The 144,179-nt window shown below is 44.8% G+C and overlaps 4 protein-coding genes across 7 annotated transcripts in view; 1 reads left to right on the top strand and 3 right to left on the bottom strand.

The window, feature by feature from the left end:
- The window catches only part of LOC311229760 (pyruvate dehydrogenase [acetyl-transferring]-phosphatase 1, mitochondrial), a gene marked incomplete at both ends in the record, with an annotated part of 7,031 nt that extends 2,293 nt beyond the window's left edge, over nt 1-4,738 (top strand). The window contains 2 exons of the mRNA XM_084315835.1: nt 1,310-1,463; nt 4,618-4,738. Coding sequence (XP_084171961.1) covers nt 1,310-1,463; nt 4,618-4,738 — 275 coding nt within the window. The remainder of the gene's footprint in view (nt 1-1,309; nt 1,464-4,617) is intronic.
- An 11,671-nt stretch (nt 4,739-16,409) lies between these two features.
- On the bottom strand, nt 16,410-55,833 carry rbm39a (RNA binding motif protein 39a). Of its 4 annotated transcripts, none has more exons than XM_084316958.1 (16): nt 55,721-55,833; nt 42,105-42,168; nt 39,786-39,835; nt 37,048-37,227; nt 35,823-35,879; nt 35,564-35,690; nt 31,516-31,668; nt 31,128-31,265; nt 29,887-29,952; nt 29,557-29,761; nt 23,841-23,921; nt 21,752-21,838; nt 20,629-20,773; nt 18,615-18,720; nt 17,672-17,750; nt 16,410-17,409 (listed from the first exon to the last, which is right to left on the bottom strand). In XM_084316958.1, exons 2-16 carry the CDS (start codon nt 42,153-42,155, stop codon nt 17,306-17,308), a joined length of 1,629 nt encoding a protein of 542 aa, XP_084173084.1. In that variant the 5' UTR covers nt 42,156-42,168; nt 55,721-55,833; the 3' UTR covers nt 16,410-17,305. The 4 variants fall into 4 exon arrangements, with proteins under 4 accessions (XP_084173084.1, XP_084173085.1, XP_084173086.1 ...); XM_084316959.1 differs by lacking the exon at nt 55,721-55,833 and adding an exon at nt 45,938-46,080; XM_084316960.1 differs by lacking the exon at nt 55,721-55,833 and adding an exon at nt 41,167-41,231 and having other exon boundaries at nt 42,105-42,161.
- A 15,513-nt stretch (nt 55,834-71,346) lies between these two features.
- LOC311229759 (protocadherin-1-like) lies at nt 71,347-125,175 on the bottom strand (the record flags this gene model as incomplete). Its single annotated transcript, XM_084315834.1, has 7 exons — nt 71,347-71,501; nt 71,932-72,068; nt 72,190-72,293; nt 72,530-72,635; nt 73,491-73,702; nt 120,848-122,050; nt 124,984-125,175. The coding sequence occupies 7 exons, from the start codon at nt 125,173-125,175 to the stop codon at nt 71,347-71,349; spliced, it is 2,109 nt and encodes a 702-aa protein (XP_084171960.1).
- Nucleotides 125,176-125,600: 425 nt separating this feature from the next.
- Nucleotides 125,601-130,587, bottom strand: LOC311229758 (protocadherin-1-like; the record flags this gene model as incomplete). The annotated part of the gene is made up of 2 exons (XM_084315833.1): nt 125,601-127,244; nt 129,787-130,587. 2 exons carry the CDS (start codon nt 130,585-130,587, stop codon nt 125,601-125,603), a joined length of 2,445 nt encoding a protein of 814 aa, XP_084171959.1.
- Between the last annotated feature and the right edge of the window lie 13,592 nt (nt 130,588-144,179).

Raw genomic sequence — 144,179 nt, 5'->3', positions numbered from 1 at the left:
GGTAATACTACAACAAGTACTGATAATACTACAACAAGTACTGGTAATACTACAACAAGTACTGATAATACTACAACAAGTACTAGTAATACTACAACAATTACTGATAATACTACAACAAGTACTAGTAATACTACAACAATTACTGATAATACTACAACAATTACTAGTAACACTACAACAAGTACTGATAATACTACAACAAGTACTGATAATACTACAACAAGTACTAGTAATACTACAACAAACTACTAGTAATACTACAACAATTACTGATAATACTACAACAAGTACTAGTAATACTACAACAAGTACTAGTAATACTACAACAAGTACTAGTAATACTACAACAAACTACTAGTAATACTACAACAATTACTGATAATACTACAACAAGTACTAGTAATACTACAACAAGTACTAGTAATACTACAATAATTACTGATAATACTACAACAAGTACTAGTAATACTACAACAAACTACTAGTAATACTACAACAATTACTGATAATACTACAACAAGTACTAGTAACACTACAACAAACTACTAGTAATACTACAACAATTACTGATAATACTACAACAAGTACTAGTAATACTACAACAAGTACTGATAATACTACAACAAGTACTGATAATACTACAACAAGTACTGGTAATACTACAACAAGTACTGGTAATACTACAACAATTACTGATAATACTACAACAAGTACTAGTAATACTACAACAAGTACTGATAATACTACAACAAGTACTGATAATACTACAACAAGTACTGGTAATACTACAACAAGTACTGGTAATACTACAACAATTACTGGTAATACTACAACAAGTACTGGTAATACTACAACAAGTGCTGGTAATACTACAACAGTTACTGGTAACACTACAACAGTTACTGGTAACACTACAACAGTTACTGGTAACACTACAACAGTTACTGGTAACACTACAACAGTTACTAGTAACACTACAACAGTTACTGGTAATACTACAACAGTTACTGGTAACACTACAACAGTTACTAGTAACACTACAACAGTTACTGGTAACACTACAACAGTTACTGGTAACACTACAACAGTTACTGGTAACACTACAACAGTTACTGGTAACACTACAACAGTTACTGGTAACACTACAACAGTTACTAGTAACACTACAACAGTTACTGGTAACACTACAACAGTTACTGGTAACACTACAACAGTTACTGGTAACACTACAACAGTTACTGGTAACACTACAACAGTTACTGCAGTATAATTGATCTCTACCAAAACAACGTTGCTCTTGCCTCAGGTCTTCGCTGGCAGACGCCTCTAGTCCCCAGCCGCACCTTGACCCTGGGCAGCATGCAGCGCCTTCTAGTGGAGAGGAGGGACAGAGCTCTGTCGGCGCTGGAGGACCAGAACGCTGCCACACACCTCCTCCGACACGCCCTGGGGAACGATGGGTATGTTAGGAACAGTTTGGTGGAGCACTAAGTCCACTTTCCAATACCTTCTATTGCAGTCATCGCTGGTCCTCTCCTTTGGCTCCATGCCCCAACAGGTCTTGGAACCCTAATCAAATTCATAATTTCATTATGCGACCCAGAGCTTTATAATGGGACCCTCCAGGAAAACCATAATACTGTAGCAGGTCTGTTTTGTTTTGAGCAGCCATAAAGTCTGTGTTGCTCTAGTCTCCTCCCCCTCCTCCCCTTTGCGAACGAGCTAAATACATTTTACTGCAGGTTTGAGAAAAAGAGGTTCCCCCCCGCCCTCTTCCTCCACCCCTCCCGGCCACAACCACTATCCCCGCACCCCAGTGGGCCCCTCCCCCGCCCCACACCCCTGCTTCTCCCTAGTCTCCCCCCCCCCCCCAACACCATGGCCCTCCTAAAAAAGGCCCTGAAGAAGAAGTTCAGACTGCCGAGGACCATGATGGCCCAATCTCGCCATGCTGCAGCGGGTGATTCACTCTGCGGAGAGGGTGTCCCCTCCCCGCCCTCAAGTCCCTGCACGACTCCAGGGCGCTGAAGAGAGCAAGGAAGATCATGACCGACCCCTCCCACCCCGGCCATGGCCTCTTCACCCTGCTCCCCTCTGGGAGAAGGTTGCGGATACCGAAGGCTATGAAAGCCCGACAGGCTTTTTCCCCCTCAGCCGCCAGGCTGATCAATGACTCAGACTCAGTCTGTTCTGCTCTAGTCTACTAAGGTGGAGAGCAGTAAGACTGTGTTGCTCTAGTCTACTAAGGTGAGGAGCAGTAAGTCTGTGTTGCTCTAGTCTACTAAGGTGGAGAGCAGTAAGTCTGTGTTGCTCTAGTCTACTAAGGTGACAGCAGTAAGTCTGTGTTGCTCTAGTCTACTAAGGTGACAGCAGTAAGTCTGTGTTGCTCTAGTCTACTAAGGTGGAGAGCAGTAAGTCTGTGTTGCTCTAATCTACTAAGGTGACGGCAGTAAGTCTGTGTTGCTCTAGTCTACTAAGGTGGAGAGCAGTAAGACTGTGTTGCTCTAGTCTACTAAGGTGGAGAGCAGTAAGACTGTGTTGCTCTAGTCTACTAAGGTGGAGAGCAGTAAGTCTGTGTTGCTCTAGTCTACTAAGGTGAGGAGCAGTAAGTCTGTGTTGCTCTAGTCTACTAAGGTGAGGAGCAGTAAGTCTGTGTTGCTCTAGTCTACTAAGGTGGAGAGCAGTAAGTCTGTGTTGCTCTAGTCTACTAAGGTGGAGAGCAGTAAGTCTGTGTTGCTCTAGTCTACTAAGGTGGAGAGCAGTAAGTCTGTTCTGCTCTAGTCTACTAAGGTGGAGAGCAGTAAGTCTGTGTTGCTCTAGTCTACTAAGGTGGAGAGCAGTAAGTCTGTGTTGCTCTAGTCTACTAAGGTGGAGAGCAGTAAGTCTGTGTTGCTCTAGTCTACTAAGGTGGAGAGCAGTAAGTCTGTGTTGCTCTAGTCTACTAAGGTGACAGCAGTAAGTCTGTGTTGCTCTAGTCTACTAAGGTGAGGAGCAGTAAGTCTGTGTTGCTCTAGTCTACTAAGGTGGAGAGCAGTAAGTCTGTGTTGCTCTAGTCTACTAAGGTGGAGAGCAGTAAGTCTGTGTTGCTCTAGTCTACTAAGGTGGAGAGCAGTAAGTCTGTGTTGCTCTAGTCTACTAAGGTGGAGAGCAGTAAGTCTGTGTTGCTCTAGTCTACTAAGGTGGAGAGCAGTAAGTCTGTTCTGCTCTAGTCTACTAAGGTGACGGCAGTCAGTCTGTGTTGCTCTAGTCTACTAAGGTGAGGAGCAGTAAGTCTGTGTTGCTCTAGTCTACTAAGGTGAGGAGCAGTAAGTCTGTGTTGCTCTAGTCTACTAAGGTGGAGAGCAGTAAGTCTGTGTTGCTCTAATCTACTAAGGTGACGGCAGTAAGTCTGTGTTGCTCTAGTCTACTAAGGTGGAGAGCAGTAAGTCTGTGTTGCTCTAGTCTACTAAGGTGGAGAGCAGTAAGTCTGTGTTGCTCTAGTCTACTAAGGTGGAGAGCAGTCAGTCTGTGTTGCTCTAGTCTACTAAGGTGGAGAGCAGTAAGTCTGTGTTGCTCTAGTCTACTAAGGTGAGGAGCAGTAAGTCTGTGTTGCTCTAGTCTACTAAGGTGATGGCAGTAAGTCTGTGTTGCTCTAGTCTACTAAGGTGAGGATCAGTAAGTCTGTGTTGCTCTAGTCTACTAAGGTGACAGCAGTAAGTCTGTGTTGCTCTAGTCTACTAAGGTGGAGAGCAGTAAGTCTGTGTTGCTCTAGTCTACTAAGGTGGAGAGCAGTAAGTCTGTGTTGCTCTAGTCTACTAAGGTGGAGAGCAGTAAGTCTGTGTTGCTCTAGTCTACTAAGGTGGAGAGCAGTAAGTCTGTGTTGCTCTAGTCTACTAAGGTGAGGAGCAGTAAGTCTGTGTTGCTCTAGTCTACTAAGGTGGAGATCAGTAAGTATGTGTTGCTCTAGTCCAGGGGTTCCCAAACTTTTCAGGCCGGGACCCAGAAAATAAGGCGTCAGAGAGCCGCGGCCCAATGCACATCGTGAGGCTTTTTTTTCTTTTTTTTTGCCAGGCGACCGATTTTTTTTGCCAAATATCACTTCAATCCTATTAATTTTGTTCAAGTTAGTTATTCATTTACATGTGCTATTTATGAGAGGGCTAACTTGTTGCAAAATAATAATGATAATAATAATAGCCTCATTAAAATACTATTGTTGCTTCGGTTGTTTTTAGTTAGTTTGAAATGTTCGTTGAAATAAGTAGATTCTTCGTTTTTGTTTATTTATTAAGTTAATATAAAACCATATAGTCACATTTTAGAATACAATAGAATAGAATTTTTTTCTTTTTTTTTTAACTTTTTTTTTTAAATCATCTCGTGGCCCTCCCGTGGCTTCTCGCGGCCCACCTTTGGGTCGCGACCCCGACTTTGGGAACCACTGCTAGTCTACTAAGGTAAGGGTCAGTCAGTCTGCTGCTCTAGTCTACTAAGGTAAGGGCCGCCCACTCAGGACACAGGAACTGTTCCATTTTCATCCCATTGGCGCAGCTTTGAATATGTTATCTTCCTGTATTAGAGTGTCTTTGGTGTAACTATCTTTTATAAACCTGGCTGCCTTCCATTTCTCACCAGGTATGGGGGGGTGGAGCCTAGACGCCTAGCCAAGATGTTGAGCCTACCCAAAGACCTAGCCAGAATGTACCGCGATGACATCACCATCACCATCATCTACCTCAACGACCCTGACATGTGACGTTGGTCCATGTCGTGGTTCTAAAGAGCAGCTGTCACTCAATCTAAAGTAGGTTTCTTCTTCTGAAGGGGAGACTTTAAAAGACACTTTCGACATCATATTATTTCACCAACAAGTCACACTCTGTTAGGGCCCAGACCCGGAACCCTGAGGAAGACCATGTCCACCCAGGGTCCCCTTCTCCCATTGGCTGAACCCCTGAGGAAGACCATGTCCAGCCAGGGGCCCCTTCTCCCATTGGCTGAACCCCTGAGGAAGACCCGGTCCGAGCAGGGGCCCCTTCTCCCATTGGCTGAACCCCTGAGGAAGACCATGTGTCCACCCAGGGGCCCCTTCTCCCATTGGCTGAACCCCTGAGGAAGACCCGGTCCAAGCAGGGTTCCCTTCTCCCATTGGCTGAACCCCTGAGGAAGAAGTGCCCACTGTCAACTAAAAGTCGTTATGGATGATGAAGTGTCTCATAGAGTATGTTTTTAATATGGACGCAGTGAATAATTAAGAATAGAGTCTTAGTCCTTCACCTAATGTTTGTGTAGTTCTTTCTTCCAACATGGCTGCTTGTAACCATCGTTAGCCACTTTTGAAAGAAAATGCCTATTAGTCATTTCTGTGCAGTGGTAGAGTAGGTGAAACACTGGAAAAGCAATAATACCGCTCCACTGCGACTTGTTTGCGTATCATTTATTTATATATTTCTCATATACATAGCAACCGATGTGTTTGCACATAGCTACCACTGTCTCTTCCAACATGGTACATGGTAAACATTCTGTGGAACCTCAGCAGCAGTGATGACATCGACCAAGTACTGGTTCACACGGGCTTGTGTGTAAGAACGACAAGTAACTAGACCCGACGTTGTCGAGAGACGTGGTTGCGTCCCCTAGCGATGCTAGAGTGTATACCTCATTGGGGTGCAAAAGCTCACACTTTTTATGGCCTCAATGAAGTCAAAGAAAGACACACTCTTGTGCTGACGACGTGCTGCACCCTGCCATGGCTTTACAGAAATAAGTTATAGCGTCAGCGCTGCCACTTTTCTAAATCTTTCAAAACCGGTACAGTGTTAAAGGTTCACACTGTGATTATGTGTTATTGTAATAATATCCTATTCTGAGGATTGGGCATTTAAAAGAAAATGTATAAACATCTCAATAAATTTGATTATTGAGGAAATATATTGGTTGCCTCCATGCAAAAGGAGCCCCGACTAAGTATTGAGTGCATATACTTTTCAGTAGGCCGACATTTCTGTGATATAAATATATTTGAATTGGTCTTATGTATTCAAATTTTCTCAGATACTGAATTTTGGGTTTTCATTCGCTGTAAGCCATAATCATAAAAATATTAAGAAATATATAATATATGATTTTCCCATTTTTAATAGAATTACTGAAATAAAATTTCCTCTGTATTCTAATTTATCGAGAGGGCAAGCTCCATAGCTTCTTCAAAACAGATGTTGCAGATCTCAATCAGATTTAAAGCAGCTATTTATTGTGATATCCCTTGAAGCCATTGAAGAACGCTGCTGTAACACAATCTCATGTATATTTGTATAAACAAACGCTACATAATTCATGTAATTTATTCATATTACTGATTTTTTTTGTACGTCCTACTTGGAAGGAATTAAAAGTATGATTTGATTTGATTTTTATTTGGAAATTACAAACGCATCATAAAAACGAATTATCATGACCAATCTGTATTCCTGAGGATATCACCTAAAAGCATTAATTAAAACACTTATTTCCAAGGTGGTCCTCGATGGAAGACATAAAAACATAAAAACACAGCACATATAGCCTACTAGGAAAAAATTGAGTTCCAGTGCCCTGTCTACTCTAGCCTTGGAATCAGATTTTATGCCCTATGGCTGCTGAGCCATTAGCTCTTCCCATAATTTAGCCTTTACCTTTGTTTTTAAAATGCTTTTAGTTTGACTTTGCTTTGTAGGCAGAGGTAGTTCATTCCAAAGTACAACACCTGTGTAAAAAAAGGAGCTCCTTGCTATCTTACTCCTAACTTTAGGAACACTGCAAGACATAATTCTAGCTCTGGTGTTATGATTGTGTAGCTCTCTTACCATAACCACATGACCTTTCAAATATTGAGGGGCCCTGTCGTTAACAATGTTATACATGTGGTTTAGCTTAAGTTGTTTTACTCTTTAATCTACTGGTAATAGTCCTACTTCTTGTCTTTCTATCGGTCCTATGTGTCCTGAGAGGGGCGTTTAACATGTATCTGTTCTGTGCAACCTGCAGTTTATTTTTGAGCTTTTGGGAAAGACCACTATACCATGCAGAACAAGCATAATCTAAATGACACTGGATTAGAGATGCAACTAATAATTTCTTTACTTTTAGGTTTAGATCACGTGTGTATCTATATAGAAATTTTACTTTCTTTGCGACTTTGGTCATAGGTCACTGCGATTACAGATTTCAGGAGTGATTCCTAGATATTTCACACTTGTTTTGGACTCTATGATGTTCCCTTCACACTGTACTGTGATCGTTTCATTTTAGTTCCAAATAAAATAGACTCTGTCTTTCCTAAATGCAATGACTTTGTTATCTATCAGCCAGTCCTTAACTAGGGTCAATTCTCTACTGAGAGTTACCTCGATGTTGTTTGGGTCTTTTCCTGATACAAGTAAGGTGGAGTCGTCTGCATAAATCATTGTCCTACACAGGATACTACTGCTGGCATGTCATTCATATACACTAAGAATAATAAAGGACCCAAAATGGACCCCTGTGGTACTCCACATGTAACTTCCCTGGCTGTTGATAGAGCTACAGAGTAGTTTATTCTATCAAAGATTGTGTTTTCCTAAATGCCATTTATTTAACTTATATCTTAATGAAAGGCCCTTGTGACTTGGGAGGCTGATTAAAGGTAGTTTATCATTTATATTGGTATATATATAAGTGTCTCATTGTACTACATTCAAACCTTACCGCCAAGTAATCTGACACTTAACTCATTCACGGCCAACCACGACTATAGTCGGGTTATCTCGCCAACCGCTGAGTGCCAGAACCGGAGTATAGTCGAGTTTTCGATCCTTTTCATCGTTTTTTAGATTTTCTTTTATTCTATAGTCTCACGGACCTCGTGTATCATTGGTGGCAGTATCGCCTACCCTTTGAAAACGTATTTCAAACTGTGTGTTACATTATATATAGTCCGGGCGGATAATTTGAACTCAGGCAAGTGAATCGCTTCATCCGAGCACTTTGGAACGCATTCAGCACACTTCATGCATATTTGGTGCTGTATCATGTCAGGGACCCGATGGACATCAATACTGGAAATCGCGATCAGACAATTGGAATATTCTTTTTGGGATACCTCCTAGTAAAGGTAAGGACTATATGACATCAATCCTACTTTGATCCAACAATGATTTCACATCGATTGCAACGATCAACGTATCAACGTATTCAAAATGTATGCCGTTGCTGACGATCAGAGCATCAAAAAACTACCCCCCCCCTTTGATGCATTCATGATGAAACATAATACCTATTATATACCTTTGATTTGGAAATAGTAACATGTCCAGGCGAGCAACGCGAACGCCTTTAGCAAAATTCACATAGCGCTCCATAACGCAGTTTCCAGGAATTAGCCCGGATCACTCTGAAACTATACAATATTCACCATGGGAATATTCAACACGTGAGCGTATACATGATTTTTTATTTTATTTTTTTTACATGTTGGACAAGAGGTAGTGACTGTCAAATGAGCCATAGTATTGTCTCCATAGCTATAATATAGAATATAGATATAGCTCTGCAAACATCGTGACGCAGTGGAAATACCTATCTTTTAAAGCCTGGCCCATTGACTACAAGGATGGAGATAATGGCTGGCGCTGAAAGTGTTAATATCTGTGTCCCTATTTTTTTATAAACAAATATACTCCCATTGTTGCTTCATTAATCCACAACTCACTTAGTGCAGTTATTGCAGCATGGGGCGACAGTGGCTTGGGAGGTAGAGCACTCGTCTGGTAATCCGGAGGTTCCCGATTCAATTCCCTCTACTAACGGGCAGCGTGTCGAAGTGTCCTTGAGCAAGACACTTAACCGCTAACTGCTCCCAATGAGCAGGTCGGCACCTTGCATGGTTGCCTCCTGTGTGAATGTGTGAGTGAATGGGTAAAAATGTGAGGAACAAATTGTAAAGCGCTTTGGATAACAGCTGCTAGATAAATGCACCATTTACCACTGACCACTTATTGAATACAGTGCATGAAATGAGGAACATTTGGGGGGAACACAGTAGTGCAGTGTAGACAACAAAGTATTGAACATGATTAAGAATGAAAAGTCTGTAACCACAGGTTATGGTTATCAAACCTATCTAGGGGGAAAAAGCAAATTGAAGAACGGTCGGAGATTAACTCATATTAAGGCAAGTATGACAAGGAACCCACATGTGAAAAACAGTGGCGTTGTCTTATATTTTTGTCATAATGGATGCTGATGGTGAAATATATGCTCCTCAAAAATCCAAACTATCCCTTTAACACAAAGGCGTTAAACAAGCGCAGAATCTATCAGTAAGTAAAAGTAACAAAGGTATTCTTTCAACACCTTCAATATTGCCAGTTTGACAACAGGGACGCTGGCAAAACCCTGAAAGTCTAATCACACGGCTTGGTTTTCACTGTACACCTTGACTCTGGCGAAGAGTTTTCAAGGAGCAACGTGGTGCTGAACTGGACAGCGGAGCGGCATCTGAACTGAAAAGGCTAATTTCTCTCTTGAACGTTCACTTATACAAAAACAAAGACTGAAACTGAGTCTTGATAGTTAACTATAATCCATCTTAATTAGATGCTGGAGGACTTTCTCTTGGTTTTGTTCACCCTTCTACACCACATGCTTTAAGATAAAGAGAATATTATTCCTTTACTGATCCCCATGCGGAAAGGGGATCACAACAGTCTGTTCAGTTTCATTATATAGAATTTTCATTACACAACTGATCCTGCAAATTCACACATACCACAATGTAATTTGGTTTTTGTTGAATTATTTACTTTAAATCAGGGGTGGGCAATTATTTTTCCCAGGGGGCCAAATGAGCAACTGAAAATATTTGAGGGCCGGGCCAAAATTCCGAACTCAATTATGCATAATATACATTTTATTTCTATATAAAAAGCAGTAAATGGCATTGTTTTGACCGCTGGTAAGAGTGTATGTTATTATTTGGCAATTAAAAGGTGAGGTTAGCTTTAAAAAATATCATTTATTCAAATAGAATTTCCAAAATGATAAACAAAATGTGAAACATTTAACTCATTTTCAGTCACATTAATAACAAAGGGCATTTTGAGTTTCATATACTATTGAAACAAGGATCTTCTTAGCTTTCTAAAGACATCACATCATCTTTGTAGCCAAAATAAACAAGAAATGTCACTGAACTGTGTAAAGAAAAGTGTCCCAGTTTTGTAGCCTTTTTGACTTTACATGCCTATATTAAACATTTAATGTTTTCAGAACTGTGCAAAAAAAAGAATGTGTCCCATTTCACTTGTTATATTTCCACATTTTAGTGTTCTTCAGTTCTTTTTTTTCATTCAGTGTGAGAAATCCAGTCTCTTTTGAGCTTTAACAAGTCCATCAAAGTCAGGTTGAATGTCTGAGGTGGAGATGCGAAGCACAGCTGACAAATGTTCATCAGTGAGAGAGGATCTGTACCTGGATTTGGTAAACTTCATGACTGAGAATGTCTGTTCACATATGTATGTGGATCCAAAGAGAACCAACATCTTCTGAGCATGTCTCCTCATGTTTGGAAAGTTCTCCTCCTTGAGAGCAGAGTAGAACTCTAGCAGTGATGCTGACTTAAAGTGCTCTTTCAGTAGTGAATCAGACTGCAGGTCAATGAGTTCAAGCTGAACATCAGTGGGTGCACTATCAACACTGCAGGTAAAGGGAGAGGAAACCAGCTGCTTTTCATCCTCAATCTTTTTGAAATCTTGAAAACGCCTTGAAAATTCATCATGCAGTGCTCCTAACATGGATGAGTACCTGTGACGGTGATCAGCTGATGGTTTGACTTCTTTCAGGGTTTTCATGTGTTCGAGATTGTTGCTGCCTAGTCCAGTAATCTTTTGCGGGTCGGTCAGAATCATCCCACGGGCCGTACAATGCCCAGGTCTGCTTTAAATAAACAATTTAATTGATGATTTTGGTGTCTACCTCCTGTTCCAATCCAGAGGCAGGTTGTAACACAACGACCCAAACCGTTTTTGTACCCCAATTTAATAAAGAGTATGTAATGAAACAGACCATAGATGGTCTCTATATATAATAATAATAATAATAATAATAATAGATTTCATTTGTAATGCGCTTTACAGTTGCGGGGCAACTCTCAGAGCGCTACAGTTAAAGGGACTTAAAAGCTAGCGAGAATAAAGGAAAGAAAGAATATAAAAATAGGCAAGACTAAAACATAAAATAGCAGAGAAACATAGAATAATAAAACTGTTCAAATAAATTGGTAAAAGAACAAAATGTGTGGAGCAAAAAATTTGATAAAAGGTCAACAGAAGGCTCTACTAAAAAGGTGGGTTTTGAGGCCTTTCTTAAAAACATCCACAGTCTGTGGTGCTCTCAGGTAGTCAGGGAGAGCATTCCACAGACTGGGAGCGGAGGAGCAAAAAGCCCGATCTCCCATAGTGCATAGATTTGTCCTTGGGCGCTGGAGGAGGTTTGCCTGGCCAGAGCGGAGATGTCGAGAGGAGGAGTGAGGGGTGATGAGTTCTTTGAGGTATAGGGGGGCGTTTCCGTAGAGGCATTTGTGGGTGAGCAGGGAGACTTTGAACTCAATCCTGAGTGAGACAGGGAGCCAGTGAAGGGACTTGAGGATGGGGGTGATGTGGTGGTATTTCCGCACTCTCATCAGGATCCTAGCAGCGCTGTTTTGGATACATTGTAGCCTTTGGATGTTCTTGCTAGGAATCCCGATGAGGAGTGCGTTGCAGTAATCCAGCCTGGAGGAAACAAAGGCGTGGATGAGCTTTTCGGCATCTGACAGAGTGAGTGAGGGGCGTAGTTTGGCGATGTTTCTAAGGTGGTAGAAAGAATTTTTGTATAGTTGATTTATGTGTGCCTCAAAGGTCAGGTGAGGGTCCATTTTTACCCCTAGGTTGGTTATTGTTGGTGACAGGGTGATGTTTTGGCCGGAAAAGGTGATGGTGGTGATGGTGGATGAACAAACCTGGTGTGGGGTGCCAATGATAACGGCTTCAGTTTTGGAACTGTTTAGCTGTAAAAAGTTGTGCTTCATCCATGCCTTGGTCTCCTCCAGGCATGTGGTCAGCGTGGAAGATGGCAGAACTGTGGATGGGGTGGGGTTTATTTTTAGGTATAGTTGGGTGTCATCAGCGTAGCAGTGGAATGATATTCCATGCCGGCTGATGACAGAGCCAAGGGGGAGCATGTAGAGGGTGAATAGGGTGGGGCCGAGGACTGATCCTTGTGGGACACCACAGGTGACATGATGGGTGTCAGACCCTGCCTCTCCCAAGGAGACATACTCCATTCTTCCGGTAAGGTAGGATCTGAACCACTCAAGGACAGAGTCTGAAAGTCTGATGGTGGACTGGAGCCGGTGAAGGAGGATGTCATGATCGACGGTGTCGAAAGCTGCTGTGAGGTCAAGGAGGATGAGGAGGGAAGGAGAGCCAGCATCAGCCGTCATCAGTAGGTCGTTGGTGACCCTGACCAGGGCAGTTTCTGTGCTGTGGCCAGAGCGGAAACCTGACTGGAACTTCTCGAGAAGTTGGTTCGAGTTTAGGTGGTCCTGAAGCTGAGCGGCAACTACCTTCTCCAGCACCTTAGATAGGAATGGGAGGTTGGATATAGGTCTGTAGTTAGATTTCCCAAGATTTCCGGGTCTAGGGAGGGTTTTTTAATTAGTGGCTTTATGACTGCAGTTTTAAGGGCAGAGGGGACATGGCCAGCCTGGGGAGAGAGGTTTATGACCTTGGTGATGAGAGGGCTCATAGTGACAATATTGGATTTCACCAGGGCTGAGGGAAAGGGGTCCAGGATACAAGTGGAAGGCTTCATTTTCCTGACGATTTCCTCAACCTCTCGCTGTGTGATGATTGAAAAGCAGCAGAGAGGTTGAGTAGTCGCCGGCTGTGGTTCAACTGTTTGGACTGGAGGGGCAGAGGGGCTAGAGAGGAGGGAGCGGATGGTGTCAACTTTGGTCCTGAAGAAGGTGGCAAAGTTGCTACACTGTTCCTCAGAAGAATCAGAGTGAGGTGATATTTGGGGTTTGAGGAGGTGGTTGATGGTGGAGAATAGTTGCTTGGAGTTTCCAGGACTGTCATTTATGATGGAAGAGTAGTACTGGGACCGTGCCAGACTGAGGGATTTTGAGTAGGCCTTCTGGTGTTCACGGTTGGCCAGTTTATGTACAGTGAGTCCTGAGACCTTGAGTCGCCGCTCAAGGACACGCCCAGCAGTCTTCATACTCTGCAGCTCGTTGGTGTACCAGGGGGCTGAGCGTGCGAAGGTGACTGTTTTGGATTTAACAGGGGCATGGAGATCCAGAAGACTGTTCAGGGATTTATTGTAGAAGTCCACTGACTCAGTTAATATAATGAAACAGACCAGAGATGGTCTATATAATGAAACAGACCAGAGATGGTCTATATCAGGGGTGGCCAACCTGCATGCGGCTCTTTGCCCGTCAATGTGTGGCTCTTCCATCCATAAAAAAAACAAAAGAAATCTAAGCAAATGAATAAAGGGAACATGATTTAACAGGTTTTGTATACAGTACTGAATTCTGCCATCTTTTTTATAATGTAAATTTCTCCACCATTTTTTATCATATTGCAACACCGTTTTTTGCAAGACGTTCACAGAAAGGTAGAGAAACTAACTGCGTTCTGTTTTATGGCAATAACGTTCAGGTTTGTGGGAGATAATCCCAAAAAATAAGAGGAATAAAAAAGTTAATCCAGAAGTCGGATGATTGACAGGGGCTGGTGTGAGCTGGGTAGGGTAGTTTTGCAAAATTCGAAAGCCCTGAGTCTCTTCAAAAGACTACTCACTTTTGGCTGTGCCACTTCCTCCTGTCAATATGTGCCGGTTTCCGACTCAATGCCCTGAGATTTCTATAATCTTATATTTCACTAATAACAATTAAAATCATTGGTAAACAAACGTAATGCTGAAAATATACTTTTACTGTATATCTCAGGTTTAAGAGATTAACCCTGTGAGGCCCAAATTAAAGACATTAGCAACTTCAGAGGCCAGAGGGTGGGACATATAAATACATTTACTATCAAATAGCATTGTGAGGCTGAACAACAGGACCAATTGACTATACATGTGCTTAAATTTTTTTAAATAAACATTCTTTTTTTAAATGGCTAAGTGATTTTGTAATTTTGCAACCGTGGGTCTCACAGGGTACTTTTAACCCTGTGAGGCACAAATAAAAGACATTAGCAACTTCAGAGGCCAGAGGGTGAGACCTATAAACACATGAAGGGTGCCGTGACTGAGGGTGGCTACGTGGAGCAGTGGGCAAGGCGCTCACAACGAATACTGGAGACGCTGGGTTCGCCTGTTCGAGCCCAGCGCTCCACATTGCTTTCAGTTTAGCTGGTCGTTCGTACTAATACACATTGGCAGTATTAGGGGGTGGGAAACTGATGGGTGGGGATCGGGCATTGTGGACAGCGACTCCTACAGGTCGGTTGGTGCGCCTGCGCAGTAGAATCAGGAAGCGATGGGGGTGGCGCCCCTCCAAAGCGCAGACCCAAGTTTCAAGTTTCTTTAATAGTTGTCATACAGAAGTACAGAATACTTTTATACAAAATGCTTCTTACTGTTTCGCTCCAGAGACTGTGTTAGACAAGATAGTATGAAATAAAATAGTATAGCATGTAAAATAGAAGTAAAAATAGAGGTCACAGTGTTCAGTATAGACATATGTACAATGTTCGATGCAGAATAGAAGTAACTGAGTTACCATACAACTGACGCTGAGATCGCACAGCGCAGGTGAAAAGATGCGCCTGCTGTTACCTCGAGTATCGGAGGGGACTCGTGCTATGTATGACTTAGTCCACATTGCAGCCGGCTTGTGGGAAGCAAGAAACAGCGTTCGAGACAGGGGAGGGTTGAATTGGATGATACGAAATTGGGATGAGAGAAAAATAGAAAATGGGAGAAAAAGTGGATAAAAAAAAAGGGTGCCGTGACTGAAAAAAAAGGTTGAGAAACGCTGGTATATGGTGTGGCTCTTTGTGGTACCACAGGAACTTTTGTGGCTCTTAAGGGGCCTCTCACTCACCAATCGGGGTCGAATCAGCGCCCCCGGGGACGGGGAGTGTTCTCACTCAGACGGACACACCCCTTTTGGGTGCGAAGCGGCGCTGATTTGGAATACCCCCCGCTGAACCTGGGACGCTTGAAATAGGTGGTCTCGGGTGCGGGCCAGTGAGGGGGGCATGACACACGTCGTTACTGTAATGCTTTTCATGCTTGCTTGAATTTTGGGCAGATAAAACCACACAGCAACAACAGGACAATACCCACAAAAACGATATTTATGGGCAATTTGCGAGTTCAGACCTCAACCAAGAACAAGCATGTGGAGCCTCACAGCTCGGTGGATGAAAACATGAAGCCACGTTACACAAAGCACACTTCCCTGGCTCGCATTAGGCCTGGCAATTTTGTTTGCCATTGCTATGTCTATGTCTATGTCCGTGACAAATAAAACTCTTGACTTGATACATTGGTTTCTTGTTCCAATGCATTTATTTCTATTAGACCAGTGGTGCCCAACCAGTCGGACGTGGTCGACCAGTAGATCAATGACATGTAATATAATTGTCACGAGCGATGGGATGTTAGCTGCTGAACAGGCTAAGCTAACTAGAGTTAGCCATTAGCTTAGCATTAGCCATTGCTGTCTACTATATTTTCTTGTTCGAATGCATTTATTTCTATTAGACCAGTGGTGCCCAACCATTCGGCCGTGGTCGACCAGTAGATCAATGACATTCAATATAATCGATGAGAGCAATGTTACTAGTAAAAGGCTAAGCTAACTAGCGTTAGCCGTTAGCTTAGCATTATCGTTAACCCTGCAAAATGCTCAAAACAGAGTTCCATTCGTGAGAAAAGGGGGGTGGGTTATATTGACAAGGCTTGACAACAGAGGTTCAAATATAACTTCATATTTATTGGTTATTTGTTTCTTTTATATCAGCATCCAGTCTCCGTGTTAACACGCTTCCCGTTTACATTTTCGAGCTTGACATCACCTACGGCAAGCGTAAACGCTCAAAACGCAAACCGTAAACAGAACCCGGAGCGAACCAAGACTGAAGTGTGTACACAAACTAGAGGGGGGAAGTTCGCACCCGACCCGGAATGGAACCGAACCGAATGGTTGAGTGAGAAAGGCCCACCCAAGTCTCTGACTGGTTCCCTGGTCTATATAATGAAACTGACAAGATGGGTCCATCTATATAATGAAACAGACCAGATGTCTATAATATAATGAAACAGACCAAAGATGGTCTATATAATGAAACAGACCAGAGATGGTCTATATAACAGACTGGAGACACCAATTCAGACAAAAAAGACAAGATTTTAAAATAAAATTTTAATCAAGGTTTTTTACAAAATCAAATCTTGATTACAAAACATACTTAAATACCAAACGGCTTCTCTATAATAATGAGGACAAATGAATGTGTCATCGCTATGGTAACAATCCCGTCTTCAGCCACTTCCGTAGAGCTCATGGAGCTTAATCATCGCACAATATTCTGGTGGGAGGAGCTAGGTGTTGGCCCCGCCCTCCTCAGGGAATACACATGCCCAGCACACGCTAGCAAGCACAGGAACAACAGGAAGGACAGTTTACAAAAAGAGAAAATGGTTCTGCTCTGCTGGCAACCAATCAAATGATGGGGGAGACTAGAACTCTTCAGGACATGCCTCCTTATTGTGTGTGTGTGTGTGAAACTAGACAGGAGCGGCTTCCATCATCTTTCAATTCGAAACGCGAGTAGAAACTAGCGTTCACTCTTCAAGAAAACACTTCAACTGAAAGACATCTAGAACCAGACCCTGTGGAACCTAAAGCAACTTAATCAAGGAACGTCAATGTGGGGGAATGCTCATGACTCTTCAGGGTTCATTGTGCGTGCGTGAGTGTGTGTGTGTGTGCGAGTGTGTACATGTGTGCCAGAAAATCAAAAATGTCCCGACTTGCAACAGAAAAAAACAACAACAAAAGGTTTCCACTAAACACAACTGTCGTGGAAAAAAAATCTTGAAAAACTTGAGCAACGGAAAACTGACTTCATCTTTTTTAAACTGGAAATGAGAAAGGAAGCCTCTCTCTGCCACAACAACTTCCCCCGTCTGTCCAGGGAAAATCAACCAATAGGAGCAAAAGGGGGGTTGGGGGGTGGGCTAAAAGGTCCAGTGTCAAATTGGTGTGGGCAGGGTTTTGGGTAGTTTGTAGGTGCGATCACCGGCGAGGAGGCGGGATCAACAGGTGAATGGCGGTGACAGAGTCTGGGAAGAGGTTGTGATAGGTTGGCAGAGGGACGTATGCCGCAGTGATCATCTTACCTAAAGAAACAACAGAAACAACATCATTACAACATTATAATACCACATACCCTGTGATGTTCGGTACGACCTCCACAGTTCGGGGGATGTTTGTATTGTTCGGTTCAGAGGATGCAAAAAATTTAAAGTTTCTTCATTAAACAAATCAAAATGGTCACCAAAATGGTAATTCACGTTAGACATTTATATACGTGTGGGAATCCCGAACCTGTGATTTATCATTTGAATTTACAGTGCATTGAAACGGGAGCCCATGTCTTACCAGCAAAGTAGCGTCCGTGTAAGGCGTTGACGGCTGCCATGGCAGAAGGGATGGTGGGACACTTCACGTACACGTTGCCCTGGAGGAGACAACAACACACCAAGTTACTACTGGAAGTTCAAGTGATGTTTTACAAAGTTATTTTTCTATAGTTTCCCTATAACGATACATTAGCATAGTTGGCTAATAGGGGTGTTAACGATTTCATGGGGCGGCGTGGCTCAGGGGTAGAGCGGGTCGTCCAATGATCGAAGGGTTGGTGGTTAGAATCTCGCTCAAGGCCATGTCCATCCCACTGCCGTTGTGTCCTTGGGCAAGACACTTAACCTACTTGCCTCGTATGAATGTGTATGCATGTGAATGAATGTTGGTGGTGGTCGGAGGGGCCGTAGGCGATGATTATTCGCCACGCTTCCGTGAGTCTGCCTCAGAGCAGCTCTGGCTGCAATTGTAGCTTACCACCACCGGTATGACTGTGTATGAACGAATAATGGACTCTGTAAGCGCTCTGGGGTCACTGGGGTGTCATGAAGAGCGCTATATAAATCCAATCCATTATTATTATTTCAATACATAATCAAAAATACCACTGGCCTGTAGACTTACTACCATAGTGTCTTTATAACTGCATCACTGTACATAATACGATAACATACATATACATATATCTGATTAGCACTATTACTCAGTAGTAGTCATTTATATATTTTATATCCAGTTTGATCACATTGTATATTACTATCACACATTACTGTTACATGTGCACTCTAGTTGGATGCCACACTTCTTTTCGTTGTACTGTACCTTGTGCTGTATAATGACAATACATGTGAATCTAATCTGGAAGAAATTATGTTCAATAAACTGGATATAAAGTGCATCTAATATGCACTATGTCTCCATTTTCTGCTGGTACGGTACGTAAAGTGGTATTGTGTGGTACCTCTATGGAGTTCTTATCCAGGTAGATGTGCGTCACTCCTCCGTGTTTATTACACTCCTCTATCACGTCATGCTGGATGTCCATGTCCCAGCCCACTGTCTCCTCACTGCAGAGATGAGACAGACAGAGGTTACAACAAAAGGCCCGCTTTGTTGGTGTTTGAGAGAGAAGCAGAGAGAAAGGAAAAACCAAGAGAAAGGAGGAACAACGAGAAAGAAAGCAGAGAAACAGTAAAGAAAGGAGAAACAGAAAGAAGGAAATGAGAGAAGCAGAGAAGGGAGAAACAACGAGAAAAAAAGGAAACAGTAAAGAAACAAATAAAGGAAAAACAGAAAGGAGAGAAACAGAGAAAGAAAGGAGAAACAAAGAGAAAGAAAGGAGAAACGGAAAGAAAGGAGAAACAAAGAGAAAGAAAGTAGAAACAAAGAAAAGGAGAAAGAGAAAGAAAGAAAGAAAGAAAGAAAGTGAAAAACAGAAAAGAAGAGAAAGAAAGGAGAAACAAAGAAAGGAGAAATGGAAAGAGAAGAAAGAAAGTGAGAAACAAAGATAAAGAAAGGAGAAACAAAGATAAAGAAAGGAGAAACGGAGAAAGAAAGTAAAGAAAGGAGAAACAGATCAAGAAAAAGGAGAGATAACATGCTATATTATGTTATTATGTTATTGATACTATCTTGTCTAGCACAGTCTCTGGAGCGTAACAGTAAGAAGCATTTTGTATGAAAGTATTCTGTACTTCTGTATGACAACTATTAAAGAACTTGAACTTGAACTTGAGAAACGGAAAGGAAATGAGAAAGAAAGAAGAAACAAAAAGAAAGTGAGAAACCGAAAAGAGAAACCAAAAGAAAGAAACAGAGAAAGGAGAAACGGAGAAAGAATGAAAATGAGAAAGAAAGGAGAAACAGATAAAGAAAAGAGAAACAAGAAAGAAAGGAGAGAAACGGAAAGAAAGGAGAAACAAAAGAAAGAAGGAGAAACAGAAAAGAGAGAAAGAAAGGAGAAAGTGAGAGAAAGAAAGAAAGAAACAGAGCAAGAAAGGAGAAACAAAAAAAAGATAAACCAAAAGAAAGGAGAAAGAAATTAGAGAAATAGAAACAAGAAAGAAAGGAGAGAAACAGAGAAATAAAGGAGAAACTGTAAGAGAAACGGATAAAGAAAGGAGAGAAAGAAAGTAGAGAAACAGAAAAGGAGAAAGAGAGAGAAAGAAAGGAGAAACAAAGAGAAAGTGAGAGAAAGAAAGAAAGGGGAAATGGAAGGAGAAACGGAAAGAAAGTGAGAAACAAATAGAAAGAAAGGAGAAACAAATAAGAAAGGAGAAAGAAAGAAGAAACAGAGAAAGAAAGAAGAAACAAGAGAATGAAAGTAAAGAAAGGAGAAACCGATAAAAAAACGAGGAAAAGGAGAAACAGAAAGGAAAGGAGAGAAAGAAAGAAGTGGAGAAACAAAGAGAAAGAAAGGAGAAACAAATAAGAAAGGAGAAAGAAAGAAGAAACAGAGAAAGAAAGAAGAAACAAGAGAATGAAAGTAAAGAAAGGAGAAACCGATAAAAAAACGAGGAAAAGGAGAAACAGAAAGGAAAGGAGAGAGAGAAAGAAAGAAGTGGAGAAACAAAGAGAAAGAAAATGAGAAACAGAAAAGGAGAAGAGAAAGAAAGAACATTTTAGAAAGAAAGGAGAAACAGAAAGAAGGGAAACAAGAAAGAAAGGAGAAACAAAAGAAAGGAGAAACAAGAAAGAAAGGACAAACAAAAGAAAGGAGAAACAAAGAAAGAAAGGAGAAACAGAGAAAAGAGAAACTGAGAGTAAGAAGAGAAAGATAGAAACAGAAATAAATAAATGAGAAACAAAGAAAGAAAGGATATATAGAAAGGAGAGAAAGATAGAAACAGAGAGAAAGTAGAGAAACAGAGAAAGAAAGGAGAAACAGAAAAGAAAGAAAGGAGAGAAACAGAGAAAGAAAGTAGACAATCAGAAGAGGGAGAGAAAGAAAGGAGAGAAACCGAGAGAGAACCTACTTGTTTGGGTTGAACATGTTAGACAGTTGGAAGCAGTGAGTAGCCAATGGCTGAGATGGCAGGTTCATGGAGTTCATGGCCGAGTTCATAGCGTTGTTCATGTTCATGTTCATGTTCATATGATTCATTCCTGGGTTCATCGCAGCTACAAGACAAACACAAGAGAAGATACTTAGCAATAGCAGCTACAAAACAAACAAAAAAAGATACTTAGCAATAGCAGCTACAAGACAAACACAAGAGAAGATACTTAGCAATAGCAGCTACAAAACAAACAAAAAAAGATACTTAGCAATAGCAGCTACAAGACGAACACAAGAGGAGATACTTGGCAATAGACAGCCATATATCACAATACTTTGTGTGCCGATATTATATCGATACAGTATCATATTTTCTTTTGCAATTGACAATCCCATTTTACTGCAATATAAATGACTGGAGTGAGGTGAACAGACTGAAAAGGTTATCCTATTAGATAAGAAAAAGATTATATATATATAATTATATATCTTTATTGCACATGTTGGTTTTCCATTGGGGACATAAGCTGTTAAGCTTATTAGCTGTTAGCTGTTATTGCGATATCGTAGACTCTAGTATCATATCGTGATGCATCTGGTGATTCACACCTCTACTTAGCAAAAGCTCACAGCGGCCATTTTGACACGTCATCGCAGGGTAAAGACAGGCAACATTAAAGCTGCACCAGGTCGTTTTGACAAGTAAAGAACGACTACGATAACTAGTTCCAAATGCTTGAATATTATTTAAGAGCACCACAGCCGTTCTGGCGTGACCGCACGCAGGCCCTGGCACACCTAAATGCAACAGGACCATAATTAACCCTTTCACTACCACTCTACCAAAGGGTTAACCCTTTCACTGCCACACGACAAAGGGTTAACCCTTTCACTAACACACTACAGAAGGTTAACCCTTTCACTAGAGGGTTAACCGTCTGTAATGTGGTAGTGAAAGGGTTAACCTTCTGTAGTGTGGTAGTGAAAGGGTTAAGGACATCTGTCAAAATGGCTGCTATGAAAGGGGCCTCTACAGCAGACCTCTCAGGAGGAAGTCACAACGCTCAATATTTGACAACATGTTGGAAGGTTTCTCGTACCTGAGACGGCGGCCATGGCTCCGATGGCGATCGCTCCGCTCATCTGCAGAGCCTGCTGGGCGGCAGGGGGGATCTGAAGACCTGTCCCTGGAGACACAGACAACACGTTCACATTCAGGACTCCGTGATCTACAGCTTCTCGGTCTCCTTCCAACCCCTATTGATGTGACTAGGGTTGCACGTTACACCGATACTAGAAGTATCGCGATACCATTTTATTAGTATCGATACCTTTAGATTAATAGCCTGATGCGTATTTTCTATTAGTGGATGAGTGACCGGAGCAGTGCGTGTTTGTGAGAGAGATTGCACACTTTGCGTAGTGGCCGTGTCAACAGTCAGCTGAACTTACACTAAACTAAGGCAAAGGGGAAATAGTCACAGACGTCCCCGAATGTCTCGTTTCTGAATCATGGACGTTTTGGAATAAAACAAAGTTGTATGCAGTGATGAACGGTCTGTCCCAGCGGAACACGAGTTACTTAACGTTACACAGGTCGCGTTATGCACGTTAGTTAGCAGGAGTCTGCCAACAAAGATGTTGTTTAAACAAATGTGTTCACAAAGTGGATTACCATCCAAACGTTATTGAAGACTCCTGTGACCAGTAAGTAGGTACTATGTACGTCTAACCTATCCTAACCATTTTGTGCAGTCAAAATGTTGGTATCGTGACACTAGATGTGACCAGAGCGGCCATGTAATTATAGAATCCGTTTCCACGTGTAAGTAAGAGATGGTTTACAATCAATTAGGGCCTGAAGAGACACGTCGTCAATAGTACTGGATTTAGGCCGACAGAGGGGACGACCCAGGGTTCGACCTCCCACGCGCTGCGCTACACTTCACCAATGAGTCCTCGCTGCCAGGTGAAAAAAGAGTCACTGGCTGTCGCCACACGTGTCGGAGGAAGCATGCGGATGACGTCAGGGTTCCCTTGTACTGACCAGTAGGAGAACATGCGCACAACAACCAGGGAGGGGGGGGGGGGGGAATTGGCACAACGACTAAATTGGGACGGGAGAAAACAGAAAAAAAATCAGAGAAAGAGAGGATAAAAAATTAAAAAAAACTAGATAATGTATGAATAATCTATGACTAATGTATGAAAAAGCTAAATTGTATATTATACTGTATTGTATTATGAATTGATTAGGGGCATGTCTTGTAGCAAGTGTATAATGTACGACGTCTGTAACTGTATTTTATGTGTTATGGACCCCAGGAAGAACAGCCACAGTACTGCTTTGGCTAATGGGGATCCAAATAAACTTGAACTTAAACTACTTACACTATGGGAAATACATTCTCCTTTGTATTGTGAATCATCCAAGTATCACCTTGTCCTCCTCTGCGAGGGCAATGCCTCACACACACAGAAGACATGGATGTTTAATACTGTGGCGGTTCACAGAACAAATGTTAAACTTTCATTCAGACACACAGAGCCAAATAACCTTATAGTTTAAGTTAGGGGTGGTGGGCGTGAGTAATCGATTGATCTGTATCGTTATGTGATCTATACCATCATGTTCTATCCTACGGGACATGTATCGTTATGTGATCTATATACCATCATGTTCTATCCTACAGGACACATGTATCGTTATGTGATCTATACCATCATGTTCTATCCTACAGGACATGTATCATTATGTGATCTATATACCATCATGTTCTATCCTACAGGACATGTATCATTATGTGATCTATACCATCATGTTCTATCCTACAGGACATGTATCGTTATGTGATCTATACCATCATGTTCTATCCTACAGGACATGTATCATTATGTGATCTATACCATCATGTTCTATCCTACAGGACATGTATCATTATGTGATCTATACCATCATGTTCTATCCTACAGGACATGCATCATTATGTGATCTATAACATCATGTTCTATCCTACAGGACATGTATCATTATGTGATCTATAACATCATGTTCTATCCTACAGGACATGTATCATTATGTGATCTATACCATCATGTTCTATCCTACGGGACATGTATCGTTGTTATGTGATCTATACCATCATGTTCTATCCTACAGGACATGTATCGTTGTTATGTGATCTATACCATCATGTTCTATCCTACAGGACATGTATCCGCTCATCTGCAGAGCCTGCTGGGCGGCAGGGGGGATCTGAAGACCTGTCCCTGGAGACACAGACAACACGTTCACATTCAGGACTCAGTGATCTACAGCTTCTCGGTCTCCTTCCAACCCCTATTGATGTGACTAGGGTTGCACGTTACACCGATACTAGAAGTATCGCGATACCATTTTATTAGTATCGATACCTTTAGATTAATAGCCTGATGCGTATTTTCTATTAGTGGATGAGTGACCGGAGCAGTGCGTGTTTGTGAGAGAGATTGCACGCTTTGGGTAGTGGCCGTGTCAACAGTCAGCTGAACTTACACTAAACTAAGGCAAAGGGGAAATAGTCACAGACGTCCCCGAATGTCTTGTTTCTGAATCATGGACGTTTTGGAATAAAACAAAGTTGTATGCAGTGATGAACGGTCTGTCCCAGCGGAACACAAGTTACTTAACGTTACACAGGTCGCGTTATGCACGTTAGTTAGCAGGAGTCTGCCAACAAAGATGTTGTTTAAACAAATGGGTTCACAAAGTGGATTACCATCCAAACGTTATTGAAGACTCCTGTGACCAGTAAGTAGGTACTATGTACGTCTAACCTATCCTAACCATTTTGTGCAGTCAAAATGTTGGTATCGTGACACTAGATGTGACCAGAGCGGCCATGTAATTATAGAATCCGTTTCCACGTGTAAGTAAGAGATGGTTTACAATCTATGTAGGACCTGAAGAGACACGTAGTCAATAGTACTGGATTTAGGGCGACAGAGGGGACGACCCAGGGTTCGACCTCCCACGCGCTACACTTCACCAATGAGTCGGAGGAAGCGTGCGGGTGACTTCAGGGTTCCCTTGTACCAACCAGTAGGTAGGAGAACACGCGCACAACAACCAGGTAGGAGAGGGGGGGAATTGGCACAACGACTAAATTTGGACGAGGAGAAAACAGAAAAAAATCTGAGAAAGAGAGGATTAAAAAAAATAACAAATAAAAAAAATAGATAGATAATGTATGAATACTCTATGACTAATGTATGAAAAAGCTAAATTGTATATTATACTGTATTGTATTATGAATTGATTAGGGGCATGTCTTGTTTATGATTTGTTTGTATGCCATGTGAATGAAGCAAGTGTATAATGTACGACGTCTGTAACTGTATTTTATGTGTCATGGACCCATAAAATGGGGATCCAAATAAACTTGAACTACTTACACTATGGGAAATACATTCTCCTTTGTATTGTGAATCATCCAAGTATCACCTTGTCCTCCTCTGCGAGGGCAATGCCTCACACACACAGAAGACATGGATGTTTAATACTGTGGCGGTTCACAGAACAAATGTTAAACTTTCATTCAGACACACAGAGCCAAATAACCTTATAGTTTAAGTTAGGGGTGGGCGTGAGTAATCGATTGATCTGTATCGTTATGTGATCTATACCATCATGTTCCATCCTATGGGACATGTATCGTTATGTGATCTATACCATCATGTTCTATCCTACGGGAGATGTATCGTTATGTGATCTATACCATCATGTTCTATCCTACAGGACATGTATCGTTATGTGATCTATACCATCATGTTCTATCCTACAGGACATGTATCATTATGTGATCTATACCATCATGTTCTATCCTACAGGACATGTATCATTATGTGATCTATACCATCATGTTCTATCCTACAGGACATGTATTGTTATGTGATCTATACCATCATGTTCTATCCTACAGGACATGTATCGTTATGTGATCTATACGACTCCGTTTCAGCTACACATCTTCATGTTAAGGCAACTCCAAAGGCATTTTCCATTTAATGTGGTAAACAGCTGTTGTGGGCGTCTGTGCTAAACTTGTCAAGGGGGTGACTTGACCCCTGGTGATGTCAGCTGTAAAGGACTCGCAGAGGAGGAGCAAGAGCTTCTAACAACCCGTCTGGAAAACCTAAGCTGGGAGAGAACTGGGTTGGAGGACCAGGTAATACGGGTGAATCCAACCTGTTTCAATGACTTGTTCCGTGTTTGTCAACTGATTTTATTTTATACTGTGTTTTTACTTATTATTTTTTTCCTGTACTGTTTCTACTCTGCTCCTGTATTGATTAGTAGTTGTAGACAGTGTTTGCTCTGTACCTGTATTCCAATGTGGATTTGGATCTGACTGATGTGTAGCTGTTCATTTGTTCTCAGATTAATCCTCATCACATGTACTACCTTGTTAACAAGCAGTGATGTGTTGTCATTATTGTTAAATTGTCAGATATGATCAGAAGTAGTGTAATCAACGTATGCTTCACCTAGAAACACAACATGCACAACAGGACCTAGGGGGTAATGATCCAATTCAACAAGGATTTGAATCCAATTGTTTAGACAAAGATAATTTTAATTTCCATTTATCACAAGATCTTACAGTTTGACCATGGAAAGATAGTTCATTTGCCGAAATTTATTATTATTAAAGGTCCCCTATTGTAGAAATGGCCTTTTCTAGTGTTTTGCATTGTTTTCAAGCAATGTGGGGTTGTACCAACACTGACAAAATGTGAAATCTGTACCAAGTTCAGTTTCTGCAGTTCAGCTGAGACAAGAACGCCCCCCACTGAAACAAGCCATTCTGAATTGACTCGCTCTGTGACGTGAAGCGGTGCTGATCTGCATACCTCAGCCACTACTGTTGTTGTAGCCACCGCCCACAATGAACTGTGATTCGAGGAGTTAGCATAACGTTGAAATTATGAGCAAACGGGCAAGCAGCGAATACGTCCTTGCACTCGTTTCCGAATGATATCGTGCTCCAGAAGCAATGGGCCAAGTTAGTTTTTGGATTTTTGCAAAGACGACGTTGAGAATCAAGGACTTTATAAAGCTGCTGCGATTTCCTGGCTGTTGCTAAAGAAGGGAGCTAGCCTGTACCAAGTCTTCAGGACAGATAGAAAGTATCGAATCAGTAAGTACATAAGTCGTGATTAGTTAATTAGCAGTAGGACCTCGTTCATTCATCCGTTTGTGTCAATAGTGTGTTAACGTTAGCGGTTGCGATGCTGCTCCGTGCTCCGTGTGTGTGCTCCTATTAGTGTTGTCACGATACTGGAATTTCGACTTCGATACGATACCTTGAAAAGTATCTATACTTCGATACCATTTCGATAAAAAATAATAATAATAATAATAATTACGAGAAGATAAATACACTTTTAAAACCCTTTGTTTTAAAAAGTGAGAGAGAAGAAATGTGTGACTGTCACCTACTGAGCGCACCTTTCTAGTTTTGTACTAGTGTAGTATGGATGGGCTCTACCTAACGTTGGAAACGGGGTAGCGTTGTGTCGAGTTCATGCGTGTACTGGTGTAGTATGTATGGGCTCTACCTAACGTTGGAAACGGGGTAGCGTTGTGTCGAGTTCATGCGTGTACTAGTTAGGGCTGGGCGATATGGCCTAAATATGATATCACGATATTTTCTGACCTTTCGGCGATACACGATACACATCACAATGTTTTTCTTTTTTACCCCAAACGATTCATTATGAGGCTTACCAAGACAGTATTTGAGTTTGCAAGCTAACATTAAAGACAAAATAAAATACCCATGCATTTAGCATTTTTATATTATATATTTGATTTAGATTATTGGATTATTAGATTATAATATATTGCATATATTTAGCAATGAGATATTATATGATTTAGATATGAAATATGATGAATTGAAAATGGGGGACCCTGATGTAAACAAGACAAAAGTCTTTCTCTGGTCTGCATCCTCTTAACAATTGTATGTATTGAGTTGTACTGTACCCATTCTGCAATATGTTAATAAAGTTTTAAATCAATCAATCAATCAATAGCATTTTAGCATTTTTATGAAACTACTGTATATTTGTATGTCTCTAAATGTTTTGATGAATTGAAAATGGAGGACCCTTATGTAAAAAAGCCGAAAGTCTTTTTCTGGTCTTCATCCTCCTGTACTGTATTGTACCTATTCTGCAATATGTTAATAAAGTTCTCATTCATTCATTCTGACGGACAACAGAATAATTTTGATTGACAGTCGAGTCTGCCAATTACGTCACACCGCTTGCACCCGCCCTGCTGTTCTTAGCACCAATCGGCAAGCTCTATTAGTTTTTTACTTCCTGAATGGCCGGTGTGCTGACATCAACAAAGCTACTTACATTAGCTCCCCGCGACCGACTAGTAGGAGACCAGTGCACCACAGGATGACTAAATGAGCCATAATGATTTTACCTCAACGAATGTTATAATAAAAGCCTTTCCATACATCTGTCTGAAAACTTTATTAACAGACCGCGGAATGGGCATATCTCAACACGGGCTGAGATATGAACGAGTAACGTGTGGACCAGATTGACACGACACAATCCTATTGGGCAAAACATCACGATATCCACGATACGTTGAAAAAGTGTATTGTTAATGAACTGTACCCGATATTTATATAATATCGTCATATCGCCCAGCCCTAGTACTAGTGTAGTATGGATGGGCTCTACCTAACGTTGGAAACGGGGTAGCGTTGTGTCGAGTTCATGCGTGTACTGGTGTAGTGTGGGTGGGCTCGGTGTTACTCCGTTTCCATGAAGTAATTATAAAGGTGGCCAGCTAGCTAGCATAAGCTAACGGACGGAGCTAACGGACTAGCTAACGTTAGCTAATAGCTTTGTTTACAAACTGAAGACAGGTCTGACACGTCTGTGAGGGGGAGGAGGCTGCAGCAGCTTGTGTCTGTTGGTCTCTGAGGAGGAGGAGGGGCCAGTGTGCTCTGCAACAGTGGAGGACAGCAGCGTTTGTCTGTCAACAACTTGCGGGAGAAAGCCAGCTGGTATCGATACTGCAGAAAGTATCGGTATTTCGGGAAATGAGTATCGAAACCGTTTTAAATATTCAGTATCGGTATGTATCGATACTTCGATATTTTTGACAACACTAGCTCCTATGCATTTCATAAGGGAGTTGAAGCTGAGCCATTGACTACAGATGGAAATTAGATTCTGCTAAATCTAGTGCAACATATTTTCATGTAACAATGATTAATGTAAATGCACATAGTCTATAAATACATTATTATTTTCTTTTTTTACCCACATCCTTCACTGTCAGGGTTATATTTATTATGGACAAGTTGTCAAATCATTACTCAGCAACTGTCAACTGTCTGCACATGTGTCAATAGTGTATATAACCAGTCTCACTACTAACCTTCAGCTAGTCTAACAATTAGCTGCAGTCTCAGTGGTTCCCAGGTCAACCAGTCATCTCTAGCTTTATAGAACCAGTCTCACTACCGTACTTTTCGGACTATAAGCCGCGGCTTTTTTCCCCATTTTTCGACCCTGCGGCTTATATAACAGTGCGGCTTATATGTGGACCAAACTCGAAAATATTGCTTTTTTTACTGCATTGAAATGTTATTTATCTGTTCCCTTATTTGCTAAACTTAATACAACTTGTAAATGAGTTAATTCTTGTTATTTGTCTGACAGTATTGTGACAATCCCCTCTGTGCACGAACCCTTACATATGGTAATTAAACATTAAAACACCTGCGGCTTATAGTCCAGTGCGGCTTATATATGTACACATCATTCAATTTAGCTGCTGCGGCTTATAGTCGGGTGCGGCTTATAGTGCGAAAAGTACGGTACTAACCTTCAGCTAGTCTGGCCATTAGCTGCAGTCTGCCGGTGGTTCCCAGGTCGATGCCGGTTCTCTCCAGCTCGTCACTGTCCAGGAAGGAGGACGCATTGGATGCGTCCGTCCTCTCAGTCACATGACCGACCTTCATGGGTCGCCCAGCCAGTTCGAACCCGTTCAGCTGGTCCAGGGCCTTCTTCGCACACTCCGCGTCAGTGAACTGAAACATGGCACATTTTGCATGAACATCTCTGGCCGTCAGCCAAGGCTCTTACTCTACAGAGGCTGCTGTGATTGGTGGGATCAGGCGACACATCAGATAAGGGGTCTACTGCAGACACTCACCGTGATGAAGCCGTAGCCTTTAGACCTGCCCGTCTCAGTGTCCATCATCAGCTGGATGCTCTCAATCTGAACACACAGAGCAGCATGATCAGATAGGAAGCACAGTGTGTGCATGTTGAGCATGATTATGCATGAAGACAAGACTCGATTATTCCAGAGGGACACTTTGTTTTCAATCAGAATGTGACCTGTTGCCTCAACACTCAATATATACCCATCTACTGCCTAACACTGTAATCAAACTACCTTCCTCAACCTATAGTCTACCAATATAACAACCATATATATATTTATTTATTTATCCATATGAACGTATCAGCATATATTCCTGTTTACATACCCACTCTATATATGCTGTATTTATATCTGTACATAATATCCAATACCTAATTTATACTTATACTGCTGGTTAGATGGTCAACTTCTTTTCGTTGTACTGTACTTGCGCTGTACAATGACAAACTTTAACAAAATACATAGTTGTGGAACTAGCTTCCCAAGATGATTGTAAGTATTAGTTGGTTAGCTTGTGTTAAAGGGGCGAGGACGGAATAATGAATATCGGATCATTCAAATGGAACCATTCAATACAGGTTGTTTATGTTAGTCACCGGCTCTACATCTATCTGTGGATCATCTCCGTCCCTCTGAGCATCTCCTCGGTGATGCTGAAGAGTATGTCAAGTATCGTAAGGGAGTATCTGGCCGTCTATTGGAGGAGGAGCTTTGCCAAGCTCCACGCCATCATGGACAACCCCTCCCATCAGCTACACACGGACTTGGCTGATAGGAGCACGTTCAGCGTTAGACTAAGACTCCCTAGATGCAACACTGAACGGCACAGGAAGTCCTTCATTCAGACAGCCATCAGACTATACAACGCATCACTGTGCCTCACTGAGCACAGACAGTACAAAGTCTGGTAATCTTCCTGGACTTTTGACCCATGGCTTTTTACTCTCACATACACATTTTCTTTTATAATTTATTACTGTACATTCACTGTATATTTTTGGCTGTATATGCCAGACTATTTTTATTCTTATGTGATTTTGACTACCTAAATGTTTATTGTGAGCAATCTGTAGTGCTGATTTCGGGATCAATAAAGTACTTCCATTCTATTCTATTCTCCACTGACCGGCATGGTATATAGGATGGCAAGCCTGTATGCTTCTCCCATTAGACAGCAGGAGTGTGAGTGGAGGCGGGAGGTAGGAGGGAGTGTGTGGTTTGCTCACCCTGCCGAAGGGTTCGAAGATGCCCCTGAGCATCTCCTCTGTGATGTTGAAGTGCAGGGAGCCCACATACAGCCTCATGGGTCCTGCGTTGCCTTTCTGGAGGTTGTTGGCCATCGCTGCCGCCCGATTCTTCTCCGCCTGGACATCAGACGTAAAAACAGGTTATGAACAAAAACTGGATGATCGGAGCTCTAGTATACCAGAAGAGGATTTTTATTTGTTGTTATACATAAAGAATTACATATAAATATGTAAATCAACAGACCCTTTCTAGACCAGGGCTGTACCGATACTAGTATGGGATATTGGTCCGATATCAGGCTAAAATAGAATATTGGTATCTGAGAATTTCCCAGATACTAAAATAGACAGTAGACGGACAGAATACCTGTGAAGCCTGGACTATGATGGGAACTCCCAGCAGTCTCTGTCCAGACAGGCCGATGGCCAGAGGAACAGAGTTCGACTCCACAAACTCAATGTAGGCGATGCCTTTTGACCGGCGAGAGTTCCTGTCCGAAATCATACGCACATCCCGCACCTGATGGCAAAAACAAGAGTCATTTTATTACCAATAACATTTATTTAAATTCTAATGTCTTGCTAGAAGATAGGTTGAACACCTTATTAACCTCTTAAGCCCGAGCGGCCCAACGACATAAATCCATCTCTACATACTATATGAATTAATGTTGCTTCCCCCCCCCCCCCTCAAATGTAGCCAAGAGTAAAGACCCTAACCATGTCAAAACAGCAGTCAAAGCAATATGTTTGTTTACCAATAGGTTAAAGTGTTATTAGTGAAATATGAGTTTTGGAAATCTAGTCGGAAACAGGCGAATATAGACGCTAGGAAATGCGCGCCGCCATTTTGTTTGTAGTCATATGAGGAGAGGAGACCCAGGGCTTTCGATGGGCTTTGAAATTTCGAAAAATGACACCTTTTCTGGATTATCTCCCACAAACCTGAACGTTATTGGCATAAATTAGAACGCAGTTAGTTTCTCAGCGTTGCAATCTGATGAAAAATGGCAGAGAAATATACATTATAAACAAGTAACTGTACTTACAGTAGATTTCATTCATACATTTTTGTATTGATATTCTCCTTTGGTTCATTACAATTTACTCAAGCCTAGTAACAGAGTCAGACACAATATTTCTGACACTGGGAATAATTCCCTGAGATCCATAGATGTCCCTAGATACCAAGAACCTGCAAATCGCTGCTGTCGGGACAAAACCTCATAACTCCATTTTTTTTTTTTTTTTTTATTATATAAATCAACTCCGTAGATCATCCTCCATATGTGTGTGTGGGTTTTACAAAGTTTAAACAATGGGAAAGCATTCAACCGATCATCTGTCTAAACCTCCTAACTCTATTCACCCTCAAATCTGTGTTAGTTTTTTTTCATCTGCTGAAAAGTTGGGTTTTTGGAGTTATGAGGTTTTGTCCCGACAGCAGCGAAATGGTCCTTGTAGAATTGGAGCAATCTTTCATTTACTTATGCATGTATTTTTAGGTGGATTTTGAGAAATTAGGGCTAGGGCTCAAGAGGTTAACAGACTAAACAAATAACAGAATGACCAGTATGTGATCAGATCAGCTCAGTGAGTTTATTGACACAGTCTAGTTAAATGGTTTGACAGCTGAGATCAATGCATCTCACTGGATCTCACTTAGGAAAATAGAAGACTTTGATACGGGACAGTATCAGATGTTGTGGAGCAGGGCCCTGTTCCTCATACCTGGCTAACTGAGTTAGCCGGATAATTTTCAGGATAACTGGACTTAAACTAGACGCACAAGTATGCACAAGGTGTCCCGCTGAATTATGAATGGATATAGATAATAAAAGAAATACCGTGACAGAAACGTAGATCTACGTTTCCGGCACTCAACGATCGGATGACAGAACCGTAGATCTACGTGAACGGCACTCAAAGTGTTAATACTTGAATACGTTTGATTTTAAAATCGAATTTTTTTTGCAATACTAATATTGATTTATGACCAGATGCCATTTTGGGACCGGATTCGGTCCCTACGGGTGGAACAGGTTAACAGTTTAATCGCCAAAAACGCTGGGACACGTCTTTCCCCGCCATGCTTATTCTGCCAAAGACAAGTTTTGACGCCATTGTTGTTGTCGTTAGCTTACATGCTAACATTAATGGCAGCGACCATAGCATTGTGGCTAGGCTAGCTATCATCGCTTAATAGAGCTAGTGAATGGATAAACAACCTTATTTAACATTGCAGAATGGGTACAATTACAATGCGGCTCAATACAAACAATTGTTAAGGGGCCCAGGGGGTGTAGACTGTTGTAGTTTGAGCTAATTTACACCATGCTCCAAAAAATTAAATACAAAAAAATCTGCCGAGCGATGTGGCGCGGGGAGCGCTCGATTCAAGGTGAGCGACTTGGGGGCGGGGTCAATATGAGCGATTAGCGGAGCAATTCGTTTCCTTATATCGCTTCCTCCAGGGTTCCAACTTGTGTTGACAAAATGCAACCCTGCTCAGCTACGGGGAATCAGCGCTCTCTCTCTAGACTAAAAAGGTGCACTCAGTAGAGCACAGATGTCCGCCAGGGCGGCAGCCACACATAATAATAATAGATTGGATTTGTAATGCACTTTTTGTTCACTGGGATCCCAAAGTGCTACACTACATGGTTAAAACAGTTAAAAAAATAGAAATAAAATAGTTATTAGTAAAACAAATAAAATAAAATACAGAATAAAAATAAGATAAAAATAGAACATAGTTAATTAAAAACATAGTATAAACAGACTATTTAAAAACAAAAGCGCAATAAAATTTAAATAAAAAGCTAACAGTCAAAGGCCTTTTTGAACAGGTAGGTTTTCAGGCTTGCCTTCTCTCTCTCTCTATCCATCTATCTATCTATCTACCTCTCTCTCTCTCTCTCTCTGTTCAATGATTTAAAGTGGCCAAACGTTACAATATAAATAATACTAATTGGATTTTTGGCTAGTAAAAAATCTGCCCGGCTGGTAGTTTTTAAGATCTACCAGCCAAATGGCTGGTAAGTCAAAAAGTTAAGTTTGTTCCCTGTACACTGGACATCGATCGGTTGCAAATAACTCGATAAACAACATGATTTGGACGTATATACTATTATACAACCTGGAAATGGATCGCATATTTCTACATCCCATAATAGGAAAATGTCTGTTCCACGCTCATCGCCCAACGCTATGAGGAAGCTACGGTAACATTCAACATTATTTTTTAACGTGTTCGATACTAACTGCTCTAATGATCATATCACCCACACTAGATGAATCATATAACATTGGCCACGGAATTATAAACGACCCCCCCCCCCCCCATCCGGTCAACATCAAATGATCAGTAGTAACTTCTAGAAGCACGTCCATTTGAAATTTTTTATCTCACGCAGATTCCTATCAAACTGTATTTCATCATCAATATAATGTATTCGGGGCTATAAATCACGTTCTGGAGAAAGCTGCAGAAAACGATAAAAACACTTATTATACTTTAGACCGTATTTTAGTATGAATATGTGAATGAAAAAGTATAACGTTGCTACACCCTGAACAATAGATATAGGACGTTGAATGGGCCATAGTAATGTCAATTTAGCAATACAATTTAAAATGTTATAGCCCTGCAAAGAAGGGGATCTTCTCCATATTAAATAGGGCTGGTGGAGGATGGTAAATTATGAATTTAAGCCTGGCGATCAAAGTGTTAATAGTGAAACTGTATAGCCTCCCTCCAAGCCTCTCTGACACGTTATTTCGGGGGTCGCGCCTTGAAAACTTTGGGAACCATGTATTTATATAGTACATGATACCTAAGCACATAGAGTACAGATATCCTCATAAGTATCTATTAATTCGTATCAATTAGATACTATTTGGGCTTGTTTTTGTCTACTTATTCTGAAAGAGTTGAATAAATTATTTTCGCTAGCAAGATTCCATTAAGCCTACTGCCAGCAGGCACATTTAAAGAAATATAATCTGATTGATTGTGGTAATGAGGGACTTAAAATTAGCCTATAGATTATGCATTTAACTTGTTGGCGAGGCTATTGAGCCGTACTGTATTGTGCATTCTGCAATCTGTTAATAAAGTTTTAAATCAATCAATCAATGCCGTTAGAAATCAGGATTTCTGCGATCGACACCTGCCGTCTTTTCAGGTGAGGCTGCCGCGCGCAATTATCCTGAGCATCAAGTCTGGTTCGAATTAATGAGACTGAATCAGCGTTCGAGGAACAGGGAAAGCCTGGATTCAAACATCGGGTTAATTGAATCTGGATAATGGGACTTTTGATCGACTTAGTTGAACCAGGTACGGGGAATAGGGCCCAGATGTTCCAACTGGAAAAACAATGGTCTAATGTATGTAAACTAATCCAAGTAGGTACCTTCCCCACGGCAGAGAAGAACTCCTCCAGGTCTCGTGGGCGTATCCTGGCAGCCAGCTGCATACAGAACACAGTCCTGGCATCACGCTCCTCTGGGGTCAGGTTGTCGATGGGCTGCCTGGAACACCTACACACACACACACACACATGGGTGTAAACATCAATACAGAATTGAAAATTGGACAGTGTGTTGACATTTAAAACAATCAATGCTCAATGAAATGCTTTAGTAAATGCTCCCCGGAAGACTCCGACTCACCTTATGGGACTCGTCTTGTCTTTCTTGAAGGGACTTTTGCTCCTGGATCTCTTACGGCTGAAGAGGAAGCACACACGATGTAAAGAAAGCACACATGATGTAAACTGGTGAAGTAGAACACCCTAGTTTAAAGTACATATCTGTACAAGGCGTACAATACTATACATATAGGTACGTACAAAATGGTGGTCTTGGTAGTTAACAATACTTATTACATGGCGTTTTCACATTCGCCGAAATGCTTGCTTGTGATTGGTCAATAGCCCCCGACAGCGGTGAATTATTTTTCGATAACCACCGGTGATTATTGTTTTTCGCAGCTGGAGTAATCAAGCCCCACTGACACACACTGTTTCAGTGCAGCCAATCAGACACACCTGCCGGGCTGCCCGCGATAATAATAATCACTTTATTTGGGCTGACAGAGCCACAGAACTGCGATTTGTCAAATGAATTAGGTATATTGTTAGTAAGTTAGCCATGTAATAAGCGGGATAATGTATAGCTATACTCGGTCGTCGTCGCAAAATAATTGACTTTCACTGACGTTTAAAACACCTCGCAGAGGCGGCTCGGTATTTTAAACTCCGCGCCGGCCAATTATTTTGCGACAATGACCTCGTAGCTATACATTATCCCTTACATATCCACAGTAGTGTTTACGGCGGATACAAGGCAGCGGTCTTGGTAGTTTACAGTACATATCTACTCTACAGTAGTGTTTATGGTACGTACAAGGGGGCAGTCTCTGTAGTTTACAGTAGTGTTTATGGTACGTACAAGGGGCAGTCTCTGTAGTTTACAGTAGTGTTTATGGTACGTACAAGGGAGCGGTCTCTGTAGTTTACAGTAGTGTTTATGGTACGTACAAGGGGGCGGTCTCTGTAGTTTACAGTAGTGTTTATGGTACGTACAAAGGGGCAGTCTCTGTAGTTTACAGTAGTGTTTATGGTACGTACAAGGGGGCAGTCTCTAGTTTACAGTAGTGTTTATGGTACGTACAAGGGGGCGGTCTCTGTAGTTTACAGTAGTGTTTATGGTACGTACAAGGGGCAGTCTCTGTAGTTTACAGTAGTGTTTATGGTACGTACAAGGGAGCGGTCTCTGTAGTTTACAGTAGTGTTTATGGTACGTACAAGGGGCGGTCTCTGTAGTTTACAGTAGTGTTTATGGTACGTACAAAGGGGCGGTCTCTGTAGTTTACAGTAGTGTTTATGGTACGTACAAGGGGGCGGCCTTGTGGTGGTCTCGGTAGCGGCCTCCTCGCTCTCGGCTCCGGCGGCGCTCCTTGCTGCGGCTCCTCTTGCGCTCGCGGCTGCGGCTCCTCTTGTGCTCGTGACCCTTCTTCCGGTCATGACTCCTGCTCGTCTTCCGGTCTCTGCTCCGACTACGGCTGCGCTTTTTCCTGTTGGGAAAACAGCCGGCAGCCAATCAGGATGGAGAGGGGAGGGGGGGGGGACAGAGAGGGTCAGTCAAATCAGTAAATGAGACGTTTTGACTGATTTGTGTGTGAAGCTATGGCAGACCCAAATAGAGAAAAAAACGTCTCAATTGCAGTTGCCTACCAAGGCAACCTGGAATATTTAATATGCATTCTCTGTGTATCCAATTTTTAAATGCATTTGCATCAACCGTTCAGCAAAGTGCATGTGGACTAGGGATGCACCGATCCGACTTTCAGTCCCGATACCGATAGCTGGGTTTGGATCTCGGCCAATACCGATACCCATTGTCCATTATTATTATTATCATTTAAATTTTTTACAAAAAAAGAAAATAATCAGTTTATTTTATTAAAATACATTTTGCTTTTAACCCTTTGCAGTGCCACGGACAACATATCTCGTTTTATCAGCCCCCCCCCCCCCCCCCCCCCTTTTGAGTGCCCACAACGACAAATATCGTTTTATTTTTTTATTAGCGATCTGAATTCATATTTCATCAACCGAGTCTCCCGTTGGTACACCAGCCCCTACAGGAGCTCAGATTGGAAAAAAGCGCCCCCCCCTATCGTCTATCCCTGTGTAACTGCAGGTCAGTCGCTTAGACTGACCTGGGATCTGTAGATCTGTAGAGGTGGAGCCAACTGGAGTCTGCTCAAGAGGGATCTGATCGCGGGACAGAAATCAGCCTGGAATATATATTTACAGCAGCCAATAATCAATCAATAACCGTGATCGATATTTGGAATGGCGATCAGGAATTGGAATAATCTTTTTGGATAACATCTGATCTCAGGTAAGGAATCTATTTGACCAGTCTTAGGATAATCAAACCCGTTTTCACATTCAGCGTTTGCCCTATGTGTGATGTGGCTGTTTGGCTGTGATCGCTGATGAGGAAATAAGATAATCGATTTTTCAAATCGCCTCTATAGCGTGCATACGTACACATACTATCGATAATCTAGCGTTTATTTGAAAACGATTCATAAATAGGCCGAAAAATTACAACGTTTTTGTGTATTCTAGAATATTCCAGTAAATGTCTTTTATCACGGAATCTTTATATTTTCCTTGAAAACGAGGGCTTTTCAAAATGCTATAAAACGAAAATGAACTGTTAAAAAAACAATCCGTTTCGACAATGTTGACTGCAAACGAGTCATTGATAAGCAACGGGCAGATTAGACACATAGCCATAATTTAAAACATAGATTAGGCGTTTTTAACGCTAACATTGAAGTGGATGGCGGCATTCAAGGAGGTTCCGGGTCACCGAGCTCCGGCACGGAAAGTGTTTAGAATTGTAAAGGATCACAAGTGTGTTTTTGATTTGTTGTAAACAAGACAGAAAATAAACTTCATTCATTCAATTAATAAACTGTATGCCTCACTGTCACTGTGTGGACGAGACTGGGATCATTCTTTTGTGCAAGGCAACATCAGGCTTGACTTAAAACATTACTTTCCTAACTTAGTGAAACTAAATGTAACAAATTAACACAGATATAAATGTACTGAATGGTTATTTTTCTTATTTTATTTATTATATAATAAAAAAAATAATAAAAAAATAGATATTTTCTTTTACAGATACCCGATCCATATATATATTCAGGTGCACCTTATAGCCCGAAAATTACGGTACTACGTAGCAGGTTTACATTGTCATTTAGCTAACGCTTTATCCAAAGCGGCTTACAAGTTTTGTACAGCAAGACAGCAGGAATGGTACAACTATCAGCTGAGTAACAATGTTCATCAAAGTGTTGCATGCTACAGTGTAGGTTAGGGCTGGGCGATAAAACGATAACGATAACTATCGCGATAAATTATTTCCTCAAAATAAACATGAAACGTGGTCGCAAAGTTTCGATATCGATTTTCCAAGCTTGGCTCCGTTTAGCCTCGGCTCAGCACACTCACTAACAACAACCAACGTTACGTGATGACGTGCTTACGCACAACAGCTAACAACCAATCAGTGAAGGAGATGGCCGAGAGCGAAGTAGACTCGGAAGGAGACCCAGAGGTAGGAATCACTCAACAACAAGGCTTGCTAGGCTAATTAGCTTGCACAGCGATGTTTTATATATTTACGTGCCGAGTATGTGTGTGGCGTGAATTCTGAGGCCACGTTTATAGTAGTGTGGGGTATACAGTTCGTTTCAATATATTGTGGCGGAAGAGAGTATTTTAGTGTCATATTTATTGTCATGAGATCAAGTTTCAAGTTTCTTTACTCCGCTTGTTGGCTAACTGCTAACGTGCGCGGACTGATGACGACATCAACTCGACTTGAGACATTCGCAGCAGCATAAGAAGTTAATTAAACTTGACAGACATTATATCGACGATAATTATCGATATCGAATTATATGAAAATAATTTTATAATTTTATCGCAATAACGTTTTTGGTCATATCGCCCAGCCCTAGTGTAGGTTAGTATATTAGTTTTTCCCCCCCATTTCTGATAATGATTGAGGAAGGTTAAAGATGAACAGAGAAAGACCACTTACTTTTTGCTGCGCTCCTCCTGTCCGTTGGGGCTATGGGACTTGCCATCATCCTAAGCAGGGTCGACAGAGAACAGCATGAAGAGGAAGAGACATTCACGGTGTCAGGGAAGTGGGGGAGGGGGAGAGAGAATATAGAGAGTTTATCAGTTAGATTCATACAGGCCTTTTGTCTATGGGGGGTCAGGTGACTAAAGAGTGACAGAGAAAGAGGGGGACGGGGGACTCTTGTCGTAAAACCATCTGTTCCGTGTCTTAAGTCTGTCGTGTCAAGTAACAAAGTCCCACAGGCCCTGTGTCAGTCCCCCAGCTAGAGTTAGGGCTGCTGCCCCAGCTTGGAGCCCAGCGGCCAGGCTAGGTGGAGCTCCGGCAGTGGGCGGGCACACTCCACGCTCCAACTCATTCACAGATCTTCAGCCATGTTGTGGTTGTAGTTGGTTTTGTTGGTGGGACTCCTCTGAACGGCCCTGAAGCAGACAGGGAGTCAGACGGCTTAGTGACTGTACTCGGCCCAAACACCAGGCCACAACCTACCTCCTCACCCTGACCATGGCTGGAAAAAATAACTAAAAATGTGGCTACTCTGAAGGTAGAAAATTAAAAAATTAAAAGAAACAAATAAAAAGAACACTAAGCATTACAACTTTACCCAACAGTCATACCAAACCCTCATCCTAAGCACTCAAACTAAACCCCACACCACCCAGGCGTTAGCTAGAACCCCCCCCTCACATCTTCCCCCTCCAAACCTAAACCGTATCCCTGACAATTACTCTCACATAGAAAGCATAGATTACATCTCTAGGATTTGACAGCCATTTGGAAATGGCCAAAGGCACCAACTTTATTCCAACTGTGCCGTCCCAAGAGATACTTGTGGAGCACCCCGGTATAAGAGGGTTTGTTACACTGTGGAGTACAGGCGATGTTAAAGAGACTCAGCTAAAAAGAGCATGCAAAATACTTAAATCTATCACTTCTGTGGTTATAGTCTTTAAATAAATACATGTATAGAATATACAAGTGCCGGAAGTTACTAGGTGTGTGTCTTGTATAATTACAGTGTACTGGTGTGGTCAGACCACCTGGAGCAGCAGGACAGCATGCAGTGTCATGGTGTCGTCATGGCTTTCTTTAGCATTAACAACAGACTGCTAGGAGTTCAGCCACACCATGCACTCATGGCTCAATACGTGGCAACACTTGAAAACAGTGTATTTCATTAGCATAATATCCCAGAATCCTCTGCATTCCTCTTCAGGGGGGAGGGGGGAGCTTGGGCCAATCCAAGGAGCCTCTTTAGTTTACGGTTACCAAGGGGACCACAGTCATGTTACCATGGGGACCACAGTACAGCAATACATCATGGGGGCTTTTTTACTACCTTCATGTTTCTGACAGTTCACACTGGCATTCAGGGGAGTAGAGGTGAGAAATCGTTAGGCAAGTCTACAAAGAGAGATAGATGGGCATTTATTCATGATAGTCTGGAAAGGAATGGCAGCATCATCAGAACACATTAAACAGGCAACATTAAGCTACATGTAGCTGGATAGTTAGGTAGGGACTGGGCCAAGAGATACCATAGTTGCTACATACATTGATAACACACAACAACAACAAAAACAACAACAGCTCAGGTAGTTCATTCATTACAGTGTGTCGTAGTCAGAGCCTTGTATCTAGAAGAAGCTGTGGCAGGGAGGGGCTTTTAAACCATCACTGCGGGTTGGTTTCTACAACCTGGAACGCCAAGCGCTGACGCTTCGCAATACGAGCCATAACTGCAAATGCCTGCCCCCCGCCACCCCCCTCGCTCACTCACTCGAGTTCCAAAATAACTAATGAAATAAAAATGTATTTGAACAATTTTGACTGAAGTAAAAAGGTTAGAGTTCCCATATTTTGAGTGTAAAATCAAAACAGATTTTGTTCATATTGACCTGGGGTGCCGATACTTTTGCAAGGCACAGTTTAAAATAAGCTTAATATTAACATAGTGACCTAGTCATTCGATTTCAAAATCACCATTCCCTGGGATCAACACGCAAAAGAAACAAAGCCACCTCTATGATGCCTAGTAGAAATATTGTGACTGAGGATAGTTTTGGCCGGAGGCTACGAACACAGAGAGAACACGCCCCAATACCAGGAGGGGGCACGCCAGAGATCTAGAAATATTCTACAAGGGAATACCGGACATTAGGACTTATGGTCGTTGAGACTATTGGGATGGATTCCGGGGGCCAGAACTCTTTCTAGATAGACGGCTCCGAGCGACGTCTCTGAGTAAGAGGAGCCCTGCTCCAGGCGGAGACCCACCTTCCTGTACGGAGCGTCCAGCATCGCCTCGATGTCAAAGTCATCTGCCATGATGCCACTGGGTCTAAAGAGAGAAGGGAAACAGGATGTCAGCATTGAAACGTGAAGCAGTCGGAAGGACCACATTAACAGCTGGTAGAGGAACATGTTAGAAAAGCCCCACACTGTACTCCTGCCTGGGTGTTCAGGAACAGAGTGAGCACCATCGCCAGAATCTCAGCAGGCAGTGTAAGGAAACAATGGAGCGCAAAATGAATCATCAAATTCAATAATAGACAGAGCAACATTTTCTGAAAGACCAAAAGCTTATAGCCTAGGGAGAGGTACATTTCTGAGTTTGTTTGTTTTCCTGCGGTTACCGCCCCGAGGGAAGTTAGGTGACGGCGAGGCTTGTATTACTGCACTGTTGCCGCTCGAGACATGTTGCGGTTACTCTCTGCGTACATTTCCTGACTAAACATCACTGCTGCTACTCTCACTCAAACATACATAACACTGGGTAAGCATGACTTCTGATTTTGACTTGTAAATTGATGAGCAGCCCTGGTCTGTTAAAGCCCGTCTCTGCCTGCACCGTTCATCTGATGTAGCCTGTGTACTCCATCCATGCAGCCCAGGGCTCTACGCTAACTTTGTCCCAAGGAGCACATGTGCTCCTAAATGAACAAATGTAGGAGCACATAAAGAAATGTAGGAGCATGCAAGGAAATTTAGGAGTACAGTGAAACATTTTCAAGTAAGAGTTTATTAACACATCCACCGCCGGAAACGCTGTAACACGTTATTGCCCGCCATGCTTTGACCGCCAGACCACGCTGTACAGCGATATTGAGATCAATATTTCATTTTTTCACCATGGCATTCATAATTCATATATACACCTCCGGCATTGCAGCTGGACCCTACGGCTCAATACAACGACGGCTCAATACCGCCGCCTGGTGGATGGTCGGGCGAGTTACTTGAACAACAGGAAGTGGGAGGTGTGCGTCGATTAAATTAATCCGACCGTCAGATATTGTCGCAAGGCTCCCGACAGACTATGTACATAATGGATCGCTTTATAATCTTAATAATCTATATGATTTCGGCGTTTATTGCGACATACAAACCGGAAATGGACCTAGTCGATCGACGTCCTATACCTGGGATCTTTCACCGCCAGTCTTATTGACGAACGGTAAGAGGACGCTAACATTATTTTCAGCCCAATTGTTTATTCATTTCACTGCAAACCGATCTGATCAATATATCACCCATACTACATAAAGCATTTACTGACGATCACGGAATTATAAACGACCCCCCCCCCTTTCCTCGGCGCATGATGACGCATAACGTATAGGATCATATACAGTTGAATTTTGTAATATAGCGTGTATCGGGAATAAACGGCAATCGATAATCTATATATGCGTTTAGGCCTATAACTCACATTCTAGGAATTACTGCAGTATAACGTTCCTACATCCTGAACGATAATCGATGTTGAATGGGCCATAGTAATGTCAATTTAACACTTTGACTGCCGGGAGCCGTCTTTAGACGTCTTTGCTGGCCATGCTAAAGTTGCCGGGGGACGCTGTACGTCGTCTTTATATCAATATTTCAAAAATCTGCGATCGGATTCATAATGTCCCTCCGCTGGCCTGAGATACACCAGCAGGACCCACTGAGCTCTCTGGCGGTTCAGGAGCGCCATCTGGTGGCCGATCGCGCAACCGCTTAACAGGAAGCGCAGTAGAGGTTGTGCTAGATGTCCGTATTGCTTCCGGCCACTCGGGATAGGTTCCGGCACTCTAGCTCGTCACACTACATAGCGATCGATTGCCAATAACTCGATAAACAACATGATTTGGACGTATATACCATTATACAAGCTGGAGATGGACCGGGTAATAATATATCCCATAATGATAAAATTTCTACTCGACGATGATCGCCCAACGGCGCGCGGAGACTGGGGTGAGTTTCAGCGTGTAACGTTACCGTCTTCGATAATAACTGATATTATCAACATTTGACCCACATTAGATGATTGGTATAACGCTGCCCACGGAATTATAAACGCCCCCTCGCCCATCCGGTCAACATCAGATGACGTGTAGTAACTTCTAGAAGTACGTCTAGTTGGAATTTTTTATATCGCGCTGATTGCCATCAAACTGTATTTCATCATCAATATAATGCATTTGGGGCTATATATCACGTTCTGGAGAAAGCTGCAGAAAGAGATGAAAACATACTTATACATTAGACCATACTTTACTATGAATATGTGAATGAAAAAGTTTAACGTTGCTACACAATGAACAATACATATAGGACTTTGAATGGGCCCTAATAATGGCAATGTAGCAATAGAATTTAAAAAGTTATAGCCCTGCAAAGAAGGGGACTTTCTCCATAGACAAATAGCGCTGGCAATCTATGGTATATCATTAATTTAACCTTAGGCAACCAAAGTGTTAACAATAAAATTAAAAAATGTATAGACCTGCAAAGAAGGTGAACATCTCCATAGGCTTACAGTGCTGGCAGAGTGTAGAGCCATATGAAATCCGTTTTATTTGTTTCCAAATTCCATTTTATTTTTTTCCAAATTCCGTTTTTTCCGTTTTAATATTTCAGAATTCTGTATTTTGCTTTGTACGCTCATTTTACCATCAGAAATAGTGTCTAATAAGTGGGAATGAATAAATGTCCACAATTTAATAAGATATAACAGTCCATTTAATAGGGCTGTCTTAAATACTTCGAAGCTTCATTCATTTATTTCATTCGAATATGAAAATAAAATTCGATTATTAAAAAAAATAAAAATAAAAAGGTATATATATTTTTGCAAAATCAACTCTGCCTCTCTTTGTTAACTACAACAAGCAATGCCGTTTGTTATTTAAGATGAGGTCGGACTCGGCACTGACAGATTTGTGTTCATTGTGCTGCTTTTATGAAGCCTCAAATGACTGCTTACAATATTTCATGAAAGCAAAGTGTTTTGTTTGTCTAAGATTTAAAAAGGTTTAAACTTTACAGCACTGACAAAGTTGAACAAAGTGCTGTACAAGTCCCACAACATAAAAAAAAAAAAGTAAAAAAAAAAACTTTTTAATTAATTTTTTTTTTAGTTGATTCCATTTTTATTGCTCAATTCCGCGATTCCGTCCGCGATTCCGTGATCGCGGATTCCATATGGCTCTAGCAGAGTGGTATAAGATGCTCAAATTGCGTGGCAGGGAATGTGTTACGGTCACGAAGCTTAATCTCTTATCGTTTTGCTTTAATCGTGAGAGTGAAGGACGCCTCAGCCCTCATTGAAATACATTGGGTCCATCAGTTAGAATTCGAATCAATTAAGGGTAGCAGGTGTGCATGACTCAGAGGGAACTCAATGACCTAGCAATGACCTCTCAGGCGATTAACCCTTGATGCCCCCTTTTTGTATCTTTTGAACCGTTTGTCGTAGAGGGATATCCTCGTTCATTGGTCTATGTTGACCACTCCCCCGATCCTTAGGCCACACCCCCTTTATGTATCTTTTGAACCGTTTGTCGTAGAGACTTGCGGGTTGCGTCATTGTACTCAGTAGGGATATCCTCTTTCATTGGTCTATGTTGAGCACTCCCCCGATCCTTAGGGCACACCCCATTAGGCCTCACCCCCTTTGTGTATCTTTTGAACCGTTTGTCGTAGAGACTTGCGGGTTGTGCCATTGTACTCAGTAGGGATATCCTCTTTCATTAGTCTATGTTGACCACTTTTATTGTCTGATTCAATATTAACATTCAGTATTCAAGTAGAACAGCTAGCTAGCCGTTGTGGACACTCACCTTTCCACAGCTAAACCAAGGCATCTTGTTTGAGAAATGCAGGCTTCAGTCTATGTGTTGTTTAGTCTAGAGTTGTTCCGATACAGATACCAGTATCGGAAATGCCTCCGATACTGCCTAAAATGCTGGTATCGGCAAGTATGCCGAAAGTCTAGCCTCCGATCCCATGACGTCATTTATCTCCTGCGGAGAGTGAGGATTATAAAATTAACGTGTTTTAAAGTGTGATGCTGTTTGTCATTTTAACAGCAGATATGTTCTTAAATTCCATTGTCCCCGACAAGAGCGGTGTGACAGGGAGCTCGGATGCGTTTTGCTTGCTGGTGTTATTCTTACCTTGTAGTGGTGACGTGAATATTTAGGAAAATAGCTTTAGGATCACTTCTGTAAAGAAAGACTTCGCTGTGGAAGAGAAATAAACCATTTGGATATCTTTGTTTTACACTGGAGCGGCTGTGGACATTATTTTTCTTTATCAATGAACGTACTACTCACAAGTAAGCAACTTTAACCAGTAGAGTGGAACATCAGCCCTCATATTAGTAAGAAAGCATTAGCTGAAAAGCTAGCTAGTTGGAACAACATCCGCTTTAACGTTACATCAAATCAGATGATCACCTGTCCTTTCTCCAGGACCTGACACAGGCCATCTATCAACAATAATGCACCCATGGTGAATCGTATTTAAAGGGGAACTATTTTACTATTTCTTTTCACTATTTGGGCACTTTTACACAATTTATGTGAGTTTATGGAACACCTCTGTAATTTTTTTTTTTTAATTGATTGTTTTGTATTTCTAATCAAGTACTCAAAAACAGCATTTTTCTACCTCAAGATCTTAAGCCGTTTTGAGGCTGGGCTCCAACAACATGGGGCCACATTATTATGCAGCTGAGTCTCTCTGACATCACAAATCAGCACATTTTCAGATGACTCAGTTCAGTGAGGGTGAATATTGTGAGAGGAGAATTGGAAGAATGCGCCAATATGAGAATTAGAGACATAGATCATATTAATATAAGTCCACATAGCTAGGAAACAATGCTAAACACTGAAAAATGCCATTTATAAGATAGTTCCCCTTTAAGTCAAGTAGCTACTGACTAGTGTTAGCTGACTAATGTTATCAAATGTCAACGTGAAAACCTTGCAGGGAAGACTAGCTAGGTCAGCTAGCTTAGCTTGATAACGGTACCTTGGCTAAAGTTGGTGCTATTCATAATCCAGCAATAATGGCTGCAGATCTGCAAGCAAAGTACAGCAAGTTCCAAGTGCCAAAGGATAAGAGTCTGAGGCGGAGTCTCAAAAGAGAATGTTGAATATTTATTTTGCATCGAAAATCACAAAATAAACGTTACTACTAGCCAGAGCATCTGCTCCTAGCTAACAGACTGGGTAGCAAGTGCAACGTCTAACGTCCGTGCGGATCCGTGGAACTCATTGGAGTAGGGTATATCCAGGGATTAAAGCAAAAAAAATTCTCCTGACTGAACTTTTTTTCTGGCCAAGTCATATTCTTATTTTAACCTCCACTGTATTTTTTTATTTTTTTTAAATAGCGTTAGCGTTTTAAGGGAGCCTACTTGTAGAGCCTACTGTCCTGACTGTGACTATAGACCCTACTGTTGTGGTTGTTGTGCCAGGCAGGGAGGCTGTGTGCTGGAGAGCGTGAATGCAAGTCTTGTGGCTAGCTTCTGATTGATGGCGAGATAGCACCCTTTTCCCATTACTTTGAACCATGAACTAAACGGCTTGTTATCATACAAACAAGGGACTAAACATGTTTCACAATTATGGTACAACAACAATGGACAGTCTCCTCCCCACCGTTTGTATATCTTTTTTACCACCCACCCCCTCCTAATGTACAGTCTCCTCCTCATCATATGTATATATTTACTGTTAGGATCTCTGGGTAACAGTACTGTATATTTGCATATCGTATATGTGACAAATGTAACAGTACTATTACTATATACCTGTAAGGCATGCATGTCATAAATGTCATAAATGTCATGATGTCATGTATGATGTGTATGTCATAAGTGTCACTATGAATTGAAAATGGGGGACCCTGATGATGTAAACAAGACAAACGCCTTTCTCTGGCCTGCATCCCCTTAACAATTGTGTGTATTGCTACTGGATTTACAAGATCCAGAGTGAATGAATGAATGAAAACTTTATTTAATACACAAGACCCTCTTCTTGGGACCAAGTAAGGTTGTCAATAATCCAATGTACAGTTACAACCCCCCCATCCCACCTCCAATGTACAGTTTCTTCGTCAAATGTATATACTCTTTTTAGACTATTTTTGTATCACAAACAATAGGCTACTGTATTTGTAAATCTGGTATGTCATAAATGTATAGATGTAGCAGTATTGTCTATCTGTATGTCATGTGTGTCATATATGTTATGATGAATTGAAAATGGGGGACCCTGATGTAAACAAGACGAAAGTCTCTCTCTGGTCTGCATCCCCTTAACAATTGTGTGTATTGAGCTGTACTGTATTGTACCCATTCTGCAATCTGTTAATGACAATCAATCAATATTTAACAGATAGCAGAATGGGTACAATACAGTACAGCTCAATACACACAATTGTTAAGGGGATGCAGACCAGAGAAAGACGTTCGTCTTGTTTACATCAGGGTCCCCTATTTTCAATTCATAGTGACATACATGACATACTACAGGTATATAGAGTTACATTTGTGACATATATGATATGCAAATATACAGTACTGTTACCCAGAGATCTCCCGGACAAATGGTAGAAAGACGTTTATTGAGCTTAAAAACAATTGATAACGCAAATAACGTTCTGATTAACAAAGGCATTCGTTTTGTGGCATTAACGTTACCTAGATTTATCAACATTCACATTTATCATACACGGAGGCGCAAGCTCACACACGCAACACCACCACCACCACCACCACCAACAACAACACACTGGTTGAACTTGTCGCGTAAATAACGTTCTGATTAACAAAAGGCATTCGTTTTGTGGCATTCACGTTAACTAGATTTATCAATAGCAATAGTAATATATATGTTTCTTTAGACTAGAATAAGTCAAATGAACTTACTGTCTCGGAAAAGTTGGCGCATGTTGTTGTTGATGAGTCAAGTTTACTCTCGAGTAGAGCTAGAGAGCAATTGCGGAGTTTCAGAAACTCAAAACGAAAAATGGCCGCTTCCCATTGGTGCTGAGCACAGCAGAGGCGGGTTAAAGGAGTAGGGGGTATCTGCAGAGCCGCAGAGCCAAATGACTGTTTGGTGCGGCCGCGGTAGGGGAAAAAATGATATTTGACGCCTCTGATTGGCTCAGGTTAAAATCCGTCACGACTCCGAATCAAATGACGGAATCTCCAAATCAAATAGACGGATATCCGTCCCAAGACGGAACGCTTTAATGCCTGGGTATATCTGCAGTGCCGCAGCCCCATACTCATTGATTAATGATACTAATACTAATCTATACAATCACCCGTTGTTGAATAAATACCATTACTTTCTAGTTATTACTAAAAAAAAACGTACATATAAAACAATATGTAGCTGTAAAAATATATATATATATATATAATTTATATAATATACTTTATTTTTTATATGTATGCACTGGTATCGGATCAGTATCGGTATTGGCCGATACCCAAAGCTTAGGTATCGGAATCGGATCGGGAAGGAAAAAATGGTATCGGAACATCTCTAGTTGAGTCCATCTGTCTGAACAGGACTGATCAGTTCAAGATGCACAATGAGATCTTCTGAGAGAATTGTTGAATATACACAAATGTTCTAGAATGTTCTATTATGACATCACAAATGTTCTAGAATGTTCTATTATGACATCATACTGTGACATCACAACGGAACATGTTTGAGTTCCATTTGAATAATATAAATAATATGTATGGTAAGGCTGTCCCCGAAGCCCGTTTTTGGGATTCAAACTTCATCAGGGTTTTTCGAACGGACGTTCGAACCTTCGTTTTTAATTTAAAAAAAATTATTAAAACAATAATAATTATACATTATTATTATTATATATTTTTCCCTCAAACTAAATCCTCAATTTGAATAAAGTGATTCATCTGATTAAACGGACGTTCGAACCTTCGTTTTTAATTAAAAAAGTAAAATAATTTTTTTTTATCCTCATCTGATTAAATGAGTAATTTTTCATTAAGTACTCAATAGTGTCTGATTCAATATTAACATTCAGTATTCAAGTAGAACAGCTAGCTAGCCGTTGTGGACACTCACCTTCCCTTTCGTGGATGTGTTCTTTAGTCTATCTGTCTGGTCCTGTTTCAAGATGCACAATGAGATCTTCTGAGAGAATTGTTGAATAGATATACAAATGTTCTAGAATGTTCTATTATGACATCATAATCAGTAGGGATATCCTCTTTCATTGGTCTATGTTGACCACGCCCCCATGGTTTGGCACCTCCCCTTCAGGGGATTAACCATTGATCATTAGACCACGCCCCTTTTTGTATATTTTGACCCGTTTGCGCGTTGTGCCATTGTACTCCGTAGGGATATCCTCTTTCATTGGTCTATGTTGACCACAGGATTTGAATTAGTGTCGTCACGATACTGGAATTTCGACTTAGATACGATACCTTGAAAAGTATCAATACTTCGATACCAAAAAATAATAATAATAATATATATATATATTTTTTTATAAACAAATGTAGCTTTTGTTGCTGGTTGATTCTCCTCAGCTTCTCTCTGGTACTATAAGAGAAGATAAATATAACACTTTTAAAACCCTTTGTTTATCTTTAGATCACACATTTAAAAATAACTGTTCATCTCACTTCAATCATTTTTATTGCAGATGCAGAGAGAGAGAGAGAGAGCGAGCGAGCGAGCGAGAGAGTCCGGAGCTATGCTCGGAGCATTTATTAACGTTACATTTTCAACAAGATTGCTGCTATTTAAACACTTCATGGAAACGGGGTAACGTTAACCTTATGTCGACTGTAGTATTGTATGACCTCGACATAACGTTTAAATGTTAACGTTACTCCGTTTCCATGCAGTAATTATAATGGTGACCAGCTAAGCTAACGGAGCTAACGTTAGCTGATAGCTGTAACTGTAACGTTACTAACAACGAATCAGCTGTTGATATTATGCGCCATCAGTAGACAACGTATCATGTATTAAACTAGAGTTAATGGTTTAATGCTTCAGTCAGTGACGTTGAAAGAGCAGCTGTCACGAACCTCTTTCATTTCTTTATGGAGATCCGCGTTGGCACTGCTCTGTAACACCGCTTGCAAATAGCATTGGGGCATCTTTAACTTGTCCTTTGTCGTTTACTTCAAACCCGAAGTACCTCCAAACAGCACTTCTGCTGTTTTCTTTATCCACAAGCACAAGTTGCGGAGGCTCTGCATTTGCCAACTTCAGCTAAAATGTTTGTTTACAAACTGAAGACGGCTCTGTGAGGGGGAGGGCTGGAGCAGGCGGAGGGGCAAGCGTGCTCTGAACAGCGTGTCAACAACTTGCGGTAGAACACTCGCCAGCTGGTACAGATACTGCAGAAAGATTGGTATTTCGGGAAATGAGTATCGAAACCTTTTTAAATATTCAGTATCGATATGTATCGATACTTCGATATTTTTGACAACACTAATTTGAATACAGGTATACAGTGAAATGCGGGGGGTCTTGCCATACAGCATCTTAAAAAACAACCTGCATTGTACTCATGCCTGCACTGCACTTTTCTGGAGAATGCTTTTCAAAGCCTTTTAACGTTCAACAGGAGTAAATGAGAGCTGTGTGGTCAAAATTTGCCGCGGTAGTTGGCGATACCGGTGCTACAGCATCCACTGAGTACATTACTTGCCCACCGCCCTACTTTTATTATGGAAATGTAAGAGAATCCTTTTGGTTGCCCCAAACAATAGATTAATTCACACCTAGCTGAGAGGCCATGGGCTACAGCCCCCGCCCCTCTCTATACTTATGACAAATATCAGCGGTCAGTATCTATTACATGCGAGTCTCGCATAGCCAGACCTCTCTGCATGCTATGTTACTACTGCTTGTGCAGCACAGGAGATACCATGAGTGTAAACTGTAAACACTAGTCTAACTGGGAGACGGCAACCTGTTGACGCAAATGCCTTGTCATATTGGAGGAGCCTTGCTTAAATGAAATACTCTTGCTGGAGGTATTGCGTTTTGTTGTATTAATTTTTTTTGTGAAACTCTTTGAAGCATTTGCCTGTTCGTTTTTAGGGTTGGGTACCGGTATCTGTATCTTTTTTCCGGTACTTTTCTCTGTTATAACCAAATTGTTATTTCAGTTGTAAAACTAAGTAAAAACTTCTCAATTTCAACATTGTTATCACACCACACAAACTAAAACACCTCCCTACCTCCCTCCTACAACCATTATCTTATGTTGCATGATCATGTATTTTATGTATTCTTTTTTTATGTTTAAATATCAACATCATCTGGCCATCCTCAGTAAATACTATCAAACTCCTCTGACCCCATCTGGTCTTTCCAAAGACACACACACAGAAAGGGAGAATGGCTTATAGCAGACTTAATGATTTTAGAATATTTCAGCTAATGAAGTTAAATGTTTTTATCATCAACTATCGAGTTCGTATTTTTTCCAACATAACAACAATCAGTTCGTTTTTATAGTGTAATGTTTGGCTACTTAAAAATATTTGAAAGTAGCGAGGGGGGCTCAGCCCTTAAACTGATTTCTCAGCTGTGCCTGTGAGCATTTCCAGGGTTAGTTTAGTTAGCAGCTAAGTATGGCTGGGCGATATGGCCTAAAATAAAATCCCAGATTATTATTATTTTTTTTAATCCGATTTATTTCTCTCTCGAGCAAACAATTTTTTTTGACAAATTATCAAACCAAGATGAATGTCCCTATTGGGATTGAAGTGCAAACCTAACTTTCACCAATCTTCAATAAAAAAAAAATATATAATGATATATATATAAAATTTAAGGTTACTCTTGATCAAACAAAGATGAATGTCCCTATTGGGAATAACTTGCTTTTTCACCAAACTTCACTTAAAACAAATAAAATGTGCCTCTTGATCATCAAACAAGAATGAATTTCCCTATTGGGATTAATAAAGTGCAAATCTAACTTTCACCAAACATAACTTTTTGTAAAATAAAAGGCGACTTAAAGAAAATTGAAAAAAAAAATCGAAATAGTCTTAAATCATTCATTCGAATTAATCGAAACATTGATTAATCGCCCAGCCCTACAGCTAAGGTTTACGTTTACCGACCACTGTTAGCCATGGTCCAGCAAAAGTAATCAAGAGTCTCTGGACTCTCTGCTCACATGCTTTGCTGACGCAGCAATGTAAACAGTGAAATGGCATTGGTCTGAGCAACAGGTCGACAGTTTTGCTCAATGCAGCCTGTATGCAACAGGGGACAAGATAATTTAAGTGTCAGCTTGTATGATGTAGCCTAATCTTTACCAGCACACTGTGCTCGTAAATTATTCTTCAGGCTCGCAACACATCCATTTTAGTTGCTATTGCGAGTGAAACGCTTGCGCCATCAAGCCCTGGGAACGTGATAAGGAAGTAAAGTGAAAAACCATGTCATGTTGAGTGTTGCTGCTGCATGGTAAACAAGAGGACAGAGAGAGCTCATATTTACCCTACAGCCTACACCATCTGAGCAGTGATCCACCACAATTTATTTCCATAAAAATTAAAAGTACAACACAATATTTCTGAGACTGATATTTAGAATCCAGTATTTCTAAATACTGACCAACACAGTATCAAAACAGCAAACAGTTTGCCCAAATGTTTACAAATGCACATCAACGGCTCATATCAAAGGGATATGATAAGAGACACTGATACATGAGGCTAAAATACAAAATTAGCATTGGGAGAACTTCCCCAATACTAGAACCTGATGACAAGAGCCATGTGTAATATTTGTCAGGGATCCAAGCAAAGAAACACGTTAGGTCTCTATTGGGAGAAAAAGGATATCTCAATAGTTTTTGTTCAGACAATGGACCCAACTAATTGTCAGGGCTGCTTATGATTATGTTGCTCAATAATATTGAGCAATATTAAGATATTAAATCACAATTACTCATCGACTTTGGAAACATTGATTTAACTTTAAAATATGACCTGGCTACTACTAGTCGATTAACTTGTTTTTATAATCTTTGGAGGCTAAAATTGTAATTGAAAATAAAATGTGATTTAATTGCCCGGCCATACTAATGATCAATGTTATGTAAGCGTCATGTCATCAAGGTGCCCAGCCCACATTGACCTATAGCTAGCTATACACTAGTATAGTTGAATGGCAGTCCTAAAAAAATGTGATGGCATAAAGAAAAAAATATATATACTAATATATACTACATACATCGTTATCATCAAACATTCTAATTATATCATGACATGAACTTCAAGCCAAACCGCCCACAGTAATCTGCATTAACTCGTGTCAGCCATGACCACATACAACCTAATAATAACCTTATGGAAACACTGCACGCTGGCACGTGACCTGCTGAATGATACTAGATCAGTAGGAGTGTAAGAAATATTCTCACGCCTTAATTAAGATATTTGAATAGAAGAATATTACATATATTCAGAACAGAAATAACTTGGGAGAAAACATAGCGTCACTGCTGTTCCTGGCGATCATAACATAATACTAGGAGGTTGATGGATATTGCGTATTATGTCAAAGTTCAAAGTTAAGCAATATTTTATTTCCGTGTGGGACGTTTTTTTTTTACAGTTACAACCAACGTTATGTTTACAGTAGCTACTAGACACACATCCTGGCAGCCGTGTTCGCTGACGTTATGTAACTCACTATTATGTATATTCTCCCTTGGGTTTACATGGCAACAGTGCTCCTAACTTTTACGTAACTTGAAACAACATGAGCGGTTAACGCCGTTCAGCTCAGTTAATCACATCGACATTACAACCTCACCACCAACCACCCGTTTGCCATTAGAGGGCAAACACGCCGCACGGGGATATAACGTTAAAGGAACACTCCCAACATTTTGGGAAGTCGGCTTATTTGCCATCTACCCTGGAGTTAGACAAGAAGATGCATACATTATTCTCCCGTGCATGCAGTAGGAGTAGGAAGACGTTGGGAACTAGGCTAATGGAGGAACCTACTTCCAGTGACTGACGCTAAGCTAGGCTAACTGTGCGCGTCTTCCTACTCCTACTGCATGCACAGAGAAGAAAAAATGGTATGTATCTTCTTGTCTAACTCCAGGGTAGAGGCCAAATAAGCTAATTTTCCAAAATGTTGGGCGTTTTCCTTGAAGCTAACAAGGAAGCGCCACAAAGTTAGCCAAACACTAAAAACGTTGCTTTGTCCAAACGGGCCTTCGAGTTAGTTAACGGTACATGTCCAACATTAGCCAACGTTGTTTTGGCTTAACGCTAGATAGTCCATAGCAACGCACAAGCAGACCTTTACAGACTGTAACACACAACATATCGACACTGGCTAACGCCAAATAATTAATCCCCCCGAAGAGTCTTTAACGAGGACAGTCGTTCGGCTCGACATTAGCTCGCGTAGGTTAGCTAAACAAGCTACACGGGCTCGCCTAGGCCTCGAAAGCGACGATGTTTTCCCCACGTCTCAATCAATACAGTTGCGACAGTTACGAGGCATTCACGTATTTCCAATAATTATGAGCGACGCGAATGAACAGTATATTACCTTGATAGACAGTTTTGGTGAAGAAATCAATAAAAAAACGTGAGACTTGAAAAAGGTGGTTTGCTCTTCGCCGTGTTGCCCGCGCGCCTCCAGTCCGTTTCACAAATGGCGCATGCAGCTTAGAGGGACTGCGCACGCAGCACGCGTGTCACCGCGAGGCAGGGAGGCGTTATTTCTTTTCGGAGCCGCAGTTTGCGGAGACGCTCTCTGATTGGCCACTTACGTTTCTGGTCATGTGACATGTGCGCCCAATCGCGTGACGAGCTGTGTCTTTGCCCATTTCCGCCTCGAACAGCATGCAAACCATAGATATATATAGAACATATATATATTCTATAATATATATCTATGATGCAAACTACCTAACGCCTAGTTTATCACTGGTTAAGCTTAGGCGACTCTTTCAAAGTTGGTTAAAGTTAGAGTTTGGAATCAGGGCTGGTGTTCTATCGCCCTGCTCTAAGACAAACTCTAACCGTAACCAACTTCGAAAGAGTGCCTAAGCCTGCTGTTCTAGTCGGCACAATTTACAGACCGCCAGACCAAAATGGCTTTTATGATGTGTTGGATGCGTGCTTAGCTGGAGCTGAGGATGCAGAAATGATTCTTATTGGGGATTGGAACACGGATATGCAACAAAAAGATGCACGTCTTCAAATCCTACAATAGGTTTTGTGATCTGCACGGCCTCAGCCAGCTAATCACACAACCCACACGGGTATGTGAGTCAACTCAGACTACCATTGACCTCATCCTGACCTCTGACAAGTCCAAGATTGCCAATACTTTATAGCATGCGGGTTAAGTGATGATCATTATATGATATTCTGTACCCGCAAAAATCTAAAACTAAAGGCTGGCTGTCACAAAACAGTCACATCTAGAGACCTCAAAACCTACTCTAGCGAGGCCTTTAACCTTGAACTGGAGGGTCTGGACTGGTCAGATGAGCTCAATGGTACACTGGTTGAAGAAACATGGCTTGGCTTCAAAACCAAATTTTCAACGATACTAAACAACATGGCCCCCCTAAGAACCACCAGGGGGAAAAAGGGGACTTCCGGTTATGGGTGGATAGGAGACCATTGAAAGAGCTCCCGGTCAAATAATATCGAGAAAGGGAAGTAAAACCGTCTAAAACAAAATAAAAGGTGACAATTCAAAGATATAAGAGAAAAGGAAAGATGTCCACAAGAAAAAGTGAGAGAAATAAGACCCCAGAAGACGTACAAACACCGGAGGAAAGATCTAGACACGAGGAAATGACGGAAGAAATAGCTCAGGCGAGCGTGACGCAGGTAGGCAGGGACGGAGACACCGTGGAGCCTGCCTGGTTAGTGAGGTTCCAAGCGATCATACTGGCCAGATACATGCCGCCAAGGCTAGCCAGGAGCTACATGGATAACTGGGTGAGCACACAGAATATTCAAGACAGCATTGATGGAAAAAGGGCCGGCATCCAAGCTGAAATGCAGAGCGCGTTGACTAGCCAACAGCCTAACGCAGTAGCTAACCAGGAGCTACAAGCTGGCAAACAGGCTAACGCAATGGATATCCAAGCTAACACGCGGAACATCCAGGACAACAGCGATGGACTCGGGGAGGAGTTGGAGAAGGGTCTGGAAATACAAGCTAACGTGACGTTGGACCGCAGCGAGGCCTGGCCGGAGAAGGAGCTGCAAACTAACATGGAAGTTATCACAGTGAAAATGAAGCAGCAAGGGATACAAGCTAACGGGACGTGGGGCCGCAGCAAGGCCTGGTGGGCGAGGGAGCTACAAGCTAACATGGCCAACACGCGGACTGGACTCGATGCAAGGTGGGGGGTTCGGAGGAGCATGGAGGCTGGTTCGGGAGAGGCGAAACAGACGGCCCCCGGGGGAGGGACAGGGAGACGCTGGATACAAACGGACCAACCGGGACTCGGGCACCGAGGTCGGCCGGACCATCCGCACACTAGATGCAGGCGTGGGGGTCGCCCGGGCCAGCCAAGATGCGAACACGCAGGCCACACACACCAACCGGGATCCGAGTACCGAGATCAACCGGACCAGCCAGAACTTGAATAACGAAGTCTCACACACCAAGCAGGACTCGAGCACTGAGGTCATACACACCGACCAAGATTCAATATCACATATGCATATAATTAGATAGAGAATGGAGGCAATGATTCAAGACATACTGCAGACAACACATAGACCACTGGGAATACAGACAAGGTGAACACATTAGTTGGGGAAATGGAGACTTGACTCGGGACATATAAGACAAATAATACTAAACTAAACTAAACTGACTAAACTATAGACACTAACACACAGAACACACAGCTAAGAGGACGGGGAACATGGGGAATCACATTCAGAGACCTGATCGGGAGCTCTGGGAATGTACTATCATATGAAAGATAAAAATTCAAATAAAATGTTGGACAATAATAGGGACATTGGAGAACCCCCACAGGGGACATCTCCGTCGTTATAGGAGGGGCCCTCTCCAGGAGAGCCTTACCCCTCCAACCCGCCAACAGGGGTCAAACAGGGTTAAAAGGAATTACCTGGGAAGTGCCAATTGTCTTTAGTCTTCTGTTATATTATTTCTTCAGAGTTATGTTAGAATAGCAGTTGCTTTAAATGTGCACATGGACAAATATGAAGGACAAGAATTCAAAATGTTGGACATGAAGAGAGGCTTGGAGAGCCCGGGGGGTATCTTCGTCTCTGGGGGGGGGGCTTCTCCAGTGGGAGGGCTGATCCCCCTCCAAACCGCCAACCGGGGAAAGAGTGCGAACCATATAACCATTTATATCCATGTCATTTTTTCTTATTGTGTGATTAGTTTTAATTTCATAAATGTATGCGGGGATGTCGGTGACATGGGAGGTACAGTGGGGTCGGGGGGAGGGGCCATCGTTCCGGCGGTTCGACCCGGGGGAGGGGGGACCTTGCGTGTTGTGGGATTGGTGTGGGGGGGGCGGGGTTTCCTGGGGTCCTCGGCCATCGTGGCCGGGCGGTCTGGTCTCCGGGGCGGGGGGGCACCGGGCTTGGGGTTGCGGGGGGTCGGGGGCCATTGAGGCGTGGTGCTTAGGCCTTCTGCGGACCTGGGCTTGGGGCTCTCGGGGGCCTGGCGGTCTGGCGGGGGCGGGTGGGGGCTCTGGGTGCTCGGCTCTGTGCATGGTGGACCAGGATATGGGGGTGTTCTATCTCTCGGGGAGGAGGGCGGGAGGGAGGGGTTTCTCTCAGGGGGATCTGGGAGAGTGGGATCTCGTGGGTTGTGGGTTGGTTGTGCGTGGGGTGGGGGGCTTGGTGACATGGGAGGTAACGGACTTGGCTCGGTGGGGGGGAGTATCACCCCTCGCCCCTCTACTGGGTCGGGCCCAATCAAATTCAAGGTACCCGTATTGCTGAGTGCTGGGCCCCGTGTGGGACGGACCTGGGATGCGGGGGAGCCCGGTTTCTAGGGGGGGGAGGGCGTGTCTATAAATGTTAAATTAAAATGTAAGTATAAAAAAAAATAACCACCAGGGTAAAAAAATCACGCGTGGATGCACGCTGAAATACTGACCGCTATGAAAACCAGAGACAAAAAAGACCAGAGTTTCGTAAAAGTCAGTCAAAGCTTACCATAAGCACGAGCAGTGAACTCCAAGCCCACGTGACTGAACTCAAACTGGAAAGAAACAGACTAAGAAATGATGTAAACTCCATGATCAAAACTGCAAAAAGAAATTTCATCAATGACAAAACCGAGGAAAACAAAAACAAACCATATGAACTTTGGAAATTACTCAATAACCAACTAGGCTGCAGTAAAAAAAACTTAAAACCAGATTCTCAAACATAAACATAAAGACGGACAACACGCTCATCACAGAAAAGCTGGATGTAGCCAATTACTTAAATAGTTTCTTCACAAACATAGCCACAACACTGGTAAACAAACTACCCTCCCACTCAGGGCATTATGGGGTAGAACACATAGTAGCATACTACAAGAACCTAGGGGTCCACAAAGACGACTTCAAACTGGAAATGGTAACAACAGATGAGGTACTCAAAAAACTGAGCTCCCTCCAACCTAACAAGGCCACTGGCCATGACAACATCCCCTCCAAATTCCTCAGAGACTCAGCAGCCGCCATCACCCCAGTCATCACACACATAATAAACCTCTCCATAAAACAGGGACACGTCAGAGAGTGACCCCTCTGCACAAAAAAGGCAGTAAATTAGACCCAGGCAACTACCGCCCTGTTTCTATCCTTACCTCCATCTCGAAAGTCATGGAATTTTTTTTATACGAACAGGTTGAAAAATACCTTGCGGAAAAAAATCTAATCTACGAATTCCAATCTGGCTTCAGAACATCCCACTCCACTGACACATGCCTTCTCTATTTAAACGACCACATCAAACAAGAGGTGGACGCGGGCAAATACTGCGGCAAGGCCTTCGACACTGTCAATCACACCATTCTGAGTGACAAGCTAAAAGCAATTGGTTTTGATAGTCTATCAGTGAGCTGGATACAATCCTACCTGGAGGGGAGAGAGCAGATGGTGGAGGTAAACGGTACCCTATCCCCCCCCCTCACAGTAAGCTGTGGTGTTCCACAAGGAAGCATACTAGGTCCGCTACTGTTCCTAATTTATGCAAATGACATGTCGTCAGCTTGTGACTGCAACTTGTTCCTGTTTGCGGACGACTCAGCCCTGCTGGTCTCTGACAAGAACAAGTTACAGGTTGAAAAAACCCTCAGCTCAGAACTAGGCAAAATCTGCATATGGCTCGCTGATAACAAACTATCATTACACATGGGCAAAACAGAGTCCATTCTCTTCGGTTCAAATAACAAACTCAGCAAGACCGACGGCTTCTCAGTTACAGTGGGTGACAATATTGTCACAAGGAAAGATGATATTACCTACCTGGGTTCCATCCTAGAGGCAAATCTTTCCTGTGACAAAATGGCATCCAATGTAATAAAAAAAGTCAACCAACGAACTCGATTCTTGTACCGGATCTCCTCACTGGTAAACAAGAATACCCTGAAGACTCTGGCAGGAGCACTCATTCAAGGGTACTACGACTATGCGTGCACCTCATGGTACCAGACTACTGCTTGACCTTACTCCTAGAACCCACCTCACCCCTGCCCACTTTGACAACCTAGGATGGCTTAGAGTAGACGACAGAGTACAGCAACTTGCAATGGGCCTGGTCTACAAGATACACTACACGACCAAGGTACCCATGTACATGTCAAAATACTTCCCAAAGGTCAGTGAATACCACAATCACAACACCAGAGGGAGCTCCACAAATCATGTTAAACCCAGATTTGGCTCAAACAAGGGACTAAACACGTTTAGCAATTATGCCACATCAATGTGGAACGCCCTACCCAAAGCTGTAAAGGAATGTGAATCACTACTCACTTTCAAAAACACTCTCAAAAAACACCTACGGGAGACTGCAATTCGAAACTGGCCCCTGTAAATGTCCTAACACAACCCCCTCCAATGTACAGTAAATTACCAAGTATGGTCTTGTCAATATTCCAATGTACAGTTTTGTTTGTACAGTTGTACAGTGTCCCCCACCCACCCCTCCTACCCAACCCCCCCCCCCCACTCCTACCCAACCACCTCCAATGTACAGCCCCCCCCCCCACCTACCCAATCCAATGTACAGTTTCTACGTCAAATGTATATACTCTTTTTGTATCACAAACAGTACTGTATTTGCAAATCTGGTATGTCATAAATGTATAGATGTAGCAGTACTGTCTATCTGTATGTCATGTATGTCATATATGTTACGATGAATTGAAAATGGGGGACCCTGATGTAAACAAGACGAAAGTCTTTCTCTGGTCTGCATCCCCTTAACAATTGTATGTATTGAGCTGTACTGTACTGTACCCATTCTGCAATCTGTTAATAAAGTTTTCAATCAATCAATCAAGCTTAACTGGTGAAAGAAACAGGCGTCACACGATTGAGCGCACTTGTCACATGACCAGAAACGCCAGTGGCTAATCAGAGAGCGTCTCCGCAAACTGCGGCTACGAAAAAAAATAACGCGGCAGACAGATGTTCTTCTTCTTTCCGGCAGACTAGAAGGCCGTTAGCGTGTTGCTGCCTCTCACTGTTCTGCTCAAGTACTGCACCGTATTCTTGCTCTGGCCTCACTGGTGCTATTATGGTGCAGCCAATTCATAGTGATGCACAGGTCCCATCTTCATATAAACAGTAGACAAGCCCACATCCACCACTTCAGAGAATAGTGCATTTCTCTCTCTCTCTCTCTTTAATCTCTTTAAGAACATGTTGGAATGTACAATCCTCTCCACAGTGTTCAAATAGTCCAGTGACGTTCCCTCCGGCACACGAGGAAGCAGCCTGTCACATCTTTTCGCCTGCCAGCGCGGACTCTCATTGGCGAGGTGTAACGCACGGGAGGCTCACACTACCCCCGCCATTTCCTGTCTCTGCGTCTCCCAACCGACCTGTAGGGGTCGCTGTCCACAACGTCCAATCCCCACCCATCGACTTCCAGCCGCTGACTATGCCAAATGAGCCAGTACGACGGCCGGCCCAAGCCGAAGGCAATGCTGAGACTGGGATTCGATACCGGAGTCTCTTGCATTGGTGACGAGCGCAATCTCCGCTACACCACCCAGCCGCCCCCTTATTTCCTTATAATGTATGGCGTGATCCCTCCTCATCTCGACTAGACTGTGTTCGTGTGTGACTTTCGAATTATTGTAAACACAACATAGTACTGTGATATTCTGATATAGTTTTCATGTAAAATAAATAAAACATTTAAAAGTAGAGGTTCGAACCCATTAATTAAGATTTGAATGCCATCGTAACGAACGAAGGTCCGAACGTTCGGGCTCAGCCCTACAAACCACACTGTTCTCACCTTCCTGAGAGTAAGCTCACAAAATCAATAGCTACAGGAAAACAACCAAGTTATACCTGTCCTCGCTTACAAGTGTTTCAACTTCCACAGAATGGTACTCGTTGGATAGGTATTTTATGTTTTAATTTTGCCATTATTCTGTGCTCCATTCACTTCCATGTCACGATTCTGGTGATATGACTCTCCCCAAAAAGGCTTAGAAAAGCATTCTCCAGGAAAGTGCAGTGCAGGCATGAGTACAATGCAGGTTGTTTTTTAAGATGCTGTATGGCTGTTGTTCCCTTTTAACGTTCAACAGGAGTAAATGAGAGCTGTGTGGCCAAAAAATCTGAAATACAGAGAACTTGGCGCGGTAGTTGGTGATACCGGTGCTACAGCATCCACTGAGTACATTACTTGCCCACCGCCCTACCGGTGTATGCTTTTTTTTTTTATATGGAAATGTGAGGGAATCCTTTTGGTTGCCCCAAACAATAGATTAATTCACACCTAGCTAAGAGGCCATCGGCTACAGCCCCCGCCCCTCTCTATACTTATGACGAATACCAGCGGTCAGTATCTATTACATGCAAGTCTCGCATAGCCAGACCTCTCTGCATGCTATGTTACTACTGCTTGTGCAGCACAGGAGATACCATGAGTGTAAACTGTAAACACTAACTGGGAGACGGCAACCTGTTGACGCAAATGCCTTGTCATATTGGAGGAGCCTTGCTTAAATGAAATACTCTTGCTGGAGGTATTGCGTTTTGTTGTATTCAATTTGCCAAATAAAGACTTCAGAGAATAGTGCATTCTCTCTCTCTCTCTCTCTCTCTCTCTCTCTCTCTCTCTCTCTCTCTCTCTCTCTCTCTCTCTCTCTCTCTCTCTCTCTCTCTCTCTCTCTCTCTCTCTCTCTCTCTCTCTCTCTCTCTCTTTAATCACCCCATAAGAACATGTTGGAATGTACAGTCTCTTCCTCTCCACAGTGTTCAAATAGTCCAGTTAATCTGGTCATAATTACCTGTTCTCTCTCATCCCAAGAACATGTCCCTCCTCTAACTCTCCTTGTATTCTATAATAATGTCTTCCTCTCTTCTCCGTCTCCCACTCGCTCTGCCACCTCCTTGTCATGTCCTCCTTTATAAGATTGTGACACTCAGATCCCCCTAGCGCCACTCTCTCAAGTCTACCTCCTTCCGTTTCAATGCCTCCTTGGCTGCTATATCTACAGCCTCCTTGTCTTCCACACACAGGTGAGCTGGTCGCGTGTAGCTTTATGCCAAGCAAGCAGTGCAAAAATTTACCGTAGTGGCATGCAGTAATGCGCCTTTCATTTTCGCGGAAATAGGCTGTCTATTGCCATTCTCTTTGACAAACTCTAACCTTAACCAGCTCCTTAACAACGCCTAAACTTAACCGTTCTAACCTTAACCAACTCCGAAACAATGCCTAACCTTAACCTTAACCTTAACCATGCCTAACCTTAACCATAGAAATTATATTGCCATTCTCTTTGACAAACTCTAACCTTAACCAGCTCCTTAACAGCGCCTAAACTTAACCGTTCTAACCTTAACCAACTCCGAAACAATGCCTAACCTTAATCGGCGAAAGAATACACGTTAAAAAAAAATCACGTTAAAAAATATTTTCGATGGGATTCGAACTCGCCAGCAAACAAGGCATAGGATCCACAGCCATGTGTCCTTGCCAATTGAGCTATTTGTTGGATACTGAATAAGGGGCGGTGACTTATATATATTGAGCTCCGCTCGTGTCGCATGCGCGGGCACCTCGCGCGAGCACGCCGGCGCACGCACGCACCTGAGCGAGCACGCCGCCGCCGGTGCACGCACGGTAGCATTTGTCTGAAAAGAAGGGCGCTTTACCGCACTAGCGTGCGGTGACGAATGCGGAAGCATTTTTGCACTGCTTGCTTGGCATTAACGTACAGGCGAGCTGGTCTGGGACCCATAAAAAACCCACGTACTTCCAGCTAAACCTACCCTTTATAACAACGATAAAAGTTCTGAGATGCATGAGGTTGGGTCTGACTGGTGATGTAATGATTACCTGCTGCTGTCTCACTTCCTCTGAGGTGAATACTGACACCTCTTCTGTCAGCCACCTGCAGGTTGGGAAAACCTTTGGCCTTTCCGTCACCAAATCATCTGGGTTTCCACTATCTCCCTCCTTTGTCATCTCAAATATAGACAGGTCTATCTCAGGACGTGGAAGTAACCATGGGGACACACGTTCCCACCTCCCTCAATCCCAGCCCTTCCACCTCTATTCTTACCATGTTAACAAAACTCTCTACCTCCTCCCCACCCACTCCCAGCGTCCTTAAAACATAATGCAACACTAACTTTGTTCTCCTTAGTAAATGGTAAATGGACTGCATTCACATTCACGCACACATTCACATGCCAACGGTGGAGGCGACCGTCCAAGGTGCCAACCTGTTCATCGGGCACATCGACATGCTGCACGGGAGAGCGGGAATCGAACCAGGAACCTTCTGATTACCAAATGATTGCTCTACCTCCTGAACCACCGTTGCCCCTAACTTAGTCTTAACAAGGTCTCTCCCATCTCAATCAGCAGGGTCAATGGTCCCATAGAATTATAGGACCCCCAAAATGAGGTCATATAAGTAAATTTTTTTTTTTAAACCCACCTGGTTCCAGACACATTTTTTTATTTGGTCTTTTAAAAGTCAAGATAGACTGCGCTCACAAATTATAACACTGGGTGCTGAAATCCCGTCGAGTATAATAGAAAAAGAAAGCAATACGCAAAGGCTAGCCATCAACACTGAGGAAGGAACATTATAGTTCCGAAACATGTTTGTTTCAGGCTGCCATTAAATATACCAAAATCTGTGAGTGCTGGTCCAAGCGTATTGCTTTCTTTTTTTATTTGGTCTTTTACCATAGGAGTTCTTCTAGGTAGATGGTTCATATGGTTGTACTTATTCAATTGGTCTGACATTTGACGGAATCAGAGTTGAGCCAAATTAAATGAGATCTGTGTTTATACATTTGACAAAAACTAAGAAAAAGTCATGGGTACAAGACTGTGTACCTAATGTGGATGACGTCACACAGGGCAGTCGGCTTTGCCGAGGGGGGGATGTAAACCGTTATCATGATGGCGGTTTAAATCCCCCCCTCTGCAAACCCGACTGCCCGTGTGACGTCATCCACGGCGCTATTGCATGTCTCCAAACTAAACACCTGAAGGCTCTAATCCTCCTTTTAATCATGTTAAAGTGGACAAATCGCTACCAAATTGCACACAGTATGTCAGATGCCACACCAGGGAAAACAGGACCCTGGACCTGCTGTATTTAAGCATTACATCACACGCAGGAGTGGTTTGTGACCAATAAACCATGCCTAGGGGTGGTTGTTAGGCCCGAGGCGCAGCCGAGGGTCGTTAGACCCCCCTAGGCATGGTTTATTGGTCACAAATCACGACTGCACGTGGTGTAAAGCTTTTATACAACTGCCAGATTCATCCAACCTTATTTCTATACAATAAACACACATTAATCGAAGATTTATTGAAAAAACCATCCGCCAGAAAAAGTAGTTCCCACAACTCCATGTGGAAGCAGCTTGAAGTGCATCCAACCAAACTAACACATCCAACTGTGTATTATTGGAATGATTGAGAGAAGTTGCCTCATGTGGAAGCAGCTTGAAGTGCATCCAACCAACTAACACATCCAACTGTGTATTATTGGAATGATTGATTGAAAATGTATTAAAACGTTTTCTTTGCCCTATAGGAAAAAAACGTTTTCTTCGCCCTATTTTTTTATTTATTTCTTTTAGCCTAAACTTAACCAGTTGGAAACCAGGGGTACAGTAATAAAATTAGCAATCAACCAATCAATCAATTCAATAGACCATGCTCACTTAAAACAGCGCTGCTTCTCTCTCAGTCTGACTCCCCCGCTGTTGCAGACAGGAGTGTGTGTGTATGTGTGTGTGTGCGTGTGTGTGTGTGTGTGTCACAGTGTGTGTGTGCGTGTGTGTGTGTATGTGTGTGCGTGTGTGTGTGTATGTGTGTGTGTGTGTGTGTGTGTGTGTGTGTGTGTGTGTGTATGTGTGTGTGTGTGTTTGTGGGTACGCCAGCGTCGGAGTGAGAGAGAACGCTGCAGTCAGTAGAAAGTAGGAAGGAAGAAATTTAAATCAATCAATTAATCTATCAATCAATCCGCGATTTTTCTTTTGTTCTAGATTGAGTCAAGACCCATCAATTACATCATCCAACATTGTTTAAAATACTAACACATTCCCCTTGACAGAATCGCTTCATATTTAGTCGTTATGGTGCTTTCAACATAACCATTTGTTGTCCGCGATCCTGTTTTCTCCCGGAGTGAGCCGGGGAGGGTTATGTGATTTGGTTGTGGGCGGGTCCTGAGCCCAGGACCGTGGATTGTTGCCAATAAAGACGTGTGAATGGCCAATCAGAATCGAGAAATTTGCATGCCGTTGTATAAACCAACATCAAGGAGGTGTACAGCTCCTCACCACTACCACAGCTGGGCTCACTGGCGTAACTCTCTCTCAATGTGTGCCGGGGACAGATTTGGGGGCGTGGCGAGTGACGTCGATGGGGGGGGGGGGGGGTTAGGGCCCGTAGCCGCATTTCTGCAGACCCCTCTCTGATTGGTTGAACTCTATTTCTGCAGACCCCTCTCTGATTGGTTGAGAGAAGCCCCTCTCTGATTGGTTGAGCGTGCGCATGCGCATGAGCCGCGACAAGCTCCTCCAGAAACTCCTCCAGAAACTCCGTTAAGCTCCAGAGAGAGAGGCTGAAAACCCACAGTTCTTGCCCGACGGATGGGAGCGAATCCCGGATCCGAGGTTTCTGATGACTACCCCCAAAACACGGAGGTTGCGAACGCAATTTATACGCATGGAAGTATTGATTACGCCATAACGAATCATTAAAAAAATATACCGTTAACTGGAATATGTTGTGTGTGTGCCTTTCTGAATATGATTTGGGAGGGTTATAATAGAAGAAAGACAGTGTAAACAATATAACGTTATGTGAATAAACTGCGAAATAATAACTAATTCCTTGGTCAATAGAAGTCTCTGTGATACTTTCTGAATATGATTTGGGAGGGTTATAATAGAAGAAAGACAGTGTAAACAATATAACGTTATGTGAATAAACCGCGAAATAATAACTAATTCCTTGGTCAATAGAAGTCTCTGTGATACTTTCTGAATATGATTTGGGAGGGTTATAATAGAAGAAAGACAGTGTAAACAATATAACGTTATGTGAATAAACCGCGAAATAATAACTAATTCCTTGGTCAATAGAAGTCTCTGTGATACTTTCTGAATATGATTTGGGAGGGTTATAATAGAAGAAAGACAGTGTAAACAATATAACGTTATGTGAATAAACCGCGAAATAATAACGAATTCCTTGGTCAATAGAAGTCTCTGTGATACTTTCTGAATATGATTTGGGAGGGTTATAATAGAAGAAAGACAGTGTAAACAATATGTTTGACGTATTTTAACACACACCTAGGCTGACGACCCGAGCTATTATTATGCAAAGACAAGTACTTTAGCGAGTGGGTACTTGGCCCTTGCAGGGCAAGAATGCGACCCCCATCTACTGCTCTTTGCATAATAATAGAACAGGTAGTCAGACTCAGCTCTTTGGACGGTAAAACGTGGGGGGGACACTTTCCGCCGTCCCCGGCGTCAAATACGCCCCTGGCTGGGCTGGTCAAACCACAACCTGGTTCACCTCAACCCCTGTTATGTGCCTCTGGTTAAAAGTCAGCCTGCGACCAAAATAACTGTGAGAAGGTGGTAGGAGGAGGCCCAAGAGTCACTACATGGTTGTTTTGAGGTCACATACTGGCAAGCACTCTATGAGCCCCATGGAGAGGACATTGATGGGCTCACAGAGTGTATCTGTTAGGATAGGGGTTTGGCGGAGCCCAATTGCAGAACACAGGAGGAGAGAGAATGGAGCGGTTTAGGTTGGTTTTAATTATGATTACCCAAGCAGACAGTTTCACGAATAGGAATGTGCGCGGCTAGGTAGTGCAGTGGGCAAGGCGCTCACCACCAATGCAGGAGACGCTGGGTTCGAGCCCAGCTCTCCGCATTGCTATCAGCTTGGCTGGTCGTTCATACTAATACAATTGGCAGTATTAGGGGGTGGGAAGCTGATGGGTGGGGATCGGACGTTGTGGACAGCGACTCCTACAGGTCGGTTGGTGCGCCTGCGCAGCAGAATCAGGAAGCGACGGGGGCGGCGTGCCCTCCAAACACAAACCCCAGACGCTGAGAGATTGCGCTGTGCAGGTGAAAAGATGCGACTGCTGCTTCCTCGAGTACCGGAGGGGACACGTGATGTAAGGCTTAGTCCACATTGCAGCCGGCTTGTGGGAGGCATGGCCTAACAGCGTTCGAGACAGGGGAGCGTTCCTCAGGGCTCCCCTCTCCGCAGAGGGACTTTGGTCTTTCCGCAGGAGCACGGGCGGTATTTGACCTAAGCCCCACACCGCCTCACACCGCGCAGCCAGAGGTGAGGGCGCGGCCTCGCCAGTGGCTGTGGCGAGGCCCCCAACCAGCGGCCATGTTTCCCCCACCTTAGGTACCCTGGACACAAAGACAACAGGTGATCTCAAGGCCGACAGCCTTGGCGGCTGAGGGATCGGCTACATTAGATGAGCACGCCCTAAAAAACCGTTGCCGTCTAGCTGTGTCTAGCTCGCTCTCCGGTCACTCCCCCCCCCCAACACCAGCGGGATAAGGGCTCTGATTTGTTTCCTTTGGCTGTGGGCCGCGTGCCTTCAATGAAGCGCAAGCGGCCCCACGTTTCGCTTCTCATGGGGACAGGGGCTGACACCCAGTTGCTGGCTAGGCCTGGGTCTGTGCGTGAGAATGTTGTGCTGTCAAGCGGCTCCCACGCCACATGTTCTGCGTCTGTGTTTGGTGAGCCTGGTGTTGTGTCTGTCAACAACAAAGGTTGTCAGCGGGGGAGCTCGAGGCCCTTGGGGTCGCAGCGCGAGTTCCCCCAGCCCCGCCCCCGCCAGGCCGGGTATCACGTTAGTGCCTCCCAAGGCCCGGAAGACCGGCGGTGGTCAGGCAGGCGCGCATGATTTGGGTGGTAGTAATATCACTGCAGGGATACGGTGTGTAGGAACCCACCCTATCGGGCAGTGTGGGGACCTCACGCCTTGCATGTCGAGCTGTAGAACAGTTCCTCAGCAATCCATGCCGGGGAGGTGTTCAGTGGGGGAGCTTTTGTCACCCAGTGTGATGTCAGCTTCCCCCGTATCAAACCGGCCCTTTCTGTCGGGGTCCCCCCTTGGGTGCGATTGCCTCGTTGGTAGTGTCAGGGTCCGATATCCCGACTCCACGAGACACCCTGCTCGCACGGTTGGCGGGTCCAGGGTTGGCAACGCACAGCGGGTGGGACCGGGCCGCCTATCTACGGTTCCTGGTGGACCAGCGCCAAGTGGCGGCGGGTGCGCTTTGGGATTATCATCACATATGGCTACAACAGTGCCATATGTCGAGGTGGATGGAGAGAACGCTGAGGCGGGGGCTTGTGTTGCAGTTTGCACTACCCCACCCTCCGTTTTCAGGTTTGGTACAGACCCTATTGTCAGGGTCAACAGCAGTGACAGCTCTGGCCGACGAGATCCAATCTCTGTTGGCAAAGCAAGCCATCGTCGTGGTCCCAAAGGAGGACGCGATGCGTGGCGTTTCCTCCCGGTATTCTCTGGTGCCCGAGAAATCGGGGGGGGGGGGGGGGGGGGGGATAGGGTGTCAGACCCATACTGGACCTATCCCATGGAAGGTTCAGAATGTTGACCGTCTCCCACCTGTTGGACGCTGTCAGGTGGGGGACTGGTTCACCTCCATAGACCTGTAGGATGCGTATTCGCATCCCGATCTTCCATCCTAGGGCTTACCTACGCTTCCTTTGAAGGGCTTAGCGTACGGGTACCAGAGGCTGCCATTCGGCTATTCTCTGGCTCCCCGCATCTTCACCAAGTGGTGTAGACCGCACTGGGGCCTCTGTGTCGTCGGGGGTTACGAATTGTATTCTGCCCTGGATGACGTTCTGGTCCTTGGCCGGTCAGGGTAGATCGCCAGGTCTCATACCAGACAGGTGATGTCTCACCAGCCTGGGTTTTGCTGTAGACTGGAAGTAGAGTTAGCTCTGGTACCTATTCATTTAAAAAGGAATAGGTACCAGTGACGTTGCCTTCTTGTTCATGAGCACAGTAGGTGCTAGGAGATAAGAGTTATCTCATAATGGCAGGAGCGAGACGCTCTGCCAGTATTCATATAACTAGGTTATAGGATAACCTTTCGTTAACACTCCAACGAGGGTAGAACAGGATCTGCGGGCTGAAGTATCCTCACGCTGATGAGGGAATCCGTCACTCACAGCGTGTTGATTGAGGTGCTGGCAGCGTGGGAAACCGGGGAACGGATGCTGCCCATATAAGGGTGTGAGAGGATAAGGGGTGAGGGAGGCTTCCGCCGTGATGGTGATGGTGAGGAAGGAGGAGGGGTGAGGAAGGCTCTTGCCGTGATTACAACAGGACCCCCCCCTCTACGGGCGCCTCCTGGCAACCCTCCAGGCTTGCCAGGTTGGTCTGATGGAAATCCCGGACGAGGGCAGGATCCAGAATCATCCGGCGGGAGCCCAGCTGCGCTCCTCCGGGCCGTAGCCCTCCCAGGCAACCAGGTATTGGAAGCCGCAGCCGCGGCGACGCACGTCCAGCAGCTGCCGGACGATGTAGGCCAGATGGTCGTTGATGACTAGCGGAGGGGGAGGCTCCGGAGCTGGGGGAGAAAGGGGACTGGAGACCACCGGCTTCAGCTGGGAAACATGAAATGAGGGGTGAATGCGCATGTTGGAGGGAAGCTGGAGTCTGACGACTGAGGGGTTAATTGTTTATTGTTTAAAAAGGATCCCCATTAGCTGTCACCTAAGTGGCGAGCTAGTCTTCCTGGGGTCCACATAGAAAGACAACACAAAACATAACAACATAAGATACATATGACAATCACAATTAACAATGATAATCTAAAAACAGTAAAACATTGTAGACATCATTATCTAAAAACATTGTAACATTGTCTAAAAACAGTAAAACATTGTAGACATCATTATCAACATCAGAATATTTTGCTCACATAATTAATGGGGTTAATGACGGACAGAATCTTATAGGGACCAACAAAACAGGGGGTGAGTTTTCGGGAAACTGACTTGAGTGGCAGGTTCCGAGATGAGAGCCGGTGGGCCGGTGTCCGATGGCGGTCGGCGAAGCGGCGATTTTGGTCAGCGGAGCAGAGCATCGCGGCCCTGGTGTCCTCCCATACTCTCCTGCAGCGGTGAAGGTGCTCCTGCACCGAGGGGACAGAGATCGCCTCCTCCTGTGCAGGGAACAGTGGGGGCTGGTAGCCCAGAGAGGATTCGAAGGGGGACTGACCTGTGGCAGCGGAGGACAAGGAGTTGTGGGCGTACTCGATCCATGGTAGGAAGGTGCTCCAGCCAGAGGGGTCCCGGGTTGTGACGCAGCGGAGGGCGGACCCCAGGTCTTGGTTAGCCCGCTCCGACTGGCCGTTGGTCTGCGGGTGGTATCCGGAGGAGAGGCTGACCGTGGCCCCCAGAGCCCGGCAGAAGGCTTTCCAGACCTGGGAGATGAATTGAGGGCCTCTGTCGGAGACAATGTCCACCGGGATCCCATGGAGGCGGAAGACGTGGAGCAGCATCAGGTCCGCGGTCTCTGAAGCAGAAGGGAGTTTGGGGAGAGCAACAAAGTGCACAGCCTTAGAAAATCCGTCAACAATGGTGAGAATGTTACCGTGTGAGGGGGGCAGACCGGTGACAAAGTCCAGGGCGACGTGTGACCAGGGCCGGCCAGGAGCAGGCAGCGGACGGAGGAGCCGGGCAGGTGGTCGGTGGGAAGCCTTCCCACGAGCACAGACGGTGCAGGCTAGGACGAAGGTGCGGGTGTCTTCCCTCATGGAGACCCACCAGAAGTGCCGCTTCAGCAGGGACAGGGTATGGTCGATCCCAGGATGACAGGCGAACCGGGAGGCATGGATCCAATGGAGCACCTGGGAGCGGACAAGGTCGGGGACAAAAAGCCGGTTAGGTGGGCCGTTACCTGGATCAGGCTGGACGCGCTGAGCCTCCCGGACGACGGACTGGATCTCCCAGGTGGCGGAGGCCACCAAGCAAGAGGAGGAGAGGATGGTGTCGGGGTGTGAGGGACCCCCTTCGGGGACAAACTGCCGGGAGAGGGCGTCCGGCTTAATGTTCTTGGAGCCTGGCCTGTAGGTCAGGGTGAAATTGAACCGGCCGAAGAACAGCGCCCAGCGGGCCTGGCGGGAGTTCAGGCGCTTGGTCGTCTGGACATAGGCGAGGTTCTTATGGTCCGTCCAGACCAGGAAGGGGATCTCTGAGCCCTCCAGCCAGTGCCTCCCTTCCTCCAGGGCCAGCTTGACTGCCAGGAGTTCCAGGTTTCTGATATCATAGTTGACCTCCACCGGGGTCAGGCGGCGAGAGAAGAAGGCGCAGGGGTGTAGTCGCTGGTCGAGAGCGGAGCGTTGGGAGAGGACCGCCCCCACCCCGGTACTTGAGGTGTCCACCTCCACCACGAACTGGCGGGACGTGTCCGGCTGGACGAGGATGGGCAGCTCGGAGAAGGCGGAGTCCACCTTATCGGACCAGACGAAGGGCACGGAGGGCGAAGTGAGTTGGGTAAGGGGCGCAGCGACCTGGCTGTAGTCCCTGATGAAACGCAGATGAAGTTATCAAACCCCAGGAAGCGTTGGAGCTGCTTGACGTTGGTGGGCCGGGGCCAGTCTGACACTGCCTTGATCTTCTCGGGATCCGCCCGGATCTGTCCGCCCTCTATTATGTAGCCGAGGAATCCGATGGAGGAGACCTGGAACTCACACTTCTCCACCTTGACAAAGAACTTGTTCTCCAGCAGGCGTTGGAGGACCGGGGCGGACATGCTGGACGTGCTCTTCCATCAGAATGTCATCCAAATAAACAAAAACAGAGCGGTTAAGGACATCACGGAGAACGTCATTGACAAGGGCCTGGAAGACAGCAGGGGCGTTAGTCAGCCCAAAGGGCATTACCTTGTACTCGAAGTGACCGAGCGGGGTTTAAAGGCTGTCTTCCATTCGTCCCCCTCCTGGAGACGGACGAGGTGATAGGCGTTCCTGACAGGGTTCAAAATTAAGGGGGGCTTGGGGCAAAATGCCCTCGAAAATTTACCAAATGCCCTCGAAAATCAGTTAAGGGGGGCAAGAAAAGCCGCAGACAGTTTACTAATTATATATATATAATTATATATATGCTCTACAGTGCGAGCATTTCACTCGTATTTGCCCCTAATAATATGTGTGTGCGAACCGGAAAAATCATTCACTCGCAGTGTGCAAGTGAAGATTACAAACAGCTCCGCTGTTAACACTTTGAGTGCCAGCGACGCTATATGTCGTTAGTTCATGCCGACCGTTGAATGCCAGCCACGCTATATAGCATTTGTTTGTTGTTTATTTTTTATTAGCGTTTTGAATTCATATTTCATCAATCTAGCCTCACGCTAGTGCAGCAACCTCTCTCTGAGCTCCATTGGGAAAATACCGCCCCCTATCGTCTCTCCCTGTGTAACTGCACCCCATTGGATTTGGATTAGACTGATGGGGGGGGGGGGGGGGGGGGGGAATCCAGTTTCCTCATTTTACTTTTCCGGCAAGCCATCCGAAGAGATTGAAGTGATTGCAGAGCCGGAAAACAGCGTGGAATACATATTTACAGTACCCAGCGCTGAATCAATAAACGCGATCGATATTTGGAATGGCGATCAGGAATTGGAATAATCTTTTTGGAGAACATCTGATCTGAGGTAAGGAATCTATTTTACCAGTCTTAGGATAATCTGTGTAACGTCCCCAGGCCCAGCCCTTGCTGGGCCGGTTATGAGAATGACATTGGACATTTCCTCCCTCCTGACAGTGGTCTCCTACCTGGTCCCCTACCTCCCTCTAGTGGCCAGAGGAGCCTGATGGTGCAGGCGGCCATCTTGTTATGGTTCAAGATAATAGAGTTAATCTCTAGTTATTTATTATCTTGGGCCATCCCTGTCTGTTTGATGTCGTCTCCCTGTCTGGTTGTTGTGTGTGTTATTGCCTTTTGTGTCTAGTTTGGGGTTATTGATTCTGTGTTTTGGCCTGGCCCTGCCAGGTGTTGCTCGTTGTAATTAGTGTCTGTATTAAGTGTGGGTCTGTCATCACTTCCTCGTGGCGTCATTTCTTCCAGTACCCTCCTTGTCACCCTCACTTACCTCCGCGTTCCCTTGCCCGTCGTGCCTCTCCCGTGCCTTGCTTCATTGTTCTTGAGTGTTGTAAGTAGTTTATGTATTCCGTTTTCGTTCCTCTTTTGTTTCTCGTGTCTCAGTCCGTTTTGTATTAGTGCCACTGCCAGCTCTGCTGTGTCTGTTATGTCCCGTTTGTAATTGTGTCGTCTGCCAAGTAAAGTCAAGATATATCCACGTTACCCTGCCGTCTCTGCCTCCTCTCTTCTTGGTCTGCATATTGGGTTCTCCTCTCCTTCCCTCGCCTACTAATCCTGTTTTCACAGAGATATCAGCGTTTGCCCTATATGTGTGTGTGTGTGTGTGTGTGTGTGTGTGTGTGTGCACGCTGATCAGGAAATGAGAGAATAGATTTTTCAGCTCGCTTCTCTAGCGTGCATAAGTACACATACTATCGATAATCTAGCGTTTATTTGAAAACGATTCATAAATAGGCCGAAAAATGACAATGTTTCTTGTGTATTCCAGAATATTCCAGTAAATGCCGTTCATCACGGAATCTTTATATTTTCCTGAAACTTTCAAGAAAACGAGGGCTTTTCAAAATGCTAACGTTAATGAACCGATTAAAAAACAATCGACAATGCTGACTGCAAACAAGTCATTGATAAGCGACGGCCAGATTAGACACATAGCCATAATTTAAGACATAGATTATGCGTTCACAACGCTATCATTGAAGTGGGTGCTGGCATTCAACCATGTTTTACCATGTTCACCAGTCAGTGTTTCCCCTGAAAAAAAAATTCCAGCAGCGGTGCTGTGCCTCTAGGGGGGTCCGGCGGCATGCACCCCCCCCCCCCCCCCCCCCCCCACCCCCCCGGAACTTTAATTTTTTTTTACATTTTAAAGTTAAATGCATCAATCTGGTGCACTTTGAGAGCAAAATAAAGAGGCTAGATCTATGATGAACTTTGTGCTCAAAACACAAAATCGACTAGACTGCAGTGCTTTCTCCCTGCAGCCTTTTCCTCAGGTCAGTATTTTACATTAAGCACCCCCCACAGCCCGGGTGGCTAGGTGGTGCAAGGCGCTCACCACCAATGCAGGAGACGCTGGGTTAGAGCCCAGCTCTCCGCATTGGTATCAGCTTGGCTGGTCGTTCATACTAATACAATTGGCAGTATTAGGGGGTGGGAAGCTGATGGGATCGGACGTCGTGGACAGCGACTCCTACAGGTCGGTTGGTGCGCCTGCACAGCAGAATCAGGAAGCGACGGGGGCGGCGTGCGACGGGGGCACTGCGCCGCTGCTGAATGCATATAGGGGAAACACTACCAGTGGCATCCAAAGTGTTAATAGTTCAGAAACTACAAGTCCCACATTCCACAAGGCGCATAAACGTCCAATCACAGTAGAGTTTCCTGCTGTGACGCGGCTGGTTTCATGCGAGTGAAAGGAAATGAGAACACAGTACGAGCTGGAAAACAAAGTCACGGTACCGGCATAGACCACTGCACTTCCGCGTTACATTGAAATCGGGGAGGAGATAGCGGGGGGAGCATATGAATGAATGTGGATGAGAGCATTGATGTAAGTGGTTGCAGCTACGGCTGTGGGGGTGCTGGAGACATGATCGAATAGACTTTTATGCGCCTGAATCTCCTGAACACGGCGCAACCCATTCCTAATCGATCAGAACTAAATCGGCAGAGCTAAAGTTCCTTTTTCAGCACCTACTCCCCATACGCATGCACAGATTGTCAACGGAGACTGAACGGCGCGAGACGACGAGCGAATGAATGTTGAATGTTCCATCAGAGGGGGGAGCTTGTGGTGGTAGTGTGAGCGGCTATAGACCACTGCACTTAAATATAAACATTAGTCTACCTGGAGACTCAATGAGGTAATTGTAGATGTTGCCATAAGACGCGTCTGGCCATCATTTTTCCATTCTCCTGTTCGGCTGAAAGGACACTGGCCACCGAAGCTCCCCCCTCTGATGATACGTAGCAAAGGAGAGTCTGACACAGGCGCCTCAGATGAGGGTTATGGCTGACCAGGTCTGTGCTCTCATGGAGACAGCTAGGCAAGCCTCGTCTTTTAGCCTAGCTCCTGCAGTTAGCCAGGCTCTCCCAGCTAGCATAAGACTCACGGTCAGCCTAGCTCCTGAAGGTAACCAGGCCTCAATGGCTAACACAGACTCGTTTGGTAGCCTAGCTCCTGCAGCTAACCAGACGTCCACAGTTAGCTCAACCCCGTCTGCTAGCTTAGCCCCTGCAGCTAGCCAGGCCCCCTCAGCTAGCACACTGCTAGCTTAGGCTCAAGATTCACGGTCAGTTAGGGCGGCTAAGTGGCGCAGTGGGCAAGGCACTCGCCACTAACACAGGATATGCTGGGTTCGAGCCCAGCTCTCGGCGTTGCTACCAGCTTGGCTGGTCGTTCATACTAATACAATTGGCAGTATTGGGGGGTGGGAAGCTGGTGGGTGGGGATCGGATGTTGTGGACAGCGACTCCTACAGGTCGGTTGGTGCGCCTGCGCAGCAGAATCAGGAAGCAACGGGGCGGCGTGTCCCTCCCACGCAGACCCTCGCCGCTGAGAGATTGCGCTGTGCAGGTGAAAAGATGTGACGGCTGCCTCCTCGTGTACCGGAGGGGACACGTGATGCAAGGCTTCGTCCACATTGCAGCCAACCAGTGGGAGGCATGGCCTAACAATGTTCGAGACAGGGGAGGGGTAGAATTGGACAATACGAAATTGGGGAAGGGAGAAAAATAGAAAAAAGTGGGGCGAAAAAGTAGACAAAAAAAAAAGATTCACGGTCAACCTAGTTCCTGAAGCTAACCAGGCCTCAATTGTTAGCACAGACTAGTCCGGTAGCCTAGCTGCTGCAGCTAACCAGACATCCACAGCTAGCACAGCCCCGCCCGTTAGCTTCGGCCCGCAGCTAACAAACCTCCGAAAAGAAGCAAGGCTCAGAGGACTAGCGTGGCTGTTGCGGCTAGCCAGCCATACACATGGCGTAGGCAGGCTACATCATACATGGCAGTGAGATTCATTGTTCTTATATGCTCTCGTATTATTGTTTATATAGGCTACCTAATACCGACATCAAAATAGATTGTATGCCTCTACAAATCATATGCATTATATGCAGGTAGAAAATTTACGGAAAATCCATCGCGATTTGGAATAAAATTGAGGAGAACTTTAATCCCTGGGTATTAATCGAACGAAATGGGAAAAGGCAGTCATATTCCAGCACAGTCTTTATTAGTGTTTGCGGTGCCCAGGCAGCAATGGTCTTTAAGTTAATAGATATCATATCCGACATCACTGTGTAGCGTGTACATGTCTGTCAGCCTGTCGCGTATTTCTCCCATAACACGCTTCGCTCGGCTTAGTCCACTTTTCCACATTTCATGGGGGTGTTCCATTGCCGTATACGGTTAATTACGGGCGGTTCTATATGCAAATACTTAAAATCGTGCACGAGCGCGGAGCGTAGAACAAATGGTATTTATCAACACAGTGTGCGTAGAATCTGTGTACGCACGTGTGATAAATCCCGATTTTTCTGTGCGTACACACATTCTAAATTCTGAACGAAAATAGAACACTTTCTACGCATTGTTGATAAATGAGGGCCATGGTCTTCCTACAAGCACCATAACACAGTAAAATGTTTGATTGGTATTACACAACAGGGCACAGTCTCTTACATTTCAAATGCATGGGGAGGAAGAGTTAGCGATAAGTACATAATTGAAAACTGTGGCTTTTTGGACAACATTGTTCCTGGTGATTTATTTCTCGCTGACCGTGGCTTTGATATTCAGGATACTTTAGCATAATGGCTCAGGTCAAAATCCCAGCCTTTACTCGCGGGAAGTCGCAGTTAGCTCCAATTGACTTAGAAACCACAAGGAAAATTGCTCATGTTAGGATTCATGTTGAGCGTGTGATCGGTAGTGTGCGCCCGAAATATTGTATTTTGGGGGGGGGGGGGGGGGGGGGGGGGGGGACATTGCCAATTGATTTCTTGATGTGCAAGGATAATGACAGTTTTTGTAGACAAGATTGGACTCGTCTGTTGTGCTCTGGTGAACCTTTCCCCATCAGTTGTTGATTTTAATTGAAGTGTCTTGTTGTGCTCTGGTGAACCTTTGCCCATCAGTTAAGAGTTAAAATAGTAAATTGTATAGTAGTGTACATAGGAACCAGATTATCAGGAACTTAGCATGTCTTTTTTTATCATGCATATCTTGTGTCTTACCCATTTTATTTTTTTATATGCCTATTTTTATTATTGTATTTTGCACAATCAATGCGGGCATGACCACCCGCATTTCACTGTATGCCCTGGTATGCATGTGACAAATAAACCAGTTGTTGATTTTAACTGAGGTGTCTTGTTTTAGGCTATGTAGATAAATAAAAGCATTGTAAAGTCATTGTTAATAGTATTGTTGTGTGGTACAATACGCCATTCCCATCAGAACACTTGAATAACAGAACAGACAGTTCTGTATCGTATCGCTCTCGCTCGGCATCGCTCTCTGCACTATCTCGCATACGTGCACGCGCACTGAATAAAGACCACAATGTACCTTTAATCCCAATATTCGTCTGACCACACCCCTATCAGCTTACCCATATAAGCAGGGGTGGGGCCACCCACTCTCCTCCTTCTCGCTTTCACCACAAGGAAGAAGTGCCTCGGTAGATCCCCACACTTGACACCATGATGGAAGAAAGGTTTAGGAGCAGCTTTGGGAAACAAGGATACGTTGACATCATATCTTTATTTTCTCTCTCACTATTTTCGAGAAAATACGGCGATATTGTCTTCGTACTGGAGTGTCTGGAAGATGATGATCATTCTAAAAACCCTCCACCGGTTTTCGTATTGGGAGCACGCCGCTGCATGCTTCTCAACTGCAGTTCCTTGCTGTGTTGTTGGGGTGAAACCTGTCAGGCCACAGCTGAACTGTCGGACATGCCGCTGTTGTGAGAAGCGGTGCGTTCCAGGTTGGGTGAGTAGTGTTTGCTGGCGGGCTCCACTTGTCTGTTAGTGCTATGGGGGCTACTTGACAAAGTTTATGGAAACCGGCCCCAGGCTAGGGTCCTTTGTTCAGCCACCTAGGCGACAGAAGACCTTGGTCTGAAGACCATTATAGTTTTAACTAGTGGGCCGCGACCATTGACACTGGTGATCTCTGTGTGTTCTGGACGAGTGGATTCTCTCTGTCACCGTGTTAAGGCCCCATCTTTCATATCCAAATGAGAGTATTCCTTCACGAGGGGATATGTGCATGTAATGTGCGATAGCGGCAGATTCATGTTCAAAGTCAGCTACACAGGCCAGTTGGTACTGTGCTGATTCCGTCGGATGTGGTAAAGTCACCGTTGTGAAGCGGTGTTGACATCTTGTTTTCTCTTTTCTCTTAAAAAGTGAGGAGAGGTTCAGAACGGCGGCCTGTCTGGGTGAGTGTTATGTCATTGTTTACATGTTCATAGCTTACGGTTAGCCAGTCAGCTGTTAACTGCTGCGTTAGCCTGCTGGATCGCTGCATGGCCTGCTTAGGGCCTACTATTAGCCAGTCAGCTGTTAGCTGCGGGGCTAGCATGTCGTGGTCGCTAGGTAACGTTAGCTTGCTGCTATGGCCATGGCCTGGCGCGGGGTAGCTTAGCTTCTCGCGCGCCGCCGTGAGCTCGCTTCTGATCGCGTGCGTCGTTAGATCGGCGTCTCGCGAGCAGAAGCAGTAGCACCCGAACGGTTGGAGCGGCCGTTAGCTTGATGCTAGTCTGTTGAACGTGCTTTGATTTTAACATGTTTTACACTCTTGACCACGACGTCATCCTTGACAGGGGATGTTTTCGTCGACCCTGCCCTGAGCCAGGACGGCAAGGTTGCATCAACAGGGGACTGTAGTGCGGGTTGGGGCGGTGACGCTGCCCAGTTCGGACAACACAGGAGCGGCTGTGTTTCCTACGGTGTCTGTGACTGCACTTCGCTGATCTGCGTTCCGGGTAGGAACGGGGTTGACCAGACCTCATAACACGTCTTCTGGTTTTACTTTGCTAAATGTATTGTGAATAACGGTGTTTTTCCCAAAACGTGTGTTGCTACAATGCATTTAGGATACGTTGCGGGTTATGTGTGAGCTGTTTTTGTCACTGGCAGTTAGCTTCTCCGTGCAAACGGGATGTAATGATCTGGTTGTTGTGTGAGAAACACGGCCGTGTACTCACAACTAAGGTAACTAACCTATGAAGCTATGCTTGGTGACAAGTGAGTAAAAGAATGTTCTTTCTCAGACTGTAATGACAATGAACAGTGTGTTCACACATTAACAGGTTTTCCTGTTTTAACTGGCCGTATTGAGGGTAAAATAGGAGGATTGTGTTTCCCCCCCGGTTCCCTGGGGACTTTTTCATCCTCCTATCAGACATGTTGTGCATTAATTGTGTCTTTTGTGTGGTAGGGATACGATGTAACTCTTAGCTTGATTGCTGAGGTTGTGCTAAATCTGCTGGAGAAACTTATTTCCTAAAGGGAAATTGGTTTGGTTGCTGTCATGTGTGCTTAGCAAGGCCTGTGGTCGATACTAATCAAGAATGATGTATTCTCTCATTGTTTTTGCCATTTTTTGTAGGTGATGATGGGTTGTGTGTGTCATGTGACCTACAACTGGGTTGTACTGGCCACAGAAGCACATGTGTATGTTGGACCGGGGTTCTTAGAGCCCTCTCTATTCTGTGTTTTTCCTTAGTAAAAATCAGATAGCAGGTTAGCTCATGCGCTGTGTGGAGCTGTGAAACGCTTCATAGAGCTGACTATGACTGTGTCATATTCTCTTTTTGTCGTTACATCGTATCATGGGTGTGGGGTCGTAAAGGGGTGAACTGGTAACCTTTCCTCTCCCCATTGTTCTGTCGGTCAGGGGTACACCCCCTGTCCTTCAAGGTTCCCGTCACGTGGCGGTTCGGCACGTTACGGGGGGGGGGAGTTCCTGGTCCCACGGCCTGGTATATTGGGCGTGTGCACCGCAGGAATCCCCCCGCCATAGAGTACGTCACCGTGCGCGTCTCTGTTGGTAGGACTTCCGTGTGCTGTTCAGGTCCATGTGATGGATCTGTTTTCAGGGGGGGTGGTCAGGGCTCCTCCTCACCAAGCGCCTATTCAGGCCTTCTGTGAGTTCGGACTCCTTCTTCCATGTGAGGAAGCCTCCATCAGAGTACAGAGCCTTCCTCCTCAGATTGTCAAAGTGAGTGGACCCTCTAGAAGGGTCCTTTTCTATTGTATGTATATTCGATTCAATTCGTTTATTGAGTGTGTATGGGTTCAGTGCCTCTTCCCCGGAGGCCCTAAAACCAGTTTTTTACATGGCTCAAGGTGCAATATATTCTTTTCAATCTGTACAGCTCGCGTGGGAAGTCTCTCTGGGGATCCCCGTCTCTTTCCTATGGGAGGGTGGTGGGATGTAAAAATGTGAACATTTTTTACCCCGGCTGTGTAGACTGGGATACATACTGTTGATGCTTCCTTCTTTCTATTCCAGAAGTGTTGGAGTTAGGGAGTGTCACACCCCTCTTGTCGTTCCCCTGGGCGCCTTGGGGATTCAATGACAGGTCTAAATAGCCTGTTCATTGATGGGGGTGTGTCCCGACGCACGTATAGTGCTAGCTCGCTGTAAACAGGCGATTGACTGGCACGCCTTGGTTGCTTGTGGTTGAAACAGCGTTTTTATAAAGCAACTGAGATGGGGGTTTTTCCTCTTCCGACGACCACATCCCATGACCTGGGTGGGTTGTCGACGGATTCTCGTTCATGTCTGGGGGATGATGACGGGATGGATCTGAACATATGTGGTGGGGTCTCACGCCCTTGGGGTGAGCCACCAGGCGCGGTTCGTCCGAACGTCTGGGTGGCGCCTTCTTTTCATGTTAAGATCAACACGCATATCTGCCCTTCTCCTGGAGTAGGCATGTCGGCGTGGTTAGGGCACGGGACTGGTTCTGGTCACGCTGGTCCAGATCAGTTGAACCCGTTGTCCGCCGGGGATGCAGATCTGCTGTTCTGGTACCCTGAGGGACTTGGGCTTTTTTCAGGGGGAAAAATGCCAGGTCGGTCTGGGTGTCACAGGGTTAAGCGCTATGGAGACCCTGGTTGGGTATGTTTTTACTCAGCACTGTCGTCATGGCTTACAGCCATGCCATTCTGTACGCGCTCGATCTCGTCGGATCTCGGCCGCTACACAGGTTGGTCCTGGTTAGTACTTGGTTGGGAGACCGCCGGGGAATACCAGGTACGGTGTGCTTAGGGGCTGGTTCTCCATTATTTTTCGCTCCTCTCTCACGCATGGCGAAGAGGGGCCTGTGGGGGTGGTTTTTTGACCTCCTCTGGTGACCCTGTGCTTCCCGTACCGCCAGGCCCGGTCCGAAGTGATGTTTGCGACCCGTAGGCCTGGGTTAACCCTTTTTGGAAACTGAAACACTTGTACTGCGGTATAGCCGGTGTATACCCGCAGGTGTGTTTTGGAGTTTTTTTCTTGAGGGGTTATAGGAACAACCACCGCATTGGGTAACACCGAGGTGGTTGATTCCCTGGTGTGTTGGAGCAGTGTCAACTCCCGGGTTCACCGTTTGAGGGTGCCCCTGCACGTTCATGACGTCTGCCAATCGTGTCAGCCTTCTCTGCCTCGACCCCTCTGGGTGGGGGTTTTTAAATGGAGGCTTGGTCATGCAACACCGCCAGCTTACGCTCCTTCCGCCGGGGCGGCTGTGTTCAGCTGTCCCCTCTGGCGCCTGTCTCGTCCGCAGTCTCCAGGCTAGGGTTAACAGCCTGTTGCCTGGTTTTTCCCCGGTGCGCTGCCTGCTTCCGTTGGTTAACCTTTTTTGTGTGCTTACGGCCATGCTGACTGCCTGTTCTGCAGGGTCAGTGTGCCAGGCGGTGTACTATTGGGGGGACAGGGCCCGCTCGGCTTACGGCCATACCAACCTGAACACGCCCGATCTCGTCCGATCTCGGAAGCTAAGCAGGTTCTGGCCTGGTTAGTACTTGGATGGGATTCCGCCTGGGAATACCAGGTGCAGTAACTGAGGGGCCTTTGTCCGAATACGCTGGCGATGTGGGGGGCGGGGCACTACGTGCCCACCTGGTGGGGTCTTGATGCTGGCATCATGGACTTCTCCGGGCCCCCATTCTAGGGAGTCCAGTCCTTTTGGTGGGTCTGGGTCTTCCTTCGTGCTCCGCTGCTACGGCCTTGCCACGGGGTTGGGTTTGCCCTTGACCCCGTGATTCTGGGGGCAGTAACGAGGTTGTTCCTCCGTTCGTTCCCGGGTGGCATGCGGGTTGTGCGTGTGTGTAGTCGTGGGGTCAAGCCACGGTCTGCTCACCCTGTGCGTTGAGTTGCTTGAGTGCCTCTTCGCACGGTCGGGTCCGTCGCCCTCCCGTGAAGCCCCTAATAGGGGGGGTGCCCGCCATTAGGGTGGGTCGGGGGGGCTCGGCCCTCCCTGTTCTGATGGTTTGTGGGGGGCTGTCAGCGGGGTGTATTTGTCGGCCGTTGGCTCTCGCTCGGCCTCCCTTGTGCAGAGAGCGATGCCGAGCGAGAGCGATACGATACAGAACGTTAGGTTATGACTATAACCAAGTTCTGTTAGTATAGCGACGCTCGGCATCCGACGCCGCTGCAGCCTTTGACCTCGCCTTGTGGCGAAAGCTTGGGAAGGAGGAGAGTGGGTGGCCCCACCCCTGCTTATATGGGTAAGCTGATAGGGGTGTGGTCAGACGAATATTGGGATTAAAGGTACATTGTGGTCTTTATTCAGTGCGCGTGCACGTATGCGAGATAGTGCAGAGAGCGATGCCGAGCGTCGCTATACTAACAGAACTTGGTTATAGTCATAACCTAACGTTTTGTATGTAACGTGAGGTTTAATAACAAAACAAAAAACACCAATAAAAATAGCACAAATAGCAGCATAAACAACAATATAATCTCTCATTTACAATACATAACATAACTATTATTATTATTTGATACACAAAATTGTCACCCACTCACAATATCCTCCTTCCAGAAATCCTCCTTCCAATGTGCTGCTTGCCTGGTTAAATAAAAAAATATATATATAAAAATCACAGCATGGGTGTAGTGTGCAAATCAGCTTCAGAATAGAAATCAAAATAGCACTTATTAGGAGTTGTTTGTAATTAGGCTGTACATCAGATATAAATGAAGACGTCAATACAAATTTATGAAGCTACACAACGGTTTACTGAAAATAGCATAACCATAACCTAGTTTTTTTGACCCTTTGTGTTTCTATATCAGACCATCAATCAGTAGTATACTGTGTGTACTTTGTGTCTCTATCAAACCATCAGTCAGTAGTATACTGTGTGTACTTTGTGTCTCTATCAAATCATCAGTCAGTATACTGTGTGTACTTTGTGTCTCTATATCAAACCATCAATCAGTAGTATACTGTGTGTACTTTGTGTCTCTATATCAAACCACCAGTCAGTAGTATACTGTGTGTACTTTGTGTCTCTATATCAAACCATCAGTCAGTAGTATACTGTGTGTACTTTGTGTCTCTATATCAAACCATCAGTCAGTAGTATACTGTGTGTTTACATTGTGTCTCTTCTCAGACGTGCAAGGAGGCCTGTCTGTTGTCCTTTTTGTTTTTCTCTTATTCGTTGGGAATGGAGTACCTGAATAAAAGACAAGACAACCAAATATAAGCTTGTAAATAAAAAGCGAGTTTGAATGAATGAAAACTTTATTTAACAGATTGCAGAATGGGTACAATACAGTACGGTTCAATACACACAATTGTTAAGGGGATGCAGACCAGAGAAAGACGTTTGTCTTGTTTACATCAGGGTCCCCCATTTTCAATTCATAGTGACATTTATGACATACAACATACATGCCATCATGACATGACATAGGGACATACATGACATACAGGTATATAGTACTGTTACATTTGTGACATATACAATATGCAAACATACAGTACTGTTACCCATAGATCCTAACAGAGATATGCAAATATACAGTAGCCTACTGAGCAATTTAATCAATTGATTGAAGAGGGGGGTTTAATTGTTTTTTGACATTTTGATCCAAAAATGTGTACTAGTGGACTATTAGAAAATAATCTTAGGTATTACAATTTCCTAAATGTAAAGATCAGTTGATCTAGTAACGTTATTGAATCACCTACCTTGGCTTTCACAAGACACATGTCATTGATTAGCTGATAGTGCCTCTCACCCATCCACACACCATCTGGTTGTAGGCATCCAACCATTTGTAAGCCTTAAGATCTTCATCCGTGTATGGGCTTGGCGAAAATACTAGGTAGTTGACTATATCTGGATAGGCAACAGAAGGCAAAATTGTGGGGTCGCAACTCCAAGACGACGCAGCTCGTAAGGATCTTGATCATCTATTCGTCTGAGTTTGTCACAATATCGCGCCCTTTCCTGCTGACCAAGTCCTTCTATATATGTTCGAGCAGCTTCCAGCTTACTTTTTTTAGGTTTAGACATATCTTAAATATAAAATTCAGCGCGCAATTCATTCATTCATTCATTCAATCACCCGTTGTTTACATTAAAGTCTCACGCCAAAATGGCAGCGCATCTGGGTTCTGACCAAATCGTGACGTCAGTGCAAACACTATTACAAATGTTTTGGTCGCATAATTTTATTACCCGAAAAGGGGCGTGGTCTATTCAAAATGGCCCGAACAAATTTGTACAAAAATGGATGATATATAGATATTTACTCATGGTTTTTCATGTTACTACATTAAAAAACAAACTTTTTGTTAGAGGATTTTTGATATGCCACCCAAACAGGGATTTATGACCTTTTATGACCTAGTCATAAAAAATAATTTTTTGCATACATTTTTTGTATAAAATGTTCAAAAAATCTGGATGAGTGATATATCAAAAAATCCTCTAACAGAAAGTTGTGGTATATGGATAGGAGGAAACGTGGCCAGTTTGGTGTGTGGAGGTACTAGAGAAATTTCGATTTTTTGTTTTATGTGTATAATACAAACTCGTAAAATCTCATTTTGTACCCCCTAATAGGCAAAAGAAATATTTGAATAGATATCACTATGAAACTTTCCCAGTTTGTTATGTACATATAAACTAAGAAAAAATATATTGCAAGTTTTCTGAAATTTATGTTTATATTTAAGCATTACATCACACGCAGGAGTGGTTTGTGACCAATAAACCATGCCTAGGGGTGGTCGTTAGGCCCGAGGCGCAGCCGAGGGTCGTTAGACCCCCCTAGGCATGGTTTATTGGTCACAAACCACGACTGCACGTGGTGTAAAGCTTTTATACAACTGCCAGATTCATCCAACCTTATTTCTATACAATAAACACACATTAATCGAAGATTTATTGAAAAAACCATCCGCCAGAAAAAGTAGTTCCCACAACTACAAAAAAGACAAGTTGCCTCCATGTGGAAGCAGCTTGAAGTGCATCCAACCAAACTAACACATCCAACTGTGTATTATTGGAATGATTGAGAGAAGTTGCCTCATGTGGAAGCAGCTTGAAGTGCATCCAACCAACTAACACATCCAACTGTGTATTATTGGAATGATTGATTGAAAATTTTATTACCAGATGCAGAATGGGTACAATACAGTACGGCTCAATACACACAATTGTTAAGGGAATGCAGACCTACTTTCCATAGAACTTCATTCTTAGATGCTTCTATATAAAGTAGGTAAAACAAATTAAAACGTTTTCTTTGCCCTATAGGAAAAAAACGTTTTCTTCGCCCTATTTTTTTATTTATTTCTTTTAGCCTAAACTTAACCAGTTGGAAACCAGGGGTACAGTAATAAAATTAGCAATCAACCAATCAATCAATTCAATAGACCATGCTCACTTAAAACAGCGCTGCTTCTCTCTCAGTCTGACTCCCCCGCTGTTGCAGACAGGAGTGTGTGTGTGTGTGTGTGTGTGTGTGCGTGTGTGTGTGTGTGTGTGTCACAGTGTGTGTGTGTGTGCGTGCGTGTGTGTGTGTATGTGTGTGTGTGTGTGTGTGTGTGTGTGTGTGTGTGTGTATGTGTGTGTGTGTGTTTGTGGGTACGCCAGCGTCGGACAGTGTGAGAGAGAACGCTGCAGTCAGTAGAAAGAAGGAAGTAGAAATTTAAATCAATCAATTAATCTATCAATCAAACCGCGATTTTTCTTTTGTTCTAGATTGACTCAAGACCCATCAATTACATCATCCAACATTGTTTAAAGGGCTAACACATTCCCCTTGACAGAATCGCTTCATATTTAGTCGTTATGGTGCTTTCAACATAACCATTTGTTGTCCGCGATCTTGTTTTCTCCCGGAGTGAGCCGGGGAGGGTTATGTGATTCGGTTGTGGGCGGGTCCTGAGCCCAGGACCGTGGATTGTTGCCAATAAAGACGTGTGAATGGCCAATCAGAATCGAGAAATTTGCATGCCGTTGTATAAATGCAAATAAGGCACTTCCCAATTCAATATATGCACATTATGGATGCAATCGTGCAAAATGAAGCAAAATAAGAAACTAAATGTGTTTTTTTGAAATTTTCTTGTCACTAGTTTAAAAGAAGACATGTAAAGGGGCAACATTATACAAAAATCTCAAAATTGCCCCAATATCAGGAAAATTGTATTTTAGGTGGGTGGTCTCCCCTTTAACACATTCCCTGCCACCACTTTGATCATCTTATACCATTCTCTGCCAGTACTGTAAGTCTATGGAGATGTTCACATTCTTTTCAGGGCTATAACTTTTTAAATTGTATTGCTAAATTGACATTACTATGGCCCATTCAACATCGATTATCTATCGTTCAGGATGTAGGAACGTTTTACTTTTTCATTCACACATTCATACGAAAATACCGTCTAGAGTATAAATATGTTTTTATCGTTTTCTGCAGTAATTCCTAGAACGTGAGATATAGGCATAAATGCATATATTAGATTATCAAATGCCGTTTGATACCGATCGACGCTATATAAAAAATGTCAACTGTACATGGTCCTAAACGTTATGACTGATCATGCGCGGGTGAACGGGGGGGGTAGTTTATAATTCCGTGATCGTCGTTAAATGCTTCATGTAGTATGGCCATGGGTGATATATAGATCAGAGCAGTTTGTATGGATATAATAATAAACAAAAACATTGAAACTCACAGCAGCCTCCTCTTAGCATTGGGCGATGATACTGGAGCAAACAGATCCCAGTTATGTGATGGGGATCGAGGCGATCCATTTCCGGTTTGTATAATAATAATAACAACCCAAATCATGTGGATTATTGAGTTATGGCAGCGATCCATATCCACGGTGTGTGGCTAGAGTCCTGGGATGATAAACGAGTGGCCGGACGGATTTAGGGGACGGACCGAGCTCCAACGGGCATATCCGGTTTGGCAACTCGCAGATCAGCCACCAGGTGGCAGTATTGAAGCATTGCAGAGTTGTGCCGGACAGCATCAGACAATGATCCGTGAGTGAAATATGAATACCATGGCGAAAATATGAAATATGATCAGAATAACGTCGTACGCCGTGATCTGGCAGAATTCGCATGAACTTGAAACCCGTTCTATGACGTTATTGGCGGAGAAAGTGTTAATAAAAAAAAATAAAAAATAAAGGTATACTTTTTTTTAATATCCTCAAATAAAGTGATTCATCTGATTAAATGAGTCTTTTTTCATTCAGTATTCAATATTGTCTGATTCAATATTAACATTCAGTATTCAATAGTGTCTGATTCAATATTAACATTCAGTATTCAAGTAGAACAGCTAGCTAGCCGTTGTGGACACTCACCTTAGGCATCTTGTTTGAGAAATGCAGGCTTCAGTCTATGTGTTGTTTAGGGGGCTTTCTCACTCACCATTCAGGGTCGAATCAGAGCCCGATCGCACCCAAAAAGGGTGTGTCCGTCTGAATGAGAACGCTCCCCCCCGTCCCCGGGGACGCTGATTCGCTCCAAACCTGGACCGCTGAAATAGGTGGTTCCGGGTGCGCGCCAGTGGGAGCAGGGGGCGTGGTGTGCGAGCTTGTACCAAAACACGGAAGCGGCTTGTTATTCACATTATGTACAAATTGCATATTAGCCTACTATATCTTGTGATTGTCTCCAAAGTCATAGGAACTGTTCAAGAAGTACGACAAAGCAATATTTTCTTCTTCTTTTTGGTACACTGACTGTTACAAAGGGTCAGATTAAACCGAATATATATATTTATTACTTGAGATATATTGTATAATATTTGTATATCGTCTGATATCCCTTGTATATTCTTTGTACATATACACGGAATATCCCTTTACCTAGGTACAGGCCAGACCATAATATTCGTTCTCCTATTGGACAGCGACCCCTAGGCGCCAACGACCATACCCCCAATGTCGAGTTCAAAGCTACCGCTAAGACATGTCTCAACATGCCCAGGTTTGCGCAGTAATACGAGACAGAACTGAGGTTGGCACTAGATTATTCACCCTACGTATAAATACGTCGCAGGTGGATACAGAAGCACTTAGCCTAAAGTGACTTAGACCAAACGTTGAAGCCTTCACCACGATACAACGTGCCGTGAAGTGGGCCCCCTTTGCCCCTAAATAGAGCCTTGAGAACCGCGTGCGAATTGATAGCTAAAGTGTCAGAGTTTAACGCTGTATCGTCGAGTTCGACTTATTCTATTGTAAAGTAATAGTCTATTATGTATAGTGTATCGTGCGGCTACCGTTCTACAGTGACCAGCATTACCACCGGTTCGTCGTATCGAGCTAGTGCACTTATCCAGGCTGGGCGGCCTAACCTCGTGCCGCCATCCGAGGAGTCCTAGACGAGAACCGTGTGGATATGTACACCGGAGAACCTACACCGACGAATGCAGAGCCTTTTCCGGGTGGATTATATTGCTTTGGTACTGTGGCTGCTGGAGCAGAGAACCGTCTACCCCACTGCTGTGTGGGATCTACCCTGTGAGGAGCACCGTCGAGCCCGCCTCTAGGACCCACAGAGCCTGGCTAGCTTTCATCCATGCTGCCAGGCATACCGGAGTATAGCTGTTGCTTTGTCTACGGACCAAAGGATTATTGCACCGTCTCCTGTATCTGGAGTCTCTTTATTCCTCGTTGATCCAGACTTTTGCTCCCGACAATTCCTCTCCCCTGCTGGCTTACAACCGGAGGGAACCCCCTTAGTATCTCCAGCTGACTACGAGTGTGCCTTATATAATTCTTATGCTACAGGTGGTATTAATTATACCCATCTTAATATGCTCATGGACTTACGCTCTTGACCTACTTAAGTGTTCTTCGCCATATAAGCGCAATTCATAATTCTCAATATTGTAACCTACTATTGCTGCTCTGCTAATAAATACTTCTAAATATGACTTTCTTTGTTAAGCCGTATTATTGTGTGGGTGTTCACCATATATACCGTGTACTGTATGGCCAGTAATTAAAGTACATAACTAAGTAGTGGTTTAATGATACCATACTCTCAATACAGTCAGGGAATTGTACCCCTCAGTTACAATTGGTCCTTCGAGCCGGATGAATATCAGTGTAATATCTAAATATAATATTGATATTAACCATGGCCAGCGGTGAACACTCCACAAACGGCTCTCCTAAGCTAGAACGGCAGCAGCGCAGACGTCAGCCACCTCCTTACCTAGAGGACTACGCTGCCAGTCTAATACCTAGCTTTATACAGACGTTAAATGCGGGAAAAGCGGATAGTAAAAGCATGTCAAACCCTACCGACCAGGCGACCTTGCCAGTAGAGACCCTAGTGGGTTCTAACGTAACTGACCAAGCTCACGGGGGGGACCAGGAGGGACATGACATGACTATACCCCCCGACAACGTCAACGGGACGGTCCCCGGAGAGCTCCAGGATAAAGAAAGCGCTCCAGGGACGGAACCCGACCCACTACCAGAAGAGAAGCGCGCCCAGGAGATAGACCTCCCCGGAGCGCGCCAGGAGAACGGATCTCCAACGAGCACTGTCAGAAGCCGATCACCTCCATCAGTGTCTTCCCCCAGCGAGGCGGACAAGATGCTGGCGCAGGCATTCATCGCCACCCTGGCAGCCTCCACCGAACGCGATCGACTCCAAGCACAGACGCTTAGACCCAGCGAGAGCGCTTCCAGGCGCAGCAAAGGAGTGAAGACGACCGCATACGCCTGGAGACCAGACGCCTCCAGACGGAAGAGAATATTGAAAGAGACCGCGCCGATGCCCAGCGCGCCGCCGCCGATGCACAGCGCGACGCCGCCAATGCACAGCGCGACGCAGCCCAAGCCCAGCGCGAAGCAGAGCGCGACCTCGCTCACATCAAGCGCGAAGCCGAGCGCGACCGACTACAAGCGCAGATAATGGAGCAATTGATTGCCAGGGCGACACCCCCTCCCTCCGCACGGAGCTCCAGGGCATCGTCAAGACAAGGGTCTAGGGCACCTTCCCCTACCCGACCAAGCGACCCGGAGCCCGGCCAACAAAAAGAGCCTATCCACGTCTCCGAACCCCCTCCCCGACCGGTCCATGCGAGACCCAGCAACCGGGAAGAACCGGCCTATGCCGCCGAGAGACTGAATAGACGACTGCAAGATCTAGAAGACCTAGCAGAGGAAGAGGAAGAGGAAGAGGAGGAAAGTCAAGCCCACCAGCAGCATCGTACTCCACAGGACCAGGAGGTCCAGTACAGCCCAGACTTTACCCCCGAGGCCCTGCGTTACAGACCCCCGACTCAACTCAAGGGTGAGTTTGACGCACCGCCAGCCCCGAGGAACAGCACCTGGGTACCCGGGCTTTGGTACCCACCAAGTACCAGCCCACGACGACACGTACGGGGAGACTCACCCAGGAGGCCTCTCCCCCAACGCTCACCGATGTGCCAGCCATCCATGGCATCGTACCTTGGCACACCGACGTTCCCGGATTTTACACACGAGGACAGAGCACAGTACACGGAACTACGGATGTGCTTAGAGACTATGATGTCCGACGTCCCCGATGAGACGTACAAATATGCTATCCTCCTCAAGCACCTGAAGGTGCCCAGAGCGCATAATATAGCGCTGGCATATTCCAACTCAAGTACCCCATACACCGCGGCTCTAGTAGCCCTCGACCAACGTTATGGACGCATATGGGACTACGTGATACAAGAGATAAGGAATATTGACCGTCTCCCCCCAGCCACAGACAATCGCTCATTGGATGACCTCTCTATCAAGGTACAATCCCTGGTAGGGATGCTGGGGGCACAAAAGGAAAAGGGTAGACACGAACTGTACGCTAACTCTAATGTAGAAAGGATATTAGAGAAGCTTCCTCCCGCCCGACAAGAGCGCTTCAGGCGGCAAAGAGACCACCGTGATCCCAACGGTCCCGAGCCATCCCTCCTAGACCTGGCCGACTTCCTCGCGAGAGAAGTCAGCAGCCTACGACTGGATACGTTCGTGCGGAGTGGACCAAGCCCCAGAGATGGACCTCAGAGATCCAACGATAACCGCAGGCTGGTGACCGTCATGCACCAAGCCGAATCAGTACCGCGGAACAAGAACCACAGCACCCCCTCGACGAAAGAGAAGTGGAAGATTGTATGCCAGTACTGCGAGAAAGAACATTGGCTGTCACAATGTGACACTTTCAAGAAGATGACCGCCGACGAGGTGAGTCAATGGATAAAGTCCAACCGCAGCTGTTACCGCTGTGCGCGCAGCCATATGGCAGCCGAGTGCCGCTTGAAGAAGAGGTGCAGCCGGTGTGACGGCGCCCACTTGGACGTCTTGCATGACAGCAACAGGAAGAAACCCGCACCCCCAAGCAGCACCAGAGTAAGCGTCATGTATATTGACCCCGCCAGCAGCGGGAGCTCCCGAGTGCTCTTGAAGGTGGTCCGAGTGACATTAAGCTACGAGGACAAGGTCATGGACACTTACGCCGTCCTTGACGACGGGTCAGAAAATACTCTCCTCCTCGCATCCGCTGCAGCCCAGCTGGGTCTGCGGGGGAGCGAAGAAACGATGACGATTCTTACTATAAGAAGAGACCTGAAGACAATAAAGGGTGAGAACGTCTCCTTCACTATCGCAGCAAGCGGGCAGCCAGAGAGGCGGTATAGGATCACTAACGCTTTCACCAGCCAAGACATAGGCCTGTCGCGGTACACCTACCCCATCTCCAAGCTGATGGAAAAATACGTGCACCTGCGTCAACTACCTATACCGCTCATAGACGGCGCCACCCCGACCCTGCTCATAGGATCCGACCACGCACACCTCATCGTCCCAACGGACCGGGTCCACATTGGGCCCAGAGGCTGTCCAGCAGCAGTCGAGACCTGCCTAGGATGGACACTACAAGGCCCCCACTCCAGGTCTCCCAACCGACCAGCAGCCACTCGCTGCCTCCACTCCAGAGTGACAGAAGAAGACACCACCCTCTTACAGCACGTCGAGAGGCTATGGACACTAGAGACAATGCCCTTTAAGAACGAAAAGAAACACATTCGTTCCAAGGAAGACATTTATGCCATAGCCCTCCTCGAGCAGGGGACAAAGAGAGTCAAAGTCAATGGAGTGATGAGATACGCAACTCCACTCTTGAGGCGAGAGGGTATGCCCACCTTCCACGCCTCAAAAGAAGCGACGGAGCGATATCTACTGAACACCGAGCGGCGCCTAGCCAGAGACCCCGCTCAAGCCACTGTGTACCGCGCTGAGATTGACAAGCTAATCACAGCGGGACACATAAAGAGAATTGACATTCAAGAGGCCGATCAGACGACCGAATCATGGTACGTGCCCCACCACAAGGTCCACCACAACAGCAAGGATCGTATTGTGTTTAACTGCAGCTACCAGATCGGATTACAAAATCTGAATAAAGAGCTCTTGCCCGGCCCAACACTCGGCCCCTCTCTACTAGGCGTGTTGCTACGTTTCCGCCAGAACAAGGTGGCCATCAGCGGCGACATCAAAGGGATGTTCCTGCAGGTGCGACTAGTGGAAGAGGACAAGCCCCTGCTGCGGTTCTTATGGAGAGAGAGGATCGGGGATGAGCAACCATCCATCTATCAATGGGAAGTCCTCCCTTTCGGAACCACATGCAGCCCATGCTGTGCTACGTTCGCACTGCAAAAACATGTCGCAGAGGACCCAGCAGCTGACGAGGAGGTCCGACAAAGTGTAGAGAAGAGTTTCTACGTGGACAACTGTCTGCAAAGCGTCTCGACGCCAGAAGAGGCCGAGGCCCTCCTACTCAAGCTCCGCGCCTCCCTGATCAAAGGCGGCTTTGATCTCCGGCAGTGGGCCAGCAGCGACCCTCAAGTACTGCGCAGCCTCTCCCCAGAGGACAAGGCAGCAAGCAGCGAGACCTGGATGGCGACCATCCCAGGTGAAGCCCAAGAAATGACATTAGGACTAGTCTGGCGCTTCAAAACAGACTCGCTCCATTATAGACACACACCCCTGACCAAGGAGCAGGGAAGGTCGATTTCACTACCGACCACCAGACGGAGTGTATACAGAACACTCGCCAGACAATATGACCCGTTAAGATGTATTCTACCTTACACCACCAGGGCAAAGATGATTGTACGAGAGCTGTGGGACAAGGACCAGGGCTGGGACGACCCCATACCCGACCACCTTGCTTCCACATGGAGAGAGTGGGAGACAGAACTCAGCTCGCTCCCAGGTGTCAACATACGCTGCAGCTACTTCCCACCCACAGTGCGGCTGGAGACGTGCCAGAGGGACCTGCACGTCTTCAGCGACGCCTCCGAAGTAGCCTACGGTTCGGTGGCCTACTTGCGGGCCCGAGAGGAGGGAGGAGAAATACATACCGCCTTCATCCTGGCTCGTTCAAGAATAGCCCCCCGCAAGCAACAATCGATCCCGCGTCTAGAGCTCTGCGCAGCCCTAGTAGGAGCGCAACTCGCCACGTCAATCCAACGTGAATTCACCATTCCGGTGCAAAGAACAATCCTGTGGTCAGACTCCATGACCGTACTCACATGGATCCAGTCCGATTCGTGTAGATACAAGGTCTTCGTGGGAGTCAGAATCACAGAGATCCAAGATTTAACAGAATCAGCATGCTGGAGGTACGTGGACACAAAACAGAACCCAGCAGACGTCATCACACGGGGAATGTCCCTGGATGACCTCACACGTCACAATCTCTATAGTGACGGTCCCGAGTTCCTCAAGCTCCCGGAAGAAGAGTGGCCTAACCCCACCCCACGGGAGGCTAGTCAAGAGGAGGCAGAGATGAAGAAATCTATGTTCTGTGGGTTGACGCACACACCAGTCCCCACAGATCCCAACATAGACGACTGCCCTACCCTTGAGAGTGCGCAGTTAAAGACATTCCTGTGGCACCACCCTGAGGTTACCTCCACCACTGACATTAATGCAGCGAATTACGAAGAAGCAGAACTCCTTCTACTACAGCGAGCCCAAAGAGACTCGTTCCCCGACGAGCTAGACTGTCTGCAGGGATCAAAGCCAGTCCCGTCAGACAGCAGACTGCTCCACTTGGCCCCTGAGCGCGACGCCCATGATCTCATCAGAGTGGGTGGTCGTCTGAGAAGGGCCCCGGACTTAACGGATGACGTCAAGTTCCCGATAGTTCTCAACAGCCGACACAAGGTCACAGAGCTCATCATAAAGAAATACGACGAGGACGTGCACCACGCTGGGGCAGAGAGAGTCTTCGCTGAGATCAGACGTCGCTATTGGATACTGCAAGGAAGAGAAGCAGTACGACGCTTCCAGCGGACATGTCTAGACTGTCGCAAGTGGCGAGCACAGCCCAGTATACCCAGGATGGCTGACCTACCCCCCTGTCGCCTCCGACTCGGCGACAAGCCCTTTCACTCCACCGGTATGGACTGCTTCGGCCCGCTGTATGTGAAGAAAGGAAGAGGGACGGAGAAGAGGTGGGGTATTGTATTCAAATGCATGACCACCCGAGCGATACACATAGAACTCCTTCCAACCATGAGTACGGACTCATTCCTTATGGCCTTCCGGAGATTCACAGCGCGGAAAGGAAAACCGTCTATATTATTGTCTGATCACGGGACAAACTTCAAAGGCGGAGAAAGAGAGCTGAGAGAGAGCTTCCAAGCTATGGGCTCAGAACTTAAGACCCACCACGCTCCCTCTCAGATTGATTTCCAGTTTAACCCCCCGAATGCCCCTCACTTCGGGGGAACTTGGGAACGAGAAGTACAATAAAGACAGCCCTGTACGCCGTGCTTGGGGCCCAGACCGTGGCGGAAGAAGTCCTCACGACAGTCCTCACGGAGATCGAGGGAGTATTGAACTCAAAGCCCCTCGGTTACGTCTCAAGTGATGTAGCAGATGTCGACCCAGTCACCCCCAACACTCTCTTGATGGTGCGGCTGGACCCCGCGCTCCCACAGACAGTGTACAGACCTGAGGAAGCGAACGGCCGAAGAATGTGGAGGTACAGTCAAGTATTGGCTGACAAGTTTTGGAACAGTTTCCTCCTCCACTATCTACCGTCTCTACAGACCCGCCAGAAATGGGTAAAAGAAAGAGACAATTTGACGGAGGGCACAGTCGTCATGATTATAGACCAGTCACTACCCCGAGCTATGTGGCCGGCCGGCCGCGTAAGCAAAGTGATCACTGGTGCCGACGGAAAGGTCAGAGCGGCAGAAGTGCTCGTCCAGGGACGGACATACACCCGACCCGTGGCGAGGCTGATAGAGTTGCCAAGGCTACCTGATTCCCTTGATGACGACCATGACCCACTGACTTTGTGAATTGCCCTACTCCTCACAACGGACATTGAGTAGTGGACAAGACGGTTAATCTGTCTCTGCTTATCTAATTAGGTGCGGACTAATTAGGAGGCGGCTGTTACAAAGGGTCAGATTAAACCGAATATATATATTTATTACTTGAGATATATTGTATAATATTTGTATATCGTCTGATATCCCTTGTATATTCTTTGTACATATACACGGAATATCCCTTTACCTAGGTACAGGCCAGACCATAATATTCGTTCTCCTATTGGACAGCGACCCCTAGGCGCCAACGACCATACCCCCAATGTCGAGTTCAAAGCTACCGCTAAGACATGTCTCAACATGCCCAGGTTTGCGCAGTAATACGAGACAGAACTGAGGTTGGCACTAGATTATTCACCCTACGTATAAATACGTCGCAGGTGGATACAGAAGCACTTAGCCTAAAGTGACTTAGACCAAACGTTGAAGCCTTCACCACGATACAACGTGCCGTGAAGTGGGCCCCCTTTGCCCCTAAATAGAGCCTTGAGAACCGCGTGCGAATTGATAGCTAAAGTGTCAGAGTTTAACGCTGTATCGTCGAGTTCGACTTATTCTATTGTAAAGTAATAGTCTATTATGTATAGTGTATCGTGCGGCTACCGTTCTACAGTGACCAGCATTACCACCGGTTCGTCGTACCGAGCTAGTGCACTTATCCAGGCTGGGCGGCCTAACCTCGTGCCGCCATCCGAGGAGTCCTAGACGAGAACCGTGTGGATATGTACACCGGAGAACCTACACCGACGAATGCAGAGCCTTTTCCGGCTGGATTATATTGCTTTGGTACTGTGGCTGCTGGAGCAGAGAACCGTCTACCCCACTGCTGTGTGGGATCTACCCTGTGAGGAGCACCGTCGAGCCCGCCTCTAGGACCCACAGAGGCTGGCTAGCTTTCATCCATGCTGCCAGGCATACCGGAGTATAGCTGTTGCTTTGTCTACGGACCAAAGGATTATTGCACCGTCTCCTGTATCTGGAGTCTCTTTATTCCTCGTTGATCCAGACTTTTGCTCCCGACAATTCCTCTCCCCTGCTGGCTTACAACCGGAGGGAACCCCCTTAGTATCTCCAGCTGACTACGAGTGTGCCTTATATAATTCTTATGCTACAGGTGGTATTAATTATACCCATCTTAATATGCTCATGGACTTACGCTCTTGACCTACTTAAGTGTTCTTCGCCATATAAGCGCAATTCATAATTCTCAATATTGTAACCTACTATTGCTGCTCTGCTAATAAATACTTCTAAATATGACTTTCTTTGTTAAGCCGTATTATTGTGTGGGTGTTCACCATATATACCGTGTACTGTATGGCCAGTAATTAAAGTACATAACTAAGTAGTGGTTTAATGATACCATACTCTCAATACAGTCAGGGAATTGTACCCCTCAGTTACACTGACTCACACTGTGGCTGCGGAATGCAATCAAGATCAGTCTCTTTCTTTTCTGAGCCGCTTCACAGTGGATCTGACTTTATTCACAGCTTGCCGGGGCCACATGTCCATAACTCGTAAAATGTGCCTTTACCACGGACCAGACATGGAATAGCTCATTATAAGCATGCAGTTAACGACCCCACATATGTACATTAAATATAGCAAGGCACTCTCTGTGTGTGTGTGTGTAGGCGAAGCGGGTCTCCCGGAATTATCTGCGATTAATCTGTGCAAATAATTTACTTAAGCCCTGGAAAATGAAGACGTCGTAATTAAATGTCATCTTTCAACTGGCCTGACAGGATGTGTGGGGGGCAGGGTTCCAGAAACAGTGGGCACTCATGGACCTTTCCTTCATAGTAAAGTGTGCTTTCCTAACCTTTACACCCACCCTCCCCCCACCAACACCCCCACCCCTCCCCCCGGCGTAACCCTTTTGGCTGTCTCTGTAAGCCTATGACTTCAATTCTTATTAACTTTGTGAAAACACTTAAAAGTGCTATTCAGCCAATATTTTCATATCCAAAGGTATAGCCAAGATACAATAAAAAGTCTGAGGAATTTGCATTGCTCCTTGTCACACTTGGATAGTCTTCTGTGGGTGAGAAAGGGGGTGGTATGATAATGATCCTGCCATAAAGAAGGGCTCTAAAATCAAATCGCCTCTCCAATGTTGAACAAATGTTTTTTATTTTCCCTTTTTTTACATGAAACAAGACAAATAATACAGTAACAGTAATAATCAACGATAAATCACAGAACAATAACAGAAATCATAATAACAATAATGACAGTCCAGTAATTAAATCAGAATGAAAGTAGACTAAATGACATAAAAATAATAAATACAATACATGGGCTCTTGCTCGCTCCCCCCCCCCCCCCCCCCCACAGGACCCCTACTTGGGCTATACATCCACTACTTCATTCAACATGAGAGAATTCCAAATTTATATGCGTTCCTTTATCTTATCCACCACAGCTACCCAGACTGCTATGCTGGCTTCATTAACACCTAAAATTCGTGCAGTAGATATCTCTAGATAAATCACATCGAGATAGGTGAGAATCCGTACCTTCCGACACATTTTATCCGGTTGAATCCAGCGTGATGCTATTAACCTTTTGGCAACCGTAAGACCCGCCAAAATGAGTCTCTTTACTTGTACAGAGGTCGATAACTGAGAAACATCATTCAACAACAGTACAGAAAGCAATGTCGGTATGGTCAGAGATAAAAATTCTGATAATTGAGTGGTGATATTTTCCCAGAAAGTCTTAACAGGAGGGCATTCCCAATACTTATGCATATATGTACCAATAGTATCGTTTGAACACAAGGAGCATCGAGAGTCAGGTCTGAGACCCATTAGGTACAATCGTCTAGGGGTCAGGTAAGTCCTATGAACAAAGTTAAGATTAATCTGTTGGTGATCTGGGTTGCGTGATGATAGCCGAACATTTTCCCAGACTGCATCCCAATCAAAATCTACTTCCAGGTTTGGGATATCCTTCCTCCAAACCGAGTCTAGGGGAAGGACCTTATATGAGGACGTAAGTAAGTGGCGATAAAAGTCAGAGACGAAGCCTCTCGACGTCTCCTTGTCATAAAAGAATTTGTGAAACCTGTGGTGCTCAAGTGGAACATCTAATGGGACTCCGTGAGCTTTCAAAGCTGCTCTTATTTGTAAATAGAAGAAAAAAGTGGAACTGGTGAGGTCAAATTTGTTGGATATATCTCGAAGACTGAGGAGACCATAGTCATCGAAGATATCCCCCAATGTGTGTATGCCTTTCTTTTCCCAATCAGGGTATCTGATAGGTTGTTGTTCAATAAGGAGTAAATTGTTATTAAATAGGGGGGAATGCCTGTGCCATTTATGGTGGTTAATACACGTTTTCTGTGTGTCACGCCATATCCGGATCACATGTGTAATAAGAGGGCCAAATCTTAAGTTGCATTGCTTAATTGATATGTTGGTGTACACTATATCCTGCAGTCTATGTGGTGCCACTATGTTCTCATCTAATGGTCTCCAGGATACCGCTGCTTGAGAATCAAACCAGGTGATCAGTGGTCTTAAAGAGAACGCTTTAAAGTAATATTTGAAGTCTGGAAAGGTCGGTTTTATTTCTCTGTGCAGTGGATCTTTTTAATCGTGGGCGTTTGCTGTTCCAAATAAATGTATATGCAGCAGAGTGTAGTTTTTGCCAGTAACCAGCAGAGGGGGGTAACGACAACATGGAGCTGATGAAGTTAATTCTGGGCAAAACATTCATCTTAACTATTGACGCTCGGGCCTGTAATGAGTTTTTTTATTTTGACCACCTGCTGAAGTCATCTGTGATCCTGTCTCGCAATCCGGAATAATTATACTTCACCGTTTGGCTTATAGTGGGGAATATTTCAATTCCAAGACATTTAAAGTGTTCTACCATGGGTATATTTGCTGGGAGGATGGTAGCCTTCGCAGTCAAATTGAGTGGAAGGAAGGCCGATTTTGGCCAGTTTATCTTAAATCCCGATAGATTGCCAAAATCATCTATTACTTTGAGAAGATGAGGTAGGGAGGTGGCGGGGTTTTGCATGAACAAGATTACATCATCTGCATATAAGCTGATGTGATGCTGTGTGCCCTTAATTGAGATCGGTGCTATGGACTGAGATTGTCTTATGTACTGTGCTAAAGGTTCAAGGGATAGAGCAAATAGTCCGGGACTAAGAGGACAACCCTATCTAGACGAGCGCGACACAGGGAAGAGTGGAGAGCAGTTTACCTGTTAAAATCATGGCCGATGGACCTGTATATAGTACTTTGATCATATGTATGAACCCTTCACCTAACCCCATCCTTCTAAGTACTGCCCATAAATAAGACCATTCCAACCTGTCAAAGGCCTTCATCGCGTCTAAGTATAAGACAGCCGTAGGGGGCACGGCATCCTTGCTGGCATCTATCACATGCAGTAACCGTCTAATATTATCCGTGATCAGGCGGCCTCTTATGAAGCCTGTCTGATCAGGATGAACTAGAGATGTCATGTGCTTTTGAAGTCGGATGGCTAGTACCTTAGCGTACAGCTTGAGATCGGTTCCAAGGAGGCTTAAGGGTCTATAACTGCTACATTCGGTGGGGTCCTTATCTTTCTTAAGTAGGACAGATATGAGTGCCATTGACATCCCTGGAAAAGTTTCCCTCTTTGACTGAGTGTAAAATCATATCAAGTAATAGGGGTCCAATTACATCCCAGCATGAGGTACAGTTCGGGCGGAATACCGTCCCAGCAAGGGGCCTTACCACTTTGCAAGTCCGAAATAGCCTCCCCAAGTTCCTCTAGTGTAATAGGTGCATCTAACCATTTAGCGTCTTCCTCTTAGAGTTGTGGTAAGTTAATTTGATCCAGGAATTCCTCCAGCTTATTATGATCAAAGATCACTTCTGACTCGTACAGGTTAGAATAAAATGAACGAAAAGTCTTGTTGATTTTTTTGGGGTCGGTGGTAACCATCCCCTGTTGGTCCTTGATGGCAGGGATATCCGCAAATTGTTCACTGGCCCGTATCTTCATAGCTAGTAGGTGACTAGGTTTAGAGCCATGAAAGTAATAATGTTGTCTTGTTCTGTGTATTTGAAATTCAGATTGTTGTCTTAAAATGGAGTTAATCTCCTTTTTCAACATTTTAATTTGAAACTCCAGTCGACACGAGTAGTTGCGTTGTAAAGAGAACAACGAAGAGTGAAGCCCTTCCAGTTCTACCAATTTGGAGAGACGTTTCTTGCGGAGGTTGGAGGCAAAGATAGTAGTGTTACTCCTGATAAAACCCTTAACCGAGTTCCATACAATTCTGGGGTCTTGTACCGATCCCACATTAAACTGCAGGTATTCAATGAGTTTATCTTTAAATTGCAGGTTGAATTCATTGTTCTTCAACAGTGTTGAGTTAAAGCGCCATCTTGGGGCTCGGGATGTCATTCTACTGAGTGAACCCTTTAGAAGTAAATACTTGTGGTCTGACAATGCAATGGGCCCCAATTCAACGTCAAAGCTATCAAATAGTCTAGGGCAGTGGTTCTCAACTGGTCTAGCCTCGGGACCCAACATTTTCCTTAGTCATTAAGTCGCGACCCAATTTTTTTAACGACTATGATTTAAAAAAAAAAATTAAAAAAAATTGCAGTAATACACAATCTTTCATGCACTGTTAAAAACATGAAATAAAAACAAAAAAGTGCAACTAGGGCTAAAAACCCAATGAAATAAAATAATTATAAATAATTATGCTTCTTAGCAGATTTCTTAGCTTAACATAACAGACCTAAGTTTGGGGGAACTAATGGGATAACTGGGGTTGCAACAAAAGTGCAACTAGGGCTAAAAACCCAATGAAATAAAATAATAATAATAAATAATTATGCTTCTTAGCAGACTTCTTAGCTTAACATAACAGACCTACAGTAAATTTGGGGGAACTAATGGGATAACTGGGGTTGCAACAAATGTACAACTAGGGCTAAAAACACAATGAAATAAAATAATAATAATAATAAATAATATATCCTTCTTAGCAGACTTCTTAGCTTAAACATCCCAGGGAACTAATGGGATAACTGGGGATGTTGTTTGCTCCTGACAAGAGTCTCAAAGTCTGGGGTGATGGTAGACAAAGTAACTCTGAGGTCATGCTCAATGTCCAATCTGTTCCTCTGCTTTGTCTTCAGCTGGACCAGAGCTGAGAAGCCACTTTCACAAAGATAGCTAGTGCAAAAAAAAAGTATATAAAAAAAAAAAAAAAAAAAATACATTTTTTTATAAATTTTTTTTACATACACATCCGCGACCCACTCAAAATGGCCCCGCAACCCACTTTTGGGTCGCGACCCACCAGTTGAGAAACACTGGTCTAGGGGATGCAAAAACATAATCTATTCCCTCACCTTTTTCTGCCGAAGACTTTGCGATCTTCTTTGAGGAAAAAGTGGAGAACATCCGCAGCTCCTTCTCCCAACCCCCACCCATTCCAAACACTGAATCGAGAACCTCATCCTTCACTCTGTCATCTTTCTCTCCCATTACAGAAGCCGAGACCCTGACACTGGTAACGTCGAACCGTCCGACTACATGCCAGCTGGACCAGCTACCCTCCCCACTCCTCCAGACCATAGCACCGGACATCCTCCCATTCCTAACTGCAACCATCAACTCCTCACTCAACTCAGGGGTGGTCCCCACCTCCCTAAAACAAGCCAGTCACGCCCCTCATAAAAAAAAAACCTGAACCCCACCGTCATAGGCAACTATCGTCCTGTCTCTCTTCTCTCCTTCCTTTCTAAAACACTTGAACGTGCTGTATCCAACCAACTTACTGCTTATCTCTTACAGAATGACCTCCTAGACCCCAATCAGTCTGGCTTCCGGACTGGCCACTCCACAGAAACGGCCCTCATTGCGGTCACAGAGGCACTTCACTTAGCAAAAGGCCTCTCCTCTGTCCTGATTCTCCTAGATCTATCTGCAGCCTTCGACACAGTCAACCATCAGATCCTCCTTGCGGCCCTCGCAGGAATGGGAGTGGCTGGATCTGCGCTGACATGGCTGACATCATACCTCAACGACCGCTCCTACCAAGTGTCATGGAGAGGGACTCTGTCGGCCACCCGCCCTCTGCGGACGGGTGTCCCCCAGGGCTCGGTCCTAGGACCCCTTCTCTTCTCCCTCTACACTAAATCACTGGGTAACATTATAACGTCTCATGGCTTCTCGTATCATTGTTATGCCGATGATACTCAACTCTTCCTCTCCTTCCCTCCCTCAGATATCCACGTCTCTGAGCGGATCTCGGCCTGTCTGTCCGACATCTCCGCCTGGATGACGACCAACCACCTCAAACTGAACCTAAGCAAAACAGAATTGCTCCACCTGCCGGCCAAATCCTCCCCTCTGACCGACCTCTCCATCACAGTCGAGAATGCAGCTGTGACCGCGTCCCCGACCGCCAAGAACCTTGGTGTTGTCCTCGACGACCAGTTGAACTTCTCTGCTCACATCGCAGCGACAACCAGAACCTGCAGATTCCTCCTGAGCAACGTCAGAAGGATAAGCCCCTTCCTGACAAAAGAAGCCACCCAACTACTCGTCCAATCAACAGTCATCTCCCGCCTTGACTACTGCAACGCACTGCTAGCTGGCCTCCCGGCCACTGCCACCAAGCCTCTTCAACTCATTCAAAACGCAGCGGCCCGCCTGATCTCAAACCTACCGAAGTCGGCCCATGTCACCCCACTTCTTAGGGACCTGCACTGGCTCCCCATTGCTGCACGTATCCGCCTCAAGGCCCTCGACCTAGCATACCGTGCGGCAAAGGGAACCGATCCCGCCTACCTCCGGTCAATGGTCTCTAACTACACACCCTCAAGACCCCTACGCTCTGCATCTTCTGGCCGCCTCAGACCTACTCCTATCCAAGCTCCCGGAGGGTCATCAAAGAGAAGCCGCCTATTCTCAGTCCTTGCCCCACAATGGTGGAATGAACTACCCATCCCAGTTAGGACAGCCGAATCCCGTCCAATCTTTCGCCATCGACTAAAGACTCACTTCTTCAACCATTATCTGAAATGATAAAAAAAAATATATATATATATATATCTCTAACCCTGACTAACCTTACTGTCATGCACTTGTCCTAATAAACTAACCTACACTGTAACACGCAACACTTTGATAAACATTGTTACTCAGCTGATAGAGTTGTACCCTTCTTACTGTCGTCTTGTCGTACAGAACTTGTAAGTCGCTTTGGATAAAAGCGTCAGCTAAATGACTAAATGTAAATGTAAATGTAGAAAATGTTTTGTGTCTTGCTGAGAAAAAGGAAAAATCTTGCGCCGTTGGATTGAGCGATCGCCACAAATCAATTACTCCTGTGTCCTTGGACCAGGCCTGTAGTGCCGTAGAGGCCTGTCTCTGGTCATAGGTTGTGGTGAGACTAGATTTATCAATCAAGGGATCCCAGATGGCATTAAAATCTGCACCAATTATAAATGAATACTCAGGGAGATCTAGCATCGTTCTAGTGAGTGAAGCATAGAAGTTAGCGTCATAAACATTAGGGGCGTAAGCCGCTACCAAAGCAATTTTCCTGTTAAAATAATCTATCTTGGCAATAGTAACTCGACCATCTGTATCAGACCATGTCTAATAATTTTATATTCAACTTCCGTTTAGCTACTTGGTGCCAAAGGAGGAGGGGCTTATGTTTTGATACTTTATCCGCCAGCTTTGCATCGTCAGCCATTAAAATATGCGTTTCACTTAAAAGAGCCACATCAACCTGTTGTCTTTTCATCCATGTTAATACGCTTGTGCGTTTATGATGAATATTAAGACCCCCTGTATTCCAAATCAAGATATTTAAATTAGCCATAGTCTAAACAGGTTGCAGTATGCCTGAATGTAATTCGTCTGGAGTAGCACTTCATTATAGATATATATCCAACTGTTAAGGTCCTGTTGAAATCCGAGCATAAAAACAAACAAAAAACACAAAACCCCCCATCCCCCATTCACACCCCCCTCCCCCCCTTTAAAATACTTATCCAGTATCCCCATATCGAGCATATCAACCATAACAACCCTATGCATATTACCATAGGGTCTAAAACTCTCAAACCTACCATAAGTAGATTATTCTCTCAGTGTCTGCTAGCCACACTCCCAAAAAAAGAGATAAAATGCCTCAAAAAGTAAATTCACTTAAACCTTATAAGAACATGGCTAAGTTTAAAAATAAATAAATAAAAAAATAAAAATAAAAAGCCTAGAATTGGAATTATTGCAAAAGGGGGGGGGTTATAATATGTGTGCAGTGCGTCCACCAGGCCAGGGGAGGGCGATGTTCCGCTGTGAAGTCTGTTGTTTCCTATGATTCACATAGAGTAGAGGTTACAGAATATTCCAGCAGTCATAGTGTAATTAGACCGCCTTGTCAGACGAGGCTCTGTACAACAGTTTGTCTTATTTTTTTATCGACCTAGTAGGTCAACAGCATATGAACCTTAGATGATGACGTATGCCGTGTGTGTGGTTAGCAGAACGTATCTGAAACGTTAATGGATCTTTGAAGTCCAATAAAAATATGTACACACACAGAATAATAATAATAAAAAAAAAAAACGCTACACGGACCCACGGAGGTATTAAGCCAAGTCATGGCGCGACGTAAGTGACATGCATAAAAGTCATAGATCAGAGCTATCGTAAAACAATACCCCACCGCTTCTCGGTGCCTCTTCCTCTTTTTATATACAACGGGCCAAAACAGTCCATGCCTGTGGAGTGGAATGGCTTGTCGCCGATTCGGAGGCGACAGGGGGGTAGGTCAGCCATCCGTGGTATGCTGGGCTGCGCGCGCCACTTACGGCAGTCTAGACAGGTTCGCTGGAAGCGCCGTACTGCTTCTCTCCCTTGTAATATCCAATAACGACGTCTGATCTCCGCGAAGACTCTCTCTGCTCCTGCGTGGTGTACATCCTCGTCGTATTTCTTTATGATCAGCTCTGTGACCTTGTGTCGGCTGTTCAAGACGATCGGGTGCTTAATGTCATCTGGTAGATCGGGGGCTCTCCGCAGGCGACCACCCACTCTGATGAGATTATGTGCGTCACTCTCTGGTGCCAGGTGAATCAGTCTGCTGTCTGATGGGACGGGGTTTCCTCCCTGTAGACAGTCTAGCTCATCGGGGAACGAGTCTCTCTGGGCTCGTTGTAGTAGAAGAAGTTCTGCTTCTTTGTAGTCAGCTGCTGACATGTCAGTGGTGGACTGAATCTCTGGGTGGTGCCGCAGGAATGTCCTTTGTTGCGCACTCTAGGGTAATGCAGTCATCTATGTTCGGGTCTGTGGAGGCGACAGTGCTCAGTCCACAGAACATAGGCTTCTTGTTCTCAGCCTCCTCTCTACTTGCTTCCCTCGGGGTGGGCGTAGGCCAATCTCCTTCCGGGAGCTGGAGGAATGCTGGTCCGTCACTGTAGATGTTGTGACGGGTTAGGTCATCCAGGGACATTCCCCGGGTGATGACGTCAGCTGGGTTGTGTTTGGTATCCACATATCTCCAGCTTGCCTCTTCTGTTAGTTCCTGAATCTCGGTGATTCTGACTCCCACGAAGACTTTGTATCTGCACGAATCAGACTTAATCCATGTGAGTACTGTCGTGGAATCTGACCACAAGATTGTTCTATGCACCGGAATGGTGAGTTCATGTTGGATTAACGTGGCTAGATGCGCTCCTGCGAGGGCTGCGCAGAGCTCTAGACGTGGGATAGATTGTTGCTTACGTGGGGCTATCCTTGAGCGGGCCAGTATGAAAGCAGTGTGTATCTCTCCTCCCATCTCTTGGGCACGCAAATAAGCAACCGATCCGTAGGCTACTTCGGAGGCATCGCTGAAGACGTGTAGCTCAATCTCGCATGTCTCTGGCCTCACTGTGGATGGGAAGTAGCTGCGGCGTATGTTGACACCTGGGAGTGAGCGGAGTTCCGTCTCCCACTCTCTCCATGTTGAGGCAAGGTGTGCGGGTATTGGGTCGTCCCAGCCCTGGTCCTTGTCCCATAGTGCTCGTACAATCATCTTTGCCCTGGTGGTGTAAGGTAGAATACATCCCAGCGGGTCATATTGTCTGGCGAGTGTTCTGTACACACTCCGTCTGGTGGTCGGTATCGCCGCCGACCTTCCTTGCTCTGGAGCCAAGGGTTTGTGTCTATAGTGGAGCGAGTCTGTTTTGAAGCGCCAGACTAATCCTAGTGTCATTTCTTGGGCTTCTCCTGGGATTGTCGCCATCCAGGTCTCGCTGCTGGCAGCCTTGTCTGCGGAGGAGAGGCTGCGCAATACGTGCGGGTCACTGCTGGCCCACTGCCTGAGATCAAAGCCTCCTTTGATTAGGGAGGCGCGTAACTTGATTAGGAGAGCCTCGGCTTCTTCTTGAGTCGAGACGCTTTGTAGACAGTTGTCTACGTAGAAACTGTTCTTCACACTGTGTTGGACCTCTTCATCTGCTGCTGGGTCCTCTGTGACGTGTTTCTGTAGTGCAAATGTAGCACAGCACGGGCTGCATGTGGTTCCGAAGGGGAGTACTTCCCACTGGTAGATGGATGGGTTCTCATCTCCGATCTTCTCTCTCCATAGGAACCGTAGCAGAGGCTTGTCCTCCTCTACTAGTCTCACTTGCAAGAACATCCCTTTGATATCCCCGCTTATAGCCACCTTGTCCTGGCGGAAGCGCAGTAGCACGCCTAGTAGGGAGGGGCCGAGTGTGGGGCCGGGCAAGAGCTCTTTATTCAGATTTTGGGATCCGATCTGGTAGCTGCAGTTAAACACAATGCGATCCTTGCCATTGTGATGGACCTTGTGATGCGGCACGTACCATGATTCGGTCGTCTGATCGGCCTCTTTAATGTCAATCTTTGTTACGTGTCCCGCTGTGATTAGCTTCTCAATCTCAGCTCGGTACACACTCTGTTGAGCGGGGTCTTTGGCTAGGCGCCGCTCTGTGTTCAGTAGATAGCGCTCCGTGGCGTCTTTCTTTGCGTGAAAGGGGGGCATTCCCTCTCTCCTCAGGAGTGGAGTTGCGTATCTCATCACTCCGCCGACTGTGACTCTCTTTGTCCCCTGCTCGAGTAGGTGGATGGCGTAAATGTCTTCTTTAGAGCGAATGTCTTTCTTTTCGTTCTTAAAGGGCATTGTCTCTAGGGTCCATAGCCTCTCGACATGCTGCAGGAGAGTGGTGTCTTCTTCTGTCGTTCGGGAGTGGAAGCAGCTAGTGGCTGCGGTTCGGTTGAGAGATTTAGCGAGGGGGCCTTGTAATGTCCATCCTAAGCGGGTCTCGACGGCTGCAGGACAGCCTCGGGGACCGGTATGGACCCGGTCAATCGGGACTATGAGTTCTGCATGGTCGGAGCCTATCAACAGGGTCGGGGTAGCGCCGTTTATGAGCGGGATAGGTAATTGGCGCAGGTGCACATATTTATCCATCAACTTGGTGACAGGGTAGGTGTACTGCGAGAGTCCTATTTCTTGGCTGGTGAAAGCATTTGTGATCTTGTACTGTCGCTCTGGCTGCCCGTTGGCTGCGATAGTGAAGGAGACATTCTCGCCCTTTATCGTCTTTAAATCTCTTCTTATTGTCCGAATCGTCATTTCGTTCTTGCTCCCCCGCAGTCCCAGTTGAGTCGCAGCGGAGGCGAGCAGAAGGGTCTTCTCTGACCCGTCATCAAGGACGGCGTAAGTGTCCATGACTTTATCCTGGTAGCTCAATGTCACACGGACTACCTTTAAGAGCACTTGAGCTCCGTTGCTGCTGGCGGGGTCAATGTACATGACACTTGCCTTGGTGCCGCTCCGTGGTGCAGGTGTAGGCCGTCTTCCGTTACTATCGTGTAGTATATCTAGATGGGCTCCATCGCACCGGCTGCACCTTTTCTTTAGGCGGCATTCGGCTGCCATGTGGGGCCGCGCACATCGATAACAGCGCCGGTTGGACTTTATCCATTGGCTCACTTCTTCTGCATTCATCTTTGTGAATGTGTCACATTGTGACAGCCAGTGTTCTTTCTCACAGTAGGGACACGCTATCTTCCACTTCTCCTTCCTCGAGGGGGTGCTGTGACTCTTACTGCTCGGTACTGACTCTGATTGGTGCATGACAGTCACCGATCTTCTTCCATCATTTATTCTCCTGGGTCCCTCTCTGGAGCTTGGCGTGCTCCGCCCGAAGGTGTCCAGTCGTAAGCTGCTGACCTCTCTCGCCAGGAAGTCGGCCAGATCAAGGAGGGATGGCTCGGGGCCGTCGGGATCTCGGTAGTCCCTCTGCCGCCGAAAGCGCTCCTGTCTTGCGGGTGGCAGCTTCTCCAAAATCCTCTCAACGTTAGAGTTGGCGTGCAGCTCATGCCTGCCCTTCTCCCGTTGAGCTCCCAGCATCCCCACCAGGGACTGCACTTTGATTGACAGGTCATCTAGTGAGCGATTGTCTGTGGCTGGGGGTAGGCGGTCAATATGCCTTATCTCCTGGATTACGTAATCCCATATACGTCCATATCTTTGATCCAGCGCTGCAAGGGCCGCTGTGTATGGGGTCGAGGAGGTAGCATAGGCTAGAGCTATATTGTGTGCTCGCTGTACTTTCAGGTGCTTCAATAATATTGCATACTTGTGGCGTTCATCAATGACATCCGCCAGCATTGTCTCTAAGCACATCCGGAGCTCCGTGTACTGTGCTCGACTCTCATAGGCGAAGTCTGGGATTGATGGCGTGGCGTTGTATGACGCCGTGGATGGCGAATACATCGGCGAGCGTTGGGGGAGAGACCTCCTGGGCGAGTCCCCTCTTGCGCCTCGCTGTGGGCCGGTACTGGCAGGGTACCATGGCCCGCTGGTCCAGGTACTGTTCCTCGGGGCTGGTCGTGCGTCGTGCTCACCCGTAAATAGAGTCGGGGGTCTGTAGCGCAGCGCCGCGGGGGTATAGCCTGGACTGTATGGGACCTCCTGGTCCGGTGGAGTACTGTGCTGTCGTCGGGCTTGGTTCTCCTCTTCTCCCTCTTCTTCTTCTATCAAATCTTCCAGATCTTGTAATCGTTTATTTAGCTTCTCCGCAGTGTAGGCCGCTCCTTCCTTGTAGCTGGGTCTCGCTTGGACCGGTATGGGAAGGGGGTCTGCGGGGGGTCTAGACTCGGTCTGTTGGTCAAGTTCAGGGTCGCTTGCTCGTTGCGGTGACGCTGCTCTTGACTGCTGTCTCGACGAGTTCCTTGAGCCCCTGGCGGAGGGAGAGGGAGTTGTCCTTTTGATCAGCTGCTCTATTAGTTGCGCTTGTAGTCTGTCGCGCTCTGCGTCTCTTTGGGCACCGGCAGCGGTGCGCTGGGCGTCGGCGCGGTCTCTTGCCATATTCTCTTCCATCTGGAAGCGTCTCATCTCCAGACTTGTGCGCTGTTCTTCGCTCCGTTGCTGTGCTTGGAGGTGTTCGCGCTCGCTGGTCGCCTGGGCTTGGAGACGTTCGCGCTCGCTAAGCGTCTGTGCTTGGAGCCGATCGCGTTCGGTAGAGGCTGTCAGGCTGACGAGGAACGCCTGTTGTAGTATCCTCTCCGCTTCGCTGGGGGAAGGCGGTAGTGGAGGTGAGCCGCTCCTGCGTGAACCGCTCCTGGGGGTACTCGTTGGGGAGTCCTGGAGCTCTAGTTCCTCGGCGCTCTCCTCTTCTTCCGTGCAGAGTTCTCTCTCTGTAGGGTTGTCTTCCTCCCGGGGCGTGTCGGGGACTACTTCTTTAGTAGTGGCGGGGGGTAAAGGCATGTCAATTCCCTCCTGGTCTCCACCGTGGGCTTGGTCAGTTACATTAGGACCTACTAGGGCCTCTGTGGTCGGGGAAACCTGGTCGTTAAGGTCAGACATAATTTTACTTTCTACTTTTACTACGTTTACCGTTTGTCGAAGGCTAGGTAGTTGACTGACAGTGTAAGCCTCTAAGTACTGAGGTGTCTGTCGTCTGCGCCGCGGGCGTTCTAGGTTAGGAGGATCGTTTCGTGGAGTGTTCATCATAGGCCATTTCGATATTAATAACACTATATTAATATTACACTAGTTACCATCCGGCTCGAAGGACCAATTGTAGCTGAGGGGTACAATTCCCTGACTGTATTGTTAGATATGATATTTAATACCACTACCTCATGTACTTTAACTTCTGGCCACCCAGTACAAGATATAAGTATGATGAACACTTTCCCACCTGATGAAACGAACCAACACAAATGGACCAAATCGAATATTTAATACAGCAAAGGGTGTACACAATATTCACTTAATTACATTTATGATTTGAAATGTTAAGTATGCACTTTTATGGCAAATGAGTATTCGTAGGTAAATCAACATTGAATGTCCAATCTCTGGTTGCGCAGGGAGTAAGTATACAACCTGGAATATTTAGGAAACGATAGCGATAGTACTTAAATAATTATAGCTGGATACACTAAGGGGGGGGGGGATCCCGCTGGTTGTAAGACAGTAGGAGGGGGGGGGGGGTAAGAGAAGTCGCTGGCGGTATCCCATCTGGCCGACGGTGTCTTGGGAGAATCCAAAGTCTTAGACCCAGTGCCCACAGAACCTCGGGCCGTAGACGAACACAGCTGGACCCTCTGTGGAACGGTATCTGCCGGTCCACAACGGAGAGACGTGGTGCGACCTCACGTGTAGAGCGCCGCCTCACCTGTAGTCCTCTCCGGGGGGTAATTCCAACACTCGACAGTGTTGGCCTTTATCCATGGAATAATCAAAGCACATAAAGCATAATCCAAGAGCCGTGGAAGGCTCGCCGTCGTCGGGTAGAGTAATCCAATATACAGGTCCAGTCGCTCTTGACCCGGAGCTCCTCGGATGCAATCACCACTAGGGGTCTGACCAGCCTGGATAAGCGTCCAGATAACGTCAGGAACGATGGGGGTACTGATAACTGTAGAACTCGAACCGAACGATGCACCATACATAAATAGACTATTATTAGCTTAATAGAATACGTCCAACTCGACGGTATGGTGCCAAACTATGACCATTCAACTATTAATCTACACGATATCTCAATGCCTATTCTGGGCCAAGTAGGCCCTACTACACTGCACGTGCTTCGTGGGGAGGCTTTTGCGTCTGTCACTCTGTTGGAGGGTAAAGAACTGGACTAAAAGAAAGTTCTACTTTACGAGCGTCATATATATATGCGCTATGAACAAATAGTACCACACGTATTTCGCCCGGCATATTACTGCGCGGAACCGGGGGCTGCCTCGACATGTTAGGCGGCACGATTGAACTTGAACCTAGGGGTATGGCAACCTGGCGCCATGTTCTAGTCCAATGGTAGAATGAAACTATTATGGGCTGTTTAGTAGAAACGGGGATATTCAATGCATATTGTACAAGGAATATACAGGGGATATCAAACGATATACAAATACAATTAAATATATATATATAAATATACATATTCGGTTTAATCTGATCCTTCACAACAGTAGTGTTGTCACGATACTGGAATTTCGACTTCGATACGATACCTTGAAAAGTATCGATACTTCGATATTATTTCGATATAAAAAAAAATATATATATATATAATTTTTTATTTTTTTTTTAAACAAATTTAGCTTCAAATTTAGCTTCTCTCTGGTACTATAAGAGAAGATAAATATAACAATTTTAAAACCCGTTTATCTTTAGATCACACATTTAAAAATAACTGTTCATCTCACTTCAATCATTTTTATTGCAAATGCAGAACATGGTATTTTCTCAAGCAGACAGATGTAAACACTGTAATCTGTGTTGCATGTACCTGACAAACTGAACTGTTTATATTACAGTTAGTAACAGTTTCGTTTTTATTTAAAGATAACGAGAGAGAGAGAGAGAGAGAGAGAGAGAGAGAGAGAGAGAGAGAGAGAGAGAGATAGAGAGAGAGAGAGAAAGAGAGAGGGAGAGGGCGGTAGAGAGAGAGAGAGAGAGGGAGGTAGCGGTAGATAGAGAGAGAGAGAGAGAGGTAGCGATAGAGAGAGAGAGAGAGGCTATGCTCGGAGCATTTTAGTAACGTTACATTTTCAACAAGATTGCTGCTATTTAAACACTTGATGGAAAGGGGTAACGTTAACCTTATGTCGACTGTAGTATTGTATGACCTCGACATAACGTTTAAACGTTAACGTTACTCCGTTACCATGCAGTAATTATACAAGTAGCCAGCTAAGCTAACGGAGCTAGCAGTAGCTAACGTTAGCTGGTAGCTGTAACGTTACAACGAATCAGCTGTTGATATTATGCGCCATCAGTAGACAACGTATCATGTATTAAACTAGAGTTAATGGTTTAATGCTTCAGTCACAGTGACGTTGAAAGAGCAGCTGTCACAAACCTCTTTCATTTCTTTATGGAGATCGGCGCTGGCACTGCTCTAACACCGCTTGCAAATAGCATTGGGGCATTTGTAGCTTGTCCTTCGTTGTTTACTTGAAACCCGAAGTACCTCCAAACAGCACTTCTGCTGTTTTCTTTATCCACAAGCACAAGTTGTGGAGGCTCTGCATTTACCATCTTCAGCTAAAATGTTTGTTTACTAACTGAAGAAGACGGCTCTCTGTGACTCTGTGAGGGGGAGGGCTGGACTCGGAGGAGCCGGGGGGCAAGCGCGCTGAGCGCTCTGAACAGCGCGTCAACAACTTGCGGTAGAACACTCGCCAGCTGGTACCGATACTGCAGAAAGCATCGCTGGGGTCATCCTGGTCATTGTGGCCGTAGTGGTGATCAGATATTCACATTTAGTCATTTAGCTGACGCTTTTATCCAAAGCGACTTACAAGTTCTGTACGACAAGTCATCAGGAAGGGTACAACTCTATCAGCTGAGTAACAATGTTCATCAAAGTGTTGCGTGTTACAGTGTAGGTTAGTTTATTAGGCCAGGGCATAGTTAGGGTCCTACTAATCACCCCAAAGTACCAGAAAATACCAGAAAATACCAGAAACTACCCCAAAATACCCCAAAGTATACCCCAAAATACCAGAAAATACCAGAAAATACCCCAAAGTATACCCCAAAATACCAGAAACTACCCCAAAATACCAGGAAATACCAGAAAATACCAGAAACTACCCCAAAATACCCCAAAGTATACCCCAAAATACCAGAAACTACCCCAAAATACCAGAAAATACCAGAAACTACCCTAAAATACCCCAAAGAATACCCCAAAGTACCAGAAAATACCAGAAAATACCCCAAAATACCAGAAAATACCCCAAAGTATACCACAAAGTATACCCTAAAATACCAAAGTATCACGAAATACCCCAAAGAACCTCAAAGTTCCCCAAAGTATACCTCAATGTACCACAAAATACTGGCTCAGAGGTAGAGCAGGTCAACTAATGATATGGTCAATGGTTTGGTCAGTGGTTTGAATCCCAGCTCCTTCTGTTCACATGCCGAAGTGTCCTTCAAGACACTGAACCCCAAATTACTCCAATAAGCAGGCTAGCACCTTGCATGGCATCTGGCTGCCATTGCTCTGTGAGTGCATGTGTGAATTGGTGAAGGAGAGGCAATTATAAAGCTATTTGTGCAGGTAGGAAAGTGCTATATATGTGGAGTCCATTTCCCATTCCCAAAGTACCACATATTTTCAAAACAAATGTTTATTTTAATATATTATAATCTCCAAATGTAATAACATCTGTATTGAACACTGAACAAAGAGTATAATTTTTTTTTTTTCAATTTTATTTTAAATGTTCAACAATAACAAAACAACATCAACAACAATAATAACAGAACAGTATAACATTTTTGAACAAATTCCAGTAAGGACGGAAGAAAAGAGACAACTATAGGCTATACATGACAACATAACAGGACATTCTAACTGTGTCATTACATTACATTCAGGTCCACAAGATGGCTACTTAAAAAACTAGAATACACACTGAACTAGGAAGAACAGCTTTTTCAAGCTTCACACTTTGGTCATGGAATGGGCTACAAGACCATATCCACTTAGATACCTGGTCTCTCTCAACAAATTTAAATCTGTATTACATAACTTCCTACAAAAAGAATTTCGCTGCTTTCTGTAGTCGGGTCCCAACTGCAAAATTACTGTATTACCCTGTATTTTACTGTCATACACCTTTACTATTATGTAGACTATTCTGTTTTGTGTTTTTGTGTTTACATGTATTGTATATTGTATACATCACACAAGAACATAATAAAAGTACATATATACAATATACAATACATGTAAACACAAAAACATTGCTGTCTGATATATTGCAAATGTTATTGCTGTCATCTTGGCCAGGTCTCCCTTGCAAAAGAGATCTTGTATCTCAATGGGACTTCCTGGTTAAATACAAAATAAATTAAAAATTCTGTGTCATCTACAAAAAACACATATAAAAAAAATATAAAAAACGAAATCAAATCTCTTATGAGCATGCATGAAGTGAACATACTTATGTCTTCACTTTTCTTCTTTTTGAAGTTGTTCGCTCATTTTTTGCCATTCTTTTTTGGCCAGGCTTTTTGGCTAGCTGGGGTACCACTGGAATGCTCAACTGACCATCATTTGATTCTATTGTTTTAGCCTTAGGTACCATCTTAACTTTCAAGAACTTTAAATATAGCTCATTCTGCTCATCTTTAGTTATAGTGTCCCATATGACATTGGGGACCTCATATCTTTTAAATTCTGGCTTTAAAGTATAATTACTGTTGTGAAGGGCCAGATTAAACTGAGAATCTACCTTTATTGTTTTATATACTTTGTATATTATTTATATATACACGGAATATCCCTTTACCTGCGTTCAAACCAGAGTAATATTCGCTCTCCTTATTAGACAGCGCCCCTAGGCGCCACCTCGCAGGCCCCCAATGCCAGGTTCAAAGACAAGTTCAGGCATGTCAGAACATGCCCGGAGACAGCGTATTGATACCAGACAGACTGCGGTTTGGGACTAGATCGTCACTTAAGTATATATACAGCACAAGATGCGCGCAGCAGTACCTTACCCCACCTTACCCCACCTTACCCCGAGCACCTGCTTGTCCATCTAAACAAGCCAACGTAGTTCATCGTGGTGAAGTGAGCAACTCGTGCGTTGAGAATATGTGCGAATAGAATAGTAAAGTGTCAGAGTTTAATGTAGTAACGTCAAGTTCGACCTAATCTAATGTGAAGTAAATAGTCGTTCATTTATTGTATATCGTGCGGCCACAGTTCGTTCATGTGTAGCATTACCCAGCGGTTCGTCGTGTTTTTAGCTAGTGTACTTAGCCAGGGTGTGTGGCCTAAATACGTTGCCCACACCCGAGGAGTCCTAGTCGGAGAACCGTTGGACATGTGCACAGGAGAACCAACGTCGGTGATTGCAGAACCATTACTGGTTGGATTATATTGATTTGGAACGTGTTACCCGGAGAAGAGCATCGTTGATTTCCACTATCGTTTGGGATTCAACCTCGTGAGGATTACAACTCGGGCTGGCCTCGTGGACGGAGGCTGGCTAGCTGTCATCAGTGCTATCGAGCATTTGGATTACAACTATTGCTTTGCTGCTGATCGTGGGATTTACAAGGACCGACTCCTGTACCTGGAGTCTCTTTATTCTTCATTGAATCAGACGGAGTATCCGAACATTCCTCTACCCTCCAGGCCTTACACCCCCGGAGGGAACCCATTGTCTCCAGGCGGTATCAGCGTTGCCGTATATAGTTGCTATTGTACGACAGGTGGTGTCAACTTAGACCCATCGTAGGATTCCTGCTATTCTTAGTGACTCATGCTATTGACTGACTTTACGCATATTCTTCGCCATACAAGCGCGACCCTAATTCTCATTCTGTAACCTAATGTTGCATAATAATAAAATACCCTCAAATACTATTTCTTTGTCAATGCCGTGTTCTTGTGGGTGTTCACCATCTATATTTGATGTACTGTCTGGCCAGTAATTAAAGTACATAACTAGCAGTGGTTTAATCTATCACAATCTTTAATACAGTCAGGGTTTTGTAACCCCTCAGTTACAATTACCTTGGCCATGAAGGCATCTGCGCACATCTATATTTTGAAGTTGAGAAATTTGTTGGAGTTTTAATATCAGATCTGGTAACTTTTGTGGTTTCAAATTAGTAGCCAGCTTAATTACATGATTCATTGCTTCACAATTATTATTTGTCCAATTATCAGGAATCCATTTCTTTCTGTTCTTTGTCTCCATTATTTTCTTTTTCAATGTAGGTATTAACTTAGAGAAATATGTAGTGAACTCTGGGCAATTTGATTCTATATATGTTTCAAGTTCAAGTACATTTTCACAAAAGTCATACTCGTTTTTACAGTAGGTAAGAGAATTAGCATTATGGAACAGCTTATTCTCAAGTACTGCTCTCTTTTTTGCGTCCATTCCCACTTTATGTGTTAGATAATGTTTCACAAAATATGACTCGCTTCAGGAAACAAAGACTCTATGGCCTTTAAAATTGCCCGTTCCTGATCGGATCCAATAACTATGTCCTCACTGATATTTATTTCTGTTGCTAAATATGCCACCGACAACTTTGATTTCAAATGGGCAAAGAAATCATGGTAAGTCTCAAAGCTGCCGTCCCAGTGCAAATACAGTGGCCCAATGAATAATGGTGGCTCTCCAGTCTCTTTCTTAAAAAGTTTGGGGTTTTTGAACACAGTCACTGTTAAGAAGCAAGCCCCCAAATTAAATGTGCGATCCACTCCTAAAACAGATGTAGCATCCTGCCCACAACAAAATCTTCTAACATCTTCTAATTGTTCATCAAAGTAAAGGATGACACAAGGTGGTTTTCTCTTCCTAGACATTTTCTGGTATTTTGGGGTATACTTTGGGGTAGTTTCTGGTATTTTGGAGTAGTTTCTGGTATTTTGGGGTAGTTTCTGGTATTTTGGGGTATTCTGGGGTATTTTCTGGTATCTTGGGGTAGTTTCTGGTATTTTGGGGTATTTTCTGGTATTTTGGGGTAGTTTCTGGTATTTTGGGGTATACTTTGGGGTATTTTGGGGTATTCTGGGGTATTTTCTGGTATCTTGGGGTAGTTTCTGGTATTTTGGGGTATTTTCTGGTATCTTGGGGTAGTTTCTGGTATTTTCTGGTATTTTGGGGTAGTTTCTGGTATTTTGGGGTATACTTTGGGGTATTTTGGGGTATTTTCTGGTATTTTCTGGTATTTTGGGGTATACTTTGGGGTATTTTGGGGTAGTTTCTGGTATTTTCTGGTATTTTGGGGTAGTTTCTGGTATTTTCTGGTATTTTGGGGTATTTTGGGGTAGTTTCTGGTATTTTGGGGTATACTTTGGGGTATTTTGGGGTAGTTTCTGGTATTTTCTGGTATTTTGGGGTATACTTTGGGGTATTTTGGGGTAGTTTCTGGTATTTTGGGGTAGTTTCTGGTATTTTGGGGTATACTTTGGGGTATTTTCTGGTATTTTGGGGTAGTTTCTGGTATTTTGGGGTATACTTTGGGGTATTTTGGGGTATTTTCTGGTATTTTGGGGTAGTTTCTGGTATTTTGGGGTATACTTTGGGGTATTTTGGGGTATTTTGGGGTATTTTGGGGTAGTTTCTGGTATTTTCTGGTATTTTCTGGTATTTTGGGGTATTTTGGGGTAGTTTCTGGTATTTTGGGGTATACTTTGGGGTATTTTGGGGTATTTTCTGGTATTTTCTGGTATTTTCTGGTATTTTGGGGTATTTAGGGGTAGTTTCTGGTATTTTGGGGTATACTTTGGGGTATTTTGGGGTAGTTTCTGGTATTTTCTGGTATTTTCTGGTACTTTGGGGTGATTAGTAGGACCCCATAGTTAGGGTCGCCGGCAATGTCTGTTGTCAGGGGAGTGTAAAGGCTGTGTCCTACTAGGGACTCTATGAGGTTGACGTTGCCAATGGTATCATTGACAAAAATATGGACCACAGCCTTGAGGCGGAAGGTGTAGGTGCTCTCCTTTTCCCGGTCAAAGGAGATACTGGACAGGATGGTGCCAGTGCCATTCTGGATGACAAACTTGCCATTGTCCGGCTCGACATAGAGCCTTACCCTGGCATTCTCACCTTTATCGGCATCAGTGACTGTAACAACGCCAACAGGGTTGAGCGGAGCCATGTTCTCTGAGACAGAGAAGCTGTAGCCACTCAACATAAACTTGGGGTCATTGTCGTTACGGTCAAGAACATTGATCACCACTGTGGCAGTGCCTGTCTTGCTGGGAACACCCTTGTCTGCAGCTGCCACATGGAACTCATAGCGCTCTGTGTCTTCCCGATCCAGCAGGTTCTTCACGCGCACTTCACCAGTGTTGGGGTCGATTTCAAAAAGCTCGGTAGCTGAGGCTTCAATAATGCTATAGGTCAGCTCAGCATTGGTGCCGCTGTCCGCATCCATCGCCACCACGTAACGAACCTTGTCACCTGGTTGGTTACCCTCAGCAAAGTCCACCTCCAGCATTGTCGGGGAAAAGATGGGAATGTTGTCATTCATGTCTGTCACCTGGACTTTGAGGGAATTTGTGCTGGACAGGGCTGGGTTACCAGAGTCCACGGCAACAATCTCGATCCTGTAATCCTTGACGCGCTCATAGTCCAGCAAAGTGGTGGTCTGCAGGAAATACTTCCTCTTGCGGTGGTCATTGGCCGATCGCAGCTGGAATGGTACGTTGCCAGCCACCACACAGGTGACTACAGCGTTCTCGCCCTCATCGCGGTCCGACACCTCAACCATAGCCACAGGAGTCCCGATGGGCATGTCCTCTGAAATGTTGGCCACGCCGTCCTGGTGTATGACGAGGCCAAATCCACGAATCTCGATGGCTGGTGCATTGTCATTCTGGTCCCTGATTTTGATGGTCACCGTGACCTTTGAGCTCTTGGGACCACAGCCGTTGGCCACCACAGAGAATATGAGGAATTTCAAGTTCTCCTTCTCACGGTCCACCAGGCCCTTGACGTAGATTATGCCTGTCGAGTTATCGATGCGGAGGAGTCTCTGAACAGTCTCAGATGGCGCGTGAAGGCTGTAGTCAAACTCACAGTTGGTGCCTGTGTCATTGTCATTGGCTCTAACCTGCAGGACAGACAAGTAGAGACGTTTTGAATTAGCAGGACAAATAAAACAAGGTCCAAGCTTGTTTGCTGTATACACACATTTTCTTAATTGCGTGTAGTAACACCATTACTAGGGCTGTACCGAATGTGTCTATTCATTCTGTTTAAACCAATGGGGTTTTTCTTCACAGTTGCAGATAATGATTAGGCTACACTAATATTATAGTATTATACTATTATAGTATATGACTAGTCATACATTTTATTATAAAACATTTATCATAAATAATGTAGCATCCGCTTGGCACTCGGCGCTTTCGTACCAACCATGCCCTTATTGGATTATTTATGTTGACAAAATTGATGAGTTATATTCATTAAAGAAAGTTGATTTAATAAAAAAAAAATACTAATTTAATCAGATTAATCCCTTTATTCAAATTGAGGATTTTTTTTGTGAGGATATAAAAAAGAAAAAAAATATTTGGATTACGTCATAAAATATGACGACAGACATTCAAAGCTTCGTTCGAATACTTCAATAGAAGCTTCGAATGTTAAAAAATGACATTCGGTACAGCCCTACCCATTACTATGTAATAATATGTCATTCATGTTATATATGATACATATAATTACTACAAAGCTTTGCTTTATTGATATTTTTTTTTCTTTTTTAGTTCATGCTCTGCATATTACATAATGGCTTATGAAAACTAAGTGCAAGACCCCCATGTCCATATAAACATCCTGTGATTGTCAAATGCGTCATTGGCATCTAATGGGCAGATGAGTGATTGTGTTAATGTTCCTCTCATTATCAAAATGCCCTTAGAAGAGGATGGAGTGACAGACACTGGTGACAATCAATTTGCTTGGCCCTCCTTAGGAAGTGTGCCAAGATTCATCTTCATATACTGAAGACACAAATGCATTGATTAAATAATGAATTACACACTATCAACCATGTCTTCTCAGAATACCAATCAATCAATCAATCAACTAATCAATATGATACAATCATATGTCCAGGGCCTGAATTCATCAAGCATCTTAATGTAAGAGTTATGATCATAAGTCTTGTGTATATAGTACATTGGATGTGATGTAGACCAGTACTGCTACTTTCAGAAGTGTGGCGACTATGAGCTCAGGTCAGCAGGTGTTAAAGTGGGGTCATAGAAATTACTAGGTCATGTAAGTGCAGCACTTAGACTACATGTTAACTTGCGATTCTCCGAGATGTTGAGTACAACCTTGGTCCAATTGCAATAATGTGTGTCACATGTGCCATCAGACGTGCCAAGTACTCACCTTGGCAATGTGATTTTATGGCATCACTTGTCCTCATACACACCTTGGGGGATATATCACATGGCACTATATCACTTCCTCAAATAGGGGCCAGCTAACCCTCCACCGCACCATGTGTGACTGAATCTGACTCCGTCAGGAGATTATCCATGGAGCTTATTGGTATTATTGCTCTATATGTGACTCATTCTATTACATCTGTCACTGGAAACCCAGAGAAATCATTTCACGTAGGGTGCATTTGAAGAGTGGCTCTTTTGAGGCAGCATAAATGCTTGATTGACACTCCTGACCTGCTTAAGACTTCAATTAGACCACTTTTACTCCCACTGTTCGTTTGCTGCTGCATCCCATGGAAGATTATGAAGGAGGGGGGGGGGGGGGCATACTCAACACACCCATTGAAAATAACTAGATTGTGCCGACTAATAGTTGACTAGGAGATTAACAGTATTTATACCAATTTTATGCCTGGACATTTGCCTCAAATTGACCCTGGAAAATAGCCAACTCAATGGCTGTGCCTAATCATAGTGGCGGCTGTGCTCACATGCTGCAACTCAATATGCAATTCTAGGAACTTGTCAATAATTAACTTGTGTTCTGTAACATCTGGTGTTTAAAGAAGGGAAATCAATTGGCAGTGGCGATTATGATTTGACTTCACTTGTTTCTTTAACCATAACCCCATTGTTCTGGATCATTGCCCAGGCCCCAGGGGGAAGACAAGGCCCCTAATGAAACAAGGTTGCTTGTCATGCTATGAGGGAGGCTTGAGTGCTCTTGAACTATCATGCTAGTTTACCAGCTCCCTCACATGCTGCAGTCTAAACGCCTTCTAATTAGTGGTATAGAAACATAATACTGTGTGTAATTCAATGGTTTAAAATGTTTCTGTTTTAAATACCTTGATCACAAAGTGGTAAAACAAAGGACAATATTACCTCTCTCTGCATTATGATAGCATTTGTGTGTGTCTCTGTGTGTGTGTTTTGTCTGTGTGTGTGCGTGTGTGTGTGTGTTTGTGTGTACGTGTGTGTGTGTGTGTACGTGTGTGTTTGTCTGTGTACGTGTGTGTGTTTGTCTGTGTGTGTGTGTGTTTGTTTGTCTGTGTATGTGTGTGTGTTTGTACGTGTGTGTGTCTGGGTGTGTGTTTGTCTGTGTGCGTGTTTGTCTGTGTATGTGTGTGTGTTTGTCTGTGTACGTGTTTGTCTGGGTGTGTGTGTGTGTGTGTGTGTGTGTGTGTGTGTGTGTGTGTGTGTGTGTGTGTGTTTGTGTGTACGTGTGTGTTTGTGTGTACGTGTGTGTGCGTGTGTGTGTGTGTTTGTGTGTACGTGTGTGTGTGTGTGTACGTGTGTGTTTGTCTGTGTACGTGTGTGTGTTTGTCTGTGTGTGTGTGTGTTTGTTTGTCTGTGTATGTGTGTGTGTTTGTACGTGTGTGTGTCTGGGTGTGTGTTTGTCTGTGTGCGTGTTTGTCTGTGTATGTGTGTGTGTTTGTCTGTGTACGTGTTTGTCTGGTGTGTGTGTGTGTGTGTGTGTGTGTGTGTGTGTGTGTGTGTGTGTGTGTGTGTGTGTGTGTGTGTGTGTGTGTGTGTGTGTGTGTGTGTGTGTGTGTGTGTGTGTACACGTGCATCTCACCTGCAGGACAGAGTGCCCGGTCGGGCTGTTCTCCGACAGCTCAGCCTCATAGTGGCTCCTCTCGAACTTGTCGTTCTGGTCCGTGACGGTGACTCTGAGCACAGCGCTGCTGGCCAGCAGTGGGTTCCCCCCGTCCTCCACGCCGATGTACAGGTCATAAGAGTCCTTCCGCTCGCGGTCCAGGGTGCCCATGACTCTGGGGTATACTTTGGGGTATTTTGGGGTATTTTCTGGTATTTTGGGGTATACTTTGGGGTATTTTGGGGTAGTTTCTGGTATTTTCTGGTATTTTCTGGTATTTTGGGGTAGTTTCTGGTATTTTGGGGTAGTTTCTGGTATTTTGGGGTATACTTTGGGGTATTTTGGGGTAGTTTCTGGTATTTTCTGGTATTTTCTGGTATTTTGGGGTAGTTTCTGGTATTTTGGGGTATACTTTGGGGTATTTTGGGGTAGTTTCTGGTATTTTCTGGTATTTTGGGGTATACTTTGGGGTATTTTGGGGTATTTTCTGGTATTTTCTGGTATTTTGGGGTATTTTGGGGTAGTTTCTGGTATTTTGGGGTATACTTTGGGGTATTTTGGGGTAGTTTCTGGTATTTTCTGGTACTTTGGGGTGATTAGTAGGACGGTGGGACCCCATAGTTAGGGTCGCCGGCAATGTCTGTTGTCAGGGGAGTGTAAAGGCTGTGTCCTACTAGGGACTCTATGAGGTTGACGTTGCCAATGGTATCATTGACAAAAATATGGACCAGGGCGGTGGTGTGGCGAGGGGGTTTGCCCTTGTCAGTGACCTTCACAACCAGGCGGTGCAGGCCATTGTGTTTGCGGGTGAACTCATGAGCCAGTGTGATCTCCCCACTGGTAGGCGAGATGTGGAACAGTCCATGTGGGTTGCCGCCAGTGATGCTGTACACAAGCTCAGCGTTGGGCCCTGCATCTATGTCTTCTGCCTCCACTACTTCCACACGGGTTTCTGGAGCAGTAACAGGTGGTAGGAATTTGTAGGTGGAATTGGACGGCTTGGTTACGTAGGGGGCATTGTCGTTCTCATCTAAGACGTTGATGGTCACCCCTACGTAGGAAGACCTGGGTGGGTCCCCGGCATCCACAGCCTTGAGGCGGAAGGTGTAGGTGCTCTCCTTTTCCCGGTCAAAGGAGATACTGGACAGGATGGTGCCAGTGCCATTCTGGATGACAAACTTGCCATTGTCCGGCTCGACATAGAGCCTTACCCTGGCATTCTCACCTTTATCGGCATCAGTGACTGTAACAACGCCAACAGGGTTGAGCGGAGCCATGTTCTCTGAGACAGAGAAGCTGTAGCCACTCAACATAAACTTGGGGTCATTGTCGTTACGGTCAAGAACATTGATCACCACTGTGGCAGTGCCCGTCTTGCTGGGAACACCCTTGTCTGCAGCTGCCACATGGAACTCATAGCGCTCTGTGTCTTCCCGATCCAGCAGGTTCTTCACGCGCACTTCACCAGTGTTGGGGTCGATTTCAAAAAGCTTGGTAGCTGAGGCTTCAATAATGCTATAGGTCAGCTCAGCATTGGTGCCGCTGTCCGCATCCATCGCCACCACGTAACGAACCTTGTCACCTGGTTGGTTACCCTCAGCAAAGTCCACCTCCAGCATTGTCGGGGAAAAGATGGGAATGTTGTCATTCATGTCTGTCACCTGGACTTTGAGGGAATTTGTGCTGGACAGGGCTGGGTTACCAGAGTCCACGGCAACAATCTCGATCTTGTAATCCTTGACGCGCTCATAGTCCAGCAAAGTGGTGGTCTGCAGCAAATACTCCCTCTGGTGGTGGACATTGGTCGACGCGCTAACGGGTCGCAGCTGGAATGGTACGTTGCCAGCCACCACACAGGTGACTACAGCGTTCTCGCCCTCATCGCGGTCCGACACCTCAACCATAGCCACAGGAGTCCCGATGGGCATGTCCTCTGAAATGTTGGCCACGCCGTCCTGGTGTATGACGAGGACATATCCACGAATCTTGATGGCTGGTGCATTGTCATTCTGGTCCCTGATTTTGATGTTCACCGTGACCTTTGAGCTCTTGGGACCACAGCCTTTGGCCACCACAGAGAATATGAGGAATTTCTCCTTCTCACGGTCCACCAGGCCCTTGACGTAGATTATGCCTGTCGAGTTATCGATGCGGAGGAGTCTCTGAACAGTCTCAGATGGCGCGTGAAGGCTGTAGTCAAACTCACAGTTGGTGCCTGTGTCATTGTCATTGGCTCTAACCTGCAGGACAGACAAGTGGATACGTTTTGAATTAGCAGGACAAATAAAACAAGGTCCAAGCTTGTTTGCTGTATACACACATTTTCTTAATTGCGTGTAGTAACACCATTACTAGGGCTGTACCGAATGTGTCTATTCATTCTGTTTAAACCAATGGGGTTTTTCTTCACAGTTGCAGATAATGATTAGGCTACACTAATATTATAGTATTATACTATTATAGTATATGACTAGTCATACATTTTTTTATAAAACATTTATCATAAATAATGTAGCATCCGCTTGGCACTCGGCGCTTTCGTACCAACCATGCCCTTATTGGATAATTTATAAAATTGATGAGTTATATTCATTAAAGTTGATTTAATAAAAAAAAAAACTAATTTAATCAGATTAACCCCTTTATTCAAATTGAGGATTTTCTTTGAAGATATAAAAAAGAAAAAAAATATTTGGATTACGTCATAAAATATGACGACAGACATTCGAAGCTTCGTTCGAATACTTCAATAGAAGCTTCGAATGTTAAAAAATGACATTCGGTACAGCCCTACCCATTACTATGTAATAATATGTCATTCATGTTATATATGATACATATAATTACTACAAAGCTTTGCTTTATTGATATTTCTTTTTCTTTTTTAGTTCATGCTCTGCATATTACATAATGGCTTATGAAAACTAAGTGCACACCCCCATGTCCATATAAACATCCTGTGATTGTCAAATGCGTCATTGGCATCTAATGGGCAGATGAGTGATTGTGTTAATGTTCCTCTCATTATCAAAATGCCCTTAGAAGAGGATGGAGGAGTGACAGACACTGGTGACAATCAATTTGCTTGGCCCTCCTTAGGAAGTGTGCCAAGATTCATCTTCATATACTGAGGACACAAATGCATTGATTAAATAATGAATTACACACTATCAACCATGTCTTCTCAGAATACCAATCAATCAATCAATCAACTAATCAATATGATACAATCATATGTCCAGGGCCTGAATTCATCAAGCATCTTAATGTAAGAGTTATGATCATAAGTCTTGTGTATATAGTACATTGGATGTGATGTAGACCAGTACTGCTACTTTCAGAAGTGTGGCGACTATGAGCTCAGGTCAGCAGGTGTTAAAGTGGGGTCATAGAAATTACTAGGTCATGTAAGTGCAGCACTTAGACTACATGTTAACTTGCGATTCTCCCGAGATGTTGAGTACAACCTTGGTCCAATTGCAATAATGTGTGTCACATGTGCCATCAGACGTGCCAAGTACTCACCTTGGCAATGTGATTTTATGGCATCACTTGTCCTCATACACACCTTGGGGGATATATCACATGGCACTATATCACTTCCTCAAATAGGGGCCAGCTAACCCTCCACCGCACCATGTGTGACTGAATCTGACTCCGTCAGGAGATTATCCATGGAGCTTATTGGTATTATTGCTCTATATGTGACTCATTCTATTACATCTGTCACTGGAAACCCAGAGAAATCATTTCACGTAGGGTGCATTTGAAGAGTGGCTCTTTTGAGGCAGCATAAATGCTTGATTGACACTCCTGACCTGCTTAAGACTTCAATTAGACCACTTTTACTCCCACTGTTCGTTTGCTGCTGCATCCCATGGAAGATTATGAAGGAGGGGGGGGGGGGGGGGGGCATACTCAACACACCCATTGAAAATAACTAGATTGTGCCGACTAATAGTTGACTAGGAGATTAACAGTATTTATACCAATTTTATGCCTGGACATTTGCCTCAAATTGACCCTGGAAAATAGCCAACTCAATGGCTGTGCCTAATCATAGTGGCGGCTGTGCTCACATGCTGCAACTCAATATGCAATTCTAGGAACTTGTCAATAATTAATGTGTGTTCTGTAACATCTGGTGTTTAAAGAAGGGAAATCAATTGGCAGTGGCGATTATGATTTGACTTCACTTGTTTCTTTAACCATAACCCCATTGTTCTGGATCATTGCCCAGGCCCCAGGGGGAAGACGAGGCCCCTAATGAAACAAGGTTGCTTGTCATGCTATGAGGGAGGCTTGAGTGCTCTTGAACTATCATGCTAGTTTACCAGCTCCCTCACATGCTGCAGTCTAAACGCCTTCTAATTAGTGGTATAGAAACATAATACTGTGTGTAATTCAATGGTTTAAAATGTTTCTGTTTTAAATACCTTGATCACAAAGTGGTAAAACAAAGGACAATATTACCTCTCTCTGCATTATGATAGCATTTGTGTGTGTCTCTGTGTGTGTGTTTTGTCTGTGTGTGTGTGTGTGTGTGTGTGTACGTGTGTGTGTGTGTGTACGTGTGTGTTTGTCTGTGTACGTGTGTGTTTGTCTGTGTGTGTGTGTGTTTGTTTGTCTGTGTATGTGTGTGTGTTTGTACGTGTGTGTGTCTGGGTGTGTGTTTGTCTGTGTGCGTGTTTGTCTGTGTGTGTGTGTGTGTGTGTGTGTGTGTGTGTGTGTGTGTGTGTGTGTGTGTGTGTGTGTGTGTGTGTGTGTACACGTGCATCTCACCTGCAGGACAGAGTGCCCGGTCGGGCTGTTCTCCGACAGCTCAGCCTCATAGTGGCTCCTCTCGAACTTGTCGTTCTGGTCCGTGACGGTGACTCTGAGCACAGCGCTGCTGGCCAGCATTGGGTTGCCCCCGTCCTCCACGCCGATGTACAGGTCATAAGAGTCCTTCCGCTCGCGGTCCAGGGTGCCCATGACTCTGAGCTGCGGCAGCTTCCGGCCCATATCCTCGTCCACCTGCAGGCTGAAGAGCTGGTCCGTGTCCGCGTCGGTGAACAGCAAGTAGTTGGCCACCGCGTTGAGGCCTGAGTCCTTGTCGTGGGCCATGGGGATGGAGAAGAGAGCGCCGATGCGTGTGTTCTCTGGGATCGACAGGGTGAGGGTGTCCGAGGAGAACTGCGGCGTGTTGTCATTGACATCCAATACCTCGATGCGGCCCTCAATCTCTCTCTTGATCCCCTTCATGTCCGTGATGGACACCTTGAACTCCAGGAAACACTCGCCCTCGAACACATTGGGGCACAGTGTCTCGCTCTCGCGGTCGATGGGTAGCTTGGTGGTGTAGATGTCTCCGGTCTTGCCGTCCACCCGCAGGTAACGGTCCACCCGCAGGTAACGGGAGCCCACCACCAGTTTGTACAGGTGGCCGGAATCGGTCAGGTTCTCATCCGCCGCCAGGCTGCCGATGAGGGTGTTGTACGGCTGCTGCTCGTTCAGCCGGTACAGGATGTGATTCGGCGAGGCGCCACAGAACACCAGCAGGACAGCTGACAGTACCAGCCTCATCTCCCACCTCAGATTCATATCTCCACCCGACTGGCACAGCCTCCGTCTGGGAGAAAGGAAACTAGAGAGAAACAAACAACAACAACACGATTAGTCAGGGCCCCCCTATACATCATCCACAAAAAGGTTGAGGCATTGCCAAGAAATCTTTTAAAGAAAGTTGACGTGGAATTTGGAGTGGATATCTATTCAGCGAGGTCTTAAAAAAGATAATAAAAAAAATTATATATTTGTATTTCATTTAGGGCGGCTACGTGGCGTAGTGGGCAAGGCGCTCGCCACGGATGACGGAGACGCTGGGCTTGCCTGTTCGAGCCCAGCGCTCCACATTGCTTTCAGTTTAGCTGGTCGTTCATACTAATACACATTGGCCGTATTAGGGGGTGGGAAACTGATGGGTGGGGATCGGGCGTTGTGGACAGCGACTCCTACAGGTCGGTTTGTGCGCCTGCGCAGTAGAATCAGGAAGTGTCGGGGGCAGCGTGAGCCTCCCACGCGTTACTCCTCGCTACTGAGAGATCGAGCTGCGCAGGTGAAAAGATGCGACTGCTGTTACCTCAAGTACTGGAGGGGACTTGTGCTATGTATGACTTAGTCCACATTGCAGCCGGCTTGTGGGAGGCAAGAAACAGCGTTCGTGACAGGGGAGGGTTGAATTGGATGATACGAAATTGGGATGGGAGAAAAATATAGAAAATGGGAGAAAAGGTGAATAAAAAAAAATATTTGTATTTCATTTTTGGATGAAAGGCACAGGTACAGGCATACAATGCACATAAAACATAATTTAAATTCTTTGCCAACTACAAGCATTGGCTTGCCCCTTGCGTCATAAAAAAAAGTCTATCTGTCTGAACAGGACTGAAAAGACCTGTTTCGAGATGCACAATGAGATATTCTGAGAGAATTGTTGAATACATAAACAAATGTTCTAGAATGTTCTATTATGACATCATAATCAGTAGGGATATCCTTTCATTGGTCTATGTTGACCACGCCCCCATGGTTCGGCTCCTCCCCCTTCAGGGGAGTGCCATTGATCATTAGGCCACGCCCCTTTTTGTATCTTTTGAAACGCTTGTCGTAGAGACTTGCGGGTTGTGCCTAGGCTGGTAAAGATATGCCTCCTAAAGTGTGAAAACAGAAGTACAGGAAGTACCGGCTACAGGCTTTCCGGTTTCAACAAAACAATTATAGAAACGTGTGAAGTGCACAATATTTCCTCGTTTAAGCCACTGCAACGGCTTTGCCTGAAGAATTGACTACATGACCGGGACGTTCTAGCTTGTTTGCCGACAGGATTCGGGAAAAGTTTGGTCCGTTCGGAGGCAGCTTCCAGGGGAAGTACATACACTGGAAATTCACACTTTCGGCCGTAGTGCTTTACCAGTCTTTATCTCACGGAGGAGATAAAACTGGGAACGAGGTTAGGGTTGTGCCATTGTACTCAATAGGGATATCCTCTTTCATTGGTCTATGTTGACCAACGCCCCCATGGTAATTGGCTCCTCCCCCTTTGTGTATCTTTTGAACCGTTTGACGTAGAGACTTGCGGGTTGTGCCATTGTACTCAGGGATATCTGACTATGGCGCGACCCCGGTCAGTCGCCTTTGGTTTAGCTCCGCGACGATTGTGCACATTTTTAGCTATTATGTTTGTTTTTTCGACTTTTTTTATTAAATCATCACTGGCGGGTATGTCATACGCCCGCCAGACACTTATGGACCTAAACTCCGGACTCAAATTGGAGTTGGGAGACACTTTATGCCCAGAAGGGCTAACAGAAATCAAGCGGGAGAACGGCAACAAAGGAAACGGCAGAAAGAAACATAGAGGTAGACGAGGCGGTATCAGACTTAGATTAAAAAGATCTGGTTACCGTCCAGCAATTCCATCCATCTTTCTGGCGAATGCACGTTCGTTGGAGGGAAGGATGGACGATTTGAGAGCGAGGGTCCGATTCCAACGGGAGATGAGAGACGTTAATATCATGTGTTTCACTGAGACATGGCTCAAGCCAGCAACGCCGGACAACAGCGTCTCTCCATCGGACAATTTCACCGTCCTGAGAGCAGATCGCACGGCAGCCTCTGGGAAGAGCGTCGGAGGTGGGGTCTGCATCCTCACGAACAATCTCTGGGTTAATCCCAAGGAAGTACATGTCCTCTCAAGTTCATGCTCCCCAGATATGGAACATCTCCAGATCCTGTGTCGCCCGTATCACCTACCCCGTGAGTTTACCGCGGTCATTTTATCCGTCGTGTATATTCATCCACAGGCAAATACCGGCAAAGCGCTGGGGGAATTACACGACCACATCAACAAACAGCAGATCAAGCACCCGGAAGCCGCGACGATAGTGACTGGTGATTTCAACCAGGCAAACCTGAAAAAAGTGATGCCGACTTTTTTTCAGCACATTGCCTGCTCCACAAGAGGGGGAAACACACTCGACCACTGCTACACCCCGTTCAGAGCTGCCTACAAGGCTGTAGCGGCTCCGCCACTGATGGGCTCTGTAAGCGCGAGCGATCACGACTCCATCTTTTTAATCCCAGCATACAAACAGCGATCACGCGAAGCCGTCGTGTCACGTGAGACAAAAAAGTGGGCTGACGAATCAGAGGCCGAGCTCCGTGACGCGTTCAAGGATACAGACTGGGACATGTTTGAAGGAAGCGCCAGTGACGTCAGCGAGTATGCTGATACCGTTGTAAGCTACATAACTACAGTGGCAGACGGCATTGTCCCCACAAAGACGGCGCGGGTTTTCCCAAACCAGAAACCTTGGGTGGACAGCACTATAAGAACAGCCCTAAACTCACGCACCACGGCTTATAACCTGGGCAGAGAGTCAGGAAATATGGAAGAATACAAGGCTTCAGTCTACACTCTGCGCAAGGCTGTTAAACTTGCTAAGAGGACATATGCTGAGAAACTGGAGACACAAATGGCACAAAACGACACAAGAGGCTTGTGGAGGGGACTGAAGACAATAACTGACTACAAAGTCAGCGCCCCCGCAATGGGGAGCGACGACGCCTCTCTAGCGGACAAACTCAACTCCTTCTACGCTCGGTTCGGTGTAGACAGTGTCGCCACTAGCCCTCTGGCTAGTGACGTCACTGGCGCACCGGCTGTTGTGGAGGGGGGGGGGCAACCGCGGGGGGGCGGGGGCGCTCTCTCGTTGTCGGAACACAGTGTGAGAAGAGCATTTATGCAGGTGAACACCAGGAAGGCTGCAGGCCCAGATGGTATAACAGGACGCATACTTAAGTCCTGTGCAAACCAGCTTGCCCCGGTGTTCACCGCCATATTTAATCAATCCCTGGCGGAGTCAGTAGTCCCTGCCTGCTTCAAGATGTCTACCATCATCCCTGTACCGAAGAAACCCTCCCCAACATGTCCAAATGATTACAGACCGGTGGCACTCACCTCTGTGGTCATGAAATGTTTCGAGAGGCTGGTCAAGGACCACATTTGTGCCTCTCTCCCCAGTGATATGGACCCTATGCAATTTGCATACAGGACAAACAGGTCCACTGATGACGCGGTCTCCCAGGTACTGCACAGCACTCTCTCCCACCTTGACCGTCAGAAGGGGGGCTATGTGAGACTGTTGTTCATTGACTACAGCTCAGCGTTCAACACCATAGTCCCCACCAGACTGGTGGACAAGCTGATCGAGCTAGGCCTGAGCTCCGCCCTGAGCGCCTGGGTACTGGACTTTCTGAGTGAAAGACCCCAGGCGGTCAGGGTGGGGGGTCAGACCTCCAACACCATCACCCTGAGCATCGGGTCCCCCCAGGGCTGTGTTCTAAGCCCCCTGCTGTACTCACTCTACACACACGACTGTGTGGCCAAGTTCAGCTCCAACTCCATTGTGAAGTTCGCCGACGACACGGTGGTGGTGGGGCTGATCTCGGACAACGACGAGAAGGCCTACCGGGAGGAGGTTGAGGTACTGGAACGTTGGTGCCAGGACAACAGCCTGCTCCTGAACATTGGTAAAACCAAGGAGCTGATCGTGGATTATAGGAGAGGACAGCGGGAGACACACACACCACTGAGGATTAACGGGGCTACCGTGGACAGGGTGAGCAGCTTCAAGTACCTGGGGGTCCACATCTCAGAGGACCTGACATGGTCAACACACATAGGCACAGTAGTAAAGAAAGCGAAGCAGCGCCTCTACCACCTGAGACAGTTAAGGAAGTTCAGAGTATCGGGGAAGATACTTCAGTCCTTCTACTCAGGAGCTGTAGAGAGCATCTTGACCGGAAACATCACTGCCTGGTATGGGAACAGCACGGCACAGGACAAGAAGGCCCTACAGAGTGTGGTGCGCTCAGCCGAGCGTACCACGGGTATTGCGCTACCTCCCCTGCAGGCTCTATACAACAAGAGGTGCAAATCCAGAGCCTGCAGGATAATGAAAGACCCCCACCACCCCAATAACAGCCTGTTCCAGCTGCTGAGGTCAGGCAGACGCCTGCGAATTCTAGAGACTAAGACGGAGAGGCTTAGGCTAAGCTTCTTCCCCCAGGCCATCAGAGCCTTGAACAATGAACATTGAGAGACACAGAAACTGAACTATCCACACACAAGTACATACACGACACGCACGCTGAGCACGCTCACACACTAGCAGCCACTTTAACACTCATGCCGCACACACGCACACTTATGGCCAGAGGAAAGGCCACTTAAAATAGTATAACATCAGGAACAGTGTATTGCACTACTAAAGCTAACTAGCATGTCCTATATGCTCTGTAAATACTAATGTACAGATACCGAGATGGCACACCATGTACCTGTTTATTGCACTGTTTTATTGGATTCTATTAATATGTTGTACCACTGTATTTTATTGGATTCTATTATATGTTGTACCACTGTATTGCACATCGTCGCGGGCAAGACCAGCCGCATTTCATTGTATACCTGTATGCCGTGACAATTAAAACTCTTGAATCTTGAATCTTGAATCTTGATATCCTCTTTCATTGGTCTATCTATGTTGACCACAGGATTTGAATCAATTAAGGCTTGCAGGTGTACTGAGTTGATTGACACCTGCATGTGCTTGACACTTAAGGGAGGTGTCAATCAACTCAGTACTGACTTCTACATTCATTGGTGGATGTTAGCCATGACCTCTATACAATGGGTTAACCCTTTAACTATACCACTTACATTAGACACCCTAGCAACCACCTATAACAACCTAGCAACCACCTAGAAACACCATAGCAACCACCTAGAAACACCCTAGCAACCACCTATAACACCCTAGCAACCACCTAGAAACACCCTAGCAACCAGCTATAACACCCTAGCAACCACCTATAACACACACACAAAAGGAGCCGCATGTGATTGGTGGAGGCGGGACCCTTACAAAAAACTGTTGTTGCTAATCATTGACACATGCTAGCCTGTAATAATCTCCCCCAGAAAAATCTACTTTGCATTTGATATATTGCAAATATATGCCATCACACACACTGGCATTTAAAGGTTTAGAATTATAAAATTAATATGTGGTGTTATGATCACGGCTGAAGTTGAATAAAAGATTGTATTATTTTCAATCTGACATTACAAAAAAACTGAAAATCCATCAAAATCAGTGTTGTTGCTAATCATACATATGCTAGCCCCCAGACCCCGTGCTTAAAAAGTGGCCTGACTGGGGCTATATTTTGCACTATATTTCCTGGCCTGAATGATTTCCCCAGTCCGGCCCTGGTTAAAAGCCTCCAATGCTTATTAGTGTGTGTGCGTTTGAACGTGTGCATGTTTCAACCATACATTTCCATTTATATATAAAAAAAAAATGTTTTACCTCCTATAATAGTGGGGGTCGCGGCTCTCTGACCCCGTTATTTTTGGGTCGCGGCCTGAAAAGTTTGGGAACCCCTGAAGTAGAACAGCTAGCTAGCCGTTGTGGACTCACCTTTCCACAGCAAAACGGTAGGCAAGGCACCTTGGTTGCGAAATGCAAACTTCAATCTATGTTGTTTAGTCTATCTGTTCAGTACTGTTTCAATATGCACAATGAGATCTTCTGAGAGAATTGTTGAATAGATACACAAATGTTCTAGAATGTTTGATTATGACATCATACTAGGACATCATACTGTGACATCACAAATGTTCTAGAATGTGCTATTATGACATCATACTGTGACATCACAACGGAACATGTTTGAGTGCCATTTGAATAATATAAATAAAGGCTGTCCCCGAAGCCTTTTTTGGGGATTTAAACTTCATCAGGGTTCTTCAAACGGACGTTCGAACCTTCGAAAAAAATTTAAATTAAAAAATAATAATTTATAATTTTTTCCCCCCTCAAACTAAATCCTCAATTTGAATAAAGTGATTCAAACTTCGTCAGGGTTTTTCGAACGGACATTCGAACCTTCGTTTTTAATTAAAAAATTTAAATAAAAAAGAAATAATTCTCATTTTCTTTTATAATTTTTCTTTTTTATATCCTCAAACTAAGGCCCTGTCCACACGAGCGCTGGATTTAATGTGTAACCAGGAGGCTTAGCTTAGGGCATATAACCGACTGACACAGCAATTATATGTAATATAATCATCTTTATTGAATGCTATGTTAAAAGAAAGAGTACGTTGAATTTCATACAAAACTATCACCATGTATAAATACGTACAGAGAGACAGACTGAATTCACATACACCCTAACCTGAAGTAGCTCAAACAGTGACCACCTATTGACACGGACCACCACCTGTCATGACACAGAAATTACACAATGAATATATTAACATCTCATATCACAACAATGAACATTGAAGCATGACAGTAGTTCAAGAACCTTAGTATATTAAATACTGGCTGTTGCACACTACAAGACAAACATTTAATAAGTTAATAACACACCGGTACTGCAAACGAACGAGAGAGAGAGAGAGAGCTAGACTCACAGTTTAACCGAATGAGTGAGACACCCGGCGCCGCACACACACAGCCGGACCACAACGGTACATCTATTTCCCCAGCCTGAGGGAAATCAGGACAGGTCGTCTATATTAGTATTTATCCCACACAGCCTGTGTGTGTAATATGCATGTGTGCAACTCATAAAAGTGAGCGATACCTTTGTATCGCCAGGCGTAAGCACAACGCCTCGCCTCTTCACCGTTCACTGTCTGTCGTTCCCTAAGGGAGACCATACACAGTATAAATACCTAAACAGTGCAGACCAACCTAGCGACATGATAATGCACTCCGCTCTATAATATAGTTAAGTTACTCACCAGGACTCTCTCTCGCCCCGTAACAGGTGCGGGGAAATGTTTGCTGCTGTCACCGTTCACACACAACTAGGAAGTGTTTGTTCCAGCCGCCATCCGGTCAGGCTGAAATACACGCTGACGTCAGAGCCACACCCACAATACCCCCAGCTGGCCACAAATGTAACCGAAGTTTGAAAAAAATAAACCTCTGTCCACACAGGTGAACAACCGCATATAATTGCGTACTCACGGTGGCTGGAAAACCCAATAGTATGCAGCTGCAGCAATTCAGAACCCAGCGGGCTGAGGACCCGGCGGGCTGAGGACCCGGCGGGCTGAGGACCCTCGCTTCCATTGGCTGATTTGCTGAGGACCCTCGCTTCCATTGGCTGATTTGATTTGGGTCACGTGACCGTCCCACCCAATGGCTGAATTGGAGTGTTGCACTGCGGGCATTGGCTGATTTGGGAATCAGACTCCTGGTGGTGGAGGGGGGCGGCTACGACGCGCTGACGAAGAGCGGGCTTCCGGTCACCGCACGTCTCGTCCTCTACACGTGACCGCCACAGGCCCTGATTGATTGATTGATTGATTGAAAACTTTATTAACAGATTGTAGAATGGGTACAGTGACCGATTGATTGATTGATTGTTTGATTGATTGATTGATTGATTGAACACTTTATTAACAGATTGCAGAATGGGTACAGTGACGTCACAGGCCTGGATTGATTGATTGATTGATTGATTGATTGATTGATTGATTGATTTAAAACTTTATTAACAGATTGCAGAATGGGTACAGTGACGTCACAGGCCCGGATTGATTGATTGATTGAAAACTTTATTAACAGATTGCAGAATGCAGTACAGCGCAATACACACAATTGTTAAGGGGATGCAGACCATGCAGTACTGTTACATTTGTGACATACAGTAAATATATACAAGGGGGAGGGAACTGTACATTTATGATGAATTGAAAATGGAAGTCTTTCTCTGGTCTGCATCCCCTTAACAATTGTGTGTATTGAGCTGTACTGCAGATATATTTCATTTGCCTTACTTATTTACATAAGTATTATAGGCCTACAGCAGTATTGTACATACAGTAACTATAGAGAGTGTGCTGACCTACGGTGTGTCTGTGTGGTTCTCCAGCTGCACAAAGGCAGAGCAAGAGGCTCTACAGAGGGCGGTGAAGGCGGCAGGCAGGATCGTCGGGACTCCTCTACCAAACATCACCTCCGTCTTCACCTCCCGCTGCCTCCACCGCTCCAAGTGTATCATCAAGGACCAGTCTCACCCAGCACATCACCTCTTTACCGGCCATACATGCCAAGAGTTCAAGATTTAAGAACAGCTTTTAAGTCCAGTGTGTCATATTATTAATAGATGTATACAAGTGGGACTATGTCCAAAGAGATGGAAGGAGGCTAAGGTTACTCCTTTACCCAAAGACTCCAAATCATTTTTTAATGAGGGCAACTCCAGACCTATAAGCATTTTACCAGTTTTAAGCAAAATCATGGAAAAGTGTGTTTTTGCACAAATCCAAGAATATTTTCAGTTTAACAGTCTGGCTACAGAGTCTCAACATGCATACAGAACTGGTCACTCCACATCGACTGCTCTAGTTCAGATGACTGACGACTGGCTCAGAGCTATTGATAACTCCATGATAGTGGGAGCTGTGTTTTTAGATTTCAGTGCTGCATTTGATGTGCTTGACCATTCTCTCTTGATTGATAAACTATGGTTTTAATCCCCTGGCTTTGATGTGGATGCAGTTATCCGTCCTCCAGATCTCAGCAGGTTTATTTGAATGGCAGCCTATCTAGTAGTAGAAGTTTGGAGTGTGGTGTTCCACAGGGGAGCTCCCTAGGGTCTCTGCTCTACTCAGTGTTCACCAATGACCTACCGTGGGCTACTAAGAATGCCAAATTGGTCCAATATGCAGATGATTCCACGTTGTATTATGCTTGTCCATCAAATGGTATGCTTAATGAAGTCCTGAGCAGAGAATTTAATGATGTGAATGATTGGATAGTAGCTAACAGGCTTGTTTGTACTGAACATCTCTAAGACAAAAAGTATGGTGTTTGGATCGAGGCATGGGTTGTCTTGTAACCCAAAGCTTATTTGAAATTCATGCAACTCCATAGTTAAGCAAGTTGAAAGCATTAAGCTCCTTGGAGTGACACTGGATAGTACTCTATTTTGGTCAAACCACATCACTAACATTGTCTCAAAGATGGGAAGAGCTGTAGGCATTGTTAGAAAATGTGCTTCTTTTGTTGATCGTCCTCTTCTACGTCAGATTATTCAGAGTCTAGTCCTGTGTCATGTTGATTATTGTTCTGTGATCTGGTCATCTGCCACCAAAGGTGAGATCAGGAGACTACAGGTAGTCCAGAACAGGGCAGCACGGTTGGCTTTGGGTTGCTCACTAAGGTCCAATGTCAACCGTATGCATGCTGGTCTCTCCTGGCTCACAGTTGAAAAAAGGTTATCGTCTAACTCATTTGTATTGTGTAAATCAGTCATTAACAGCAAGACTCCATATTTTGTGTTTGAGCAACTTGTTTACAGAAGCTCTATACAAGACCATAATACAAGAGGGGCCAGAAATGGTCAGTTTGTACTCCCTCGTCCTAGAACCAATGCTTTAAAGCGTTTTTTTATTTATAGGTGCATAACACTCTGGAACAACCTACCTAGTTATCTCTACACTTTTAGTAAATCGATTTTTAAAAAGAAACTAAAAACTCAATTACAGCTGTTGCCTTAATGTATGGGTTTTTGCCTATTAGCCTACAAGTTATCATTTTGTATCTTTAAAAATGGATATTTATTGTATGTTTTGTTAATTGTTTAGTTTTTTATTTCTATCTATAGCATCTGTGAAAGTATCTTATTTGCTACTAAATCCTTGTTTTTAACTTTTGTATTGATCTATGCATTAACTGTTTTATGTATTGTGTTGTGTGGACCCCAGGAAGACTAGCTGGGAGCCATGGCACCAGCTAATGGAGATCCTTAATAAAAACATTTAAAAAACATAAAAACAGCAGTAAAAAATTAATAAAAAGACAGGCATAAAATGAGTTCAAGTTCTTTACTTGTCAAATACACAACGCATGTAATGACATTTTTGTATTTCGAGCTCAGACTCAACAGTGCACAACAATGAAAACAAGAATGATAACAATAAGTAGTAGCAGTAATTTTAAATATAAAATAAGATGAAATAGTAAATTATTTGCAAAATAAATGAATGCAACACTCCCAGACATACCCCACGCGAAGGTAAGGAAAAACTCACTAAAACCTAGCAATAGGAAAAAAATGCTCCACAGGCAGTGTGGAGGTGAGAAACCTTAGAAGGGCCATTCAAGGGGGGATCTCCCTTCTTAGATGTCGGTGATAGTAGTGTTGCAGACGGACAGTTGGTAAGCACAGATGAGTGCATGCAATAGCAAATCAAATTATTTATAAGGCCCGACAACACACGTTAATGTCCCCATGTACATGTCTTCTTTAAACAAGTCAAGAAGAAAACATAATAATAAGTCAAGAACAGAACAAGAACACCATAAGGTCCAACAAATTTAAAATAAATGCAAATAAATGAAAGAATGCAAGCACTCCCAGACATACCCCACGCGAAGGTAAGGAAAAACTCACTAAAACCTAATGGGGAAAAATGCTCCACAGGCAGACCTTAGAAGGGCCATTCAAGGGGGGGGGATCTCCCTTCTTAGATGTCGGTGATAGTAGTGTTGCAGACTACACACTTGAGGGCATGCTTACCAACTGTTAGTGAACACAGATGAGTGCATGCAATAGCAACTGAACATTTGAAAGATTGAAGATAGAGCTGATAGCGAATCTATTTGAGGCACAGGGGCGGCGCAAAGAGGGTTGCGTCCTCCCCGTCTTAATCACGGGACATTCAACACTCCGGTCATTGCTCAGAGACAGTCGGAGACAGGGAGATAGGGGCGGCGCAGAGAGGGTCGCGACCTCCCCGACATCATCGCGGGACGTCCAGCACTCCAGTCACCACTACGAGACCGCCGGAGACAGGAGGGCACGCAGAGAGGGTCGCATCTTCCCGGCCTTCATCAGGGGACGTCCGACACTCCGGTCAGCACTCCAGGACAGCAACTCACAGGGGGACAGGGAGACGGGACAGGCGTTAGACAGCTCGTGTGATTCTAGTGGGCGGACATAGCAATAGATACCACAGTGAATAGAGTAGATATATGAAGTAAGCATATTATGTGAATAGAATAGAAGTACTTACCCAGAAATGAAAGCCGTGCTGTAAGCTCGGTGGTGATGTCATGATATATTTCCATCATCTGTCTGTCTGTCTGTCTGTCTGTCTGTCTGTCTGTCTGTCTGTCTGTCTGTCTGTCTGTCTGTCTGTCTGTCTGTCTGTCTGTCTGTCTGTCTGTCTGCCTCTCTCTCTGCCTCTCTCCCTCTCTCTCTGTCTGTCTCTCTCTCTGTCTCTGCCTCTCTCTCTGTCTGTCTCTCTCTCTGTCTCTGTCACTGTCTTTCTCTCTCTTTCTTTCTGTCTCTCTGCCTCTCTCTCTGTCTGTCTCTTTCTCTCCGTCTCTCTCTCTTTCTGTCTCTGTCACTGTCTTTCTCTCTCTTTCTTTCTGTCTCTCTGCCTCTCTCTCTCTCTGTCTGTCTCTTTCTCTCTGTCTCTCTCTCTTTCTGTCTCTGTCACTGTCTTTCTCTCTCTGTCTCTCTTTCTTTCTGTCTCTATATTAGGGGAGAAGGCATTTCTAATTCCCTTCATGTTAAAAGGAACACACCAACATTATGGGAAATGCCCTTACCGTCTTCTCCAAAGTCAGACAAGAAGATGGATACCAGTTTCCCTTGCGTGCGTTCAATATAAAGCTATCTGTCTGCATGCTAGCCTAGCTTAGCACACATGAATGGAAGCGGATACGGACCAGCTACCCTAGCTGTTGGCCAAAAAGCTAAGCTAGTGGTCCGTATCCACTTCCATGCATTTGTGCTGAGCTAGGCTAGCATGCAGACGGATAGCTTTATACTGAACACACAGAGAGGATAATAATTAGGATCTATCTTCTTTGTCTGACTCTGGAGAAGACGGTAAGTGCACATCCCATAATGTTGCCGTGTTAAGAAGTGACCCAGAGACCTGTTCCTGTTGCATTGACCTATTCAGAGAGCACAAATGTAACAGTACTGCATGGTCTGCATCCCCTTAACAATAGTGTGTATTGAGCTGTACTGCATTCTGCAATCTGTTAATAAAGTTTTCAATCAATCATTCCGGGCCTGTGACGTCACTGTACCCATTCTGCAATCTGTTAATAAAGTTTTCAATCAATCATTCCGGGCCTGTGACGTCACTGTACCCATTCTGCAATCTGTTAATAAAGTTTTCAATCAATCCGGGCCTGTGACGTCACTGTACCCATTCTGCAATCTGTTAATAAAGTTTTCAATCAATCAATCAATCAATCAATACGGGCCTGTGACGTCACTGTACCCATTCTGCAATCTGTTAATAAAGTTTTCAATCAATCAATCAATCAATCAATCAATCAATCAATCAATCAATCAATCAATCACTCAATCAATCAATCCAGGCCTGTGACGTCACTGTACCCATTCTGCAATCTGTTAATAAAGTTTTCAATCAATCAATCAATCAATCAATCAATCCAGGCCTGTGACGTCACTGTACCCATTCTGCAATCTGTTAATAAAGTTTTCAATCAATGGAACCAATGGAAGCGAGCGTCCTCAGCCCGCCGGATCCTCAGCCCGCCGGATCCTCAGCCGGAGACGTGGTTCTGCAATATCAATGTGTGTAGCCTGAGAAATAAGATACAATAACTTCCTTACAATAACCATATAATATATAAATAGCCAACTAATAGGAAATAGGAGTCATTCCAGATATTGATACATACATTGATGAATACAAAAACGGGGCGTATGGCAAAACTTTTATTTTATAAACGGAAAGGTAAAAATAAACACAACACATGATGTATTCTTAATCTTACTAATAGGCTACATAAAAGCCTAAGAACAGTTTAATAAGCCAATCATATGGCGAATCGACATGGGTTTAATGCGTACACCCCCCTCCCCCCCAGTATCCACCCCCCTCCCCCCCTGTAGAGGACGAGACGTGCGGTGACCGGAAGCCCGCTCTTCGTCAGCGCGTCGTAGCCGCACCCCTCCACCACCAGGAGTCTGATTCCCAAATCAGCCAATGCCCGCAGTGCAACACTCCAATTCAGCCATTGGACGTGACCCAAATCAAATCAGCCAATGGA

The sequence above is a fragment of the Notolepis coatsorum genome (assembly GCF_963971535.1).
Source record: "Notolepis coatsorum genome assembly, chromosome: 6".
Taxonomy (NCBI): Eukaryota; Metazoa; Chordata; class Actinopteri; order Aulopiformes; family Paralepididae; genus Notolepis; species Notolepis coatsorum.
The sequence above is the reverse complement of the archived record's forward strand: the minus strand, read 5'-3'. Positions and strand labels throughout refer to the sequence as shown.

Coding starts and splice junctions, on each gene's coding strand:
- rbm39a (XM_084316958.1), bottom strand. CDS start 42,155: ATGGCAGATGACTTTGACATCGAGGCGATGCTGGACGCTCCGTACAGG. Junction 35,691..35,822: donor GACAAGACGAGTCCCATAAG/GTGAGTCGGAGT, acceptor GTGTGTGTGTAG/GTGTTCCAGGCAGCCCATCG. Junction 17,410..17,671: donor ACACGGACGCTACTTTGCTG/GTAAGACATGGG, acceptor TTGTTTCTTTAG/GTAAGATGATCACTGCGGCA.